We start from the raw sequence: 132,607 nt of genomic DNA on the forward strand, positions 1-132,607 counted from the left end.
CTCCTGAGTGAGTTAGTGTGTCCTGCAGTTTAACAATAGTGTTTTGTATGAGCTGCTTTGAGTTTCCAGAAACGTACCCAATGGAGTGAAGTTATACTGCAATATTTTTCTTTTCTTTTCTTTATTTTTTTCCAATATGCAGTGCACACTGGCGTCCTAAGAAAGTTCTGCTTACATTATTGTGCAATAGTTGAGCACTATTGGTCCAGCATACAATTGAGGATAATACTGTTAGTATTGTTGAAACTGCTATCAATGGAAATGATTGCTTGGAAAAACTTTAGGTTGCAATTATATGATTTCACCTCGTGTCACATCATTTGGAGAAGGACCTGCTGCTGCTTCATTCTCTCTGGTTGTTTCTAAAAGGAAGTTAGTGGTTTAAAGTTGTGCTCAGCCATTTTGATAGATATAGTTTCATATCTGACAAGTTTGTTTTTGTTTGTTTTATTCCAGGCTAGCATTCCAGCCAGTGGTACCCTGGGTAGTCTGTTTTACTTTTCCTACAACCAGGAAGCCTGTATGCAGTGTTGATTTCCATTTCCCCCAGAAGTTGGATGTCTTATCTGGGAGTCATTCACAAGTTGTCCACTTTCCACTCAGTGACTCGCTTCTAGCGGTAAAGTGAGAAAAGCAAGAAAGAATAGAATTTGTTTTGTGCTTTAGCAAGGTAGAGCCATTTGTGCATCATTAGAAAGACAGCACAGTGTTTGTTTTTTGTGGTTAACCCCCCCCCCCCCACACACACACACACACACACACACACATACACACATACAGCTCATTCATGGATCATGCCTATGACTTATTTAGCAAGTCACAAATACACGAAATACACAAAGGTTGCAGTAGAGATTACAAGTTTTACAGTTCTACTGCTTTTTACGGATCTGCTGCATTTGATCTCGGAATTTCTGAGTCCCAGTTTCCCACAAGTTTGACTTGCAGCTCCACCAACCACAACTTCACAGTCCAAAATGGCAGTAGTGCACATAAACATTACTAAAACTGTAAAAACTTGTACAATGCACTACCACTGTTGCACAGTTGTGACCAGGCTTCTTTTGTGAACTTGTGAGTGACATCATTCCGACCGCCGACAACTGCCTTCAGAGTCAATTGGGACAAAGCACAGAATGCAAGTGCCTTAGCCCCATTTACATTGCAAAACTAAGGCTACGTTCACACTGCAGGCGAAAGCGCATCAAATCCGATTTTTTCGCCCCTATGCGACCCGTATCCGATCTTGGTATGACAGTGTGAACGGCACAAACCCGATATTTTCAAATCCGATCTGGGTCACTTTCGTATGTGGTACTGAATCCGATACGTATCCGATGTTTTAGAAAGCGACTGCTGTGTGAACGGTCATGTCGCATTAAATCCGTCTTTTACGTCACTGACACAAGACAGACGCCAATTATCAGCGCCGGAGAAGCGCCCGATAGGACATCGCGAACGATTTCCTACCATCCGGTGAAACTGTTGGGAAGACAACGTTGGAGAAATGTGAACATTTTATTTTTACTGTATTTTCTGCAGATTCTGACAGAAATCTGCAACTATCCTTTGAAGCACCGCTCCTCTAAAACAGCAAAAAGGATCATTATTAGGTTATTTACATTATTATGTAAATAACAAAATAACTTAAAGCAAAAATCTGGAAACATAAAGTCCGAAGTCTTTATATTAAGGGCAATCAGTCAAACAATATTGTTTGCTCTGGGTCTAAACAGAGCGAGTTGTGTGTGACATCTTCTTTTGCGCATGCGGGCCGCTTTGAGCGTTCACACCGGAGAGCGTTTGATGTCGCATTTTATGTGTAGTGTGAACAAGCAGACAAAAAAATCGGATTTGATCAAAAAATCGGAATTGAGCATTAAGACCTGCAGTGTGAACGTAGCCTAAGTAAAGCCCAATTAGCTAATTATGTGTCAGGAACTAACAGCTTTAAGTTAAACTATCTTTGTTGTATACTCATTTGAATAATTATTTTAAAAATGGTGTGAAATGTACTGAGGTCAGATGAACTTGTGGCAAGTCTAGAACTGATTGAGGACCCTGTTGTTTCTGTTGCAAAAGCTAGCTTCTCTTTTATGACAGAGCTATAAAGTAATTATTGTGAACCCCAGAAAGCTTTGACCATTGTTGCTTAATTTAACATAAAAGAGGGCCCTGTGAGAAACATCAAGACCAAGAGATCACAGGCTAACAGTCTGAGCAAGACTGAAAGTGAGAATTAAATTTCAGAACACTTCAGATTTAGGTCAAGATGGTCGAACCAGTTACTAAAGTGAAACGTCACACAAGGTGTGGAACAAGAAAAAACTTGTCAAGGCCTCGCATGTAGCTAAATGTGTTGTAGTTGTTAGAGCCTTACATTTCTGTGCGCACAATGCAACAGAATGCCTTGGCAAGTGTCTCATTCCAAGGTGGTGTGTGTGTTTCCCCTAACACTGCTGAGTATTTGCACAGTTACTTTTTATTGTGTTGGCAACATGTTTGTTCCACAATAAGACTTGAGCTTGAAGAGGATTTTCTTTTGGATCTCATTCTTTGGTAGCTGCTGGTGGGAAACCATAATTGCAGTATGACTGACTGAAACACTTTTTTTGCTTGTTTGTTTTTCCTGTGAAGCTGACATTTGCGCAACATGACATTACCATGTGCATTGTAAAAGTATTTGTCTTACAATTCAGCCTAGATTCTGACTGCATTTGGAGCATTCCACAGGGGATACTATTACCCAATCAGGGGGCAGAATACGCAGGACATTACTTGTGTTGGCAAACATGATCAAATATTTCCTCCTCTGCTGCACCTTAGCCGTTTAGCACAAAGCCTTTAATAGGTCATGTATTTAGGGAAGGACTTCAGCCACTCACATAGTCTGTTATGGTTTTGCATAGTGATGGAAGATAAGATAGCTAACTTTCGCAGATGCGTAATCGTCTGCTAAGTCCTACTTTGTCTAACACTGCTGCCTCTCATCAGCATTTTCTTCCTCTTCTCAATTGTCTGTCTGGCACCCGTTAACCAGCTGGATTTGCACTCTCACCACTACTTTCAAAACTCTGCACTGCACTTCTCAATGACAAAGGTCTTTCACTTTGAGTTCTGTTCCTGTTTGTCCTTTGTGTTTGTCTTTGGGTGTGTGCATGATTCCAAGCACACCTGCCAGCGCACACACAGTGAGCCCTTTATTACCTTAACCCACGCAATGCAGCTGACAAACTCAGCTCCAGACAAACACACACACATGCACGTATTACCAACCAATCATGCAGACAGTTAAACTGAAAAGAGGAGCCAGGTGCTCAACCAAGCCATTTCCTTCAATCTTTCTCATCTTTCTCCCTTCTTTTTCTTCTATATTTGTCTTGTCAGAGGAATACAAAAGCTTAAATTTGATATTTTAAGAGGTATGCAGTGGAAAATAGGTTTTAAATTGTTTCGTGAGTACAACAAATGGTATCAGATATCAGTGCTGTGGGTTTAAACATTAACCTGCGGCTCAAGATATTTCCTGGCTTTTTCCGTTTTGTGCAATGCAAATCAGAGTCAAGTTCATTCAAACATAATTTTATTAACAAGAAAACAGCACTGAGTATGAAATGCTGCTTTAACCACAACTTCTTTTTTTGTTTTGGATATTTTATAATACTTCCACACAAGACAGTGCATGAAAAGAGTTTTTGAACATATACAAGCATGCACTCTGTGCATGTGTGCACCATGAAAAAAGGTTCTTGTTTATTTTTTGTGCAGCTTTGGGGTTTCCTGAAAGTTGCCAGTAGTAACACACTCAAGCCTTTGTTGCTCGATATCTTGCAACATAAAATTTATCGCGATTAGGGAGAATTGCCTGCTGAGTCATAAACTCAGCTCAAATATGTAGAGTAATACTTCTTCTAGTCTCATGCAGCTGAAGATTATTTTATAACCTAGTTGATAGAATGTATCTAGGACACCACAAGGAAGGAACAGTGTTACAGCTGTTCGTAATGTTACACTTTTTGTTTTTTGCTATTGAGGACATAATTTTTCAACCCGAGGGCCTTGGTTGTCTGTTGTTCATGCTAAATATCACATTATGACAAAATTTTAGTCTTTTGCACTTCACCTGTGGGGTTTTTTTTTCATTGATTTCTTTGCATCTCTGTTCAAAGCATCTCCAAGGTGAAGCTGTGGTTTGTGGTGGTATTTGAAGTCTGAAAGCATGCCAGCTGCTTGTGGCATTGACGTTGTACAGTCATAACTGCCTTCCTGATATCAGTATCACAAAAAATAAGTCACTTTTATGGCATGTTGATCTATTGATACGGTGGAGACAGGCCTGACTTTTCAAGTGTTCAGGCACTTAAGAAGTAGCCTACTTAATTGGCATTTAAGCACGCATGGAATAACTGATTTGAGCTTTAAGCAATGCCCAACTCAGAACAAACCTTCCCACAGTGAACAAAATAAATCGATATGAATCCAATTATACATTTTAGGAAGTTTAGAAGATGTGATAACAAAGCATGATGTAATAAATGTCTATATGCCAATAACAATGACATTAAGTGGGCAGTTATTCAATAAAGCTATGCGGTGCTGAGGTTTGTCTCCTTGAAAATGTTCTTAGAAGTAGAATGAGTAATTGGATTCTTCGTCTTCAGTTAAGCCCTCTGTTTCTCTCTCGCTCTCTTCTGCTCCCTCTCGCCCCCCCCCCCAAGATCCAGGGATAGTCACTCTGTCTGGCTTTCCGTTTAACACCTTGCTGCTCTGACAGCAGTCAAGTGAAACTCGGAATTTTAAAAAGAGAGAGAGACATACGGACAAAATTGTATGGCTTCAAAATAAAAGCACCAATGTCCAAAGTGTGAAATTGAAACTTAGTCAAGTTCAGTTTCCTAAAAAATAATTACTCTCTGGCTAAATTTAGATCTGACGTAAAAAAACCAAAAAAAAAAACGTCCATTCAGGTCTAAGCAAAATAAATAAATAAAAAATAATTAAATAATGCAAAAACTCATCTTGTAATCTCAGACAAATTCTGTGTGTTTGTTAAAAGTATATGCATCTTAAAAAAAACAAAAACAAAAACGAACAAACGTCAAGGGAATAATTTGGGGATGGTTCGATGTTGAGGGTTTTATTTTGAAAGTCTAAAGGAAAAGTTCCCTTATTATAGTAAACTCGACAGCTGCCGGCGCGGACACCTTGTTATCTGTGGACAGGCTTCGCGGTGGTCGGCTTCAATCATCGTTTTACGGGGACACTTTTTTCAATCGCTCACTTTCCTTAAAAAAACAAAAAACGTTTTTATTGTTTCACGTGTGTCGAACTGCTGCTGCCGAAATTACCGAAAAAAAATAGCAGCAAGGGTCCAGGAATGAACTTTTCCTTATCCCGATTAACATTTTCGCTTTCTTTGATTGGAGAATCCCGGGCGGTGTGGAGCTACACTTTTCCATTTTTAGTGGGTTCACTGCGAGTGGAACAGTGGGCGAAAGTGTTAGCTGAAGACTTTGAACATCAGAAAGTGTGGTGGTGATTCTCACGAGGAAACCTGAAACCTCGAATACTGACGGGAGAAATATTCAAGGTAAGCCTACGCGCTCATGGAAGAATAATACTGCTTACGTTGGTTGGCTTTAGAAAGTTAAACATTTAGATATAGATATATATAGATATGTATATATATCGTATTATCTCTCTCTCTCTCTCTGATAGATAGATAGATAGATAGATAGATGTGTGTGTATGTATTTATGTATGCGTTTGAGTATCTCTGATATACATTTGCACCTCAATCAATTTATGAAAACATTTTGTGAATAAAATGTAAACTAAAATAATCTTACTAAATAATCTTTATGCTATAAAGTGATAATTAATTTACAAAAACATTAAAAAGGAGAGAGACTAAGGCTCATTTGTTACATGCCCTGTAAGATAATAATGGTGGTTCAGCGTTAGTATTTATTATAAATGGCTTGGTTAACAGTGGTCGACCCATTTTTAATGTGTTATTTTGCCTCGTTTATTTCACATTAATTTCTTTTTTCATTGCTTATGTGCGTGCTTGAGGTAGGAATACATCAGTGCGTTGTTTACAGTAAAAAGGTTGTGACATTGGTTACCATTTTCTTCACCTCTCTCAGCCTGTATGTGTACAAAGAGGTGATGTCTGGGTTCATGCTGCTGCGTGAAGGCAGCCATCAAAGGTAGTGACAACAGCTCGAACTTGCTCTCCTTACAGCTGTAGCGTGCGGTTTCCTGTCAGTGATGAGATGCACAATCAAAAGACTTCACTCATGTAGAAAAAAAAAGACTCCCGTACAACAGAAGATGGGCAATGGCCCAAATTAAATTAGGTAAAGCAGCACATGCAGATATGAGAACTACTGGAAACTGAAAGTGATAAAGTAACAAATGAGAAGGGTATTTTTTTTTAACCATACATCTTGAGAAATGCAAATGCTGCTGTGGTTGTGTGACTCATTGCAGAAAGCGCTTCTCCTTTGTGCTGACTTCTTTTTTTTAATAATGAGGAAAAGAAAGCCGTTGATGGCAAACCGAACCCCTTGGCGATCACCTAAGGCCACACTGGGGGTGATTTAGACTTAATAATATGCAGTCTTTTGTCCGTGGCAGAGTTCGTGTGTGTGTTGTTTTATTGATTTATTCATATCCCCGAAGGAAATGTGTGCAGCATTCCACCTGCTCCTCCAATTTCCTCACAGAGTATGTTGAGATACAGATAAAGGAGCCATGTAATCACATGCACAGACATGCACCCTGCATCACTGTGGTGCTATGGGAAGGTGTGCAAGGTCCAATGCAAATGTACCCTCAGGAACATTCCCCATGACCCATATTCCACCTAACCTTGAAAAATTTCTCTGCATTCCTGCTTTGACTCAGCTTTCCTGGGGTTTAGTTGAGTGTCTGCTGCGTGTGGTGAGATGAGAAAAAACGAACAACTTATTACAAACACTTTCCATTGAGTGTTTTAGAATCTCACTTTGAGCCTCATTCAGTAGCCGCTCAGCATTAGTGCTGTAAATCAACATGACAGCAGCAGCACTGATGGGCCCGTTGCTTCATGTAATGTGCTTCAGAAAAACAAAGACGTCTTATCTTTTAGGAAACGGTTGCACAAAAGTGTAGCCCAGTGAAGTCTCCTCCTAGCGGCACCATTTAATCCAGTGTTAGAAAAGACTTGAAATTCTCATTAAGGACCCCTTTTTTGTCCTTTAATTGATTCTGTAATTTTTCTTGATGAAAAATCATATAGGGCCATAAAATAAGTAAATCCAAACACATATATAGATTTCAATGCAATCAGTGAATATTCTAAGTAAGTGACAGTTTTGTAAGTGTAAGCTGTCAGTATGGGTGTGCACAGCTCTTTTAACCACTGGCTTAACCAGCCTCTGAATCAGCCAGTGGTCTTTGACCCTTATTCATGCTCGCTGTCACTTCAGCTCTAAAGCCTGACAACAAAGAGCAGCTTTTGTTCCCTGGCTTACTCTTCTTCCATGCACATTCTTTGCTGCTTCACTCTGCTGCTTGTAGCCGAGTGGGGTGAATTTAGATTGAAAACTGCCACAGGAAACAAACTCGGGCTACTTTAATGGCACATGCAAAATAAATATGTTAATATGTCTGTAATTTAAAATGCTACAGTTTGTTCCAAGACTGAGGGTAAAAGAAACGGTGAAACTGGATGGGTTGTTTTTTTTCACATATTTAACTCAGGTGAACAGTCAGCAGAATAGAAGGACACATATGAAAAGCAGTGACAGAAAATGTTACCCTGAGGTACTTTAAATCTTTGAGAATGACAGGAAATGGTATTTTCAAGGTACTTTTACTAAAACCAGGTCACGTATGTCAAGGGGTTTAATAGGAGGTGCTTATCATTTGTAAGAAAACATTCTCATTAACTCATGAAGGATTAAACTAAGAATAGAGTAAAAATGTAAACGTTGCCCCTTTTCACAAGTGAATTATATAATGTGACACCTAAGTTTTATGAAATGTTTATATGAAACAAACATTTACTTTTGAAGAAAAATGCTAATGTGAGCATCCTAGCATGCCCTCAGTGGCAACGCTGAAATGCTGGTCCTAGTAGTTTCGTCTACTGTCGTCAGAGCTTGATCTTTTCGTGTCGGGTTGAAAATCAACCCAACTGACAAATTATAATTCACTAGAAGATAAGTCTGTCACATGCATTTAGATTGAGATACTTTTGGTATACTTTGTTGCTCAGTTATGGCTGTATCTAGCAAATGTGTGTGCTGCATAGATGCCAGAAGTCATGGCGTGGGCTGTGTGTCCCAAAATAACACAACACACTTAACATCTAGCCCACACTGCACAGATCTTTGTCTGAGGCGATGCAACACATTTCAGTTCATCTGCTAGAGGTGTGAATTACCAAAGACCCAAAGGTGCAATATTATCATAATACCTAACTCAATGATACAATTTTATTGTTATTCTGATACATTTGCTAAATATTGCAATAAGTTATTGTGATATATTGTGTTTTATCATCTTTTTTCTGTTGCAAATTATGTCTTTAGTCATTTTTTTTTACAGCAAAGTGTGATTGTTAACCAGCCAGACTGACCAACACAGTTTAATCAAACTTGTAATTAAAGTTGCATGCACCTGACAAACTGAACTTTTTCTATTGCAATCCAGTCCAGCTTACTAACTAACTAACATACTTTCTAGTTACTTACCAATTCAATGCAAACATGTAGACTGTTGTACCATTAAATACATTTTGAACCTAGAGAGCGATCACCATTTCTGAGATGTGAGGTGTTGTATGAATCCAGTGCCTGTGATGTCCACATGTGACAGGTTAATGCAAACCTTTCTGCTGTACCTTTCCTCAACTTTGCACTTCCCTTCTCTGTAGAACCTAGGTATGGCTGTATACATGAAAAAGCATTGAGATGGTGTTAGATATCTGGATCCCATTGTCTTCATCAAGCCCAGGTGATCAATATGTTATCTTCTTAGCTCACTCTGAATTGGGAGGTAGCTCTAGTGTTTACTTTGGCATCCATAGCTGATTATTTTCAGAGTTTTTACTATCATACAGTACTCTTTACAAATCCATCTACTTTGTCTTGTCCTTGTAAAAAAATAAAATAAAATTCCAAAATAAGTCCATGTGTCTGATTTAGATGTAGATGGCACTTCTTTGGTTTTCTTTCTTTTGCTTTACATCACCCACACCAAAAAGTACCAGTAGTCGGTACTTTGTTTTCACATATGCCAGAACCAACTCCCCCCCCCCCCCCCCCCCCCGAAGCCTAAGGCTATAACAAGATGAACACCTGCCTAGAAAGGTAACTACACATTGGTGTCAACGCAGCCCGTACAGTTGTAAGCGCTGGCCACAATGTTGATAACTACCTTGGACTACCTTATATTGTAGTACAAGTGTAAACGAGGTTGGTTATGTAGGTCAAAGTACAACCACAGCAGGTTTATTGGTACCCCAGCACAGTGTATTTGTGGTAGCAAACTGCTACCAAACATACGCCGCAACTGTAACTATAACAACTATAACCCTGCTTGACTTATTCAACCAAGCTGTAGTCTCTATTGAAAAGGAATACATAAAACAAATTTAAACTACTGGATTTTTGAAACAGATTTGTCTCTTGTAACAGCAATTACCTATCCTCAAGCTTCACAGCCACTTCATTACTGACACCTTGGTAGTTCAAGGTTAGGCCCCCTCGGACCTTCAGATTCCCTAAAATGTTTGTGTTAAAGATTCAAAAACATTTGAGAAACAATCTTCAGAGATTTTGGTCCATATTGACACAATAGGATAACACATTTGTTGCAGACTTCTCATGTCCACTTCTCAGTGTAGTTTATGTTTGATGAATGAGAATGAAGAACGGCAAAGACGGTAGGCCTTGATGAGCAGAAACGTTTCAAGCTTTTGTGGCAAAATATATTAGGTTTGGATAATTCACTAGCAAATATAAAAGTGTTACATATCCATGTATCTTGGAACACAGATTGCGTACTCCGTCTGGTATCATTTTCTGCCGTCTGTGTCACACATTGTTTTGACTTTTGTGCCATAGTGTGAGAACTTGTAAAGATGATTCATATAGGCAGGTGAGTCAGACCCACATATGTCATTACTGGAAAACAGAATCAAGCAGACAGGGGAATCACAAGTGTTGTCTCATTAACACAGTTGTGGGTAGTTTGAATGGATGCATGAGTTCACATAAATGCCTAGGCAAAGGCTCTTATCATATCATCTTATAAATGTGTAGGAGTGCCAAACGGAGTGAATTTAGTTTCTGGATGTGTGGAGTCTTTGTGCTGAAAGGTGAGAAATTCTAAGACTGCTACGGTATGCGAGCACTGCGTCTCACTAACACATTTCCACGTATGCCAGGCTTTGGTCATTGCGTCTCTTTCACACCAACATTCACACACAAGCGTAGGAAGTGAAAGAAAAGGGGAAATTCTTGTGCTGAATTGATGCCTGGCCAGTGTACAGGAACAATAGAGAGTGAGTGCAGAATTAGAGTTAGTTTACGTGACAAGCTGAAATAATAAGAGAGAGTGAATATAGTTGTTTAAATTATTAGTGTTATTGCAAACTTTGCAAAGAGTCGCACCCAATTATGTAATTGCACATAAGAGTTTTGATAATAGGCATCATTCTCACCTCAACTAAGCTTACACTGTGTGTTCACTCTGGATGTGGTGACAGTGGCCATTTATTTTTAACCTCTGATCTCTTCGTAGATATGCTGTCCATAATGAGAAAACTGTAATGAGCAGTTCTTGGGTGATGCTGCTACAATTCATACACTAATGATGTGTGTGAATTCACCACCACTGCGATGCAGGATATCATCTGATCTTTCACCCCAACTCTAAGTTTAAAGTTTGGGCGTTGTGTTAAGTACGTATTGGGACCACGTTATCTATTATAAATGTGCAAACAAAAAGACATAACAAATTAAGACAAACATTTTAATACCTCAAGATTGACCTGCTTACCTATTTATTTATTTATATACACAGGAACTCTCTTTGATGAGAGTTTAGATATGGGGAGTTCGTAAAATGTACTTTCATGAGAAACGGAACAGCTGACAAAGTAACCACACCCATGTTTATTCACAACTTCAGCTTTTATACCAGGGCCTGAAACTCCCCAATATTAAAAACAAATTGGGGGGGAAGTCTTCGTGTAAAGGGGGAATTTATACTCTTTGAAGTGGGGGTGATCAGGGCTGATTCAGCCTGCTATTTCCGGGTGGGCAATTACAAAAAAAAAAAAAAAAAGCTGGGCCGCTTGGCAAGCCACCTAGTTACCCACAGATTGCTGGCTCTGTTAGGATCGCCTGTATCTAAGATTACTATTGCAGATTATACCTTACAAAAAGAGGGATAATGAAACAAACAAATGACTGAACTAATATTTAGAACATAAAATTATTTCAGTTCGTATGTATATGTATATATGTAGGAGGTGGTCAGCTGACATTTTGAGCCAAACTAAATTAGGGTTTCGTGGAAGGATAATTTTGGGAATTTTAGCTCGAAAAAGTCCAAATTGGTGTGTAGGTGTAAAGGTCATATGTAGGACTTTGATGACACTATTGTCATGTTTTTATAACCTTAGAATGAGCCTTTTGTATCTACAGAGGGAGTCCTGTTCCACCGAGTCCACCAGGAGAGACAGAGGTGTGTGTTTAGGTTAAGGTACAACAACAGCTCATTTCTACATGCCCTAGCATGCTACCATGGTACAAGGGCCGCCAAACAAGCTCATCACTTTCTGCTTTTTAAGATTCATCCAAGCTTTGGTCTCTTTGAGCTTTCGTTTCCGTTGTAATAACATACATGAAACAGACCGATGGAATTGATGTTTTTCCTTAACCGATGTCTCTCTCATGAGACGTACTCATAACAGCAATTATCCCATGCTTAAGCTTACTTCTTCTTAAGCCACTTCATTAAGCACACCTTGGTATTACAAGGTTGGATCCTTTTTGCCTTCAGAACTGCTGTAACATATTCAAACAAAACATTCCTCAGATGTGTTGGTGCATAGTGACATGATAATATCACACAGTTGTTGCAGACTTATTAGTTGTGTGATGTGAATCTCCCATTTCGCATGTGCTTTGTTAGATTAAGATCTAGTGAATGAAGAGGCCATTTGAATTTGAGTTTGTGAAACGGTGCATCATCTTTCTGAAATCAGTCATTAGATGATGGCTGTTCTGTGATTGTAAAGGGATGGACAACAACAATACTCAGGTAGGCAGTGGCATTTTGGAAGTTAGAGGCCCAAATATGTACAAAGACCCTACCACTACCACTCTGACCTGCTGACCTGTTGATACAGGACAGAATGCTTTTATTAACACCAAAATCTGACCCATCAAACTATTGCAACAGTTTATCGTCTACCTTTGGTGAGCATATGTGGATTGTTATTTGAGTAATTGTTGCCTTCTTATCAGTTTAAAGCAAGCTCCTCCTCTGAACAACAAGACATTTTTACAGAGAACTGCCGCTCAGTTGACATTTTCTCTTTTTCTGACCATTCTCCCGAACCGTAGAGATAGTTGGGTGGAAAAATTACAGTAAATTGACACCAACAATCACGCCGTGTTCAATATCTCATAAATCACTTTTTTCCTGACATAGAGGCTGAAATTATGATACAGAGCTCCACAATGAGTCATGTTATTATATCATATTGTATCATGCTATTCTAGTCAAAGTTGTAATTCAGATAAATTGAATAAAGTTTTCTATAGATTATTATTGTTATTAGTTTTTATTATTATTCATCCCCACGTTTATTAATTTGTGATCCTTGATAAATGAAAAGACAGTAACATATTTTAAACTACAATGTCTGTTTAACTGAGGCAGAGAAATACTACTGCACTCCTTCCTGGCAGGTCACTATATTACATATTAGTTCCTTAAGCATGAACCACTTGAAGTTACACCTTAGCACCTTTTGCTTTTGTCACTTTTAAAGTATCAGAGAACGAAATGCCAAAACCACACTTTGACACGGAAAATATAAAGGTTTCATTTTCACACGTCTTTGTGTTAGATAACTGAACTGAAAAGTAAACTGTGGGATATTTTGATATTGTCTTCTTGGCTTCATGTCAAGAAAACATCTTATGTCAAACCACAGTTCTGCAGAAGTGTCGCAGCTCAGAAAACATCTTCACAGAAAAGCTAATGTTCAGTTATTGCTTTCAAACTAAATGCTTGAGTAAAAAGTGGCGAGGCTTCTGTGTTGACTGGGATGAGCATAGTAAAGATATGTGACACAGATACACAGATAATGATAGAATAGACAAACTCTAAAATTTAGAGCATTCTCATGTCGGTATATATAAGAAAACGCATACCAGCCACTTTCACAAGTTAATTCAATATGACTTTATTTACATGACAGATTATTATCTCAAGGCAATTTGTACTGTAAGCTAAAAACCCTATCATTTTTATAGAGAGAATCCTAACAACAGACATCCTCTATGAGTGAAGAACTCTTTTGACACGAGGAGACCTCAAGCAGAACCAGGCCTTGGGAGGGGCAGCCAATTGCCTTGACCAATTTGGGTGTGAAGAGAAGGAAAAAGGAGAAAAGAGGAAGATATAGAGGCAAAAAACAACAAAGAGAACTGAGCATGTTGACATCACTGACTTGTCAAACTCTAAAACTGAAGCCCAGCCAATAAAGCATCAGTGAAACTGCCACATAATGCAAAAAAGTAAGGTTGCATTTTGTGTGTCCATCAAATAAACTTCCTGTTTGTGTGTGTTTGTTTGCTTATTAGTATGTCTGTGCATTACTGTGTGGGTTGTGTAAGGCTTCGAGTATCGAGTGTGGGTGTTATAAATAGCAAGCTGACCTCTCAGGATATGCAGTGTGATATTTCCCTGTCTTTCTCTTTTTTTTTTTTTGTCTGTCTGCCTGCTTTGTCTGTGGTTCAACAGGTTCCTGTCTGCTTTTTTGATTTTTTTCCAGACATTCTCACTGTCACGCATACCATGCAGTAAACCCACGCGGCGTAGTCGCAGATGTAGTATTTGTTAGGTTTTAACTTCCATGCTATGAGCTTGTCTGGATGTGGTGATGCTTGAAGCAACACGTGAACCTTGTGACACCAGTCTAGGATGAGTTTCTGTCTTTGGTTGAAATTGAAAATGACAAAAATGCATTTGTGGTTATTTGAGACATGTCTGTCTGTTGACAGTCATGTGATTCTCTAATATGATGCAAAGTGGATTTTTTTCAAAGAAAATTCCCAGTTGTATATTTTTCTGCTTTAAACACTAACTGGTGCACTGTGTGGACATGGAACCTGTCAGCATAAGCTTGCTTGACTATTCTGCACTTGACCTTGGAGGAAAATCAGCTCACTGTAGGGTTATGGAAAGACTGAATTGCTGATGCATGTATATGTGTTCTCATTCCCGTTACAAGGGGAAGACTGTTTCCATTGATAAGAGCTTAGAAAGGTCGCTGTGTTTATTTTGAGGCTGAACTCATTTGTGTTCACTGATATGAAAGGACAGATAACAAACCAGGCGTCCAAATGAGAATGGTATCACTAAAAAAAATGCCATTACATTAAACTGGGGACTTTTTGTTTCGTTTTTTTATGACTTCATGTAAAAAGAATATAATTGATATGCTTGTTTTATTTGTTCTAACATTTTCTATATGTGGTTAAAACTGCCTGTAAATGCACACTGTGCTCTTTCATTTGACAATACACATTTTTAGCCACTGATTTTAATGGTGCTAAATTGCTGTTCTCCTTGCATAAGCATTTACGCAGTTATGAATTTGTTCCCCTTTTAAAACCGTTTCACTTTTTGTATTTCTGCAGAACAGGTGTTAGCAACCGAGCCGCAGCTGATGGATAATCTGAAGTTTGCACTCTTCTTACTCATCCTCACCACTGGTAAGATCACCACATCTTAGAGACACTTTATCTTTACGATGGTTTGTTCATCATAAAGTAAACTGCATTCATGTTGTGCCACTTCCTACAATATATGTTATGTTGCCCTTTTTAACGATATTCTAGAAGAGACATTAAATGAACATAACAGAATTCTCAAAAATATATTAGATTATCAGTTTTTCATAGCATTTACTTTATAGTATTTTTCTCTATGTGACCTCTGTTTGTGAGCATTAGGCAACTAGAGTGCCTCAGATACTAAGGAAATACTTTGCTGACACATGAGAGTTAAAGTTTCCACTATCATAAGAACTATCTTCGGTCAGTATCATAAAGCAAGGCAGGACACACGGGCTCCAATAAGAATCAATGCAACGCCGAGCTCATGAACTGATCATAAGTTCAGAATTTGTAAATTGTAACTGTGACCTATTACCCAAGTGCTGGCAGACACATTCATTTACATGTCAGTTTTCTGCCCTGAACCTAAAGTCTAGCCAAAGTAGTGACATTTTAGCAAACAATGCAGGTAGATGGCACGATTGTGTTTCTGAATGCAGAGGTGTAGTATTCATTGCTTTCAATCATGTAACCAAAGCAAAGCCCTGGAGGAGGAAAAAAATATAGCAACAACATGCTAGGAAACACTCAGTACTATAGAACTGCAATACAACCCACTAAGTTTCCTACTAGCTTCAAACCACAAATATTTAGATCACCTCAGTGAAGAGAAGTGAAAAATATTATTTGAGCACTTGTAGTCCACATTGCAAAGTCCCTGCTAGAGGTCTACTTTAGAAAAGTTTAACTTCTCTCTTTTGGATAATCCCTGCCCTTAAACTACCACCAGGATGAAAGCACATACAGTTGAGGGCAGCAAGAGGGTTTTTTTTATCATCTGGACTGGTCACTAATACCATTGTGAAGTAGATGAAATTTTTCATTGTCAAAACAAGTGGGAGAACCAATTAGCTAATGTTAGCTAGCCATGTAATCCATCAGTTGTTAGTTTTAGGATCACTATAATCGAAGTTCTATACAGTCGTAATATAGAAGTCATATATTGGGTTACTGTAAATTTACTTAACAGTTTGATGGTCTGAGCTGTTCTTTCAATGTGAAGGGATTGATGAAATTTGGCTACCAATGTTATATAAAAAGTTTAGAGGAGTGTGTTCACATACATATTCTTCAGTTTTCTAAGCAGTTGTAAACAAACTGAGTGGAACTATATTAAAAACTGTCCAGCATTTTGGCTAAACAAACCTGCAGCAGAGGAAAGACACAAATTAATTTTGAAACACTCGTTATATTTGGCAACATGCTGTTGTTAAAGCCCTTGTGTTTATTTATGAGGACCCAAATGCAGACGCTGAAGGCAGGATGTTTATTGGAGGCCGAAAACAAAACAAAACAAACAAACATGAGAAACGAAGGCAAAAGTACACTGAGATAAACTAACAAAAAAATAAACTGGGAAAAAAACTAAGATTAACTATGTCAACTGTGACATTAGCAGCAGGAACATTAATCTGAAAAGGTGCATGACGTGGGGAAGGAAAGAAAAAAAAAGTCAGGGGGCCGACCCGGAGGCTCATGGCACCAGAGTCCATAAAACAACAGTTCGGGAAGCCAGCTGTGGGGCCAGCTGTGGGGCCAGCTGTGGGGCCAGCTGTGGGGCCAGCAGCGACGGAGCAGATCAGGAAGCCAACCGCGGGCCCAGTGCTGGTGACTGTGGTGACTGTGGATGGGCAGGCTGTGCAGGACGTGGACAGGCAGGCGAGGCAAGTGGCGACCTCTGGCTGGATCAGGGCATGGCCAGATGGCGCGTCAACCACTGGCTGAGTCGTGGCAGGGTCAGATGTGGTAGGTGCAGGTGGTGAAGCTAAAAGCAGTGTGGTAGCTGCAGGTGGTGGACCTGAAAGAAGCGTGGCAGCTGCAGGTGGTGGAGCTGCAGGTGGTGGACCTGAAAGAAGCGTGGCAGGTAACAGCGTGAAAGCCGTAGGCGGCGTGGCTGCAGCAGGCGGTCGAGCTGTGAAGGGCACTACAGCCGCGGAAGGTTGAGCAGGTGGTACTAGTAGTACTAGTACTAGTAGTAGTTAGGTAATCTTGGGAATTCTGATGAAATCTCTCAGCAGGATTCCCAAAGTTATTTTTTCATATATTGCATATATATTTGCATATATTGATATCAGCACTTGCCTGAGGTTCTTAAAGCCAGAAGAAAAACTATTGGGGAGCGTGGTTTTTCTTTTCGCACCCCGTCTTTGTGGAACAACCTTCCTCAAGATATTAGGCAGGCATGGTCTGTGGGGGTTTTCAATACATGTCTTAATTTTATGCCTGACATTTTTACTGGGTCTTATTCCTGTCCCCTTTTGTTTTTTCTGTTTTCAAACTGTATTGTTTTTATTTATTTATCTTTTTTTACCTTTAAATAGCTTTGTTTGTAAGCATTTTATAAATGCAGTTATTATCATTATTATTATTATTATTATTATTATTATTATTATTATTATCATCATCATATGGTTGCAAAAACCCTTGACACCATAATTCTCCTCCCGCCCAAAAAACAAAATAGTTAAAATTTTCTTTTTAATTTTTGTGCCCATTATTGTCCATGTGTTACCCTGTGCTGTATTTTAACAGTTTCCAGTGACAATGACAATGTCAATGACCTGGACTGGAACTTTTGCGGCACATGGCGCCATGGCAACAACCCCCTGAGCCTGAACCTCAACATCTCTACTGGCTGTAAAGGGATCTCCATTTCAGCCAATGAGAGCTTTCTGTCCATCGACGGGCAGATGACAGCCAAGTGTAGGAGATCTGAAGTGAGTAACTTCAAGGACCTTGGACTTGAGTCAGAGGGCGACATTAACTTCTGTCTGGACTGGGAGCCACTGCTGGACCTGTTAATGCTGACAGTAAGTGATAACAATTTTTAAATTTAAGTGTGGGTTCTAAATGCTATTTTTTTTTTTTTGTTTCATCATTTCACACCCATTATTTTACTCAATAACATTAAAGTTCAGGAGAACTCAACTAAAATATGAGCGTGAGGTAGTTAAATGAAAGATGTGGAAAAAGAACATGTGTATAATAATATACCACCACCACTTATAAAAGCCATAAAACAAAATGTAAAATTTATATGATATTCTGTATACTGCATACACTACACTAGCTAAATTCAAGATTATTATGATAATTTCTGTTTTTTGTTTTTGTTTTTCCTGTTGTGATGTTCAGGTAGGAGAGAAGAACTTTATTCTGTGCTCACCTGCAAGCCTGCAGGATTCCTGCTGTACTGACCTGAGTGATGGTCCAAACACAGAAGGAGCAGACTACGGCATCCTCAATGCAAAGATCAAACATGATTTAATCACCGACAAAACACGGATGGCTTACAACTTTATAGCAAATTCCACCAACTACAGTAAGGAAGATTACACATATTTTGTCAGCATATTCTTGATAGAAAATCTGTGAATGAAATATATTTAGCAAAAAATAAAATTGATGTTCTTTACTATTTTATTTGTTCCAATAAGTCAGTTTGCCTGTAATGTTGTTAATATTTAGCTTTGCTGAACCAACATTTCCAATTTCTGTCATCATCAACTTTTCAAGTGCAGCATGTCAGAATCAGAACTTTCTCTTCTTTTCTGTTTTTGCAGCAAAATTATGTGAACAGGCGAAACAGGAATCCGGCCCCAACAAGTAATTTCCTCTCTTTTCCTCAAATGCACCAGCTTAGTGTAGCAATATCATGGCAGGATCTTTTTGACTACATCCTTCCTGAAGTACACAAACTTTGATTACAAACGAGGAGTGAAGACATTAGCTGTCTGATGTAATATTACTCCATTCAAATGAAACATGAGAAACTTATAATTATGGCTGTGCCTGATGTTTGTGTCCAGGTGTGCTGAGCCTCCATTCGCTTACAAATCTGATGTGGAGATGAAGGAAGATTTCAAAGGCCACATCATCACATCACCTGTAAGACAAACACGCAAAAGTTAAAGACACTTGTCTTCAGATTAACTTTTTCTTTTTCAAACCAACCAGTGTGAGAAGGCTTTGATGATTTAGTTTTAGAGAGTGGATGCTCTTTGTGATAATGTGTCAGCTGTTGTATTGTAGTGTTACTGTTCTGAACTACCTCATCTTACAATCTCATCTAATTATGGCTACATTATAAAAACGATAAAATGATTAAAATTTTATTTGTAATAAACTATACTGAAACAAAATTAAATTTATTAAATTTCAATTATTTTTCAAAACTAATGGATAGCTCAAGAAGATGATCATTCTGTCAGGGATAAACTAAAAACAACATTTGCAGTTCATTGTAATTAATTTATGTTGCCCACTGTGGCACATGGGTATGTTTTTATAGGTAAAAAACAACACTTGAGCTCAAAGAGGGCAGAAAACATGTCAGGTTTTGAATTTGTGTACAGTCAGTAGTGTCAGTTATTATTTGGTGTAGTAATGTCCTTGAGTTTGAAAACAGGAGGAGTGAAGAATGAAGTTAGCCATACCTTTGCATGCTTTAGTGCTCGGGCTGTGACAAAATGCAACCTTTCCTCCTTAGACACAGAAAACTGTCCCGCTCTGCAGAGTAATATCACCTCTTAAATCCAATTATTAGGTTTCTGTAGGTTTCACCTGAATCACACATCTGCAGAAGTGAGATTTCACTTTCAGTCATACGACTGGGATGAAGATTCATATTTTTAGAGTTTGCCACAGCACTGCTGACATTAGCAAAAAAAACCTTCTTTGCATCTGAGACTGTGTGCTTCCATTTTTAATCCAGACTTACTTTAAAGCACATTTTTGAATAACCTAGAGTATTCATTCAAGTAGAGGGGAGTAGTGATGTAGTACAGAAAATAGGTGGGAGGTTAGTCACATAAAAGTGACTGATGGCAGCATTCTACTGACGATTACAGGATGGATGTTGAAAGCTGACTTTTTTTTTCTCTAAACGACAATAAAATAGAGTCATTTAGTAACCCAGGAATCTCAAAGCAGAGCCACAAGCAGAGCTGCAGAGTGTGACAGGTTTTGCTTTCATTGTAAAAACTCACAGTTCTTATATGTGCTCTCTTTTCCAGGCCATTGCTGGTAGATCTGTCAAGTTCAATACCACTGTCCACCTCCCTGCTGCCTTCAAACAAGCTGCGAAAAATGTTAGCAAAGTAGCCTGCACTTTCTTCAAGAACATCTCCGTGTTACAGGTAAGGCCGTTTGCCTTCAGTCGATACAGACACATATGAAAGGATTTCAGGTGACCTCATTTAGCTGTCAGCCTGCCATTTTTTCCAGTCTTCACATTTGCGATACTATCTGGAATACTTTTGTACTTTGTGTGCAAATATTTATGCTGCATTATGTAAGAGGAAGGTCAAGTTGTGTGTGTTTGTTTCAGGAGGCTCACAAAACTGCCAAGCCTATCAATGATGTGGTGGAAATCACAGTGGAGAACGAGATCATCAAAGATCTGTCTGAACCCATTAGGATTGATTTTTACCATGAAGCCGTATCTGTAAGTTTGTGTGTTTCTGTGGCCTTTAGCCTGTATCAGTACAATCCCCACTCACTTTATATTACTTAAAGCTAATTCCTTAAATTGAACACCTACTGTACCAAATAGTAACTGCTGAAATTGACTGCAATGTGCTGCAGTACAGATGTCAATAAACACACAGGCTGTCCAATGTGGCTCAGGTGCGGATGCTGTTAAAAGAAAAACAAGACGCTTTTACTTCCGTGACGTCTGCATGTCTACCTCCACGGTGCAGCAAACACACAGAAACCACTTATAGGTTTCTTTTCTAACCTTATGTCTGCCAGAAACAGGCTGTGTTGTTTATGCAATTTATGAGGCTGTTCACTGCTTCTGTGCAATGCACACAACAACACATAAAAGCACCTTTGACTAAACTGTGACGTGGATATTCTTTGACATTGTGGTGACATTGCAGCTCATGTCTCTCCCCTGCTTTATTTCAGAAAAAAAAAACAAGGGCTTGTGTTTCTTGGGACACCAGAAAAGGTGGGAACCATTTAGAGATGAATATTATGTGCTACTTTACATATTTATCTGTACTTTCGTTTATCATAATTTTCAGTAATGAGGACTGATTTGATATTTCCCTGTTGCAGATTCTCTGCAGGTGAACTGGTTGAAGGATGGATGTGAGACAGAACAGAGAGGAGAAAACCACACCGTGTGTCTGTGTAACCATCTGACATACTTCACTGTGCTGGTGGTGAGACATGCGGATACACTGCTTTTCATACAACAAATAAACAACAGACAGAAACCAATAGTGATGAGATTAGTAATGATTTTTAAAACATACACAGAAATCAACAGTCTTCATTGTACCCTGGTGTGTTGTGAAGGCCATGTTGCTCACTGCACTGTTTCCTATGGCAGGACCTGAATCGTCAACCAGTGCCCCACCTGCTGGAGCTTACTGTCATTACATATCTGGGATGTGCCGTATCTCTGATCAGCTGTGTTGCTCTTATAATATATCTCTGCAGGAAAAGGTACAGATGTATTTATGTAATATACAATATATATGTATTTTATTATTTTATTATTTATTTTATTATTTTAACTTTCCACTGTCTTTCAAGGAGGCGATCAAAGGAGCAGTCCTTGCCCATCCACGTGGGCTTAGCTGTGTCCCTCGCCTTCCTCAACCTGAACTTTTTCTTTACTGGAGTCCTGGCTAACGTGGGAGGGGAAAGTGTGTGCACTTGGGTTGGAGCAGTACTTCACTACGCCCTCCTCTGCTCCTTCGCCTGGATGGGCATCGAAGTGTTGCACACTTTCTGGTTGGTCTACATGGTCTTCACCCCCCGCCTGAAGCCCTACATATGGAACCTAGTTGGTTTTGGTGAGTTTCATTTCTGAAATGTACCTCAGGACACATAAAGGTAAAGCACATGTAAGATTCTTGATTATTCTTTTCCAGCTCTTCCTGCTGTTCCCGTTGTCATCCTGGCTGCAATAGGTGATATTTATGGGCTCGTAGAGGTGCCACCAATGGAAGACCCTGATAATCCATATAAGATGTAAGCCTTTCCTTATCTGATCTAAAATTATTTGAAAAGTGAATGAATACAAGCAAATGCTAGAAATGATAAAATCATGCTTTCCTGGCAACAGCAAAACATTTCAAGAGGATTATGGGAATCTTTAATAAAACACTGAGCATGTTTTGAACATCATTTGGCCTTTAAATTAAATTATTATTATGGATTTTCTTCTTCGTCTTCTGACTGTTTGATTTTTCCAGGTGTTGGATGAATATAACTGAGAATAAAGGCTGGCTAGCTTTCTGTTTGACCAACATGACGATTCTGGCCCTCCTGGTGTCGTCTGGCCTTGTGATGCTATTCCTGGTCTACAGGCAGATCCGCACCAGGGATGAATGGAAGCAGAACCGCGTGGCGTTTCTCAGCATCTGGGGCCTCAGCTGCTTATATGGGACTACTTGGGGTCTGGCCTTCCTTGAGTTTGAGCCCATTTCTACCTTTATTCTCTTCATCACCTGTATCCTCAACTCATTTCAAGGTCAGTGCTTTTGCTGTATAGTGATTCCAGCAAAGCCTGTAATGCAATGCAACTTTACCTCAGTGTGTTATGTAGATGTTTTTGTAGCACAGTAGATGGAAAGAATGGAAATGACAGACTCCTTGGACACATGCCATTGGCTTCACAAACATGATGAGCTCATGTTTTTGAACTACTTTGCATTTGTTCTTATTTATGAATACTCAGCTTCAAGATTACTCATTATCAGTCATCAAAAACGATAAAAAAGTGACTTGGAATAATCTCCATGTGCTTTTATAGTCAACTATTTATAGTTGATTGTTGGATGGGAGTATATTCATTGTTGGCTCATACACTGTGACTGTACATGGAGCCAGTGGCCTATTGTATCAGTGTGGGAATGAGACAATGGCCATGATTAATCAAGGCCTTCAGTTGCTGTTGCCTATCAGAGATAAAGCTGTTTCCTCTCACATGCAGCATGCTTGTTTTTGATTCAGCACCAAATATGTGATTTATTAACCCCATTATTACTGTATAGTGGTATCAGAACTTATTTCAGAATGTGTTCTATGCCAGCCATATAACATGCAGTGGCTAAATGCTACATCGATAATTTTATTTCATGCTCCTACCTACAGGTGTATTATTTTCTTAAACATAGAAACAATTTAGAGCCCAATCTAGCTGTTTGCTGACATGACATTATCTGCATGTATAATGGCTTCAAGTTTGTATAGATTAGGATTCTCTGCAACTTCCCTGTTGCTAAAACACACGCTTGGAATGGTATGAACACAAAGACCATCTGATCCAAGCAAAGGCAGGCAGAATAGAAATGACTAATCTATGACTCGTAACAGTAAAACAAGATTAAAGATTATTTTAAAATAGAATAGAATAGAATAGAATAGAATAGCTCTTTATTGTCACTGTTACAAAATCAATGAAAGGCAGTTTGGCATCTCTCCATGTGTGTGAAGTTCACAATAGTGTAAGTATTTAAACGATAATGCAGACAAATTTGCATTTACACAAGAAAGATATGTACAAGTTATACATACACCTGCATACATACGGATACACTGATAAACTGAATTGTTACGATATCTTTGTAAGAACTACCACATAAATGATACCACTGATTATTTATTGTAGAAGACCTGTATTATATTTTTTCAGCAGAAGTTGTCATAATAATATGTAAAGGTTTCTTTTTCACAAAACAGAATATAATTTCTCATTTTTGTTCTTAATTTTTAGAGTCATTGTTCAGCTACATCCAGGCAGCTGATAAAAGCATGAGTGCATTGGTTTATATTCCACTTCTGTACACTGTAAAGTAATTTATTTTTTAAAATTGTTTAACTAAAAAAAATATTAAAATTATGCAATATCTTTAATTTTAGAAAAAAATATTTTAAGGCTTTTGAATCATTTTAGAAACGTGTGAAATAAGCTATTCTGCTGAGGAATGGGGGCATTTACTGCAAATAACAAATACTAAAGGCTCATTTTTGTATATTTTATATCTGAGAACGTTTTGCCACTGACTTATTCTTACTGCAAATCATGCTCGTTTACTGCTAGCATATTTACTGCAAATTTTCTGTCCCTATCACACTAACGTCAAAGATTTTGTAAAACAATCAGATACTGTAACAACTGAGTGAAAACAATACATTTTGAATCTTGGTTTCTCGTCTGTCCCTCACAGGTTTCTTCCTGATGCTGCGATTCTGCATGCTGGACTGGATGCAGAAACAGGCTGGTGGCTCTGGTCTTGGCAGCAGCAGCACCGGATCTACCAGGCAGCACATGCTCCAGGCTCAGGAGAAGAGTTAAATGAACAAAGATGCAGAAGCCGTACTTTGAATGTAAAAATACTGCCAGTATGCCACCAGTGATGGAGGAGCTGGAGGTTGGCCAGGACGTTTCTCCTGGACGATTGTTCTGATGAAATGTGACTGTCAGGTGTGGTAACTGCAGGAGAATATGAGCTACAGCTGAAACAAAAGTAAAGCGGGTTCTCCATGTATCCTATGTTTCTTAACTCTGTAACTTGGAAGTAACGAGCACAGGTCAGCTGTACAGGCAAACACAAATATGACCTGCTGTGAAACTGTAAAAGTGAAGATGGGTCAGTATCTCTTCCCAGACATAATCCAGCTACAGTAACTTCCCAAATTTTGAGTGTACAGTTTTTACAAAAACATAGTTTGTACAAACTATGTTTTTTGATCACTCTAAATTATTTATTCTTGAGCTTGTGTTCAATTTAGTAATAATCACAAGAGGAGAAAAAAACATTTTACAAATTATATTTGCTGTTTATTTATATCTCTAGATGTCACACATTCTGAGTTATAATTAATTTTGGTGGCTAGCTAAATATAATATATTAATACTTCAGTCAAGTTGCATTACAAAAAGGCATTTAATCACTTGATTCTTCTAATTTAGGCCAGTGGCAAAGAAATGACAGTATCACTCAGGAACTCCGTATTCAGGCCTAAAGCCTGCGTTTGCAGAAAAGCTAGACTGGCTCTAGTTATACAGGAGGGGATGTCAAAGTTCAAACTAACGTATGTGAAATTAGAAACTGTAAGTTGGAAATAATTATGAATTATTCCCAACACGGAAATTGCGGAACACGGAAATGGATGCAGGTTACTGTGCTGTGATTTCTGTTCTATTGTATAAAAAAAGAAAGCTATATAATACTACTGATGATGTTTTGAACTTTAGATAAGCTTTTTATTTTATATTTTGTATCATGTACGCTTTTGTATAGCTGCTTCCTAAGTTGTTTAAAGTAGCACTTTAGTCATTTAAACATGTACTTGTTGAGCCTCAGTGAGTTTTCTTTTGTACTGTTTTGATATGCAGATTATAAATTCCATATTTGTCCACACTATAAATTAATAACTGAATATTTTATAAATGAATCCAGAGTGACTGTTTTTTTTCCCAAACCTGATTATCACACCTTTGTCTTTAAAATGGGCCAAAATGCGTTTATTTGGTTGGATGTGTTCCAGTATTAAATAGAAATGTACAATTGTTATGTATTTCATTGGTGTTATGTTTCAGTCATGTCCAGCAGAACTCACATGTGTAAGCTTTTAGATACTGTGATGTTTGCACTTTTTTCAAAATTTTAAAATTAAAATATCTGTGTATATTTAGGTTTTCTGGACATATATTGACTTTTAATAAAAAAAATCTTTTGGTTAAAAATGTCAAACTGCTGTGTGTTTGTCTAAATGCATGCCACACTGCACAACAAGAACATTTGCAGCTTGCTGTTTTCCTGCTCCCTCCCTCTTATCTGCTTCCTCCCCTGGGTTTTGTTTTGTTTTGTTTTTTCTTAATTGTTGCTTTCTTGCTGCTTGTTTTCCGTCTCTTTTGTGATACAGTGCGTACGTATTTGGTGGAAGAAGCCAGCCCGATAGTTCAAAGAAAAACTTCATGGCCTTTCTTAATGCCTTAAAAGACTTTCATTAATGAATTTCATAATATAGCGCTTTACTATTTTTTTTACCCTTTAGTAATAAAGTACATCCTTGCTCCTAGCATCTGCATGTCACATTATTCTGTCTTTTCAGACATGGTGTCTTTCAGAGGACAGGTCTTTGTTCCAAAGATTCAATGGAAACATTGTTTCATCATCCTTAACATGTAATATATTCATAATAAACTAAATGAAACAGAACACTTTACATTGACTTTCCCTATTGAAATGAATAATAATACATTATATTAAATATGCAGGGCCTAGCCTGGCGACCCCAACTGAATACAGACACCCTGGTTGGGAGGCAAACCCCTGACCTGACGTTCCAAAGAGAACAATCCAGTACAATATACACATTGTGCAAAAATCAAGTCTTAAAATCAGTGTTCAAATTCATAATTGGTAGAGTTTAGCGTTTAAAGGATAAAAAGATTATTGAAATTACATGTATAATTCCTTGAAGCTTAAAAGTTCACATTTTGAGGTTAATCAAAGAATTTGAAACTAGCACATGGTGAAAATATGCAAACACCCCAGGACCCTCTTGATGTGAGGCATCTGAGCTTAAAAAGTTACTGTTGCATTACTAAATAACTTAGCTGCCAACAGTTACTTGCTCTGTGGTGAGCCTGTCATGGTTTTTGCTGTTTAGGAAACAAGACCCATCACTTAAAATTGAATTATTTTGTAATACACTACTTTGTTTTTTATGCATTGCACAAAAGGTCTACTAGAGAACCTACAGGCCTCGAGAGCCAGTGTCCTGCAGGTTTTAGATCTCACCCTGGGTCAACACACCTGAATCAAATGATTAGTTCATTACCAGGCCTCTGGAGAACTTCAAGACATGTTGAGGAGGTAATTTAGCCATTTAAATCAGCTGTGTTGGCTCAATGACACATCTAAAACCTGCAGGACAACGGCTCTCGAGGCCTGGAGTTCCCTACCCCTGGTCTACAGCTTTGAATGTGTCCTGGATTTTTGCGGGTGTGCTGACATGGATAAATTTGTTTCATCACCTGACACCTCAGAAAATTGGCACATTCTGTTCAAGGACCTCTCTGCCTCATGCTTCTAACAGGAATGCTCTAATTACACATGTGCTTTTTACACACTCGCATCAAGTGCCAAAGGGCCAATATAACTGAGAGAAGTGATAGGGACATGACAACAACAATGTGATGATACTATTTTTTTTTTCAGTAGTTACAGACAGGACAGACATGACTGGGGGATAGGAAAGGGAGAAAGAAAGAAAGAGAATGAAGGAAAGAAAAACAGAGGGGAAGAAAAAAATCAGCTGGATCACCTGTTGAGAGAAAAAAAAGTGATGATACTATTATTTGTAGCATCCTGTGATTACTTTTTTTGTCATCTTTCTTGCCTCAGTGAAAACACATTTAGTCCCTCTTTTGTACTGGAACAATAATATGTCGATCATGGGTAAAGAAGATCTGTAGGGTGGATGCATTGGGGAAAAACCAAGCTGGCAGCAGACGTGTTGCAGGCATCACACAGGTGTCTCCAGGCTCTTTCACGTCTGTCACATATACTTAGTGTGAACCTGTCCTCGGAGCATGGTGCACTGATGGTCGATCTGTAAGTTCTAGTGTTCTCTAACAAATGCCAATTGAGCTGGATTGTGCTTGTCTGTGAGCACGAATAAAGAACGTTGGGCCCTCATGCAAAGTGTTGTGTCATCAGAAACATGCACCCGAGTAGCCCACTGGAGGACACTTTCTGCTGTTACTCTTTACACAAAGGAGCAGATAACAGCACTGCTGCTGGGTTGATGTTCTTCTACAGACAGGTCCAGGTCTTTTTGTCCATTACCTGCCACCTAGTACCACTCTCCTGAGACATGGTAAATGCAGTGGCGGTCCTAGCCTGTTTGGCGCCCTGGGCGAACAATCCCCCCCCCCCCCCCCACACACACACACACACACATAAAACATATTAAGGATTATACATTAACATAAAACTGTTGTCGGAACTATACTTTCGCCAAAGAAACATACACACATATGAAGAGAGAGAGAGTGTATGCATTGTATGCAAACGGCTACCAAACAGCCATCATAATTCGTCATACAATAAGAACAGGACAAATCAACAATTGACAATGACTAATTAATATTAAAATCTGTAACATAATGTATTGTTTGGAGTTTAGTCTGTTACTGTTGCTATTTTTACCATTTCTTCTTGGAGCAACTGTAACCCACATTATTTCCTTAGGGATTAATAAAGTATTCTGATTCTGACTGTTTCAGGATGACCTGCCATTATCCAATGACACATCTGTTTACCTGTATCTTTTGCTCGTTTCTCCTCCTCCTTTTCTCTTTTTTCTAAACTGAGCACCTGATGGCTTTGAACTTTTCTTGTCCATCTTCCACTGGTTTTAATTTTGCACTCCAGTATGAACACAAATCCTCCAACTCGAGGATCACCACAACATAACCTAATAGACCTACACCTTAGTTCACAGATTCACTTTGTCTAGGGTTTATTTCTGGGATTTCACACAACCCAGGATTCAAATCATGAATACATAATGGACTTGGATTTACATCATTATGAATGAAATGTGCTCTATTTGGAAGCAGCTGGCCTCCTCCCCTTTCGACAGGCTGTGTGTGAGACTTTAAATCATCAAACTGTAAATTATAAATTTTAAATTGTTATTGATCCCTTTACCCCGAGTCCTAAAGCGTATATTTATTTTCTTACTCTTCTTATATTTATTGTTTGTTTACTTGCACTGCTGTAACTGGAGCCTCGTCTCTCTATATACTGGACTGTATGTAGCGGAGATAAAGTTTACTTTGACTTCAGCAGCGAGCAGGCGCACTGAGGGCTCTCGCGCTCACTTTTCGTGTATAGAATTTCGAAAAAACATCAGTGCAAATTATAAGTCCGTATAATAATGTCTGGTGTTTTTGTGTTTGTTGTTTTGTTTTTATTTTGTTTTATTTTGCGAGTTGGTTATTAGATGCTGCTCCAGCCAGCCAGAGAATCCCCCGCCGCCCCGCCCTGTCCTCTCTGCGCCGCAAGCAGCAGGCGCACCTCGCAAACGGAGGGCTCCCTTACTCCCAGCAAATTGGCGATAGAAAACCGATCGGTGCCTATGCCATTCTCAAATATGCTCTGGCTGATGTCGGGGCAGCATGAGTACGAGCAATTTTTTTTTTTTTTTGCCGATGCCCGTGATGCCGCCCCCACCACGATGCCGCCCCGGGCAACCGCCCGTGTCGCCCGTGTCAAAAACCGCTACTGATTGGCATGGATGTGCCATCCTGGAGGAAGTAGACTACCGTTGTAACCTGTATGAGTTGTCGGTAGCAGTAGCGACGAGGAATCTAGAAAACGCTAGAGAAAGATCAGTCAGAAAGGAGCAATGGTCTGTCACCACTACCTGCAAAGTCATTCTGTTTTGCTTCTCCACTGCACCTGTTGCATTTATTTGCACCAACACTGGTCCAGTGGATTTCCAACGATTTATGGTTCCTAACTGGACAAGATGCTAACTTAACTAACTTTAACAGAATTTGTGTTATACTGTGAAAATCATGTTTCTCTCTCTCTCTCTCTCTCTCTCTCTCTCTCTCTTTTTTAGCAATATATGTGATTTTGAGCTCTTAAAATGTTAAAAACATAGCGCAGCATCTGATGTTTTATGTTTAAAATTTCCTCGCTTAGTGCTCAAACCAAACTTACGTGATGATATGACAACATAACGTTCTCTGAATACCATTTTCTTTTTATTTATTTCAAAGTCTTCCTGACAGATACAGTATGTTCGTACACGTATACGCAGTTATATACGAAGAGTCAAAAATACTGCAAGATCACGTGACGACGTCTCCTCCTGAGCAGCAGCCGGTTGTTTACGGGGTGATGAGGACGCACTGCTGGCCAGCTGTCAAAGTCATTAGACAGGAGGAAAAACAGCGCAGGTACCACTGGGGAGCACGGCTTTGAACCCGTCGTCAATTAGCGGGCATAGTTTATGTTAAATGTGTTCGTGTTCGGAAGTTTTAGCACTATCTGAATTTAGACAGAGAAACGGGAGAAAAGGGAAGTCCGTTTGCTACAAGCTAGCCGCAAAGAGCCCAGACGGTACAGGAGGTAAGAAGCTCCGCATTCAAAATTAAAGCCAAAATTACAATTAGCCAATTCAATTTGTGAGAAATTAAAGCTGTGTCGCTTGTTAAAAGATGGGGAATTTCTGCTGTTCGGGAAAAAGCAAAGCAAAACAAAAACAAACAAACAAAAAAGCAACTTCGTGGTTTTTCTCAAAGAAATCAAAGCCATGATATGCAGTGAGTCGGCTCAAACAATAAGCTAACGGGCTAATATAATTTGGATAGTCTCATGTTCTAACTGTTGTTAATGTTAAGGTAAGCTAGAACAATTTTTCCATTTTATTAATTGTTACACTTTTTTGCTCATTCACTAAATATCACTATATATTCATCGCGCACGTATTTTCATTTTTGGATAGCGGTAAATGCTTAGTAACGAAAAACCTGATAAACGTGAACTTGACTGACAAAATTGACAACAAAATGTAGCAAGGTTGCCTTGAAAAATAAAGAGAGAATGTGCGAGAAAATAGAGAAAGCTCTTTTCTACCAGAGAGACACTAGATGTTTGTAACTTTATTTTGAAAGTCTTAAGCGGAAGTAGGGTTATTGTTTTAGTAAGAAAACACCGGCTGCTGCTGTTTTGCGTTGACAGATGTTTTATTTTATGCCTTTGTGAGGTAGGCAGGGGACTGGCAAGAGAGCTATTAGATCATATCCGTATATAGAATAATTCTCTAGCCTTAAAAACAACATTTTACACAGTTAATTTAAGAGGAAAACAATCTTCACATTATTATTTATTAGATTCCCAACAAATGTATTTCACAAAGGAGGGAATAACGTGCCATTGAAAGGGCTGCTTCTGCTCAGCACAACAGTACCGTGTTTTACAAACCAAAAAACACATATTAAAGATTGTTACGGTGGTCCACTCTAATAATTACATAAAACAATAGACAAACTGTGACTGCAGCAAACAAAAAAAACCAAAAACAAAAAAACTGCTTGCTTTTGTTACTAGAGACTGTCTGTTATCGTCTTTACCTGCCTGTAGCTCCTCCTGCACTGCTGAACACACATCTTGAATGGAATGCACGGACAGATAAAACCTTTTTTTCGTTGTAATTGCAGAACATGCTGGCATGCTTACATACTTGTTGAGACCAGTAGAATACATGATGTGTACAGATAGATTTCAGTATGATTCGTTTCACCTACTGATTCCTGATCATTTTTCTTCTATAAAAACTACCCTCCTTGCCATCTTGTCTTTGTTGTGCAATGTACAACTGTAAGCAAAATATAAGAAAGCTTGGAAGCAATTTTGAAATAGTTCTCATTGGGAATATTTCTTGATTCCTTTACAAAAGAGATCTTCAAAAGCAGGATTTGGCTAACTATTGGTTATGTTTTTTGGGTCTGTTAATGAAAAGAATATGAAGTGAATGAGGATGCAACCACTTGGTTCATGAACACAATTTTCCTCTGAAATGCAGCAATTTTCCTGAACAATAACAATTTTTGTTACCAACCTCATTTTTTTTAAATCATCTTTGTCAATGTGGAAAACAAAACAATATGCTTATTTTGTTTTTATGTTATACATTGTCTTTGCCTTACGTAATTTATCTGTATTTGTCTCTCTATTGTTTTCTCATGTTTTTAACTAATTGTGAAGTACTTTGGTCAACTCTGTTGCTTTTAAATGTGCTATAGAAATACATTTGATGTGATTTGAATGCTACCAATTTTCAACCAGCTTTGGGGTTGCAGTTACTGGAGCATAATATACAGTACTGATTATCTAATGGATAAAAATAACAGGGATATGGATTCAATTCAGTCAAACAATCTAACAGTTAGATTTATTGTGCTTGGAAAAATCTATATATGCAGTAGTTAAGTGTTTCTTAACATTGGACAGTTGACCTACTCAGCAGTGTACTTTGTGGTTATTTTTATATTATAGCCTGATTTTGAAACCACAGGGAGAAAGTCAGTTGAAATCCAGAATATCACCATTGCATGAAAAGATCTCCAGTGATGGCTGCTTAGTTTTAACTCTCTTTGAATGCTGAATCCTTCTTGTGTTGTGTAATCTTCAGGATCGTTAGCGGAGTTGCATAATACCTGTTGCATTTCGCACATATGGAGATTCACACCAAGTCATCCTTCGCTTTAATGAGGCATAGGCAGCTTAACGCAGCCATGAAGGCAGCACTATCTTTTCTGTTGTTGAGTGATGAGTCAACAGCTGTGAGCCTGTTTGACTCATTGATTGGTAAATTATCATGAGGTAAACAGGTGGTGTGCTGGTGAGTTTGTGCGTGAGGAACAGATGCCTAATGATTGAAGTGAAGCATGCACCTCACATGCACATAGGCACAAGCAGCAGCCCATTAATGATGATTAATGCAGAATATAATAAGAGTTAATAAGCAGCTCATCATATCAAGTTGTGGTCATGTAATTGAGCTGTAAATTGCACATTCCACACTGACAATACAGAAAGCCACTGATATTTTAAACTGCTCCTCCCATATTCAGACTACTTTTGCAGTCTTATAATTTCTAATTTGGTTTTTATTTTTAAATAATTATTTCCCTTTTAACAGAAGTTAAAGGCTGAACAACCTTCAGCATCCTCCACGCACAAAGAAAAAGGTCCATGTCATAGCCTTATAAATTGTGTTTCTCCACTTGACTACCTCTGCCAATAAGTGATACACTGAAAATCAATCACTGGACATTTCTCTGACTGCTGAGAATTTATTTACTCTCTTCTTTACCAATAAGAATTTTCTTCTTCTGGTTCTGTTGGACAGGTTGTTTCAGAGGTTCTCAGAAAAAGACAGGGGACTATAGCACACACAGCCGGTCTTCAGTTCTCGCTGGTTTTGCCCTGTTGCAGCGGCACCATGGCCAATCGTGAAGAGTCCAAGAAGATGAATGGCAATTCTGGCGACTCTTCTACCCTTTTGGAAACACCCAAAGAGAGCATGCAGCTTAAAAAAGAGATCTCATTGCTTAATGGAGTCAGTCTGATTGTAGGAAACATGATAGGCTCCGGGATCTTTGTGTCCCCGAAGGGTGTCCTCATTTACAGTGCCTCTTACGGACTCTCACTAGTCATTTGGGCGATTGGAGGTCTATTCTCAGTAGTTGGGGCCCTTTGTTATGCTGAGTTGGGCACCACAATCACCAAATCAGGAGCCTCTTATGCATACATACTGGAATCATTTGGTGGTTTTATTGCATTTATTCGTTTGTGGACATCTCTGTTGATCATTGAGCCCACGAGCCAGGCAGTCATAGCCATCACATTTGCAAACTACCTGGTGCAGCCGCTCTTTCCAACATGTGAGCCACCGTATGCGGCATCCAGGCTCATTGCTGCAGCATGTGTTTGTAAGTACTTTAGTTCTGTTTATGTCCAACTTCTTTTTGCTCTAGCCTTTTCTGCAGTAGTAAGTATTCTTCTCTTTTCAGGCCTGTTGACATTCATCAACTCTGCGTATGTAAAGTGGGGCACCCGTGTTCAGGACATTTTCACCTACGCTAAGGTGGCAGCCCTGATCGTCATTATAGTCACTGGCATCGTCAAGCTATGCCAAGGTGAGTGGTGACGACAGTACTCACCTTTTCACGTAGTTTGGAAATTATGATTAAATAACATCCACAGACAGATGATCCCTTGGCTTTAGTGCGTGTTGGAGGTTTTCTGGGTGTCAGGAAAATTAATTTTGTTTTGGACGCATAATTGATGGGATGTCTATTTGTCAGTTACGAACTTTTTAATCAGGATTTCAGTCCTGAATTATCAGTGCAGCTAAAGAAAGTTAACAATGTAGCTGTAAACCCAGTCTTGAAATAGTACAGAACTTTCATAAAAGTGAATGTATCCTCCAGGTCTTAAAGAAAACCCAATGCAAAAGCAGTCTTGGAACTCAGTGGATAGTCCTCTAGTTTACCTGGTCAGGCCAACAACTATTTATGGAGTCTTCAAGTAAAGTCAAGACATCTTACTCTTCTCTGTGCTGGTCATCGCCTGCAAATGCACACTATTAAAAAAAGAAAATAAAACAAAAAAACTAGATCATCAGATGGCAGCCACCAGTCTCAAGTAATCCTTCTTTTGATCAATACAAAGACTGGTTAACTTCATCCACACAAAGTCTACTCTAATGTGGTTGGTGAATAAACCCAAATTATAAACAGAAACCAGAATGCTCCCAGTTCCAAAGATCAAGTCAATTAATATTAAGGTCTGTATAATCATACAGATATGCATTAATCCTGATTAATGGATTGCTTTAGATTGTTATCATTTCTGAAGGCCCTGCTGACCTTCAGAAATGATAACACTTCTGCTTAGGAGTAAAGCAGAGATCTTTGCATGGAAGTTTATGATAAAGTGACTCTAGACATTGCTTCAGTAAACATTTTCCTAAGGACTTTATGGTCTTAATCGCAAGTTCAATGTCGTAATGAATATGGTATAAAATTTTGAACATTACAGGTTCATTTAGAATAAAATGAGTGATAAACCAGGGGCTACCTCAAGTTAGCTACTAATTACCATATGAATGTGACCTCAGAATCCTTTTATAACTGCTTGGTGCTACAAACCAAACTGAAATCTCGGGAACCATCAACACCAGAACACCTAATGCTGTGTATCTGTGGCATCTTGTCACTGTTAATTTGAATGCAATGAAATTTCACAGACTGTTGCTTTGATTGTCATGTTTCCATTTTAGGTTACACAAGCAACTTCGAATCATCCTTTCAGGGGTCATCTACCGACCCTGGTGACATTGCACTAGCGCTGTACTCTGCCCTGTTCTCTTACTCTGGCTGGGACACTCTCAACTTTGTAACTGAGGAGATCAAAAGTCCTGAAAAGTACATTTTCTTTAAAAAAAATTTTTTTTTTTAATATTATTATTATTTTCCTCATTAGAAAAGATGTGACAAAAATACTCAGCCTGATCAAATACCCTGTTTTTCCAGGAACCTGCCCCTGGCGATTGCCATCTCTATGCCTATTGTCACCATTATTTACATCCTCACTAATGTTGCCTATTATGCTGTTCTGGATGTCAGAGCTATACTGACCAGTGATGCAGTGGCAGTGGTGAGTAAACAAACTGAAGAGAAGCTAATGAAATGGAAAACTATGCATGTGTGTGAGTTTAAGTTGTTGAACCAATTTCTGTTTACTGCTTAGATGTTTGCTGATCACACGCTTGGTGTAATGAGCTGGACCATTCCCATTGCTGTGGCTTTGTCCTGCTATGGAGGCCTCAATGCATCTATTATAGCTGCATCCAGGTAGAACAAATATGCAATGATTTAAGAACTGCAATAAATATGCTGTGGAGATTTCTTTTTTTTTAACCGTTTATTTTTAGGGGATAATTTTTCTGTAAATAGCATAAATGGCATCCATGTTATCTATTATTTTGTGTCCAGGTTGTTCTTTGTGGGATCTCGTGAGGGTCACCTTCCAGATGCTCTGTCCATGATCCATATACAGAGATTCACTCCGATTCCTGCTCTGATCTTCAATGTATGTAAATAGAAATGTAGATTATAGTGGGAATCCTCTCATTACTACTCCTTGATTGCATTGTTGAAACTCAAGGGTGTCAGATTCATTTCATGTGTGGGGAAATGAAAGGACCTAATACAAACTGCTATTGTGGGGAAAAAAGGATCTGGGTGATATAGGGTTACCACGGACTGCTAAATTGTTACATTTGCAGTGTTATTGTTGCAGACATGCTGATTTTGGTCCTTGTTGTGTAAGTGCATTGATTTTTATGGCTGAGAATAGTGTTAAGTTCAGCTAACATCAGGCCACCATGGCTGAGGCGATGATTATAGAGACCTTGTTGATGTGCATGGATTGTTTAAATGTTAAATAATGCCACATTCATGTAGCAGCAATGCTCAAACATTGAACAGGGCCATAAACCGTAAGGGGCCCTTGGCACCCTTGTCCCAATGCACTTGCTCAAACTATGAAATAAACTCAGATTCTGGTGTCATTTTCCCCATCTGCTGTCCAGTGTGTCATGTCGCTGATCTACCTGACAGTGGAAGATGTCTTCCAGCTTATCAATTACTACAGCTTTAGCTACTGGTTCTTCATGGGGCTGTCCATCGCTGGCCAGATCTACCTGCGCTTGAAGGAGCCAGACAGACCCAGACCTCTTAAGGTATCCTAATGTGAATATGCCTAAGGACAGTACAGAGAAATGCAAAGTATTTGCAGTAGCTTTCTTTTTGTTTTACCATTAAATCATTTATTTACAAACATAATACTAACTGATTATTGTAGTGGCGAAATAAGAGAATGTAGCTTCATATTTTTTCTAATTTATTCTTTTTATGGGCACCAAAGTACTAAAACTCCATGTTCAGTGTGAATATGGGGTGCATGTAATGTTAGAATGTGGTGTCGCTCATTTTTATGTGTAATTATATGTAATTATTGTATAAAAAAGTAATGGAACAGTTTTAATTTGGCTTTATTTAATGCATTAGAAATAAAAAAAAAAAATAAAAAATAAAAAACAGCTTCTACACACATTTTTCTGCTTTGCCAACATTATGCTGACTGTTTCACTAATAAGTAAAGTTACAGTAAATGGATGGATGTTACACTGGGGTATGAAGAATGTCACAGTGTAGGTTTACTCATCTAAAATCAAAAATAATGATGATGAAGCAAATATTTTCATACTATGTTTTTATTTAGGAGGGTCTGTTTTTGAACTCGTGACTCTCTCTCTGCAGCTCTCATTATTATACCCAGTGGTGTTCTGCCTCTGTACCATTTTCCTGGTGGCAGTTCCTCTCTACAGCGACACCGTCAACTCCCTGATCGGCATTGCCATTGCCCTTTCCGGTGTTCCAGTCTACTTCCTGGGTGTCTACCTGCCAGAGTCCAGACGACCACCTGTCATCACTAAGCTGCTGCGTGAGTGCACCACATGGAAAGCAAGAAGGATTTGTCATTTTCACTTAACTTCACCTGAGCCAACTAACCAACACGGTGTTGTCTGTTCTCTGCAGGTTCTCTGACTGACTTCACCCAGTACACCTGCTTCTGTGTGCTGACTGAGATGGACAAAAGTCAATAGACCCTGTTACACTTTAAAACCCAGGAGTGTGTGCATCCTCACAGCCACCAGAAGTGGCTTTCAGCTGGATAGAACAAACACTCCTTTGTTGCACTGTCCACAGTCATCTCAGAGTTGTTTACAGCACTGAAGGTGCTGCAACAGATGCACATATTCACCTAAAGATTTTTGTTCTGGGAAAACATTTCGAGGTGGAGTAGAGAGGTGGTTATACAGTTTATTTATTATTAATCCTTATTAAGTTTAGCAGGTAATTTTATATACTATATGCCTTTTAAACAGTATATGCCTTTGAGACTTCACTGGTGCTATGAACATGACTGCAGGGACCAGAGCACTATGCAGGTAAATATTCTCTCCTGGGTTCTAACTAAAAGGTGTGAGTGTGTTTAACATTGATCTAAACTATTGGTCCTAATTATTTTCTAATGAAAAAGGGGAGAAAATACTGCTGCTGCTATTTGAGGACAGTGACTCATCCCTGTAATGTCATTGCCTTTATTTACTCTTGGCCTCATTGCTTGTAGTTTCTTACTGCTTTTTTCCAACCAACATAACATGTTTTCCATGTGTGTTGTTTTTTTGTTTTTTTTCCTTCTTTTTTTTAATACTGTTGTTATTTTTGAAACAATATGCACTATTTCTTTTTGTTCTTAATCATGTCCACACAGACACATTCCACATCTTTAGTCCAGTTGTGGAACTTCTGCACATCCTGTCTTCTAAAGTAAACTATGCTCCTGACATCTTGGGCGTTTCTCAATATGCGTACTTGCGTTCTCGTGTACTCGTGATACGTCATCAGTCGGAGACCAAGTACTGTTCCAATTCGAAGTACGCATCAAGCCGAGAACGCGAAAAAGTCCCGGATGTGTTCTCGCTCCGCCCGTTTTATCGAGCATGCATCGGTGTGGACTTGGTACAGCTAAATATCCCAGAATGCATTTCGTCCGAAACTCAACAGCGGACTCAATTCAATTCAATTCAGTTTTATTTATATAGCGCCAAATCACAACAAAAGTCGCCTCAAGGCGCTTTATATTGTACAGTAGATTGCACTTATTGTGCAATCTCCCGGCACATCGTTTTCAACCCCCACCCCCCGCTCGCGGTCTTCTCACTACTCAGGTTAAAGAAACTCCAGCAGCTGTCTATAGTATTGAGTGTCCACTAAAATAGAAATAAAAGCGTTCTAACATCTCACCTGCTTGTTTTTATTAAGGTCTGTACACGTATGTACACTATTGTTATTAATAGAGGTTTCACTACTGAGGTTAAAAATGATATATAAGTCACTTAGATCACTTCTAAATGTTAATGTTTGGTTTATTTCAGTGTTTTATTTGTTCCTGAGTAAACCGGTTTGGCTGTGATTAAAGTTAAGCTTCATAACATGTTACTCACAGTTAAATTAAGAGGGAACGGCAGTAAAAACTCCGGACCTGTGACATCATCACGTACGCAGGTGTTCCAATTGTACAAATCGCGAGTCCGTGCTCGCGTTCTCGGCGGGTACGTACTCACCGAGAACGCAAGTACGTACTCGCGTACTTGAGAATTGAGAAACGGCCCTTGTATCTCAGAATCTTCATTTCATCTCAAAAGAGGACCTTTTAGTTTCAGATTTGTGCCATGGTCAGATTTGGAGCTTTAGTTTTAGTCCAGTCTGCCAGCTGCTTTTTGAAAACGAACTGTAAAATTCCATAATTATTAGTTTAAATGATCTGTCCTGTCAAAACCTGACTGCAAATGAGAAAAGTTGCAGAAGAAACAGCTAGCCTAGCTGGACTACAGATATAAACCTGGGACATTCTGAGTAAACGTCACAGAGCGATCACTGTTAAAAACCAACTTCTCAGTTGTGTAAAAGTAGAATAGCCTGTGTTATTCCTTTCTGCTTACTTTAATTGATTTGCTACAGAGCAACGGCCAGCATCTTACGCAAGATGTAGTGAATTGTGGAATTATATGTAGCAATATGTGTGACTTGGCAAGGTAGATGTTTTATAATAGAGGTTGTTTTGGGGTTTTTGACAGGGAGAGTTAGATAGAAGCAGCTCAACTGATCAGTCCAATTCTGAGTACATCTAATACTGCTGTTTAGTCAAAGCAGTCCCTGTCTCAGAGGTATGATCCTGAGACTGGTTTTATCCCAGGAATATAATGAGTGTGTCTGTGTTATCCTTTGCCTGGCTTGAAAAACACTGGGAACATGTCAGAAGCAAAACATTCAGTCTGTTCAGGGTCTTCCATTTTGAAATTAGACTAAATAAAACATTCAGCAGACGTCCTGCCGTTTCATCTGCTCTGTGTAGCTTGAAGTTGGTTTCATTAAGATTGATTAGCATTTTAGCTATTTTTGACTCACTGCATTTTAACATTAAACCACATGTTTTCCAAAATGACTATCAAATCCAAGTAACTAAAAGCAAAATGAGAAATTGAGTGAAGCTGACTGTGACAGGAAGATGGTGCCTTTGCTTGGCTTGACTTCACCCTGCCTACGTTGTATTGTATTTTATGCTTTTATATCAGCCCTAACGTTTAATATATGGATCTATGCTGCTGTGATTTACGACCGTTCATCCTTGCGCCACATCAAAGAGTCTATGGAACGTCTTTATGATAACTGGGACTGTTATAGAAAAACTTTCCCCCCACCATTTGTGCACTCTTCCACCTCACCGGATTACTTTTTGCTACCTGCGAAACGTGCCCTAAGCAATTCCAAGAAGAAATCGAGGAAAAGAGGCTGTAGGGCCGGTGTTGTGCCAAAAAGTGATTTCCGGCATTTGCCAAAAACTGATTGCTTGTATTTAAACTGCTATAAATAACTTGTTGATCTACAATATGTGAAACATATGTCAAATATATCCCTCATGAATTATATCAAGTCAACTTGACCAACAAACAACATTCCTGTAACAAGGTAGAAGCCGCAGTCACTTTTTGGCAGTGACTTTTATGTATCCTTTATTTATGCAGTTAAAAAAATTCTTGTTTACTTTAAAAATGTGTCTTTTAAGAGTAATCTGGCCAAGACGACAGCTGAAATTGCAACAAATGAAAAAATAGTTCTGTAAACACATTTTAAGTGGACAAAAGGAAGCTGATTGATTATAATTAAGTACAATAACACAGCTACAAAGATAACTGAGAAACAAGTAATTTTTTTTAAAATTCTGTACATAACCCCTTTGCAATACCTGTTCACCGAAGTCTATTTAGCAACATACGTAACGATATTACACATAAAAAAAACACACGGAAATCACTTTTTGGCAGGCAATCACTTTTTGGCACAACACCGGAAATGATGTAAATGCTCTTATTCAGTCTTTTAATAGGGAATGCACATCCATCTTGGATCAAGTGGCACCTATTAAAACAAGCTCGGCTTTACAAAAGAAGACATGCCCTTGGATAAATGAGTCTATCTTAAACTTAAGGAGAATATGCCGCAAAACAGAACGATTCAATTCAATTTTATTTATATAGCGCCAAATCACAACAAAAGGAAGATGGAAGAAAACCAAACTTGACGTACACAGGCTCCATCTTCGAGATCTCATGCTCTCCTTAAATGACACGGTGAAAACTGTTAGATCAGAATATTTTTCTAGACTCATATCAAAAAACAAGACAAATCCCAAGTTTCTTTTTGACAAAATTAGTGCCATTGTCTCCCCAGATGTGGTACCTTTTAGATGTACTCTAGTAATAAGCTCCTCCGATTTTTTTTTTTTTGTTGATAAGATTAAAGAAATCAATGCTAAAATCTCCCCAAGCCTTTCTTGTTCTCTGAGTCAGGCACTCCCTTTGTACTTCTGGTCAACTTTTACAACTGTAACTTATGATGAAATAGCAACCCTGGTGGACAAAATGAAGCCATCCTCGAGCCCCTCAGACATTATCCCCTCTAAGCTTCTTATTAATGCCTTTGACACCATTGGTCCTTGGGTTGTGAACCTTTTTAATGTTTCTCTTCAGACTGGGGTGTTCCCCAGCTTTTTTAAACATGCCGTTGTGGAACCAAGGCTCAAAAAACCCGACCTGGACCCAACACTACTTCAAAATTTAAGACTGTCAATAGAAAATTGTAGTCAGTATAATCTTTTAATAATCTAAGTTTGCATATGATAGAATACTGCATGATGACCTCTTTATAACTCAGACTGTTTTGATCCACTGTGACCCGTTGTCATGCAGGGAAGGAGCAGTACCTGCTAGATAAGAGCTTAATAAGCAGTTTCACTTTGTACCAGGTAGAGGAGCCTCTCCTGGCACACACGCCACACACACACACACACACACACACACACATATCCGCACATGCTCACACACACATATCCGCACATGCTCACGCATCAACATTCCACTGAACAAACGTATTCACTGTTGTATTACTCTTCTTGTTTATAAATAAAGACCAGGGCAGTGGCAGAGCGCGAGTCTCGGAGCCCTCACTCCAAGTGCGAGTGCTCTGTGGCTGCCCTTGCATGCAAGTAAAACTTTGTGTTTCTCCTCTCTGATTCTCAGCTGAAGAAGTGTCTTAGAGTACATCTCTTGACAAAGACCCATCTCCAAACTCCCATTTATGTCAAAACTCCTTGAGAAGGCAGTAGCTGTCCACCTTTTAGGGCATACTTGGAGAAATATAACATCCATGACAGTTTTCAATCTGGGTTCTGTAAATTGCATTCCACTGAGACAGCACTACTGAAAGTTACTAATGATATTATGATGTCAGCAGACTCCGGAGAATACACAATCCTAGTCTTGTTAGACCTTACCTCAGCCTTTGGACTGTATCAAAGGCTGAGGTAAGGTCTAACAAGACCATACCATCCTGATAAACAGACTGAGAGACCTGGTTGGGATGTCTGGCTCTGTTCTAGACTGGTTTTCATCTTATATATCTGAAAGGAGTTTTAGTGTGTCTGCCAACCAGATCATGTCGGAATCTACAGAGTTGTTGTGTGGAGTTCCTCGGGGCTCTGTGCTGGGACCTATTCTGTTTTTAATATACATTCTTCCTTTAAGCCAGATAATACAGCAGTTTCCTAAAGTATCTTATCATCTTTTTGCTGACGATATTCAGCTACTGCTTTTTTCACTTGAGGAACATTTCTAAACTTAGATCCATCGTGTCAACAAGTGAACTCGAGATGATAATACATGCTTTTATCTCTACAAGACTTGACTACTGTAACAGCTTGTTTACTTGTCTAAACATGAAAAGGCTAGCCTGCCTACAGGTTGTTCAAAACTCTGCAGCGAGGCTACTGACTCGCTTGAACAAGGGTGGTCATATGACCCCTGTTTTAACGTCGCTGCACTGGCTATCAATCAGATTCAGGTTCCATTTTAAAATTCTACAGGGTGGGCCAATTATATGGATGCACTGTAATAAAATGGGAATGGTTGGCGATATTAAAGTCCTGTTTGTGGCACATTAGTATATGTGAGGGGGCAAAATCCTCAAGATGGGTGGTGACCATGGTGGCCATTTAGAAGTCGGCCATCTTGGATACAACTTTTGTTTTTTCAATAGGAAGAGGGCCATGTGACACATCAAACTTATTGGTAATGTCACAAGAAAAACAATGGTGTGCTTGGTTTCAACGTAACTTTATTCTTTCATGAGTTATTTACAAGTTTCTCTTTGTTCACAGCCATTGACATGTCGAAAAGGGTTAACATGTGAGTAGCGGATCGAAATTGTGTTGATATCTGGTGAACGCAGTAACCGGGTCATTGCAGCAGATTTCAATGCAAGACACCCTACGAGACCACCCATCTCCCAGGCTACAGTTAGCAAACTGCTTGCTAAGTTTTGTGAAACTGGTTCAGTGTTGGATTTGCCAAAATGTGGACGCAAGAAAACTGTCACTAATGAAGAAACATTAGTGGCTGTCTTGCTTCATTCAGCAAGAGCCCACAGCGTAGCACTCGCCGCATGTCACTGGAGAGTGGCATTAGTCGAACATCCCTTCGGCGGATATTAGCTACTCACAATTGGCGCCCTTACAAACTCCAGCTACTGACGCACAGAATTTGCAGAATGGGCAAAACAAAATTTGGAAGAGGACCCTCAGTTCACGCAGAAGATTTTGTTCAGTGATGAGGCAAACTTTTATGTGAATGGTGAAGTTAACAAACAAAACCACCGCTATTGGTCTGACACTAACCCACATTGGATGGATCCCTCCAAGACTGTTGGAACAACAAAAGTGATGGTTTGGTGTGGTATATGGGGTACAACGATAGTGGGTCCATTCTTCATCAATGGAAACCTCAAGGCCACTGGATATTTGAAATTGCTACATGATGATGTGTTTCCCTCTTTATGCACTGAAGCTGGCACGTTCCCTGAGTTTTTCCAGCAAGATGGTGCACCACCACATTATGGGCGCCAGGTCCGAGCATTCCTAGATGAACAGTTTCCTGGAAAGTGGATTGGTCGTTGTGGGCCAGTTGAATGGCCCCCAAGGTCTCCCGATCTGACCCCCTTAGACTTTTATCTTTGGGGTCATCTGAAGGCAATTGTCTATGGTGTGAAGATACGAGATGTGCAGCACTTGAAACTACGGATACTGGATGCCTGTGCTGGCATTTCTCCTGCGGTGTTGCTATCAGTGTGTGAAGAGTGGGAGAAGAGGGTTGCATTGACAATCCAACACAATGGGCAGCACACTGAACACATGTTATAAGTGGTCAGAAACTTGTAAATAACTCATGAAAGAATGAAGTTACGTTGAAACCAAGCACACCATTGTTTTTCTTGTGACATTACCAATAAGTTTGATGTGTCACATGGCCCTCTTCCTATTGAAAAGACAAAAGTTGTATCCAAGATGGCCGACTTCTAAATAGCCACCATGGTCACCACCCATCTTGAGGAGTTTGCCCCCTCACATATACTAATGTGCCACAAACAGGACTTTAATATCACCAACCATTCCCATTTTATTACGGTGTATCCATATAAATGGCCCACCCTGTAGTTTTAACTTTTAGAGCATTACAGAGACAGCCCCCCAACCCCCCACCACATTGCTGATATGATTCGTACACATACCTCCACTCGTAACCTGAGGTCATCAAACCAAAACCTTTTAGTGGTCCCCCACACTCGTTTTAAAACCCGAGGGGACCGATCTTTCCAAGCTGTTGCACCCAGACTGTGGAATGCACTTCCCCTATTTCTACGGGCTTTGGACTCAGTGGAGACCTTCAAAAAGCAGCTAAAGACATTTTTATTTCAAAAAGCTTTTAATTAGACCAAGGTTTTATGATGTATTTTATGACTGTATTGTGTTTTTTACCTTGTAAAGCACTTTGTGACATATGTCTGTGAAAGGTGCTATATAAATAAACTTTACTTACTTACTTACTTACACAAGACAAAAATTACAGGATGAGCGCTAGATATACATTCTTTAGTATTTTAAACCATCTGTTTTTACTCGATTTCTAATCCAGATGTTTATAATTGCACTATAGTGGCTGTTCATTTGGAGACTTTTCTAAGCAATCGAAATGACTGTCAGGAATTTTTGAACAAGTTATCATCATAATATATAGTTATTAATGATTATTTTAAATCAACAACTTTACGTTTATGGTGCAGGACAAAAACACAAACGGTCATGTTTATTTTCAAAGCTTCCTGGTGTTATCAGGATACTTTTACATGAATTTATGAACTGTCATAAAATGTTATGCATGCTACATGTAGTCTGCTACATGTAGCATGCATAAGATGGGATTTCTTTCTTGGCTTATATTCCGTCTAGTCTCAGCTACAGACACACAGAGTAAAAGGTTATTTGTGGAAAGGGAAGTCGAAAGATTAACTCAGCAACTGGGGTAATCGATCTAAATTATATTTGTCTCCACTGTCATCGTCATTATCATCACTGATGTCATGTTCACCATGGTCGTCGAGCTATTGGAACATTTGCCTCAGGTGGTACTGTATGAGCTGTACAGTTCTGATCTAATGAACTATGGGCATTGTATTGATTCTGTTATACTACTGATCTCATCTTACTGCTGTTTTCTGCCCTTTGGTGTTAACTACAATGATGTTGTATTGGTGGGTATATTGTTAGCAAACAACAACATGGTCCAAACCAGCTACGCTCATGGCCATGTTTCATACACTTTGCTGCTTACATTTTTATTCAAGTTGTTTATTTATATATTTTTTTAATACATGTTTCTGTGACATGCAGTCATGAGCAATTCATTCATTTGTTTGATTTGTTCATTCATTCACGACTTTTAATGGCAAATAAATACATTTTTTGGCATTAGTGACACTTAAACCAAAACCTTTGACCACAGCTGTTCAACCTGTGTGCAACAAAAGCTACCTCAGCTGTTCCAGCTTGTATAAAATTGCAGCTCACTTAGATTTGGTCTGCTGAAAACACTGAAGTGACAAGCCAGATTGTGAGACTTCATAAAGATGACACAGTGTACAAGAACATCTACAGGATATGAGATACAAACTGAAACACAGTTGCAACACTCGGTAGGAGATAAAGAGAGAGTCATACTGCTGTACATATAAATAAACTGTTTGCCTCCAAAATGCTGCATCATACACAGTTAACCATGAAGTTTGCTTCATAGTTAACTGTGGGAGTACTTGGATTATGATTTGAAGCTGAAGTCTTTCCTGTGGCCAGGTACCTGTTCCTCAGGTAGGATGAAGGGTGCTGCATGATGTCAACAAACAGCATTTCTTGTTCTCCAAACCTGAAAGATTTTAACATGAAAAACAGCCAAAATGACAAATGGCAGCATAATCTACGATGAGATGAAACAAAAAAAATGTTATATAGATTGGATTTATTAGTGTGTACATGCTCAGCACTACTACCATGTTTGCATAATGCTGACTGACAGATATGGATTTGAGGCTGCAAGACTGCACCAGGAATAGGTGAGTTTTCTAATATGACTGTGAGCTCTATTCTTTAATCCACTTATGCAGGTTGCAGCTGTACTTGAGATCAAATACCTTTTATTTATATAGCAGTGAAACACAACAACAGTCACCTCAAAGCACTTTATATTGTGAGGTAAAGACATCTTGACAATCAGTTGTGCAAACATAGCCAGACCATGCAAAGGTATTTTAATCTGAAAATAAATTTGGTTCACATGTCCAGAAATTTTTCAAAAAAACTTAAACAAAGACAAAAGAACATTTTGGTTTTTAAATGACAAGAATGCAGTGAGAAGACAATAATATGATTCTGTTATTAACATCAAGGGTGATACAGCTCACATATTTTAGTACATGAGCTGTATCTCCATTTTGAGCAAGTTAACCACAAGATGGCAGTAATGACAGAGTTTCCGTTTTTATATAAACTTGTTCTATTGTGGCTTGCACTTACAATAATTCAGTAATCCTATATTAATATTAATACTTATACTATACTTAAATACCCCAAATGTTCTTCAAATAAGATAAGACAAAAACACTATTTATTCCAAAACCTAAGAAAATACCTTGTTACAGCAGCCAGTTTAAGAGAAAGTACAAAAAACTGAAATCCTCAATAAATCTATGTATTGTATGTACTGTGTATTTAATTGGATGACAGTGTTGAAATATAACATCTAGAAGCAGAACCATATAATGCCCGAAATGCTGTTATAACAGCATAAGAATACAAAATACAATGCAAACTCCTTGTGTTTGACGATATTGGCATGTGTCTAATGGAATAGTCATTGCCACATATTTTCATGGGAGTACTGAAAAGATATAAATAGATTACCTAATTGTAAATTTAAAAAAAAAAATCTAAAAACTGTTTCCATAGACTGTATGCACACATACCTTTTTTTCTGCCAAGATAAATTATAAGAGCAAAACCACTGATCATAGATACAGCACAGCCTACATATCGGATGGCAGTGAGTTCCAGGGGCTGGCACACTGATCGAGGCTTCAGGTCCTACAAGTGGACAGTGCAATGAGCAGAAAAAGGTCTTTATATCCAAAAAAAATGCAACACAAAAAAACCCCGTACGGTTACGGTGTAACCTTGGTTCTCTTAGTGAGAGACTATCTCTCCACACCGTTACATATTCCATATGTACGGGGTACGACCACCCTTGGTCGTGGCCTGTGAATATTTCTTTAAGACACTCTGGCATGCCCAGCTACGTCCCACAGCGCACGTATAAAACAGCTGTGCAGATGTGACACTGGTGATAGTTTGATCGGAACGAGTCTCCGAGCGGCCTGACGGTGGAGAGATAGTCTCGATATGCTAGAGAACGTACGGTTACAGTGTAACCTTGGTTCTCTTAGTGAAAGACTCTCTCTCCACCAAGGGTGGTCGTACCCCGTACATATGGAATATGTAACGGTGTGGAGAGAGAGTCTCTCACTAAGAGAACCATGGTTACACCGTAACCGTATGTTCTGTAGCATATCGAGACTATCTCTCCACACCATTACATATTCCATATGTACAGGGTAACTCTGTAAGACACCCCGCGAGGAGACAGTGCAACGAACCACCGAGAGTGAAGGTGCTGGGAGTCAGTGACAACGCACCAATAGGCACACCACCCTGGTCAGGGCTTCGCAGACGCGTAGCCTGAGCCAGGGGGTGGAGGCAGCAGTCTACAGACGCCAGACTGGCCTGAACCGGTCATGCAGGACGCAGGACCGCAAGTGATTGGCCACTCAAGGTCTGCCCGGGAACCACAAGGCAGACCGCCAGGGAGCGCAGCACACCGAGCTGCCAAGTAGCATCACGCTGGTCGCGTAGGCCTACGACATGCGGGCAATGCCAGACAGAGTCGGCGCTACAGGCTGGAGAACTCTCACTCGCCACAGCGAGGTCCGACTGTGTAAGCTGGCGAAGTGGGGAGCACGCCAGGGGAGCACAGCCTACAGTAGCAGGTCAAGCTAGGGACGAGACCAGTCCATCCACAGAGCCGAAGCCGCCCCATGCTGTCAACAGACAGGGAGGGGGGCTGGCAACCTAGCATGCTGAAGTGGAGGGCTGAGCAAGGCGACGACCTGAAGGTCCACCCCTCGCACCATCACTACGTGCTGTCCGCAGACAGGAGCTTCAAGAGTGAACTTGCAAACAAGACACTCGAGGTCAGACACAAAGTCCCAGCTCACTGGGCGTCCCTGTGCTGGCCATGTAAGCCCGTGACACACAGGCAAAGCACCAGACAGGGAGCCAGCATAGCAGGCTGGGGAGCTCTCACTACAGGCCGAAGTGTCAGACACAGCGAGGCCTGACAAGCGCAAACCCACGGCATGCGGTTAGAGGTATGGAAACGCCAGAAGCACGGGTGGTCGGCTAGGATGAGCCCGTGTGCACGCACACCAAGGATCCCCAGCTGGAGCCTGGGGAGCCCAGGGCCCGACCCTGGAATCCCAGGAGCAGAGTGAGGAGAGGAAGCGTAGCTCACCGAGCCACTGAATGGGGACCCCACTGGCCGCGCAACCCTGCAAAAGGCGGGCAACGCCAGACAGGAGCTGGTGCTGCAGGCTGGGGAACACTCACTTGCTGGCTGAGGCATCAGACACAGCGAGGACCAACTAGTGCGCAAGCTGGCGAAGCGCAGCAAGACGCCGGGGGAACACAGCCTGCAGCCGCAGCAGCTCATATGCCAGACTGGCTGAAGAGGTTGGAGAACACTCACTCGCCGGCTGGAGAACACTCACTCGCTGGCTGAAGAATCAGACACAGCAAGGTCCAGCTGGCGTGTAAACCGGCAAATGCGGGCAATACACCAGGGGAACACAGCCAGGAGTTGCAGCATCTGACATGCCAGAGAGAATCCGGCTAAAATAGGCTGGACAACGCTCACTCGCCGCAGCGAGGTCCAACTGGCACCTGCAGCAGTCCTGGCCACTAGGCCCAACTCAAAGGATGTCAGGAGGGAGGAGGGTGGCTGGAGGACACCTGAGCCTAGGCTTCGAGTCCTCCCCACCTCAACTGAACACGGCCGTCTCCACACGCCTGCATAGGCCCCTCAGCACAGCGAGGTGGCCGCAGGGTAGACAGGCAGTCCCATCAGGAGGATGCCGAAACATGCTCCTGACAGACGCATATACATACAGCACTCTCAAGGCAAAGCACTCACACACACAACACAAGTGGAGATCAAACGATCACCGGTGTCACGTCTGCACAGCTGTTTTATACGTGCACTGTGGGACGTAGCCGGGCGTGCTGGAGTGTCTCAAAGAAATATCCACACGCCACGACCAAGGTGGGCCGTACCCCATACATATGGAATATGTAACGGTGTGGAGAGAGAGTCTCGATATGCTAGAGAACATCTTTTTTATATCTCTTTAAAACGACAGTACTTCTAAGCACCATCTCATTACTGTTTTTATTGTTGTATGAAAAGCAGTGTCTCACCACCAGGACAGTGAAGTAAGTCGGATGGTTACACAGACACACAGTGTGGTTTTCCCCCTTCTGTTGTGTCTCACATCCATCATTTGACCAGTTCACCTGCAGAGAATCTGCAGCCGGAAAATATAAATCAGTTAAAGCTCATTGGCGGAAATTATGGGAAAGAAAATGGGAAATACAGATAGATAATAATTAACAATGTCAAATATGCATGGCCGCTAAAGGATTCCAACCTTTTCTAGTGTCCCAAGAAACACATGTCCTTAAATAGCTTTCCTGAAATAAAGAGGGAAAAAAGATGTGAGCTGCAGACATCTCCCAATAAGAAGGTGCATATATTGCATTTGTTGCACATATTTAAATTTTAGTTCCTTTAAAGTTGTTTCCTATTTGCTGCATACATAACCTGGCTTACTGTGTATCACCATAATGCTAAATAATATTTAGATCACAGTTAACATACAAAGAGGGAGTTTCATGTGTCACCGTGACTACTTCACAGAAACTATGCGCATTAGACAGTCCATTAACACCACAGTCTATTTTTGCTACACATGGTTTCTGTGCGTGTTGCACCTTTGAAGTAGACAGGCTGATATTACAGAACTTAACAGCATTTTGCTTTTGTTTTCTGCACCTGAGCCATATTTGTCAGCCTGTGTGTTTATTGATATTTGCACTGCAGCACATTGCAGTAAATTTCAACAGTTACTATTTGGCACAGTAAGTGTCAGTTTAAGGAAGTAGCTTTAAGTAATATAAAGTGGGTGGGGATTGTACTGATACAGAAAAAAGGCCACAGAAACACACAAACTTACAGATACGGCTTCATGATTAAAATCAATCCTAATGGGTTCAGATTTCTGATGATCTTGTTCTCCACCGTGATTTCCACCACATCACTGATAGGTCTGGCATCTCTGTGAGCCTCCTTAAACAAACACACACATCTTGACCTTCCTCTTACATAATGCAGCATTAACATTTGCACACAAAGCAACAAAAGTATTCCAGATAGTATCGCAAATGTGAAGAAAAAATTGCAGGCTGACAGCTAAATGAGGTCACCTGAAATCCTGTCATATGTGCCTGTATCGACTGAAGGCAAACAGCCTTACCTGTAACACAGAGATGTTCTTGAAGAAAGTGAAGGCTACTTTGCTAACATTTTTCGCAACTTGTTTTAAGGCAGCAGGGAGGTGGACAGTGGTATTGAACTTGACAGGTCTACCAGCAATGGCCTGGAAAAGAAAATACACATATTTAAGGGAATTTAAAGAGTAGATCTGATGCCAGATTTGTGGGTCACTTATAGAAATGACTAATTTTAGGTTGATTTAGAGAAAAAATGTCAGCTTTCAACATCCTTTAATTGTCAACAAAATGCTGCTGTCAGTCATGTTCATGTGTCTAACCTCTGACCTGTTTTCTGAACTAAATCATCACACCCTTCAGACTGAATGAATACTCTCATGGTTGCTGAGAAACATGCTACACAGTGAATCACATATTAAGAATGGAAGCACACCGTTTCAGGTGTGAAGTAGCATTGTTGTTGATGTGGAATCAGATCATGAAGAAAACGATATTGTTTCATGAGTGGCTACAATACTAATGTTAGATACATGCTGCAAAAATGTCAGTCTTCACCCCAATCATATGACAAAAAATAAAAAAACAGAACAAAAAACAGCCCGTTCATGTTGGTGAAAAAATTGCACCATGATGACCAATCAAAAATGATATGGCAACATGACATTTGGTTGTTTAGGAAGAGGGGGAAATTTTAGGAGTGACGGCGAGAGAGAGGGAGAAAGAGAGAGCCGGAAAAGAGAGAGAGCGAGTTTTGAGATGTGAGAGATTTGTGACGTTTAGCATGTTTGGAGTGTGTAGTTAATGTGTTGTCTTGTGTAGTTAGTGTATTGTGGATAGGTTTGTATTGTGTGTCAGAACAATGAGGCGACTGCTGTCTCCAGGTAGAAAACAGGAGTGATACACCTGCTGCTGTCAGACCTGCAGGTATCAGGCTGTGATGTTCTCCTTTATAGTGGACAGAAATTTTTGGATTGGCACAAATAATTTGTGTGGCATCTTATTGAATGCAGAACAGCTGATTGTTATGTAAATAGTTTGAAATGGTTATTTAAAAAGGGGTAAAAGGGTAAAATTGATCATTTATATCATTTTACATTTAATAAAAAGTAGTTAAAAATGGCCAATTATACCCTGGACCCCAGAGGGTTAAACATTTTTTAAAGTAACGCCATAGTTACTTTTCAAGTAACTAATTACTTTTAGAATCTTGTAACTCAGTTACTAACTCAGTTACTTTTTTGAAGAAGTAACTAGTGACCATAATTAATTACTTTTTCAAAGTAACTTGCCCAACACTGGTGGTGAGGAACATGATCAATAGGGTAAACAACCCTCTTAAGGGACAACTCCCACTAAGGATTACAGGTTTTAGAACTGAAGAAGCTTCTCGGATGAAAGGTGAAACATCTTCATGACACTTAAAGAAGTCCGGTCGCTTTCTCTCTAAGCTCCTTAGAAGACAACAATAGTCTATTCTCTAAACTCTAAACATGTGCACCAAACCATTCTTAGGTTTGTCGGTTTGAAAGAATTGATCAAATAATTTTTAAAAACCCACCAGCTTTGAAGAAACCTTTTTCTATTAATATCTTTTTTATTTTAGTATTTTAGTTATTTTGGGTTCTTTTTAAACTGTATTGTTTAGTTTACAACTATTTGTTTTAGTTTTTTAAATAAACTTTTTCCACTTCAGACACATTTGCTGTTTTGTGAAAACAAGTCTCTTTAACTTGTAGTTTGTCTTACAGGTGATGTGACGCTGTGGCCTTTGAAATCTTCCTTCAGCTCAACGTCAGATCTGTAAGCGTATGGAGGCTCAGCACACCTGGACACAAACATCAGACACAGTCACGTTAAAACACTCCTGCTTCATAGTTTATATCTCAGCTGTAGTCAAAAACAACCTGTAATAATATGGTAATGCAACAAGTTGGTGTATTTGAAGATTAGAAAGGAAATTACTTGTTGGGGGCGGATTCTCGTTTGGCTTGTTCACATAATTCTTCTGCAGAAAAAGAAAAGAAGTTCTGATTGTAACATGCTGCACTTGAAAGCGTAATGATAATTTGGAATGTTAAGCCCTTTCTTGATTCAGCAAAACTAAATGTTAACAAACACTGTGGACAAACTGGTTTATTGGGCAGAAAATAGACCAGAACACCAAGTTTTATTTCTTGCTAAATATAATAAAATTACACTTTCTGCAGATATAAATTCGTGCTTACTGTAGTTGGTGGAATGTGCTATAAAGTTGTAAGCCATCCGTGTTTTGTCGGTGATGAAATCATGTTTGATCGCGACATTGAGGATGCCGTAGTCTGCTCCTTCTGTGTTTGGGCCATCATACAGGTCAGTACAGCAGGAATCCTGCAGGCTTGCAGGTGAGCACAGAATAAGGTTCTTCTCTCCTACCTGAATATGAAAATAGAAATAAAACAATAAACAAAAAAAATGTAATTCTCATAATAATCTTGAGCAAATTAGCTAGTTTAGCATAAACAGTGTAAAGAATACCTTATACATTTTAAGTTTTGCTATATGCTTTTTAAAATTCTGTGGTGTTATGACTCTTATAGATTTCATTTACCTGTAATTTTGTTAGTTTAGTTTCTTGCTATTTATTATAATATACAGGTTGTGAATGGCAGCTGACTTTGTCTGATTTACATTAACAGGTCCAGCAGTGGCTCCCAGTTCAGACAGAACTTGATGTCCCCCGCTGATTCATATCCAAGGTGCTTGAAGTTACTCACTTCAGATCTCCTACACTGGGCTGTAATCTGCCCGTTGATGGACAGAAAGCTCTCATTGGCTGAAATGGAGATCCCTTTACAGCCAGTAGAGATGTTGAGGTTCAGGCTCAGGGGGTTGTTGCCATGGCGCCATGTGCCACAAAAGTTCCAGTCCAGGTCATTGTCACTGGAAACTGTTAAAATACAGCACACAGTATTAAAAAAAAATATTCAACTTATGTGGCAGTGGTGTGATCTCTGGCTCTGCTGCAGTGGAGGGGCAGTGTCAGGTGCAACGAATCATACTGCTGAACTCTGTTCCTTCTTTAGTGATGCTGGGGACCTGCAGTGGAGCATGGAGCCAACTGGAAAGCTGCCCATGGAGAAATCAAAGGTGCCCAGCTGGAAGCACTGTGTGTGCCATAATGTTAAATACTAACATTACAATACAAACTAAATAGCGGTTACACAGACAAAATGTTAATAAATGCTCCTTTTTTTTTTTATGTTTCTAAGTGAATATTCCTAAACACAGCAGCATACAACAACATATAATGTATGACGCAGCACAGCATGGATACAGCACACATGTATGAACAAACTATCACAAAGTGTGGTTCCAGTGTGGTGATCTTACCAGTGGAGAAGATTATTAAGAAGCGCACTATGTTCTCCATCAGCCAGGGTTCTGTTGCTCACACCTGTTCTGTAGAAATAAAAAAAGTAAAGCAGTTTTTACACAAACCTATAATTCTTTATTTACTACAAGAAAACGTTAATTCAGTATACTCCACCATTAAAAATCAGCAAAACAAATAACCAAACAGAAATAACTTGAACATATTCATCTAAGCTCCCACTGCGGAACTAACAAATACTGCATCTGTGGCCATGCAGAGGTGGGTTGCGTATGAAGTGTGAACATATGGTAAGAAATGGAGGAACGGAAGACGGAAACCTGCTGAGCCACAGACAAAACAAACAGATGACTAAAAAGACCTCTGGGGGTCTGAATGTTTAAATAATACAGAGCGACGAGCACCAGTTCATTTACTGAGCTACCTTACATTTCTGACAATTCAGCACTTTAGCAGGTGGTTTAAGATTATCTTCATGTCTGCTTCTATTTATAATTCATGGTCTCTATTCTCAGGTCTCTCTTGTCTTTCCCCTTAGTCCCAACCAATCAAGGTAGATGGCTAACGCCTCCCCTCCCAATGCCCCTGTGCTTGATTCTGCAGGTCTCTTATCGTAGAAAACAGTTCTTCATCCCCACAGTGGACGTCTGAGGTGTATGATTACTTTGATTTTCTCACTAATATTGTAGGGGGTTTACCTTACAATAAAAAGTAAACAGTATCACAATCTATGATATCAATTTCCTGTCTATATGCAATTGATATATTTACATAACAATAACTCTTACAATCAGAACTGTATCATGCTGGTGATGCTCACCACTATTTTTCTTCTGTGAGCAATGAGCTAATTCTGCTCCTGTAATTGCTGTTATAAAGACTATGTCTCATGAGTTAAAAAAAATAAATAAATAAAATTCTTCCTGTATTCTATTACAACAGACTCTAAAGTCTAGATGTGTTACTGAGAGTGCTAATTGATGTGCTTGTGTGGTGGGAGTTTACCACCCTAGGGCTTACAGACATCTGTGCTTTTGATTAAAACAATTCATAATCTGTTGTATTTTTGGAAAGGTTATCAAGGAGAAGTATTTGTATGTGTGTCAGATTTGACATGTAACAGTGCCACATTGTGGTTAGAGGGGGCATCACACCTTACTAAAAAGGACTACCATTGGAAGGACTTACCCACATCAGCAGAATGATCTGTAGATCTCTACTCTGGAGCATATCCAAGAGCTCTGCGGGGGGAGTAGCAGGTTCTGAAATTTTTCAGCTGCTTCTAACTTCTTTGTGTTTCTGTGGTCAGTATTAGTAGTAAATAGATTATTAGACACCAATTCATTGATTTCCCCCCCTTTTGGCAGGAAACAATTAAACATTAATATCTGATCCTAAAACAGGAAGCTACTTGGTAACTACACATCAAGTTAAACTAAGCCTATATATTGGAGTTCGTTCATTCATAACAAAAAGTTCCCATGTCTCCTTTATTAGGCTGTGGGACAGTAAACTCAAACTAAATGGTAACTGTATCCAGTTTGTAGTTACAGAGCTGTAATGTGCAGCAATCACCTTAGAAATAAACAGCAGCACTGACAGGGATGCAGCCACTTAAATTAAAATGTTTATCACTCTCTGTGCTGAACCACCAGATTAACCAGTTTCTGCACCAAAACTTGTGTGTTGCATTTCACCATTTGATAACATTCCTGGAATAAGTGGCACTATCTTTTTAAATTCTGTTAACACCGCCCCTTTCATGTGAACATCCAGGGGGAAACCCTGGAATAACTTTATGAGGTGATAACTAGCTTTGTGTGACCATGTGTCCCGATTGCTGAATCCAGATAGTGGAATGATACCCCGGGTATGCCGAACACCCTTCATAGTTCAGGGCCCTGGATAAGCCCAAATCCTGCTTCACAGTACAGGTCTCTGCTCTTAACTGGCTATAGGTTGAGTAGAAGTTACCATGGTCACTTAACCAGGTTGAACAAATAATAAATAAAGAACCTGACATTAATCCATCTAAGCCTTTGAATTCAAACTAAATTTATAAAGTAATAAGATATTTATACATGTTTTACAAACCAATGATATAGGATATTAATACATTTTAACCTCCTCTTTAGAATGCAGGACAAACTGACACGGAGACGTTTCATGTTTATTTTCAAAGCTTTCTTTTTATACACATCTACATATTTACAAAAACCTTAACAGAACAAGCACCTAGGAGAAACAATTTAAACTCCAGAGGAGATTTTCTGAACCAAACTCACACACCCACAACAGAATTGATGCACCACGCTTTCACATTATGCAAAAAAATCTAACACAGTTATACGTACACGCACTACCATGCACAAAATGCAAACACCCTAAACTGCAACCACGCGCGGCCCGAGACATCTCACTAACAGAAGGATAAGAGCACGAAGCATACGAGGCATACCACACTAATGTGCAACATTTTCTAACACACATCCACTTTGAACAAACATCCACACATGAATTCACTCCACCACAGTTTAAAAAAAAACAAACAAAATACAAAAACAAAAAAAGGACACACGGGACCCTTCTGCACATAACTCACCTACTCCATCACCATCTGTGTAGGAAAGTGATCTGATCAGTTAGTGGCCACTGAACTTCATAACTGTGACAAAATACTTTTGGCACATTTTTAACCAAGGTATTGTTTCCTGGTGTTTTCCAGAAACGTTGTCCATTTGTTGAGTGCTACACATAAACTGCTACACTGTGAGAAGTGATTTCTTTCTTTATAACCTTTCAGTCTCTGCTACACAGATGTTGCACAGAGTTAAGGGGTTACTTGTGGAAAGGTAACTGGAAAGATCCACTACAAGTGGGGTGAAGAGCAGATCAATCGGAATCATATTTGTCTCCATCGTCATCATCATCGCCATTGTCGTCGTCACCACGGCAGCCCAGCTCATGCATCACTTCCCTCTGGTAGCGCTGCCAGCTCCTCCTGCTGTAGGAGTGTTCCTCCTCCCAGTAACCTGCACAGAAGTCAAATGTAATGCTTAGCAAATAAACACCATTCAACACTTGTTTGCACCAAGTGACACTGAGGCTGAAAAATGAAGCAAACACACGGGGAGCAAGAAACAACAGCTTAGTGAACTGAACTTTACTGAACTGCCATTTGAAGTTGGTAAATACTGCGAAATTTGTACTCTAGTTTTAGTAAGTGTTTCATCAGTCCGTTGCTTAGCAACAACTAGCACGGATCTGTGTCTGTCTAGCGAGTTTATAGATGCAATCTACAAACCTCAGCATTGAACCTTCTCACCCATATATGTTAACTTCCTGGTCTGAAAGACCACAAAAACCATTGAGTCACGTGGTGGCTCCATCCATGTCCTACATACAGTCTTAAGCAGAACACTTTTCTTAAAAGTAATGCAGTAGTTTCCTTAATTACAACCAGGAGAAAGTAACACGATACACTACTTGTTACATTACTTTGGCATTTCTCCTTAAAATGAACTGAAATGCACTCTCATAAATATCAATGTAACAATACCAACATACAGGCTACAGTCCCACACACCAACACAAATCTGTATTTTAATGAGGATACGCATATGAGCTTTCTCTTAGTATTTGGGTATGAATGCAAAACTGACAACAAAAAGCAAAAGATGAAAACCAGCACAAAGACATTCAAATGGATCGCCACAGTGATTCTACTTTAGAAACATGAACAGGTAGAAACGGACACTGCAGCCTGACTGCTCATCTGTTTTTTACCCTTTGAAGTCGAGTCTGGTAGCTGGGCTGGGGTTGGATTTCACTCAGCTTTAATATCACTCTGGATTCTTAGCTTAGCGTTAACATGATGTCTGTTCAGGAGCTTGCAAAGAGCCGAAGTTCTGTTAGCAGCATACTAGCAGTTGTTTCTGTCCTGGATGCAGTTTGCACTTCGCCATCGATCTCTCATCCTCTTTTACAATAAAAATAAAAGTATTGTCTATATCCACTCTGTAGACCACCATTTTCCTCCTCTGGCACAACAACTGAAATCAGCTAAATGTAGTGCAAGTGCAATCGATTGGCAAGCAACGGAAGGAAGGAATTGACCTACTTGGAATGAGTTCTTGTAGAGAACCAATTCTCAAGTTATGCACACTAAGTTTTGTAATGCAGAAGCCTAGACAATCAAAAGTTTAACTAAGACCTCAGGATCCTGTGTATGAGTGGAAATGACTAGAATATCACACTAACCTGGTTTGACTAAATAACTTTTGGCATCTTGTCATCAGAGTAAAAGATGAAATGGGACACATTTGTTTAAATTAACAGGAGTTCAAGTAGAGACTGCAGCACTGAATAACTGACATGTTTCTAAATACATACCACCATAGCGCTCCTCTCTGTCACTGTCTGTATCACTCTCCTCATCAGGGTAGTCATTCCTCCAGTTGCCTTCCTCGTTCTCATCATCCTCATCTTCATACACTTCCTCTTCATGAACCACAAGGTCAGGAACCTGAGATTAAAAACACCACATTTATCAGAAAAGCATTTTTGTGGTTTGATATTAAAAATTCCCAGTGAGGTTTGAGTCATCACTGATAAGAAGAAACCCTAACTGTATACTTTGGCGAGTTACTTCTCCAAACATCCAGGGCTAGAAAACTAAACAATCTTCTTGTTTACATTTTTACTTTCAATGCTTTAAAATAAACACCATTTAAAAATCATCAGTTAAGTTACAAAAAAACACAACATTTTTCTCATCTTAACCCCTCTTCCACCCATTTTAGATTATTTTAAACTAGTGCCAAATTGTAATGAACCACCACCACCAGAAGGTGGCAGTAATGCAACAAAATGTTTCTACATTCCCCAGGCACCATTAGGCAACATTACAAAGTGGTGATGCTTGTTTACAAACAAGCGATCATTTTGTAGCAGGCAGGAGTTCAGACGAGGGATGAGGCTGAACTCCTGAATGACAGAATATTCCCCTGTAAAGATCAAATATTTCTGCTTTAAAGGCCACCTGTTTACCACCTGACCATCATTTATTTTTCCAAATATAAAATTTGGACCACTTCACCCATTCACTCACTCCAGTTTCAGCACTCATTCATCTGTCCGTCCATCCATCCACACACACCAGTTCTCCCTCATCAGCATAGGCCCTGACAGACAGGATGTCCTGGATCCACCCTGGTGTGACCGTTTCCTGGTAGTAAAGATCATAGACGTAGTCATCGTCCTGCTCTCGGTGCTCTTCCCCCAGTCTATCTCCAGATATGCTCAGACGCTCCCGCAGCATCTTGGTGTTGTTACAGAGAATCTCATCTGGTTCTGAGGACAGTATCTTTAGAAAAATAAAGCAAGTGATTAGAAATGGAACAAATTAATGAGCTGATAGTCAGTCTAGTTGGGCCTAATGGCAAATTAAATGACATTTACATCAATACTGAAAAAAATCTCACAGATGTTTACTGGTAACTATCAAAACACATATTGTTAGGAAGAGGCAAGTTGTGAGCTTCATGTGTTTGCCAGTAGGCAGTGTAATAGCAGTGGCTGCAGTAACTCCAGACATTCTCACTAAAGTAAGTGATCTTTCCTACAGCTGAAGCACACGACTGGAATTGTGACTGAAACGGTCGAGCCTGAATGCTTCTTAAAAAGAGAAATGAACGTGACTCTTTGATCAGACACCTTAACACTGCTGTCCTGGCTGGTTGGTATAGTTAAACTAATTATACACCTGCAACACCATTTAACTTTTCTGAGATGTTATGTCACAGTCTAGAACTAGCTAGGCCTGCAGTGTGTGTGTGTCTCTCTCTCTCTCCCTGTCTATTTGTCAGCGTGAAAGCTCAACTAATGCAGCGTGGTTCGTGCGTGGTTTTTAAACTCCAAGGAAAGATGGCTGCTGCTCCTGCTAGCCTTGCTAACACTAGCCACACTTCCAATCCAACATTGCCAGACCAGCGATCAATGTGATTCGACTGGGGAAGAATGCACTTCCAAAAGGTTTTTAATAAACATGCACTATTTGTTTAACAATTCTGCCTGTTTGCTGAACAATTTCTTACTTTTTGACCAGTTAATGGTCAAAAGCAGTCAGTTAATTTTTTCTCTAATTTTTAATGACTATAGTACATGGATTACCAGGAAAATCCTTACTTAACAGAACAGGAAATGTGCTTGCAGGATGAGACATCAGAAGATTGGATCTGTGAGACCGATCAATGATAATTGTGTCATTAACAGTCGATGACTGTGCCAGCCATGTGGTTGAGCTAAGACTGGATGACTTTCTGCAACTAAATTATATTGATATTTGTAGCATCTGCCTTCTGAAAAGCACTTGTTCAACTGCACAGTTGTGTTCAGTAAAAGCTTAATGCCTGGTAAGTTGTGGTAAGCTGATAACCTGTGTTAAATAATCCCAAATACAATCAAGCAGCCCTATGAGGACACCCATTTATGTTTTTTAACAGTTTGAGGCCAGCATGGTATTTATTTTTTTTAACTGACTGTTTCTGTAATTTAGCCTCCACTAAGTGAAATAGGTGCAACATATCAGGACCCTAAATTGAGTATAATAACTGATCATTGGGCTGTTCATGAGTATGCTTGCCAAAGCGCACTAGGACAACTGCTGCAAACAAAACCTAGAATCTCCAACTATCAACTTACCTTGCCTGAAGGTTTATCCTGGTCCTCTCCATCCTCATGGATCAGATCCACCACCTGGATTTCACCCAGCCCCCAGCATTTGTCTGTCTCTTTCCCCGTTTCCTCTACACACTCAGAAGCACCCATCTGTGGTGTCTGTTGCTCTGCTGGGGCTGACAGACCAGCACGGTGGCTTGAGAGTATTCTGTAGCGTTCCTCTCTCCGAGTACTCCACTTTGTGCTGCGTAAATCACCAAGTATCCGCTGTGAGCTGGCAGCAGAGGGACGCAGTGCATGTGCCGTGCGAGGCCGAGCCAAAGCATGTCGAACCTGCGTCTGAACGGGAGCATCCTGGTGATGGGATGACAAAGATAACAACCCATGAGGCTTTAACATAAACATGGATATCCCTTTTAATTCCCAACTCATAGAAGATGCCAGAACTGCACACTCATCTTACTCGCGGTTCCACTAATTTAATGCAAATATTAACAAAATCCAACAATTAAAAACCCCACATCCAATTTTCTTCAACGAGGAAGCAACCAATTTGTAACAACAGACAATTTAAAACACTAACAATTACCTATTTACAAAACGAACTAAAAGAACAGTAGCAATAGGACATGTGCAAAGATGCAAGATTCACATGTTGAAAACACAATGACCAGAATTTTCCCTGCGCATAAAAATGTTTGGTGCCCTCAAAAGACAATTTGGTCTAGCACAAAAATGACAATCAACAGGACTGTGTTCATCAAATGGCAAGAAATAAAAGGAAAATCCAGAGAAATATGTAAGATAACAAAGACACTTTGCCTTAACTGTATGTGACTCAACTATGGTTATTTGCTTGGTCACCTCCCAAAAGCATAGTTATCACCAGGAAAAACTTACTGTTAAAAAAAATAAAAAGACATTACATGCACCTAAAAATGCAGAAAAGACAGAAAAGCCTGTTAAGGAGTGACTCCTTATCCCCCTCCCAAATAGTTAACTTTGTCATCAGAGCCCAGGAGTGGTGTATTCCTCATTTTGGCTGTGAGATTTCACTTCCTAATGACATTAAAAACTTTAAGACTGCATACTTCTGACACAAGACTGAGCTTCAAAAACCCTATATAAAGGCTCACCAGAATCAATATTGTGATATCAATTTTTCAGTCATTGCGCCCATCACTCACTAAAAGGAAGCATTCTCAAAATGTAATGAAGTGGAAAAAGCTGCATTAGCCATCTATCCGTTTTACCGAATCCCACAAAGAAAAACATAGTGGTCGGTCACACATTACACAAACAAGTGCAGTGCTACAACTGTATATAGCAGTGTTTACAGCTAATCTAATTAGCTTACGTAATGGGTCTGATTTTGTCTATTGATTTGCGCATGTAAATATTTAATTTACTTCAAACGTTAGTCATACCACAGCCTGGATTTTGATTGTCACTTCATTTTCAAGGCCCAAATTACGTCAAAAAACAAGCTAACAGCAGTTTGTGGGGTAGCTAGGGCTAGCAGCTAGCATGATTGCTAACAACAATAAGCACAAAGGCGCGTTGTTTTCAGACAGCAAGTGACGCTCTCATCAGCTTCATTCAGCTTGCTATCAGCCACTCAGCTCTTCTGAGTGGTTTCAACTATCGTGATAACTACCGCCCCCCACCACCACTATTTGTCAAAAGCTACCCCTTCCACTGACCGCTGCTCTGACGATAGCATTGGGCCCCTCACCTGTGTTGCTACGGTCGCCACGAGTTTGAAGACAGAGTTTTCCACTTCGGCTTCGTTGGGCTCAGGTACCGTTTCGCCTGAGCTCTGGGACGTTTCGGGACGGATACGTTTGCATGCCAGCAGCAAAGCATCTGCGGGGTCGGTTCCCCTTTTTCTTTTCACTCGGAGAATCGTAGTATTTGGATCCATGTTGTCTCCGTCTCTCTTTAGTGTGTCTGGCAGTTGGAAAGAAAGGAAACGCGAGAGATCGCAATCCTCCTTTATTTCCGGTGACTACGAATTTGTAGAAACTCGTAAAACTATAGTAATTTCTTTGATGTAGTTTACTTGATACGTTCCCTCGTATTATTATATAGTTAAATTAACTAAACTGCCGCCACGAGTTTCCAATGTATCACTGTAATCCACAATGTCAATAAAACATTAAACATTTTATTTCTTAAAACTTCAAAGTAAAAGCACTTCCTGTTAACGTTGTCCAATTAAAAGCTGACTTTGTGACTTCTGCTATTTTTTTTTAGACATTACGTCATTGTGATTGCTGTGTTTTGTTTTGTTTTTTCTAATACATAAGTAATGTTTTTTTTTTTGTTGTTGTTTTGTTTTTGTGATGATGGAGCTGCAAAGTTCTACAATGTTTTATCTCCGGACAAAAGAGTCGCAAGTGGTTCTCAAACGTTTTGCCAAACTTAAATGCTTTCAAACATATCAAAAATAGTCCAACACCCCAATCTATGTTTTAATCAGTTAATAAAACAATAATAAAAAAATAATAAAATGATCAGTGTTGATATATATTTTTTATTTTTTAAACTGTACTTATTTTATTACAAAAAATGTATTATACACAATATTATACATAATATAACATTTTATCATAAAATCAACATAAAATTAAATTCTGTTATCACACAAAGATGGTGCTGCACTAACCTGAAAATAGTTTCAGATGGAATAACTGTTTTACAAAGACCTTTTACTTGTGAAATTTCATAATCCTGCTTATATTGCCTAATAGTGCAAAGATTTTGTCCACAAAATAGACTTCAGCTGCCCAAAGTAAAACAATAGTTATGCAAAATAATGTAGATTATTACTTTTCGTATTCCCTACAATGATGACAGTCATGCAGACCTTTGTCACCATGTTGCAGGCGTTTACTGTCACCGGGGGGCAGTGTCAAAAACAACCTATCTGTTATTTACTCCTGCAGTTATTGTCTGTCTGTTATGCGACGGCTGTGTGCAGGCAGGAAAAGGACCCAAAGTGCAGACTCCAGAGACAAACGTAAACTCAAACAGCTTTAATGCTGAACTCAAAAGGTAACAAAACTGAGAGTTCCAGATAAACTTATACAGACAGAACACACAGCTAGATAAAGGTAGATCACAACAATGACAAACTGAAACACAGGGCTTAAATACATAGAGGGAGCAATCAGGGAATGGGCAACAGGAGGGAAACACAACTGGGGCAAATCAGGCCTAACGAGACAAGGGGAAGCAAAACCAGATACATTAACATCAGACAAGGACCTTCAAAATAAAACAGGAAACATGACACAGACTGAACTAAAGACAGGCTCCCACGCACGCACTGCAACAGAGGGAACAGAGACGTAGGGCAGACATAGACACTAGCTGGACACGGGGATATAACAACTAAGGATAACACAGAGACATAACCCATAAGAAAGAACTCTAACAAAGAAACCAAAGACTAGAAAAGATAAATAATATAATAAACTCAAAAGCCCTGGGTCAACGACCCAGGCATCCTAACACTGTCTCTTTATTACAATTTGAATCACCCCTACAGTGAGTCAGCCAAGATAACAAGCATTTTAGTGAGTGTATACTTGATGAAACAATGCAGAAATATTAAAATACCACAGAGTATATAACTGAACTGATTAGTCTGCAGTGAAGTCACCTGCTTTATGAAGATAAATATCTACCATGACTGGCCAATAACAGTAACAATAACTAATAGCATTCTGTAGTATATAGGTTAAGTTTGTAGGACAGATACATTACCTGACCTATACCTATAGTACCTTATACAGTATAAAGAATATGGATGATCTTCACAGTAACTGCTTTTTAAATTAAATGATTCACAAGTTAATTGTTGAATATGCTAACAAAAATCATATCTGTATTTGATTCCAAAATAAGAAAGAAGAGAAAAAAACGTCAACAAATAAAATGAGTCTTCATTACCATATATGACTGTCGCCGGTAAAATGTTAGAAAATGCAGTGTAAAATGTAACTAAAAACTGAATGCAACGGTTTCCAAATCTCATAAAGCCATATTTTATTCACAGTGGAACATAGATAATATAAAAATATTTAAAAGTTATTTAAATAAAAAAAATGTAGTAGATGGAGAGGACAGCCAGCTGCTGTCGGCCAAAGCTAATTTAGAATGGACAGAGGCACATTTTACAACAGCATAATAGGAATAGGAGAGTGGAAGTGTTGAACTGCCCAGTCTGCAGTCCGGACCTTTCACAAATTAAAAACATTTGGCACAGCCAATCCAGCAGCTGGTCTCTGCGTCCTAAAATTCAGTTAAATTCAGTTTTATTCATATGGTGCCAAATCACAAGAACAGTCACCTCAAGACACTTTATACTGTAAATTATTGCATATTTATACCTTGTATATTGCAGTGATAGAGACTGTAGCCTCCTCTCTAATAAAAGAAGAGAGGATCCTACACACTGGCAAATATGGCCCTGTCCGAACTTTTTTCAGACGTTTTCCTGGCGTCTAATTCGAGCTGGGCGTTTATCAGATTTAAAAACTAGATATATTTTCCGTGTTCTGCTGAGAATAAAATATGAGGTTTTAACTATTTAATTTGTTTGCATTCTGATTTTAGTTACCTTTTACACACCATGTCAACATTTTTGGAATTGGGTTTGTAAGTCAGGATAATTCACTTGTCTTAGCTATTATTTAAACTGGTGGTGAGCTTTTTCTGACAGGTATCTGTTGATGAGTTATTGTTCAATTGAGGCTTCCTGGTCAAAGCCAAAGACCACAGGAACATGAAGACACCTGATAAGAGAGAAAAAAAAATGCCACTTTTCTCACAAATGATCAAAATCCAGTGCATACTTCATACGAGAATTAGTCACATACTAACCTTGAAAGCAGTTGAATATTGTGAATACATAGATGCCAGGGAGTGAAACATATGTGATGCTGGTTAACCCCCAAGGTAACCCCAGCACAAGGCTGAGGCCCAGCACTTTAACAGAGTCCTTCCATAAATTCCAGCCTTTGTTTTTGTTTGTCTTTTTCCAGCCAGTGTTGTTTCCAAAGCCTCCACTACCCCTTCTTATCCCCCAGAGCTTAAACACAACTAGTCCCATAACACAGGCATTAAAGAGCACCACCAAGGACGGAAAGGTCACTGTAGTGATGTAACTGGTTATAAGGTGCTTCTTCGGGAACTCGCTGTTCATCCAGCATCTGCTCATTATTGAAAAACAAATATGTATTAAATAAATATAAAACATTTTGGAGGCAGCATATAAATGTCACCAATGTTAACATCAAAGTATGATTTTTTTGTCTTAAATCAAATCTCATGGGTCACTGCATGCATAAAAATCACACAGATGATTAGTTTCTTACATGTGTGCTGTTGTATTGGGGAGTTTGGCATCCCGCATGTGCAGGGTGTATTTACCATAAACACCTGAAATTGCACAAATCACTGCGACTAGTGTCGGGAAGCCTAAAGAAGTAAAAATAGAATGATTTTCAAGTGAAGCAGTAAATATATACATATACAAAGATAAAATTTTAAAAAATGTATGTGCTGCACCTTGAAGTGCAAATATTAGCAAACATGACTTCATAGTGCAGTCTTTCTATTTAAAAAGAAGCTGCTGTACATAAAAAACAAATAAAAAACAAAACTTGAGTGTGGATCTAGACCACTCACCAACCTTTCAAGGTTATCCATCCTTGAGGCTTGATTATGACACTGAATGCTGGACTTTTTTTGCCATGCTCATTGTAATCACTCGACATTTGCGCACATGCTACAATTTCATATAGTATTATTGGAAACTCAGCAAATCACTGAAGTATTTGTAGTAAAAAAAAAAGTTGTAGGAAATGAAAAAAATACTATATACATACCATACAGACAAAACAATCTCATTCATCCATTTACCTGGATTTTAATCACCAAGTTTATGATTTTTTTCTCAACTTTGCAGTATTAAAAAAATAAAGACAAAACAACAACAAAAAAACCTACCCATTTCCATTTGGCCTGTTTGACAGCATCTGACAGAATTTGTGTTTTAACCTTACTTTACTCACCCCATCCAACTAAGCTGAGTTTGAGAAGATATTTCCTGAAGGTGATGTTAAAAACCCGGCTTAGCAGAAGATAGAGGTGGAACCCCTCCAGAGCAGTCCAGCTGAAGGTGGCCAGCAGAGACCAGTGTAAAATCAGACCCAGAACCAGACAAACTGAGCTGTCCTCATTCAGCAGCCAAGCCGAGAAACAGGACAGCAGGAAGTTGAGGTGGAGGCAGAGCATTGCTCCTGTTAGCTGCATGTGCAGATTGGTCGACTTCTCAGGACGCCGACGACTAAAGAGAGAAACAGCATTACAGTTTTTTAAACAATGGAAGAAATTTGGCCTTTTTTTAACCTTTCGCTTTGAACCCTCGATTTTAATAACACTAACAATAGTAACTCCACACAGATGAAACTGAGAAGCTTGTGGTTTCCCATAATTACTGTCAGACTAAATATACCAGATAATGTATCCTTTTCTATATGTAACCAAGAGCACGGGAACCAAGACTGCTAAAAATGGGAAGAAGATGATGAAGCTGAAGGAAGAAAGAAGTCAACCCTTTCAAAGTAATATCAGATATGAATGAAGTAAATTTAAATAAATAAATGTAGCAATTTAGAGTATGACCCATATATTGATATTTCTTCATAATTTGCTAGTATATTTATTTATTTGAAGACTATGGCCCCTTTTTATTAATCTATAGGTTTTATGTAAAATAATGATTAATCTTTGCATCCTAACTGCCTATAATCCAAGAAGATAAGTGTCACTGCTATGGACAGGTTTTTTGACGGGCTCCCACACAAACACAAAGCAGAAGATGAAGCATCGCCAAATATGCTTACTGAACCAACTTCCAAGCCAAAGACTAGAAAATATGATGAAGCATGTATTGCCATTGGCTTCACCTGTACAACAGTGGTGCCAAGTAGGGGTGGGTTTCAATACTCGATTTTCCGATCATTTATTAAATCCTGAATCAATTATTAAATACAAATTATTTTGCCAGAAATGCCAGGATCTCGGGTTAAAACGCACAAAACTATATCAACAACCACCAAACAGCTAAAAAAGGTAGATGATAGCAGGAAAAAGGATTCCACACAAAGATGTAAACACAAAGCGCAGACCTGACGCATCAGAATCTGTGAGATGTCGGCTTTCTCACCCGACGGCAGGTACACGGACATGCTGTCGGGGCTGAAAGCTGACACCTCACAGCTTCTGATGCTGCAGGTTTTGTCACTCTCTGACCAAAATTCACTGAAACAGCAGCAAAAGATCAAAATTACACTTCACATTTGATAAACATCGTCATTACTTCCCTCTTATTTTCACTGTTTTGCGTCCACTACGATAAAATCACACTTCCTGCACAGCTCTCTCTCTCAGTGTATTTTCAAGAACAGTTTCCCATCTGTATTTTATCCTCAGTTACTTTGACACAAAGGTTTCCCCTGCGTTGGGAGCACGCATTGGCTCACTGTCAAAATAACGGACAAACAGTATCTCACATGAACACTTCTTATAATGACTGAAATTTTGGTGATGTTAGCTCTTTATACAGTAAAGTTACAGTGGGATTCTTGTAAAACAAAAGGGGGCCTAGCAAAAAAAGTTTGGGAACCAGTGCTTTAGGGGAAATCGTTTTAATTTTTCACTCTATCCCTAGCATCCTCCTCTGTACCAGCAACACTGTGCATGTGACATCCAAAAACCTCCTCCTCAGTCCTATATAGCTACCATCTCTCCTCTGCACATTCCCAGATCATCTCAAACTTTCCACTTTAGCTTTGTTTCCAAACTGCTCAATCTGAACAGTTCCTCTGATATGTTTTGATATTTCAAATTTTGCTCATCCTGCTTACTCCTCGTGTGATTCAGCCCTATATGCATGCAATGACTACCTGCCAGCTTTCAATAATCCAACATGTATTAATACTAAAATGTTAGTATATGCATATGTAACTGCATTGACTTCCTGAGTCCTGAAGCCGCTTCAGGACTGTTCACACTTGACTGAGGCACATGACAGAAAATCTCTCACCTTTTTAGAACAGTTTTTGACCGACGACTGTGGTGTACCACACTTTAAGAAAGATTATGTGCAAGTGTTTGTCTCCCACCAGATGTGACACAGTACATTTAAACTGGTCTGACTGATGCAATAACCCAGTCTTTCACAACATAACTTCTGTCAGTGCTTGACCTTTAGAATTAAGACTTTTTTTTCTATGAACTAAGCCAACAATAATATATTTCTTTATCAACACATCGCCTCTTTAAAATACTAGAGAAAATATCAAAATATGGCAGAAGTTAAAAGGACATTCAAGTAAAACATATGTACTCACTGTAGACAAATATAGATGATCAAGCTGATGAATGTGAAGACAACCGAGAGTGCTGATCCAATGTAAGTGATGTAGCTGAGTGTCTCCGAATGAGATGTACTCACTGATAATTGTGGGTTCTGGAACATAAAAAGACACTGTTGAAATACAGTCTATGTTAAGATTTTTAAGATTTAAAAAAAAAAAAAAAAAAAAAAAAAAAAAAAAAAAGATGTTTAATGGAGGCCTATCCACGGGCCTCGTTCAGATTGTTTCGGTATTATGATTTAAAATCACTCCACCTCTTCTTATAACAACTTTTCCACTTTTTTCACTCTAGTTTTGACCCATAGAAGACCGCTGCACTTCTGCTCCAAGTTCACATATGGCATGGTGAACCGTTTTTACAGACAAAGATTTCTGGATGTGGTCCTGAGCTCATTCAGTGATTTCCATGACAGAATCATGTAGGTTCCACCGGAAATAATGAGTATCCAGTATTGATTTTCCGCCTTTTTTGTGGACAGAAATTTATTTAAGACAAATCTGTTGGGAATTTATATAATGAGTGGTAAAATGTTTTTCTAGCTGTGTTTTTATTTTTCCAGCCTTTTATAGCCCCTGTCCCAACCTTTTTGAGATTTGTTGCTGCCAACAAATTCAAATTAAGGGTGTTTTCCCACATGCATTTATAAGATTTGAAAATCATTGAATTCTGTTTTTTTTGCGGCGCTAAATTAAAACTGTTTCAATCAAATGTTATTTAAAAATTGAATGCATGGGTTGCATGAAAAGCATCTCTTACTTTGTTAGAAATTGTAAACATAACACTTTATTATATGTGGGAACTTTCAAGAGAAAACGTTTTTGCGACTAAAATTTGTTGCTTGCATTGAAGTTGAAGACGTCACCCTTCAAGCTCTTTAAAGACTCAGTTCATATGCTGTTCCTAATTAAAGTTGCTATACACTGATTAGACAAGCACAGGTTTTATCAAAAGGCTTTATCACATTCTGTAGAAAGAGGTTATCATTTCACCACAAGCACAGCGAAGAAGCTCAGATGGTTGCAGCTGCAAATAAATTCATTTCCTGTGTTACTGGTTTCACAGCCTTCAGTGCTCCAATAACCTAATAAAATAAATAAGTACAAATACATTAAGTAGATGTGATTCTTCTTTACATTTAGAAATGAGTATACTGGAGGTTGAGATCTGTAATAATACCTGTTCCATCTCCCATCTCTGATTCCTCCCAAAATACACAAGTTCCATTTTCCACCTGTAAAAAAATGAATAAAAATAATATGAAAGCAGGTTATTAGATTTTCAAAGCAAGATGCTGTTGCAACCATTTTGATGTCTTCTTACCTCTTTGTCGTGTCTGAAGATTAACTTGATGGGTTGCTGGAGGTTTTTCACTGAAAGAGTTCCTGCCTTCACCGATAGGACTGAGCCCCTAAACACAGTGCCTTCTCTGCGGTGAAACTGTATTTGCCTGCCTTTTGAACGAGGACTTGGCTGCAATGTGTGGGACACATGAACAAAGTGCTGGGATGAGACTGACTGAAAATAACTCCCCTCTTAACATGAAGACCCACAGGCCAAATCTAGCCCTTCACTAATTTAAATTCAGCCCACATATACTAACACATTTGTTAGTATGTGGTTTACACAACTACACACACCCACGCACTAAACAGACTAAACAGACCGGTGGAACTCAACACCACCTGAAAGCTTAGAAGCTAGAAAAAGCAGAATACAACAAACAGGAAAGCAGATGCAGGCATAATTTACATTGTGATTGTGATGTTCGAATCCACACACCAGCATGACAAGAGACATGGAGTTACAGATGGACACCAGCGACTTTAGGAAGTTGCCGAATTTACAAGAGACATGAAAATACAGCCCAGTATGTTTCTGTGACTGAGCTGAAAAGGCAAGTTTATGTGCACTAATTAGAGGGAAGAGGGGAGGCTGAAGGCTGAACTACAAGCTCAAACATGTTTTCACTCTTGTTTATGAAACTTCCCACATAACTGATTTGTCATTTTCAGGAATGTGAAACAAAACTGGTGAGATTTCTGGGTATATGCACATGGAAATTTAAGATGATAGGTTTGTATCAGGTTGTATTCTGTTTTATTAAATATACTAGCAGACGTTCATATTTGACATGATATAAAGGACAGTATTTCTCATTTCCTGCTGTGGCCTTCAGTGAAACTGAATCTGCGACCCCCACAGATCAGCATTTTTTCTCAGCATTAAAGTTCTCTTTCTGGAGTCACTGACCATAAAATGACTGCTGTTAATCACAGAGGCCACCACCAGGACCTCCACCTCAGGCACACTTCCTCTGCTTCTCTGGAGAGCTGATGATGGGATGTGAACCCTATGTTCATGTGTAGGACTCACATCAACCTGAAAAGCATACACAAAAACAAAATTTCAAATATTCTGTTTTTGTTATTTATTGAGTTCATTAATACAAAATTAAAGCAATTCAGATCAAATGTCATTTTTTTCACTTCCAAAAAGCATTTCAGCTCCAAATGACCTCACCTCTTGAAGCGAGTCTACTTTGAGTTGTTTGATGTGTCCCATGAAGCGACCTCTTGGTATGCAGGTCATAATTTTGTACTCATAACAACTACCAACAGATATTTAACATAGTTCAGAAATACAAATGGACATAGGTGATATAACTGAAGACAGAAACAATAAACTAATAGAAATAATTAATAAATAAGAAAAAACAATTATTTCATAGTCTGTTATGGTGTGATTTTAATTTATTGATTTCATTTGTTCACAGCTATACTTTATAAAACTAAAAATTAAGCTGCAAGATCTTGAGTTGAACCAAAATCCATATGTTCTGCATAGCTCAGTATTCTTAATTAATCCACTCTGTAGCCCAAAAATATATTTTGGCCAAAAAAAGAAAAGTGCAAAATATTAAAATAAAATAAAATAAAATAAAAATAAATTAAACCAATATGTCAGTTTTTATTTAGGGAAAACTGTGATTATAATTATATTTACTTGCTTTAAAAAGTATCAGTTATTTTGGGGAGTGCAACCAACACCCTTTCCAGGTAGACACATTATAGCACTGATCTTTGAAAACCCCTGACAGTAATTTAAAAATAATGTCCTACGCGTCCAGAGTGTCAAATGCATCTCAAAATGTGACAAAGTGTCCTTTCATGTCATAAATATTTATTTAAACACAGACACTTTGCCAGGAGCCCTCGGTGTCACATTTGATGATTGAAATTACAGTATAAGTTAAAAAGATTATACACTAAGTATGTTTTTATGATGAAACCATGTTAAAACACTGAAAAGCAGCCTATGTAGAGATAAAAACATTTTAACAGGCAGTAACTTCTGTTATACGGAGTGAATGCATAAACAGTGATCATATCTCTCTTTCAGGTTGTATTAATTATGTCAAACTAGCATTTATCAACAGCAAGTTTATTTATTTATGAGAAAGATGATATAACCTTTCAAAAGCAGGAATGTGAGATGTACAGAATAAAACGAATTACCGTGTCCATGCTGTGGGCCTTTTTATGCACTCTTCGAGAACATTTTCACAGTAGTCTGCCATAGTGATACACACCAGAAGTGAAGGGATCAAAATTAGCATCATTAATACCTTTAAACAAGACTGAAAGCTGATAAAACATCAAAGTGACATCTAACTCCAGAGGCAAGTGAGAAGCAGCTGTTTGATCAACACTCTAGGAACTTAGCGTTCCTGCTACCTGATAGCTGAGATGCTAGTCAGTGATTTTACTTTTCTCATGGTTTGAGAAAATCCACAACCTTGAGATACTAACAGTTAGAGTGGTATTTCCCTCACAAGCACAGAACTTTAAACATCATAGGAATGACATGGTAAATTCACTCACCCACAGCTTGGGACATAGAAAAACAGAAGATTGTAACTAGAGAAAATGTAATCCACATCGTGGCTCACTCAGCCACAAACACAGGTATGCTCTAAGAGGTCCACAGGGTGTTGCTCTGCTTGGCTGAGGCTTGCTAACTGAGACAAAGTGGGAGTTTCACATCTGTATATATCACATGTTCCTTGCAGAGGCAGGGATGACCCCTGATTGGACGAGGTGATTCATGACAACGTTTTTTCCAGAGGTATCACAAGGCTCAAGTAGTGAGTTATTGCTCTGAGTTATGATAGAAATATTCACACAGACAGTATACAACCACACTGAATACACAGGCAGTGAATCAGTTTGAGAGTTGCCTGCCGGAGACCCTGCTGCTATGGTTACATGAAGGAAAATTATGAGTTGTTTTATCAAGGCTTTATCATTTGAATTAATGGTATGACCTTTAATCCTTTCTATGCTATGCTTGGTTGACAGAGAGAGCCAGAGAAAGATAAAGAAACGTTCATAAACACAACATAACTTGATGAGATCATAACTTGGGCAAAGAACTTAAATAAATGAATGTTAAAACAGGTCTGACAGAAATCTTAAAATCCACCCTAAAGAAAAAAAAAAAAAAAAGTTAGGAAATAAGTTTCAAAAACTAAAAGCCATTTCCAAAGTAAAAAAAAAATCCAACACAGAGTACTGTTGCACCCTGTTTCAAACCTTGCTGACAGTTACAGCTATCAGTACCATTACAAAAGCCTCAGTTAAATAAGGTTTCATTACTGAATCATAGAAACCATTTAAAATTAATCTATTATGCTTATTTCTGCTACTCCTTCACTATATTTTGTATGTAAATATTGTATTTTGTACTTCATGTCTTTATAATTGTTAGGTGTAGGCTGTGTGCAGGCAGGAATGGTGGACCCATAGTGCAGACGCTCGGAGGCAAAAAGGTGAACTCAAAAAAGGTAACAAAACTGAGAATCCAAATAAACTCAGGCAAGCAGACAGAACACACAGCATAGTAAACGGTAGATCGCGACAATGACAAACTGAAACACAGGGCTTAAATACATAGAGGGAGCAATCAGGGAATGGGCAACAGGAGGGAAACACAGCTGGGGCAAATCAGAACTGACGAGACAAGGAAGCGTAAACTGAACACACTGAGATAAGACAGAGACGTTCAAAGTAAAACAGGAAACACATAACACAGACTGAACAAAAGACACAGACTCACATGCAGGCACTACAGAGGGAACAGAGACGTGGGACCAGGACAGACACAGACACTGACTGGACACGGGGATATAGCGGACAGGGGAGACAGCAACTAAGGATTACACAGAGACAAACCATAAGACATGACTCTAACAAAAACCCAAAGACTAGAAATTATAAATAATATAATAAACCCAAAAAACCCTGGGTCAACGATCCAGGCATCCTAACAATAATATATCTACGGTTTTATTTTGATGCTGCTTTCCTGAGTTCCTGAAGGCTCTGGATATTGTCCTGAGCCTAGGGCTGTCGTGGTAAACCCATCTCTGCAACGTTCAGTGGAGATCTCAGGGGATGCCTTTGGAATGGCCAGTGGCGGTCCTAGCCTGTTTGGCGCCCTGGGCGAACACTCCCTCTGGCGGAACTGGTGGAGAAACAGACACCACCTCCTTATCCTCTGACCACATAGCTGGCAACCGCCCGTGTCGCCCGTATCTAAAACCGCTACTGGGAATGACAGACTGGGATGGTGGTTCCCTTGTTAAAGAAGAGCTCCAACAATAGGGGATCACACTTTTCAGCCTCCTTAGGAAAGTGTATGCCAGGGTACAGGAGAGTCTGCCTGTTAGTCAAACTTTGGATTCTGGAGGAATGATGACTGTTTTGTTCTGACTGTGGAACAGTAGCCCACACCTTAAACCTCTCATGGATATTCAAAGGTGGGTAGGAGTTTGCTCAACCAGTATACATGTGTTTTGTGGACTTGGAGAAGTCATTTGACAGGGTCCCTCAGGGTATCCTGTTGAGGGTGCTTCGGGAGAATGGGGTGCCCTGCCCATTTTTACAGACCATTCGGTCCCTGTACAAATAAAGCAAGAGCTCGGTTCGTATCACTGGAAGTAAGCTGTACTTGTTTCCGGTTGGTGTTGGACAGAATATCTAAGCATTAGGGGTGCAACGATACACAAAATTCACGGTTCAGTTCGGTTCGATACTTTGGTGTCACGGTTTGATATTTTTTCCACACACAAAAAATGTTCATGTCTTTTTTAATTTGTAATTTATTGAAATGATAAATATTTCTTTTAACTCAAAAGTACAGTTTTTAAATTAAATGTTGCTGAAACAACAAAATAATAAAAAATAAATCTATCTGATCGGGAAATCACTCGTCTGTGGAAAAGAGAGTTTATTACAGAGAAATGGCTCTTTCCAAAATAAAAGCTATACAAAAACAACAAGGAATATTGTAACGGGGCTCAAGTACTCTCAGCATTTCCTGAAACCCGGTGTTTTCTACAACAGAAAGGGTCGCATGTCGACAGCAATAAAAGTAGCAATTGCCCTGTCGATTTCTTTTGCCCTCATGTGCTAATGGCTGTCTAAATGACTCGGGTAAAGTTTGTAGCTTGCTTGTTGTTGTTTTTGTCTGCTTCCAATTGTCTTTGCACTAGCGTGATGTTGGCGTAAATGTGCAGTTATATTCGTTGTGTTCCCACCGATGTAATTGAGCATTGCGTGGCACATCCGACATACTGTTGTACTTTTGTCCATGACGCACTTATCATCAGGGTCATGCTTCACATGAAAACCAAAATAGTTACAAACGCCAGATCTGAATGACGGTAGATGAGGTTCAGTTTCGAGTAGCGTTGAGGCAGTTGCCATGTTGCAACAAGCTTAACTTCTGTCTCGCTAGCTTGAGTGAATGCATACAGGCGGCGCTCAGTCGATCTACGCTCAACAATGCAGCCTAGGTGGAGTAGTCGAGCGCAGATCCACTGAGCTCTCAACACAGGCTGCATCGTCAGAAGAAAAGTTGATAAAATAAATTAAAAATTTTGTATCGTTCAATACATATGCGTACTGAACCGAAAGCACTGTATCGAACGTTTCAATACCGATACATGTATTGTTGCACCCCTACTAAGCATGGCCAGGTGGTGGAGGGTCGCTGTTTTTGTTTTTTTTTGAGATGATGTGTTCATCATGTGGCAACCTTCTGCTTCGACTGGAGCAGTTTGTGGCTGAGTGTGAAGTGGCAGGAATGAGAACCAGCACTTCCCATTTCAAGACCATGATCCTACCGGGAGGAGGCCCCAGGGCAGACCCTGGATTCACTAGAGATTGTATCTCTCAGCTGGCCTGGGAACATGAGTTGGAGGAGGTAGGTGTGGTGTGGGAAGTCTAGGCTTCTCTGCTCAGACTGTTACCCCTGGGCCCAAGCTCGGATGCGAGGCAGGAAAATGGATGGATGAATGGGTATTTTGATATTTGTATTTACTTATTACTTAATTATTATTACACATTTAAAGAATTGAAAAACTAGAACTACTTTTAAAAATAATTTATTCTTATAGATAAAGCCACCAGTGATGGGCATAACGGCGTTACAAGTAACGGCGTTACTAACGGTGTTACTTTTTTCAGTAACGAGTAATCTAACTAATTACTATTCCTATCATTACAACGCCGTTACTGTTACTAACAAGAAAATGCGGTGCGGTCGCGTTACTATTTTTCAACAAACAGACAGTTGAAGCTGTGTTCAGCTTACCGCACCTTATATCAGTTGCACGGAAGTAGCTGTAAGTAATCTGGGCGCTACAGCTTTAAGCAGCTGCGCGCGCTCCCACAGATGGCAATGACTTTCTGGTAAACCATCACTTTTTGGCACAACACCTGGAGCTAAGGGGGCAAAACAATCGCATGAGTGCTGCTGTTTGGCTGAGGGAGAATAAAGTAGTCGTGGTAAGCCAATCATGATCACTTTAAGATGACAAAGCAACAAGGTGATATATACCAGTTTTTAAATTGTGTTGATAGGCCACGTAAAACCAGAGTCATGATAAACAATATATACGCGGCATTTTTCCTCAATAGTTTAGTCACGTTTACTGTCTAAGGACAGTGCTAGCAAGCACTCTCTGCTTATGACTGAAAAACAAACAAACAAACAAACAAACAAACAAAACAAAAACGGCTTCCCGTGGCTGTCATGCGACCGGCTATTGTAGTTAATAATACAACAGCTTCTTGCCATTTTTGTTTCTTTTTATCGCTGTGTAACTGATTTCAATTGAAAACCTGCGTGCGCTAGTACCTCTTGCCACGAGTTCCCAGAATCCTTTGCGGTTTGAAAATGTGACGTCACATTTTCAATCTCTATCAATCCAGGGTAAAACCGCAAAGGATTGTGGGAACGAGTGGCAAGCAGTACTAGCGCATGCAGGCTTTCACATGAAAATAGTCACACAGCGATAAAAAGAAACACAAAAAATGGGAAGAAGCTGTTGTATTATTAACTACAATAGCCGGTCGCATGACAGCCACGGGAAGCCGACGGGTAAAGAGATTGGTTTTTATCGGATTACGTTGTGGAAGAGAAATTGTTCAAGCCGTGTTTCCGATGCAACAAAGAACCGACGGATGGGCTGGATTTCAGCCATTCGAAGACCAAATATAACGTTCCAGAACACTCCAGCTCACATGTTAGTCTGCTCCAAGCATTTCCACAAAGGTATGTCTTCTGTTGTAGTTATTACGTAATTTATCATAACATAACATAATTGTTGATGTAGGTAGGTTACAAATAAGTCTTATATTGATTTGAATTGAATTCGTTGCGCTATGCTGCTTTGTTCACTGTGACTTTGCAGGCTAATGTTTGTTGTGTTTTGTAGGAAAACCAGCCTACAAAATGCTGGAATACGATCCAGACTGGGCACCTCTATCAACCTGGGTCATACCGAGTTTAAAGCTGCTACCACAGCCAGATTTGATCAGTTAAGAGAGAGAGCGATATCAAAACAGCCACGAAACGTCCCGCATATATGTGCCCAAGGGTTGTATTAAAGCAATCAAGTGATGAATAACTGTTTTCCATGATGTTGTTTTGCAGTGTTTTTTTGTTTTTTTTTTGGTTGCATTGTTGATTTGTTTTTCACTGAAGCAGCTAATAAAGCATGATGGAATATAATTTTGCCTCTTTCTTATAAGATTCTCTAATAGAATGAAACAATAATGCCAGTTATAAATAAAGACAATAAATTGAATGAATTACGAAACACTCATTTTATCTCTATTAGATCTGAAAATGTTGTGTAATACTACAACCTGAAACGACAAATAGATTGCGTTTGCCTGTACAGGAGATAAAGGAAAAAATTTAACAACAGCTGTGAAATGGAATAGTCCAAATCACCAAAGTAAACTGGACCTGGACCCGTGATGAAAGTTGGGCAGCACACTAACGTCCTTACTCCACTCTGTATGCTCGTATGGGTCTGACCCTTTCACTCCTTTGACTTTTTTCTCATACTTTTTTTTTTTGCCTTTTCGTCAAGTCTGTCTTTGTACGGACCTGCCGTGTTCTCCGTCGTTTTGTACATAACTGTTTTTGGGGCAAATAAAATACAAGTAGGGATTAAAACCGCAGAATTAATGATTACCGGTGCTGGAAATGCTAGCGCTTGATGCAGTATTTTAATTTTGTTGCCACTTGTACCCACAAAGCAATGCGCGAAAGTCACGTGGTCTGTCAATCTCTATAAAGATCCGGCTCTAAGAGGCGTTTCGTTCGCGACCGACACATCACTAAGAGAGAGAGAGAGAAAGAAAGACAGCAGAAAAAGAGAGCGCGAGTTTTGAGATGTGAGAGATTTGTGACGTTTAGCGTGTTTGGAATGTATAGTTAATGTATTGTCTTGTGTAGTTCGTGCGTAGTGTTGTGGATAGTTTTGCGTTGTGTGTCAGAACAATGAGGTCACAGCTGTCTCGTTGTAGAAAATACACCTGCTGTCAGGCCTGCAGGTATCAGGCTGTGATGGTCTCCTTTGTAGTGGACAGAAATTATTTTTTGGAGTGGCACAAATAATTTGTGTGGCATCTTATTGAATGCAGAACAGCTGATTGTTATGTAAATAGTTCGAAATGGTTATTAAAAAAGGGTGAAAGGTAAATGGCTGCAAATAACTTTGTTGTTTGCAAAACTTGTGCATATGATTTTAAAATTGACAATTTATATTTGCATTTAAATTTTTGAAATATGATTCAATAAACATGTTTGTGGTTGTTACAGTAAAAAATAGCTTTTTCTACTCAGATTTTATGTTTTTTGTCTGATTTTAGATGAATTGTGTTAATACAGTATGTCAAAATGAAAACATAACTGTAAATTCAGACATGTAAGGTTGTGCTGAAAAGGATGATACCAAACAAGGCAAAGCAAATAGTTTTAAAAGGTAAAATGTGGAGGGAAAATCAAAAGTAGTCAAAAGTGGCCAATTATACCCTGGACCCCAGAGGGTTAAACATTTTTTTAAAGTAACGCAATAGTTACTTTTCAAGTAATTAATTACTTTTAGAATCTTGTAACTCAGTTACTTTTTTGAAGAAGTAACTAGTAACTATAATTAATTACTTTTTCAAAGTAACTTGCCCAACACTGAAAACCACACAGCAGTATATTAGTAATTAGAGCACTCTCCTGCTACAACATTAAAATAATTATATTAATTATAAAGCCCTATAAAGCTACCATGTCACATAGCTTTATAGGGCTTTATATAAAGCTATGAAATTTCCTAGATGTTCAAAGTTCAAATTTTATTTGTCACATACAAGTCATACAAGTACAACATGCAGCGAAATGCTTGCGTCTGGGGGGGGGCATGGCCATGCCCAAAAGAACAGTGAAAGTACACACATCAGGGACAAGAGGAGAAACTGGGCTCCTAACTGGGAGCCAGTTTGAGGACAGTAAAGAAAACAACAAAGCACATGAATATTCTTTTTTTTTTTTTTTTTTTTTTAACCTGTCCCGTTTGGTTCTTTTGCCATCAGAATTATTGTCTAAAGGCGAAGAAAGATGCCCAACGGATTTACTTTACCAAATGGACCATCCCAGCCTTGCCGTAATGGTCCATCTGACTCACCTTTTATTGTTTATTTTATTTTCACTTGCTGAATACGGGACAGACTTGACTGGTGGAAAGAAAGGGGAGAAAGAAAGAGGGAAAGAAAAAAAAAACCTGAGAAGAGGGACGGGGAAAAAGGGCAAAAAACAAAAACCAACAGAATAAGCAGACAAAAAAATACATATCGATCACCTGGATCACCTGTTGAGAAAGAAAAAAGAAAGCAAGCAGAAGAAGACGAGAGTAATAAACAAGATCACAATGATATATGGGAATATGACAGTAAATACTAAATATTAAACATTATGGTGCAGCACGTGAGATCGACAGCGCACAGTGTGCTTTGAGGTAGGAGCTCAAAAGGGTGTAGTTTGTGTGTGTGATCACCCGTGTGTACACCTGTGAGCATGAACGCGCTTGTTTTTAAAAGGTTCCTTCATGTAATGATCTGCTAGAGGGTGTGGGGGGCCACTGCCCCGACCTCCAGGGCATGAAGCAGGTATGGAGGAGATCAAAACTCCAGACATCCAGAGGCCCCCCGTACACAAGAGACCAAGGAAGACCAACAGAGGGGCAGCCGCGCCACTATCCCAGAAAGAGCTGAGGAGAGTCCCAGATGAGGGGTCACTCAGCAGCCGCGGAGCAGAAGCCAGGGGGGTTGCAGTGACGTGCCTGTGAGCTCCGCCGGCAGCCAGCTGTGCCTGAGTGACCGAGCCCCGGGCCGAGAGGCCGAGGGCACCCCATCCCCGAAGTGGCCCGAGCGAGCCCCAGGCAGTACATGAATATTCACATCTTACACCATGTAAAAGTACGTGACATGCAAAGGAGGAGGGTATTGGGTAAGGAATGATCCGGTGTAGACAGCAGACATGTTGTCCTGCAGCCATTTCCAGCGCTGGACAGACCCACCGTCTGCATCAGGTGGGTAGCAAGCATCGGAAGCTTTGGAATGGGGGAGGGGGGTGAGTGTACATGCATATGTGTGTGTGTATCCTGTGTTCAGCTTGAGAGAAAATGTCCTTTCACCCGGTTAAGCAAAAGTCAACAGTCCTCGGCTGACGCACGTGTCGTTGAAGGATAGGGGCAGAGAGTCAAAACACAGTCCCATTATCAAGGAGAAGAATTTGTTGTTCCGGAGCTGAATGAGTGAAGGAGATGATTATTGACTGATTCTTATATAGTGCTTTTCTACTCTCCTGGAGTACTCAAAGCACTGTATACAACATGCCTCATTCACACCTACTCATACAAGCACTTCTAAACACACTTCTAAGCACTTCTACATTCACACACATTCACACTCTGATGAATGCATCGGAGGGCAACTTGGGGTTAGTATCTTGCCCAAGGATATTTGACATGCAGATTGGGGAAGCCAAGGATCGAACCACCACCCTTCCAATCAGTAGCTGATCTGCTCTGCCGCCTGAGCCACAGCCACCCGCATGAATAAATAAACTTGCTGTTGTTTGGGTTAATGTGAACAACTGCATCCAATTTTGCTGTTGGCCTAATGTCCCTCACTGGTCATCAGATCTATCAATTCCCTGTTGCAGAGCCATGAGCTTCTTCAAGATCTCATCCATATTGCATTCAGTAAACACAGTGAGTACTCACAGCTTGCCCATTGTCAATCGTGTCAGCCAGCCTTGTGGGGTTTTGAACAGCTGTAACCGCGAGTTGTTTGACAGATGCGATGGGACTTCCCATTATGGACAAAAGAATTCTTCTCCGCTAAACTCTTTTCACTCTTGTGTTTTACAGCACTACTGCATGCCACAAAATGTTGCCTTCTTCTCATAGTTTGTGCTCTCCTTATCTCTGTGTGCTCTTCTTTATTTATCTTCTATTTCCCCTTCCCCTGGAACCACAAAAGCAGATGGCTTCTGTTGAAGATCTGTTCCTGTCTGTTTCCTTTATGGCCAGGTGCTGCTTATAAAGGATCACCATATGGTTGTGGTTTTCCTTCCTAGGGTCTTTGTCTTATTATGTAAGGTGCCTTGAGACTAATGTTTTTATCAGCTGGATGTAGAACTACAGGTTAATTGAATTAAATGCTACTCTGGTTGCACATGTGTATTGGAGGATCTGTCACATTACATGCTGTTGTAAATCAACCAGCCTATGAGTAAAACCATGAGTAATACAAAAAAGGCAGAAATTATTGTGCACAAGGAGTCACTCTAGAGCGACTCTGTTGTTGAGTTTCATAGTTCAATACTCAGTTTCAATTCCTGTCAGATAACATGAGATGATGTCTGCAGCCCCATTTCACAGAAAAGTCAGTTCAGTCCAAAGCAATAAAAGTATTTTTTCATGTTAAACACTCCTTCAGTAACAGTACTAACCATGAAAATCAAGATGGCTTCCACTGAGCTATGTTGCAACATCCATGCTTCACAATCATCTGTACAGTAGCATAAAGTCATGGCGTGTCTGCATAGCCTCCTCATTCTTAGGTGACTAATACACATTGAGTCAGCTGCTGAGAGGGTATGTGGGGTCTGTGATAGGCTGGCTTGTGTTTCAGGATGTTCTGTTGCTTAAAACAGAAGGACTGACAGCAATCTTTGCACCCAAACCACTGAAGGAAAAGGTTACGGTCAATTTTAGCTCATGAAACTAACATGAAACCTCAAACCTTATGACAGTTTCCAGAAATGATCATGTAGGTGATTTAAGTGTGCAGAACTAATGCTGTGCATTACAATATTTTAATCATAGTTTTCCTACTTGACTCATACAGGAGAAAGCCAGAAGAAAATATCTGAAAGTGTACATCTCACTGACAGAATGACCTGCAGTGAAACCAAATGTTTTTATGAAAGCGCAAAAGTTTCCATCTACAGTAACTTACCTAAGTCATAATACATGAATTTTCTTATATGAATCAGTAAATTGTTGAGAATCTTTGCCTTCTCTACTAAAAATAATGCAACCATAAGAATCATAGGTGCATTTTTTCAAAATAGACATTTGCATATAAAAGAAGAAAGAAAACAGCAAAAAAACCTCATTCAACAGTCAACACCTAATACAGGTCATAGATAATACATATTGGCTTTTGTTGGCTATTGGCTGTTACAACTGGTGTCCATCATTTCTGAAGAGTCACTGACTAATGAAACCTAGCCAGATCAAGACTTCCGGGCCAAACCCACAGACCAAAGAAATATAAATACACCTGAGAAGAGAAGAAAAATGAGTGTTAATTCTTCTTGCAAGTAATCAAAGTCCAGTGCATACTTGATATGAGAATCATTCACATACTAACCTTGAAGGGAGTTCAAAATGGTGAATATGTAGATCCCAGTGAGTGAAACGTATGTAGTGCTGGCTAACCCCCAAGGTAACCCCAGCACACAGCTGAGGCCCAGCACTGTGAGACAGTCCTTCCATAACCTCTTTCTTTTCTCTTTCTTTATCTCCTTCCAGTCACTGCTGCTTCCAAAGTTCATCTTCTTATCATCACTTCTTAATTTCCACATCTTACACACAACCAGCCCCAGCATGCAGGCATTGAACAGGACCACCAACAAAGGAAAGGCCACGGTAGTGATGTAGCTCACTAGAGGACGCCTTGATTGGAAGTCGCTGCTAATCCAGCACCTGCCCATTATATAAGGTAAAATAAAAAATAAAAAAAATACAGTGAGCTCCTTTAACATAACAGCATGTATCTGTGCATAGTCAAACTACCATGCTAATTACCTATTTAAAATCAAAACCACTGAGTTTCTTACATTTGTGCTGTTGAATTGCCATTTTTGGCTTCCCTTAGTTGTAGAGTGTACTTGCCATAAACACCTGAAATCCCACAAATTGTTGCGACAAATGTGGGAAAACCTGGACAAGGGAATGATAAATTACCTTTAATTGAATCATTAGATACAAAGACCAAGATAAGATCAAATGTAACCTTTTTTTTTTTTTGAAATTTGCAATATCCACTGCAGTTTCTCAAACATTAAATAAAAGATATATGGAGAATGTTAGATTATCACCAAGTTCCGGGCTTCACTGTAATAACCTTGCCAGTGTCTGTGTGTGTGCGTGTAAAACGCAAACACTGGAATGTGGCTTCTCTTAATTCCATTTATTCAAAAAGAAATTGCTCTACATGAAAAAAATACAAACAAACAAAAAAACAATAATATGAGTCTACACAAATCACCAACCTTGAGAAATTTTGAGATGGAGCCCCCATCTACATATTTCTCCTATCTCTAAACTGCCAGACTTTGTCAGTTTGTTCAGTTGACTAGAAGCTGAACTGAGAGAGGAAGTGATTTGCAACACAATGGCAACCACAGACTGAAAAAAGTCTATAACATTCAGCAGCTTTAGTGAATAATGTGTGAAAAAGTCCCACTATAAATTTTTCTTAATTTAAAGGCGACCAATTCAAACAACAGCCAATGAGAGCTCAGGATACTCTGGCTTCTGAATTTTTCTTTGTATAATTTTGCTTGTTTTTAAGGTTGTTCGTCAGTTTTTTGGTTTCTTGATTCTTAGTGTTCTTTATTGTCAGGTCTCAATTGCTATGAGTTTCACCCCCCACTCGTGCTCAGTTTCTCATTTCTGAAAGAAGGATAATGATAGAAGTGCATGCTTCCTCCTGCATTATTGTCCAGATTAGATTCAGCTGTCTTGTTACCCTCCTGTTTTCAAATCATTAATTACCTTGTCTGTATTAAATACCCTAAGTCTTGTCTTGGAACTGTTGCTTCGTTAGTGTTTTTCTTTTTTTTGCCGTATTTGACAGAAACACTGTCCCAACAAAACTTCACTAACCCCATCCAACCAGGCAGAGTTTGAGCAGGTATCTCCTGATATAGATGTTAAAGACCCGAATGAGCAAAAGGTAGATTTGAAACCCCTCCAGAGCAGTCCAGGTCAAGGTGGCCAGCAGAGACCAATGTAGAAAGAGACCAAGAACCAGGCAAATTGAGCTGTCCTCATTTTTCCTCAGCCATTCCCAGAAACTGCACAGCAGGAAGCTGAGGTGGAGGCAGAACATTGCCCCTGTTAGTTGCATGTGCAGACCTATGGCCTTCTCAGGAGACCGCCGACTACAAGAGAAACAGGATTATTTATTTATCACCAGTTTTGCAGATAGTAGACATTATCTGGCATTTTTAGATGTTTAATTTTAAAATCAGTTTCTTATCTGTTCATACTTTCCATGCTTTTCCATACTTTACACCAGGGGTAGGCAACCTTTCTGATAGCGAGTGCCATTTAAAATTTCCTCAGAAGTCAGTGTGCCATATGATTGCATTAGCAATAAATTTAATAACGCTCTATATTAACAGTTACACATTATATAGAACCACTTTATAGAATTATATTTGTTTGCAAATGTTGGCAGCTATCAGTGAATAGTTATCAGCTATTTTGAAACAAAAAAAAGACACTTTTTATTCATAACAAGAACTCCATAACAGCAAATGAACTGTACAACAGAAAATACAAATGCTATTTATGGTCTCCTCACAACAATGATAAGAAAAATAAACTGGGCGAATATGGTATGTTTGTTAATACAGAGACACACATGTTAATGTGATCTCTGGTCTCCCACTCAGAGACACAGGTCTCCGAGTGTCCAACATTCAGACGGCTACCTGAGGACACTCATGTGAGAGAAAATCTGCTCACACAGATTTCCTTTTTGCTAAAGCATATAGTTAGGGCTGGACCAGGTGACCCTGAATCCTCCCTTAGTTATGCTGCAATAGACGTAGGCTGCCAGGGATTCCCATGATGCATTGAGTTTTTCCTTTCCAGCCACTCACTATGTGTTAATAGACCTCTCTGCATCGAATCATATCTGTTATTAATTTCTGTCTCTCTTCCACAGCATGTCTTTCATCCTGTTTTCCTTCTTCACCCCAACCGGTCGCAGGAGATGGCCCCGCCCCTCCCTGAGCCTGGTTCTGCCGGAGGTTTCTTCCTGTTAAAAGGGAGTTTTTCCTTCCCACTGTCGCCAAAGTGCTTGCTCATAGGGGGTCATATGATTGTTGGGTTTTTCTCTGTATTTATTATTGTGCTATCTACTGTACAATATAAAGCGCCTTGAGACGACTTTTGTTGTGATTTGGCGCTATATAAATAAAATTGAATTGAATTGAATTGAACAGATATGTAGAGCCAAATACTGTCAATAAGGCCTCTGAAATGTTCTGAAGACAGTTAAACTTGTCAGGTAGTGATGTCCAGCAGGTGAAAATGCAAGCTCCATGAACATGCACAGCTGTAGATTCCAGCTGCTTCGATGTCGCATTAACTGGCATTAACTCAGCCAGTTAATGCGAGACAAATCTAGCTGCTCATGAAAGATTTCTGGTTTGATCAGAAAATAAAACATTGGTCCATACACCTGAAAGTCCCAAAAATGCATTGTGTCTCGAGTCTATGGATGCATTTTGACTAAAGATCGGCCCCCCAGATATTAAAGCCATAAAGCCTTTGAATGAAAACAAACGCTGTTGTGACAGTGATGTACACTGTCTTGTTGGTAAATGTATGATTAAATCAGATAAAAACTTTGGTTGTAAGCTTCAGATAATTATTTAATAACAGCCAGACATTTTAAATGAGAATAAGAAAGTATTTCTTTGTGCCCCCCTTTCCCTGTTAATGCCCTACCTGGCCCCCCTGGCAAAACTTTCCTAGACCCGCCCCTGCACAGTTACCAGCTGTCAGCTACATAGAAAAGGATGCTGGTGTTATTTGTCTCTCAGAAACAGTTCATAACTTCCCTTCAACTCATTCATGTCACCTAAAAGGTAAACCTGTTTCTCCGTCACCTGTTCAGCTCTGATGATTCAGTAAGGACATCTCCTGGTTTCATCTTCATGTTTCCCTCTCACCAGATATACAAACCGATATCATGACCAGCAGCTTTACAGCTGTGGCTCCAGCAAACATCAGCTGATACTAGAAATTAATATTAAATAAATTCTAACAAGAGCTGACCACGCTTAAACGTGCTGCTGTTGTTTAGTGCGACATCCGGCGGTTTCCTCTTTCTGGCGCAAAGTGGGCGATAAACAAACAAGAGAGAAAAGCCGATCAGCTGATCATTGATCAGTTTCATGATTGAAGTAGCAACAGGAGAGAGAGGGGAGAGAATGAGAGGAGAAGAAGAGGCAGCTGTGCAGCAAAGACACAATAACTCCAGCTTTGTGTCTTTTTCCATCCTGGCTGAAGTACGGGACAAACTGTGTTCCTTCTCAGCTCAACACGAAACGCGTAATAATTTCTCTGAATGCAGGACGATTCCGTTTGTACGGGACGGTAGGCAACTCTACTAACTAACCTTATGAATAAAATAAAGTTCACAATCAATAAAATCATAGCACCCGCCCAGCAGTATATAAACTCCGTCATGCTAGCTAGCACGCAGTACGAGTTATTGTAACTGACTGTAAAAAGTCAGCACAACGAAAATAAACTCCACCTAAACTTGGTTTATATCTGACCCAGATAGACTGCAGGTCATAACTTCTTACCTGAAGTTTAGTTCACCTGAGGCTCCGACCGGCGGCTGCCTCGGGTCTCTCCTCCTCCTTCCTCCCCTTCCCTCATCCACCTGCTGGCCTCCACCACTTGTTAATTTTACTGAATCTGTGGAAGCTACGCCATAGCCACCACCAAACAACTGAGTTATTTTTACACACCGACCAGCGTCTGGCCAATCCACCACCAAAAAAAAAAAAAAAAAAAAAAAAAAATCATCGGGCCACCGAGCAAATGTCCGGTACGAGTCCAGCTATGGTCGTGCGTGCCATCAGTTAACCCTTCGCGTGCCAACGGTGGCACGCGTGCCTAGGGTTGCCGACCCCTGCTTTACACTAATAGAGATGATAAGCTTGTTGTTTGTTTATAATGGCTACAAGACTAAATATACAAGATAAAATGTCTTGTCTATGTGTAAGGGAGGCTCGTGGTCCTGTGGATTAAACAATAAAAGACAAAAAACTGAAGCTGGCAGCAATGATGATAGGGTCTTCACACTTTGTCAAAGTGTGCTACAGCTGAAGCCAACTGTACTGTTAAGCTATTTCCTGTTGTCACATGATTACACTTACACATTTCTGCATGGTTATTGCATGAAGGAGTTGCTTGTAATATCATGTTCCTGTGTAGAACCCACAATGAAAATTTTCTGTACATCTCATGAACATTGTACCCAATTTCCTGTTTCTATGCCTATGCAGTAGTTCGTCCATCCGTGACCAACAGACGTACAGACGTCTCCACACTTGGACTGTTATCAAACATGTGAAGTTTGGAGCAGATTGGGTAACCATGCCATTTCGGCACCGTCACATGCAAGAGCCATTAAATATAAACATTTTCACAACAACTGAGATAGGTGTCAGGATTCACAATGTTTCAAAGCTTTCCAACTCCATAAAATATTTTGAGGGCAAATTGAGATGTGGCCAAAGTTCAATGTAAATTTACAATTTTCAGGTTAAAGCATCTAGCTATCGCTAATGCACAATAGTGGCATTAAGGTGTGTTGAAACTGGACTGGGACTGAAGTGGTTTACTATCAGCAGGGTGCAGTGTCACAGACAAAATGTCAAACTATAGAAGAGAGAACCATAATTTATTTATAAGGAACTAAAACCTACTCTCTGCAAATGGAAAAACCCAGGCATTTATTTAGGTTTATAAACTAACTAGGTTTTGTAAAAAAATAATTTAAAAAAAAAAAGCATTCATGCAGGGAAGTTCAAAAATTATTTTTAAAAAGTTTCAAAAATTGGAGCAACAACTGAGGTCCTATGAAGCAACATGTGGTGAGAGGCGCTGTAAGCTCTGACATCTGTTAAAGGAATATTACAAATGTCCATGCTTCTTTTAGTGGAGTCCAGCCTGACAAAAGTGCATGCCAATATTGAAGGTTCTGTCGTGCCTCAATACTAACATGGTAGTCTTCTTACAAACAGGCAAGCCATCTACTTAGTCACCAAACACTGCGGTGGGCTTCCTGGCTATCTGTGTGACCTGGGTTTTTGCCACTCACCAGAATTAAATGCTTGATGCGAAATCTTTCACATTGAATGTCATCTTAAGTGTGTGGGACAAGTTAGTTTTGTGATGCTTAATAACTAATGTCCAATCTTTCACAACATAGTAAAAAACAAAACAAAATTAAATTTTTCTATGAAATGAGACCGGCAGTAATTCACTTTGTATCAACACATTACTTTGGGTCCTTGATGAAAGGATGAAAGAAATGTCTCGTCTGCTAAACTAGAGAGATATTCTACAATATTTAAATATGACACATCACAGGACATGAGGACACTCACTGTAGCCAAATGAAGATGATCAGGCTGATGAATGTGAAGATGACTGAGAGTGCTGATCCAATGTAAGTGATGTAGCTTAGCTTCTCCGCATCCAAGTTTGTGACTGATATCTCTGGGTTCTGAAACATTAGACAACACATACGTATGTAAAAATAAGGGAAGTAACAGTGTGACCAAGAAGCTGGTGTAGACATGCTAAACAATGCAGTTCCTCCAAAAGCAAGTTAATTACTAGGGTTAAAATTGCCATAATGATATTAACAATCAAGTTTACAGCTTAGTGCAAAGATAGTTTTGAGGTTCTATAGATAATTTCATCCTATTTATTACAATTGTAATAGAGTTATACCTCACTAATGTTAAAGGAAGGCTAAAAGTAAGGCATGTGGCAGCTTTGAGTAACTTGTTTGCTAGCATAAACAGCGCTGGCTAAATACTGTCAGCTAACCTTTAGATTAGTGATATTATTTAACAAATACTATGTGGTGTGACACAGCCCAGCCAAACAATTTGTACTTCAGTTTTAGTGAGAGAATACAAGTATTCCAGTATTTTGTTAGCTTGTTTCGTAAGTCATCAAAAGCAGATATCTATATCTGTACAATGTACCAGTACAAATTATTGATGAAGATTCCTAGCATCCGTTGTCCTCTCTCCCTTAAGGCAGCTAACACCGAGGCTTCTAAATGCTGATTCCAAAACTAACGAGTCACATTGCAGGCCACGTCCTGCTTTTATACAATCTATAAGTAATACACTAGTTAGCTCATGCTGGCATCAAAAAAATCTATTCCTCACATTTATTCTGGTATTAATTATGCAAAATATGTCAACCTTCAAATACTATACACATGGCATTTTGTCTCCTAATTGATATGCTCTGTCGAGTTACAGCTGCTAAACAATAATGAGACAAAAATGTATTTTTTATGACCAACTTTAAACATTTTCTGTTAAATTATATTACCACAAGCACAGCAAAGAAGCTGAGATGGTCACAGCTGCAAATAAATTCATCTCCAGTTTTATTGGTTTTGCAGCCTTTAACACTCCAATAACCTACACAGTAAAAAAATAAAATAAAATCAGACCAAGTAAGTGTGCGTCGCCTTTTTACTTAGACATAAAAATACCAAACAATGACATCGATAACAGCACCTGTTCCACTGTTTGATTCTTCCCAAAATACACAAGTTCCATCTGTAATCTCTGACAACTAAATCAAAATAAGAGGGAAACAGGTTATTCCATTTTATAAATATGATGTTAGCCCAACTATGTTTGTGTTTTTACCATGTTGTTGTGTTTGAAGAATAACATGATGGGTTGTAAAAGATTTCTGATGATTTCACCATTTTCTGTCATGTTAACTGCCTTCACCGCAAGCACTAATCCTCTCAGCACAGTGCCTTCTCTGCGGTGGAATTGTAATCTACTTCTCTGTGGAGGACTCAGCTGCAATGAGGCAGACACATGACAATAATGTTAGTGTTGAAATTAAGTTTAAAAAGAGAGACTTGGAGCTATATTTGCTTTAACAGCAAGTGTTAGTGTCACTTTGTGTTTTCAGTTATGCTAGAGCAGCTGTATCTGCAATTTACACGGCTACATATGCTAATTACTTATACAAACTAAACAGACAGGAACATCAACGCCATTTGCGAGACTAGATGATAGCTAATGCAACTTGAAAATGGAAGCTGATCTCCATCCCAATCTAGGAACAGCAAAGATACTGCATAGGGCAATCAAATTCCTCAGCTTCAAGGATAAAGACTGCACCACTGGAATGTATGAATTTGACACCTCTCTAGTTGCTACCACAGTTTCAACTTTTTCTCACTCCTAAGACCCAGCAATTTATTCATACAATCTATGTGACTCCTAATGTCAAGGGTACATTCTGGACTGACATCAAAATGTTCCTTCAATTTTACAGTTTTAACTTTGATTTGGTAGGATTATAAAACAAAACTTTTATTCAGTGTCCTTCATACTGCATAGTGGGACTTACTATCTCATATTTGTAATCAGTGTCCATACATCAGAAGGCAAAGAGCAGAATGGGGCAAATTTTACTCAGAACACTGGGACTCAATCTTACTGCTCTCAGGAGATGAGGTGGAGGAAAGCCAGAGATCATGCCAGGAAGCTGACTGCTGAGAGCAAGACATATCAGATTTGAGGATTCTGAGCAGGAAGAATGCTTTAGCACCTACTGTCAATAATAAGAAGTACTGGTTAATGCAGGGCAGTGTCCTGTTGAGAATCCAAATCCTACAACTTTAGTGCCCAGCTTGCACAATACGTCTTAGCCATAATTGACTTATGGATGTCATCATTTTGCCCCTGCTCAGGCTTCTCAAAAGCTGGTATGTCCTCCATCTGAACTTTTACCTTTGTGTCTCTAATGTCTGTTTTTTTTTCCCACATCACCTTCTGACAGCTATAAATAGGACTCAACTTCCACAGCACTGAGTGAAATCCTTTCTGCCTCGCTCAGCCATTATATAATTCTGTAATCAAACAAGACCTGATCTCCACTGCGAGGCAAAGAAGATAAAAAATATATAAATACAATTTTTGGAAAAAAAAGTTGATGCAACATGTTTCTATGAAAAACAAAACTTAAATTATGTATTGTTACTGTATGATGGGACTAAGATTCTAAGGTTCTACTTACCTTAAAATAAGTGCTGTTGATCACAGAAGCCATCACTGTGGTGGCAGCTCCTTCGAAAGATGAGGATGTGATGTAAACTCTGTGGTGAGATGTAGGGTTCAGATCACCCTGAAAAGCACAAACAAGAGCGTGAAAAAAGATTTTAATGCATTCATCCTCCAAAGTATATCAATACAAATATATTTAACACACTTACTAATTTATAAAAGTTACCTTTGCTTGCACCTTGTTCCTTGTCTCAGGTATTTTTAGATCTTTCAGGAAACTATATTATAAAAAGAACAAACTCACCCCCAAAAATGTGCTCACCTCTAGTAATGAGTTCACGGTTTGGCGACTGAAGCCGAATATGCGTGTTTTGAGTTCACATTTTGCAATTTTTTCCTCATAACACCTGCAAAGGTATATAAGTATTCACTGATCTGAAGCAAACAAATGGCACAACTAAATCTCTTAATATATACTGAAGGTGACATTTCCATTACAATAATCAGATAAGCTCAGGATATTATGTTGTATTGTAAAAACAATACCAGTCAAAAGTTGGGACACACCTTCACATTTAATGGTTTGTATTAATTTTCATGACTATTTATGTTGCAGATTCTCACTGAAGGCATCAAAACTATGAATGAACACATATGGAATTATGTAGGAAACCAAAAAGTGTGAAATAACCCAAAACATGTTTTATATTTTACATTCTTAAAAATAGCCACCCTTTGAGAGAATGCCAAGAGTGTGCAAAGCAGTAATCAAAGCAATGAGCTTCATGAGGTCGTCACCTGAAATGGTCTTCCAACAGTCTTGAAGGAGTTCCCAGAGATGCTGAGCACTTGTTGGCCCTTTTGCTTTACCTCCACGGTCCATCTCATCCCAAAATATCTCGACTGGGTTTAGATCAGGTGACTGTGGAGGCCAGGCCATCTGGCGCAGCACTCCATCACTCACCTTCTTGATCAAATAGCCCTTACACAGCCTGGAGGTGTGTTTAGGGTCATTGTCCAGTTGAAAAATAAATGATGGCCCAACTGCAGGGTGCTGTGGTAGCCTTGCTAGTTCAGTGAGCCTTCAGCTTTTAATAAATCCCTAACTGAGTCACCAGCAAAACACCCTCACACCATTACATCTCCTCCTCCATGCTTCATGGTGAGAACCATACATGTAGAGACCATCTGTTTACCTTTTCTGTGTTGCACAAAGACACAGCTCTCAAATTAGGATCATCAGACCAAAGCACAGATTTTTACCGGTCTAATATCCATTCTTTGTGTTTCTTGGCCCAAACAAATCTCTTCTGCTTGTTGCTTTTCCTTAGTAGTGGTTTCTTAGCAGCGATTTGACCATAAAGGCCTGATTTGCGCACTTTCCTCTGAACAGTTGATGTAGAGATGTGTCTGCTACTGGAACTCTGTGTGGCATTTATCTGGACTCTAATCTGAGCTGCTGTTAATTTCTGAGGTTGGTGACTGGATGAATTTATCCTCAGCAGCAGAGGTGACTCCTGGTCTTCCTTACCTGGGGTTTCGTGGTAGCACTTGATTGTTATTGCGACTGCACTTGGACACGTTCAAAGTTTTAGCAATTTCCTGGACCGACTGACCTTCAGTTCTTAAAGTAATGATGGACTGTTATTTCTCTTTACTTGGCTGTTTAGTTCTTGCCATCTTGTGAAACAGGGTGTCAGCTGTGTACCAACCTGACTTCTGCACAACACAACTGATGGTCCCATCCCAATTAAGAAGACAGGAAATTCCACAAATGAACCCTGACAAGTGTTGTGGAAGTTTTCCATTTAAATAAAGCCTGCAGATGAGCGGTGAGCGGTAGCTAACATTCTTTAATCAAAACACACAAAGAACAGACAACCAAGCTTGGTGGAGAGCCTACATGACCGCAGGGCAGGTCAGCAGAGTCTCACTGAGCCTAGCATGGCTCTCAGTTAAATACCTTCTCCAGGAACAAAAGGCAGTACACAGCTGTTTCACACCTTAAGGTTCACACTCCCTTGCTACCTCCCAGAGTCCTCAAAGAGACAAAAGACTGGAGTTGTCTGCTTCCCCCACTTCCTAAGTAGACCCCCACCATTTGTCTTACAGTATTGGTGTGAGACATGTTAAAATCCAGTGGCACCAAGGCATTATACAATAAAATAATGTGATTAATACATAAGTAAAAGAAATTCCTATACACAAGGCACACCTGTGAAGTGAAAACCATTTCAGGTGACTACATCATAAAGCTCATTAAGAGAAGGCCAAGGGTTTGCAGCGCTGTCGACAAAGCAAATGGTGACTACTTTGAGGAATTAAAAATATAAGACATGTTTAGAGTTATTTGTCAGTTTGTTCTTTGCGACATAATTCCATATATCTTGCTTCATATATTTGATATCTTCAGTATGTATCTACAATGTAAAAAATAGTAAACAGACTGGTAGTGTATATAAGATAAACATGCTTCATCTACTAAGTTGTTGGAACACATTATTTAATGGAACATGTTACCAATTCCAACAGTTAACCTGTGCCACTGCTTTAATCACAAGTTATAGGTCATTTTGCACTGGAAATAAACATAACAAAGTAGTTATGTTGACTAAATCTAACCTACTTTTTTAACTTATTGTTTAGGTTACACGCGGCCATGCTGACTGATACATGTCACTATTGGAGTCTGCTAGGACCCATCCACATGTTCCAGGCACTGGACTGGACCTCTACTTTGTGTGTGTATGTGTGCTGTTGTAGAAAGTAAAGACCATCCAATAAGTTTATGTTTTACTTTTGCTGAGGGAAATTCTATTATTTTATCAGTCCTTTATCTATCATTAATTAGTTGATAAGTATGACTCCATTGCACCTATATATTTTATGAATGCAGTTGCTAACCAAGTTTGCTAGCTCGTAACTTACACTGCACCCTTCCTTTCATGAAAGTTTACTTCTGCCTTCAAAAATGTAACATGGCAGGGCCCAAAATACAAATTTTGACGCTTCAAAACGTGGAATCCAAAATTCAGAAAAAGGGTTGTGGTAAACATGTTTTGTCTGTCTGCGCTAAAAACAAGAAGAAAAAACATGAAGTTCTCTAAAAGCACACAAACCCCATTTTCCTGCATGACAGTCTGGTGATTTAAGCCGGGACTGACACCAATTGACACTGTCAGCTTTTAGTAAAAGGCAGTGTCACGGGCTGTGTGTGGCAGGCAGGTTTGGGGGACCCAATATGCAGACTCACGGAGGTAGAAGTAAACTCAAACTTAGCTTTATTAAAAAACAGAAATCTAACTCAACTGGAAATACTAATGAGGCTTAGACAGGCAGAACACACAGCATGGAATAAAGGAGAACGCCACAACGAGCAGAGGAAGACGCAGACACTGGATACAAGAGGGGGACAGGGCAAAGTTACACAGACGAGACGAAGGAGAGTATAACAGAACATGACGCACACAGACGGGAGAATATCAAAGTAAAACAGGAAGTAACGGGAACACACACACACACGAAGACATGCACACGCACACGCACACACATACAGAGACCAAACCCAGGCAGACACGACACAGACAAGACCAGGAATTAACAGATATGAAAACATAACTGAGACAACGAGACACAAGAGCACAGGGAAGGCACCGTAACGAAACTAAGAACTACACATCAGGACTAGAACTAGGAGTGCAAGCAGACTAGACTAAGAAATATAAGACACACAGAGAACATAATGAAATAGACAAAAATCAAAGAACCAAAACCCAAAACACTGGGTCGACGACCCTGGTACCCTTCCAGGCCGGTGGATAGTATCATGTATGATTCTGAAAGGCACTAACACTCTCAGGAGTACTCATTAGCTGAGGTAGATATTTCAAAACATAGAAATGATGGCAATCTAGATATGAACATGTTGTTCATTTTAATTTCAATAAGTTTAATGTCTGATTCCATAAACAAAATTTATTATATTTTATTATATCTGTTTCTCGTTTTGACAGTCACGTTAAGTCAAATCCAGCATTCATCCACAGCAAGTAGTGTCCACATTAATTCATTCATGTACTACAAATCAACTTATCCAAAATAGGAGTGTTTAGATGTCCATCATTTAAATTACCGTGTCCAAGAAAGGCTACTTTGTGTACAGTGAAGCAGGACATCTCCACACCCTGCCAAAGTGAAGCAAACAGAAAGTGAAGGGATGAGAAAATAACAGTCCAACAAGATTTGAAGTTGATACAATTTTGAAGTCTGAATTCAGAGACAAATGAAAGGCAAGATGTTCGGCTGTTTGGTCAGTACTTACTCAATGGCTTCTGTGTTGTGAAACTGTTGCCACCTGGTAGTAGAGAAGTGTTTTAAGGGGCTGTTAACAGTTAGTTTTACTCATCTCATAAGCAAACAACTGTAAACATAGCAGCAATTACATCATAAGTTTACTCACCAGCAGCTTGGGACATAGAAAAACAGATGATTTTGAAGAGAAAAAGTGTAATCCACATCGTGTCTCACTCGTCCACAAATACCTCTATGCTTCAACGCGCTGCCCTACCAGGTTGAAGTGTGCTAAACCAAGTGAGCTGAGAATTTCACACATTCTTAGCAGAGCTGCGGTAGAGAGGTCAGAGGAGGAAGTGATTCAGGGCTAATGTTTTTTTTTTTTTTCAAAGATGTCATGACTGAGCAATTTGAAGTTAGTGGTTTAAAGTTCCACTGAAATTTTCATTGTAAACATAGACTGACACAGTGTGAAAAGGCATTAGAAAGAGGCTTGTGGTGAGGATTTGATATCAAACTGATATCAACCTCAGTTCAGTTTGTCCCAGACTGAAAAAGTTGCAGGATACCCCATATAGAAAATATTGTCAGTTCCAGGAAAGTGAAACTGGGCACCTAATTCTTAATTCTTAATTATTATGGTGTTCCACAGGGTTCAGTGCTAGGACCAATTCTATTTACATTATACATGCTTCCCCTAGGCAACATCATTAGAAGACATAGCATAAATTTTCACTGCTATGCAGATGACACGCAGCTCTATCTATCCATGAAGCCAGGTAACACACACCAATTAGTTAAACTGCAGGAATGTCTTAAAGACATAAAGACCTGGATGGCCGCTAACTTTCTGCTTCTTAATTCAGATAAAACTGAGGTTATTGTACTCGGCCCTGAAAATCTTAGAAATATGGTATCTAAGCAGATTCTTACTCTGGATGGCATTACCTTGGCCTCCAGTAACACTGTGAGAAACCTTGGAGTCATTTTTGACCAGGACATGTCCTTCAATGCACATATTAAACAAATATGTAAGACTGCTTTCTTCCATTTGCGCAATATCTCTAAAATTAGAAATATCCTGTCTCAGAGTGATGCTGAAAAACTAGTTCATGCATTTATTACTTCCAGGCTGGACTACTGTAATTCACTATTATCAGGAAGTCCTAAAAACTCGCTGAGAAGCCTTCAGCTAATCCAAAATGCTGCAGCAAGAGTACTGACAGGGACTAGAAAGAGAGAGCATATTTCTCCTGTTTTGGCTTCCCTTCATTGGCTTCCTGTTAAATCCAGAATTGATTTCAAAATCCTGCTCCTCACATACAAGGTCTTAAACAATCAGGCCCCATCTTATCTTAATGACCTTGTAGTACCATATCACCCTATTAGAGCACTTCGCTCTTGCACTGCAGGCCTACTTGTTGTTCCTAGAGTATTTAAAAGTAGAATGGGAGGCAGAGCCTTCAGTTTTCAGGCCCCTCTTCTGTGGAACCAACTTCCAGTTTGGATTCGGGAGACAGACACTATCTCTACTTTCAAGATTAGGCTTAAAACTTTCCTTTTTGCTAAAGCATATAGTTAGGGCTGGACCAGGTGACCCTGAATCCTCCCTTAGTTATGCTGCAATAGACGTAGGCTGCCGGGGATTCCCATGATGCATTGAGTTTTTCCCTTCCAGTCACCTTTCTCACTCACTATGTGCTAATAGACCTCTCTGCATCGAATCATATCTGTTATTAATCTCTGTCTCTCTTCCACAGCATGTCTTTCATCCTGTTTTCCTTCTTTCACCCCAACCGGTCGCAGCAGATGGCCGCCCCTCCCTGAGCCTGGTTCTGCCGGAGGTTTCTTCCTGTTAAAAGGGAGTTTTTCCTTCCCACTGTCACCAAAGTGCTTGCTCATAGGGGGTCATATGATTGTTGGGTTTTTCTCTGTATTTATTATTGTGCTATCTACTGTACAATATAAAGCGCCTTGAGGCGACTTTTGTTGTGATTTGGCGCTATATAAATAAAATTGAATTGAATTGAATTGAAATTGAATTAATTCATCACCCTTGTACGACAGGAAATTGGTTAGGATGATTACAACAGGAATCCTCACACGGTAACATGCGACTCTCACAGTCTGTTCTCTAAAACCTAAAAGAGGAATTATGGATTTGATCAACTGGTCCCTCTTCTCAACGAGAACCCTGGGCTCAGGGGGAGCCCGATTGTCCTGGAGGGACGTTCCCTGCCGGATACACGATAGATGGATGGAAAAACTGGAGGGTCATGTGCCTGGCAGGACTGTCGATCGAGGACATTGAAGACATCTTGTGTATGTATGTGTATGCATGTGTAATGTATATATAGACACGTGTGTGTGTGTGTGTGTATGTGTGTGATTTACATTGCTGTGCTTGAGAGCCACCATCTACCGGAACCAAATTCCTTGTATGTGTCTGCACATATGATTTGATTTGATATACCTTTATTAGTCCCACAAGGGGAAATTTCATAAGGCTGCCGACCTATTGCATGCGATGGCGGCGCCATCTTACCCTCCGACCATACATACATTACACAAAAACATCACATGGGGAAGACAGGTCAGAGAGGTATAACAATGGAAAATGCACCACATGAGGAAAGATAAGGAGAGAAAAAATAACTCCTCCCAGACTGAGCTCCAACAGGGAGATCAGTTTGGTCAATAAACACGATTCTGATTCTGATTTACCTTTTGGAACCATGATAATGGGGTTTTTGCTGATCGGAGCTGGCTTGGCCCTGGCTTATTGGAAATTGAAGAAAGCGGAAACAGCTGTTCAAAACCCCACAAGGCTGCCCGCGATGATTGAAACAATGGGACGAGTCGCGAATTCTCAAAATGTGCTCATCGAACGCAGCACGGATAAGATCTTGGAGAACCTCGAGGCTGTCGTGAGTACACAGACTATGCTTTTTGAGCGTAAATGTGATAACATCTTGGAGAAGCTCACGGCTCTCCAACGGGAGAATGAGACACCAGTGACGGACATTTAGATCACTAAAGGAAACCACCATCATTTCATGTGGCTATCTGTGGTCTCAAGGCTGGAGCTGAACAACAAAAAACCCTCTCCCTGATAACAGACTCTGTTTAGACTCTTCGTCCCCATCCCATGTCCCCCATCCTGGGTTCTAAATGCCTTTGAACGCTTATCTCAAAGGTGGATGTCAGATGTTGGGTCTGGGCCCAGCGCATGCCACAGGACCAGATACGCAGTCTACACTGGCTTACTCTCACCCCTTACCCACCCCTGTTGTCATGTGCTTTTGTGCTGAAGTGTTTTTTGTCTGTCCTTAAACTGTTCTCCCATCAGGAGCTCAGTCTGGGTGGAGCTTTTTTCTCATCAGCCTACCTCTCTGACCTGTTTCCCCAATGTGATGTTTGTATAAAGTGTGTTTGGTCGGAGCGTTGCTTTGTGAGTGCGCATGCAGCAACCAGCATGTTGCCTGCTCTAACTCATAATTTCCTTCAGGATTAATAAAGTATTTCTGATTCTGATACAGAGTAACATGTCAAAAATCATGAAAGCAAGCACTGATAACAGTGTCCCTTAATCATACAATCACTGTAGAAAAACATCTCAGAAGATGTGGACAGGGTTCTGTATAAGACAGAGTCAGCAGGCTTCCTAGCAAACTGTCATTTTTATTGTCTCTTATTAGCACGACATCTCTAAAATCAGTAAAAAAAAAAAAAATACTACACTCACTGGTCACTTTGTTAGGTACACTAGCTCAACTGGTCATTAATGCAAATATCTAAAAAGTTCTCATGATTAAATTGAGAAACAGAACAGAGGTGACTTTGAGCATGGTGTGCTCGTTGGTGCCTGAGTATTTCAGAAACTGGTGATCTACTGGCATTTTCCAACACTAAGTTCTCTGCAATTTCCAAAGAATAAGCTGGAAAAAATATCTAGAGAGCATCAGTTCTCTGAAAAAATGCGTTGTTGTTGCCAGAGGTCAGAGTAGAATGACTGCACTGTTTCCAACTGATAGGAAGTCAACTCAAAGAGCCACTCATTACAGCCAAGTTATTGATGTTTGCTTGAAACAGGAAATCACAAGAATTGCTGTATTTTCTTCAAAATTTCTGCATAGTATTTACACAAAAAGGAAGAAATAACACATTTAAATGTGTATATATTTTTAATTGTTAGTTATACTGAACTACATATAAATAGAAGCGCAACACCTAATATAGGTCATGGATAATGCATTTGTCTTTTCAGTTTTTGCTGTTGAAACTAGTAGTCATCATTTTCTGAGAGGAAGAGTCTCTGATTGATGAGTTATTTGCAGTTCGAGAGTTTGACCAGGCCAAAGCCACAGACCACAGGAAAATAAATAAACCTGAGAAGAGAAAGACATAGTTTGTCAGTTCTTCTAGTAAATGAACAGAGATCAGTTCATCCTTGATATGAAGATCACATACTAACCTTGAAGGGAGTTCAATACGGTGAATATGTAGATCCCTCCCAGTGAAACGTATGTAGTGCTGGCTAACCCCCAAGGTAACCCCAGCACACAGCTGAGGCCCAGCACTGTGACACAGTCCTTCCATAACCTCTTTCTTTTCTCTTTGTTTATCTTCTTCCAGTCACTGCTGCTTCCAAAGTTTCTATCACCTCTTCTTAGATCCCAAATCTTAAACACCACCAGCCCCAGCATGCAGGCATTGAACACAACCACGAAGAAAGGAAAGGCCACGGTAGTGATGTGGCTGACTATGAGGAGCTTTTGTTCAGACTTGTCACTTATCCAGCACCTGCTCATTATTAAAGACATAAAAAATGAATTTGCTTAGAAATAAAATCTCCTGGCTCACTATATAAAATGATACCAAAGATAGGTTCTTACATGTGTTGTGTTAAATTGCTGTCACTGTAATTCAGAGTGTATTTGCCATAAACACGTGAAATCCCACAAACAGCTGCAACCACTGTAGGAAAACCTGAAAACATGGAAGACAGAATTAATGTCAGCTGAATGTTCTTTAAGACAGCGGAGGCATTATTATCACTGTAACTGCTTCTCAGTGCTGCTGCTAGAGTCCAGAATGGTACATTAAACATGAACATATTCAACCATCTTTGTTAAGCTAACTACCTCTGTAAATCAAGGTTCACTGAAATGAGCTCATTTCTGTATAAGTTACATTTAATTACTTTCAAAATACCTTTTAAGATAATTTATGATTCATGAGTTTTGTAGGTAGACTTTACTTGACCTTAAACCGTTTATTGTGATGTAGCACTTCTGCACAATACACTTTCATTTAAAGATTTGTGACAGTGTATTGCAGAGCAGCGTCCCACCTAAACGACACTCACCCCATCCAATCAGGCTGAGTTTGAGCAGGTACCTCCTCACATAGATGTTAAAGACCCGGATGAGCAGAAGGTAGAGGTGGAACCCCTCCAGAGCACTCCAGGTCAGGGTGGCCAGCAGGGACCAGTGTAAAACCAGACCCAGTACCAGGCAAGATGAGCTGTCCTCTTTTTCCTTCAGTAGTTGGGCCAGGAGACTGGACAGCAGGAAGGTGAGATGGAGGCAGAACATCGCCACTGTTAGCTGCATGTGCAGACTTATGGATTTCTCAGGATGCCGCCGACTAAAACAGAAACAGAATTATTCTCTTGTTGCCAATTGTGGACATTATGTTGCCTTTTTAGATGTTAGATGATGGTAATAACTCCACAATAATGCAGCAGATAAAACTATATGTAAGAAAGGCCATGAGGCTGTAGCCTCACTTCTCTAATGATTTCTTAAGTAGATGTAACTGGCCAGTGAGCACAAAGTTGACTTAATACCACACTTTGAGTGGCAGTCGCTTCATTTGCATAATATAATGTTAGAAATGTAACAGAATATGGGTCGAACACTGAAATGGGAAAATCAACAAATTCATTAAACAAATTACAACAACAAACATGACAAAAATCACTCTCAGACAGATATATTAATGTACACGACATTTTTTTAATTACTTTACAAATTTCATTCACAATCACCTTTTTTTACCATTAATATTATCGAGTTTGTTTATTATTTTGAATGTTTGGGGGGGTGGTGTTTATGGCATTTCCACGCATTCGTAGCGGTGTTTCTTTGAGGCTACTTGACAGAAGATGTCTCTGGGGAAGTGGCTACATTTTGTTTATACCAGTATCAACATGTTGAAAAAAAAAATAGTTCCCAAAATGTAAGCAGCAACTGAGCTTTTGTGATGCAATCTCTGCAACCTCACACGCTCATCGTTCTTTGCAAACACAACTGTTATAGGAAACTGTTATAAATGCTCAGATATATAGACATTTCTTTATATAGGCCACCCTGACAAAAGTTAGTAGAAACATCTGTAGTAAAAGTTCGACCCTTTAGTTCATAAACAGCACAGTAGGCTCTCACAGTATTTGTGTCCTCAGAGGTTTTTGCCACAAACCACACTGAGCTGCTCTCTCCCATCGAATGGCAAATATAAGCAGATTAATACCCACAGCTTGATAATGATCAATTTATTAAACATTTTTTCCCCCATGACTGTGGGCTGCTAAACTTTCAGAAGAAATACGATCAGTTATGATGAACTGGTTTTGTGTTCCACCGACTTTGTCACAGCATAACTAAACTGGTTATACTTGTGAAATATATCTGATCTTTCACAACATAACTGCATTCTTCCATGACATATATTTGCACATGAAACACTAATGTGTGGTCATAATCTATGTTATTTAATTTTAGTTTATTGTTTTCAGGTGTAGTCTTGTTAAACAAGGGCCTTAATTTTGTGGTTTTTGTTGGAGATCCAACATGTTCTGTGATCCCAAGTTACGCCACAAGGGGGCACCTCCGCCCTAGTGAGATGGTTTAGTGCAGTGGTTCCCAAACTTTTTTTGATGGGCCCCCCTTTGTTTTACAAGAAAAATGTTCGTGCCCTGTTACTGTTAATCTTACTATGTGCAGTTTTTACACGCTTACATACACACGCAGTTACTGTCCCTCCATTTAGAAAGGCAGAGGCGTCACAGTGTAATTATTTTACGTGTAGTTATTTTTTTCCTGTGTAATAATATTCAACATTGTTATCAATACATTTTTCAAAAAATGCCTCTCTGTGCAAAATGGGTTTAAAAACAGAAATAACTGTGGGATACTGTTTGTCCGTGATTTGAACCGGAGGAAAAAATGCGGCATGATCAGCCTGATATTATTTGTATCCCACTGTAACTTTACTGTATAAAGAGCTAACATGTCCAAAATGTCAGGAGTAGTGAGTCATTACAAGAAGTGTTTGTGAACTAAAAATCAAGAATGTGGGATACTGTTTGTCGGTGATTTGGACAGCCCTGCGCGTGCTCCCAACAGGGAAAACTAATTCTGCAGGGGAGACCTACATACCGTAGGTCTCCCCTGTGGCCTTATTACTTACTGTCCTTACTGTGGCCTTATTGTCCTAAAAAATCCCTGAAAAGTCTTCAGTTAATCAAAATGCTGCAGCAAGAGTCCTGACAGGGACTAGAAAGAGAGAGCATATTTCTCCTGTATTGGCTTCCCTTCATTGGCTTCCTGTTAAATCCAGAATTGAATTCATAATCCTGCTCCTCACATACAAGGTCTTGAATATTCAGGCCCCATCTTATCTTAATGACCTTGTAGTACCATATCACCCTATTAGAGCACTTCGCTCTTGCACTGCAGGCCTACTTGTTGTTCCTAGAGTATTTAAAAGTAGAATGGGAGGCAGAGCCTTCAGTTTTCAGGCCCCTCTTCTGTGGAACCAGCTTCCAGTTTGGATTCGGGAGACAGACACTATCTCTACTTTTAAGATTAGGCTTCAAACTTTCCTTTTTGCTAAAGCATATAGTTAGGGCTGGACCAGGTGACCCTGAATCCTCCCTTAGTTATGCTGCAATAGACGTAGGCTGCTGGGGATTCCCATGATGCATTGAGTTTTTCCTTTCCAGTCACCTTTCTCACTCAGTATGTGTTAATAGACCTCTCTGCATTGAATCATGTCTGTTATTAATCTCTGTTTCTCTTCCACAGCATGTCTTCTATCCTGTTTTCCTTCTCTCACCCCAACCGGTCGCAGCAGATGGCCCCGCCCCTCCCTGAGCCTGGTTCTGCCGGAGGTTTCTTCCTGTTAAAAGGGAGTTTTTCCTTCCCACTGTCGCCAAAGTGCTTGCTCATAGGGGGTCATATGATTGTTGGGTTTTTCTCTGTATGTATTATTGTGGGGTCTAGTTTACAATATTAAGTGCCTTGGGGCAACTGTAGTTGTGATTTGGCGCTATATAAATAAAATTGAATTGAACTGAAAAATTGAATGTGGTCCACATAATTAACATGCCAAGTAATGGTAAAACCTGACCACCAGTTTGTCTCGGTGGGATCTGTATTTGTTTGTCTTGGTCTTTGAAATCTGTTACAGTTAAGACAGGAAGAGCTAGCTTAGCTCGCCGCATGCTGGAGTTGCGTGTAGCCTTCGGCTTTGTCTTTTTTTAAACTTAAGTTTCCCTCAAAAGTACAACACGGCTCCCGTATATTTGAGTTAGTGAATTCACAGAGACAGTTTGATGTGCTGTCACTGTAACTTACTAAAGTTAGTGAAATAACAACTCTGGTCGCTCTGCAATGTTGATGTAGAGATTTTGACTACACAGATATGCCACTAGTATATGGTACAGTGCAGAAATGTTTGTTTTAAACTATGTGTGGGTAAAAAGAGTGTGATTTGAAGCTCTGAGTAACAAACAACCGATACGACTGTTTAGATTTTTGTTTATATTATTTAAGTTTATTCAGATTTTGGGAATGTGAGATAAAGAGATTAAGACCTTTTTGTGACGGATTGTGAACACATGAATGTGTATAATTAAAGATCTGGCAGAAGCGAGAGACGAAAACACACTACCTGTCGTCCATCTCAACATTTACCTGTTTTTTTCAGGACCAGATATACAGGGAGTGCAGAATTATTAGGCAAATGAGTATTTTGTCCACATCATCCTCTTCATGCATGTTGTCTTACTCCAAGCTGTATAGGCTCGAAAGCCTACTACCAATTAAGCATATTAGGTGATGTGCATCTCTGTAATGAGAAGGGGTGTGGTCTAATGACATCAACACCCTATATCAGGTGTGCATAATTATTAGGCAACTTCCTTTCCTTTGGCAAAATGGGTCAAAAGAAGGACTTGACAGGCTCAGAAAAGTCAAAAATAGTGAGATATCTTGCAGAGGGATGCAGCAGTCTTAAAATTGCAAAGCTTCTGAAGCGTGATCATCGAACAATCAAGCGTTTCATTCAAAATAGTCAACAGGGTCGCAAGAAGCGTGTGGAAAAACCAAGGCGCAAAATAACTGCCCATGAACTGAGAAAAGTCAAGCGTGCAGCTGCCAAGATGCCACTTGCCACCAGTTTGGCCATATTTCAGAGCTGCAACATCACTGGAGTGCCCAAAAGCACAAGGTGTGCAATACTCAGAGACATGGCCAAGGTAAGAAAGGCTGAAAGACGACCACCACTGAACAAGACACACAAGCTGAAACGTCAAGACTGGGCCAAGAAATATCTCAAGACTGATTTTTCTAAGGTTTTATGGACTGATGAAATGAGAGTGAGTCTTGATGGGCCAGATGGATGGGCCCGTGGCTGGATTGGTAAAGGGCAGAGAGCTCCAGTCCGACTCAGACGCCAGCAAGGTGGAGGTGGAGTACTGGTTTGGGCTGGTATCATCAAAGATGAGCTTGTGGGGCCTTTTCGGGTTGAGGATGGAGTCAAGCTCAACTCCCAGTCCTACTGCCAGTTTCTGGAAGACACCTTCTTCAAGCAGTGGTACAGGAAGAAGTCTGCATCCTTCAAGAAAAACATGATTTTCATGCAGGACAATGCTCCATCACACGCGTCCAAGTACTCCACAGCGTGGCTGGCAAGAAAGGGTATAAAAGAAGAAAAACTAATGACATGGCCTCCTTGTTCACCTGATCTGAACCCCATTGAGAACCTGTGGTCCATCATCAAATGTGAGATTTACAAGGAGGGAAAACAGTCCACCTCTCTGAACAGTGTCTGGGAGGCTGTGGTTGCTGCTGCACGCAATGTTGATGGTGAACAGATCAAAACACTGACAGAATCCATGGATGGCAGGCTTTTGAGTGTCCTTGCAAAGAAAGGTGGCTATATTGGTCGCTGATTTGTTTTTGTTTTGTTTTTGAATGTCAGAAATGTATATTTGTGAATGTGGAGATGTTATATTGGTTTCACTGGTAAAAATAAATAATTGAAATGGGTATATATTTGTTTTTTGTTAAGTTGTCTAATAATTATGCACAGTAATAGTCACCTGCACACACAGATATCCCCCTAAAATTGCTAAAACTAAAAACAAACTAAAAACTACTTCCAAAAACATTCAGCTTTGATATTAATGAGTTTTTTGGGTTCATTGAGAACATGGTTGTTGTTCAATAATAAAATTATTCCTCAAAAATACAACTTGCCTAATAATTCTGCACTCCCTGTAATCTGTTGGCTGCCCTCTCACAAGGGGCGTGTTACACACACGCACACACATATTCTGTGGAACTTCACAGTGTGAGACAAAGCAGTTCACTCTGGATATGTACATCAGGATATGTACTGCTGAAGTGGAACTGTGGATAAATTCACTTTCAACAGTTGTTTTAAGCAGACACTGTCGCTGAGCTGCTGTCACTAACAAACTGAATAGCTTTTATACAGTCACTTGCAAATTGTTTATTTTTGTATATTGTATATATTTATACAATATACTTATATTTATTGTATATTTCTTATTTGATCACTATTGGGAACTGAAAACTATAAAGTTTAAAATGTGAATAATATGACATCTACTCACTGTAGATAAATATAGATGAACAAACTGATCAATGCGAAGGGGGCGGAGAGTCCTGATCCAATGTAAGTGATGTAGTTTAGCTTGTCAGCATGAGCTTTTGTCACCGATATTCCTGGATTCTGCAACATAAAAAGATGAAGTTGTTTTGAAATGTATTTTACATCCACATGTTTGATGGACAGGCAAAGGTTAAAATATCAATACTACAGTCTAAATATCAGGAGAGCAAATCAATATGCTTTCAGATGTGTGGCTACATGTTGGGACAGGCGCATCTATTCCATAAATTTCCTCATTCCCATGTTAAAATAGCGAGATGTTTACATGTTGGTGCAATAAGTGCTTGGGACTGTATTGGTTGGTTCACCCTTCATGATAATTACATGATGAGTGAATTATTGTATAAGTCATCCATGTGCTGGCAAAGCTTAAAATTAAGGGCGTGGGTCTTAGAGTGACAAGTGTGCTTGCTACCGTACTGGGTCTGTGACCAAATGTTTTGTGTTTTTGTAGTTATGTTCTTTGATTTGATGTTTTACACAATTTTGGTTCTCTTTATGGTTTTCTGCTTGTGCTATATTTATAATTCCTAGTCTATAGTTTTCTTTGACTGTGCCTTCTCTGTGTTCCACGGTTAGTTACTTTTGTCTCATGTTTCTGGTTCCCTAGTAAGTCATGTCTCCATGTCACAGTGTTTAGTCCGCGTCTTTGTGTATGTCTCTTGTTTCCAGTTTTGCTTCCTCCCTGTCTCGTTTTGTCAGATTAGTCCCAGCTGTGTTTCCCTCCTGTTTCCCATTCCATCATTACTCCCTTGTGTATTTAAGCTCTGTTGTTGTGTTCTTACCTCAGATTGTTCTGTGTTTCTCTCTGTGCGCCTAGTTTACCTTGTTGTTTCTCGTCAGCTCCTAGTCTCCAGTTTCTTTGTTTCTAGTTTCATAGGTTGTGTTTTCCTTTCCCCTATCTTGTTCATATCTTACTTGAGTTTTGATACAGCATTAAAACTGGCTCCCTGAGTTCACTCCTTTGTTGTTTGTGGGTCCTGCATTTTGGTCCTTCATCCTGCCTGCCTCAGCACTAAACATGACAGTGCTGACATACCTGTAGCCTTAAGGAATTACTTGGTGCCATGGTGGCTCCCTCCCTCTTTTGTACAGTTTATGTGTAATACACTAGTTTGATTAAAGAATAGAATAGCCCATTATTATCATTGTACATGTACAACAAAATTATGGATACAATGAAATTATAATTTTATTATTATCTTATAATAATTATCATATTTGAGTCTATTGCTGACATTTCAGCCCTGGACATTTGGTTTTGGAAAGACTGGAACAAAAAACATCACTATATAGAGTTTACATTTGAGACAGCCTCTCAATTTTAATTGTTTATTAACAGTAACAGTTGTTTAATATTAATTAGATAAACATGGTGTTTGCCAAAGGCTTTTATCATATGTAGGAAGAGATTTTCAGCTCACCACAAGCACAGCAAAGAATCTCTGACGTTTGCAGCTGCAAATAAATTCATGTGCCGTGTAATTTGTTTCACAGCCTTGACCGCTCCAGTAACCTGTAAAGAAAACATTCTGAGTAACTGAGTCATTTTCATTTAGAAACAAACATACTGAAGGTTGACATCTCCAATAGTACCTGTTCCATCCTCTGCTGATGTTTCCTGCCAAAATACGCAAGTTCCACTTTCAACCTGGAATCAAAATGAAAGGTAAACAGGTTGTTACATTTTCTTTTTAAGATGTTAGTCCAACAGTTTTGTCTTTTTACCTCTTTGTTGTGTTTAAAGGTTAACGTGATGGGTTGTGAGAGATTCTCGACTGCACGGTTTCCTGCCCGCACACATACGACTGAGTCCCTAAACACTTGAATTTGTTGTATCCTACTTCTTTCGGGACGACTCAGCTGAAAGAAGGACGGCACATAGCAGTTATGTTAAGGTGAGATTAATTTGAAAAAAATTATCTCAAATCTCAAAAATGAATCTAGCCTTTAATCCTGGCAGAGGACTTGTAGTTACATTTCCACATCACTTAAGATATTTTTGTTTATGTTGGTTGGTTGTAGCTACAGTATGCACAGCCACAAGTAGGGGGTTATGAAAAAGTATTTGCATTTTGAAGATTTCTTGTATATTTCTCACACTTACATGTTTCAGACCATTAAACAAATTGTAATATTAGTTAGCCAAAGAAAACACAACATTCAGTTCTTAAAAGTTGACTCCATTTATTAAAGCAGGTTTGCTATCCAAACCTCATAACTGGTTGTACCATCCTTAATGCTTGGGTGCAGCAGAAACTGCAATCAAGCATTTGCAATAACTATCAACATTTTTTTACATGACTGTGGAGGAATTTGTCCCAGTCTTCTTTGCAGAATTGTTTTCATTCAGTCACACAAGGATTTTTGAGGCTGAATTGTCTGTATAAGGTTATAAGGTTAAAGGCACATTTCATTTCTATGTTCAGGCCTGTGAAACAGGCTCTGTAAGATTAGCAGACATCTGCGAAAGAACAAAACTAAACGCTCCAGAAACTGTCATAATAATGCTTGTGAAGCATGTTGCTGTGAGTTGGCTGTACTGTAGACTTTTTATAGAACTGTAGTCAGAATGCATTACTTGGCTGAAATAAACATTTTAAAGTCTGATAAACTTGTTTGTTGACTGATTGAGGAAAATATATAATATAAGAGAAATATTTTTGATTGAATTAAAGCAAAAATTTCTCATTGTGGCCCTTAGTGAAAACAACTCTTTATTAAAGGAGCAACTTTTAATCAGTTTTCATAATAAGCAACAGCTGAGTGTGAAGAGACTCTGCTGATGGAATGCAAGATGCATCAGCATTAGAAAAAGTTGAACCTCCTGTGTATGAAATAATTAAGGTTGGTTTTCTGTTGCTTTTAGCATTACTGACCTTAAAATGACTGCTGTTAATTACAGAGGCCACCACCAAGACCTCCACCTCAGACACATTTCCTATACTTTCTTGTAGAGCTGATGATGGGATGTGAACTCTATGTTCAAATGTAAGACTCACATCAACCTAAAAAGCATACACAAAAACATAACTTTAAAAAATGTGTTGGTTGTCAGTAATTAGAGTTCATTAATACAAAAATACAGAAATTCAGATCAAATGTAACTTTTTCACTTCTAAAAAGTATTTCAGCTCCAAATGACCTCACCTCTTGAAGCGAGTCTACTTTGAGTTGTTTGATGCCTGTCATGAAGCGGCCTGCTTTGCAGGTCATAATTCGATCCTCATAACAACTACCAACAGATATTTAACATAGTTCAGAAATATAAACATGCAAACAGGGATATAACTGAGGATGAAAATGACAAACTCATGGAAAGAGATCAGAAGCAAGATCAATTATTTCATAGTGGACCTTTCTCTGCTATTTGATTATTTCATTTGTTCATGGCTATACATTTAAAGGAGAAAAAATGAAACTGCAAGAACTTGAGTTGAACAAAAACAAATTCTCTTGTACTTGCTTTAATTTAAATTTCTGACAATAATTTAATAATAATGTCCATATTATCATATATCAAATTCTACAGCTTTGTTAAGTCTTTTGGCATCTCAAAATGTGACACTGATATCTTTGGCATCAACGATTATAAAATCTTGTTTTACATAAACATTTAGCCTTGAACCCTCAGCGTAACATTTGAATGCACTGTCTAACCGGTTTGTTTTCAAAGTAAACTGGCTTATTTTAACCCAAACTAGTGACTAAACTACATTCTTTTCCTAAACTTTACCAACTAATCTTGACTTACATCTAACTATTACTAATAAATAAGAACCCTAATAGTTTGATAAACATAAATATATTTAAATGCCAAAAAAGCTATGGTTATTAGATTTTGAAGACATTGGTACATAGAACATTTTTAAATATTATGAGCCGGATGTCTTTCACAGCAAAACAATGTGAGAAATTCAGACAAAGCTGCTGCCATGCCAGAGACCGCAGTGTTACTGCACCTGGTACTTTGATGCATGAGCTGCAGAAACTATAAGACAAGGCATAAGTTGTGGTATTTTAACCCGGTCCACAGTTTTTTACTAAACTTAACTGAATACTTTTAGCTGCCTAAATCTATCCAAGCAGCTAACAAAAGCCAAAAAGAAAAATAAGAAAGAAATATAAAAAGTACAGTAAAAAAGACAAGTAGAGACAAAAGTCAACAGTGAGAGAAAGCGGACACAGAGGTTCGCAGTCTTATTACGCCATCTCCAGCACTTCTGCCTACGTCTGAGCTCTTTAAATCAAGAAATATGAATATCAGCTAAAACGTTAGAATTGTCATCCAAATAATGTTTCTAGATGAATCAAGTATGTAACAAGTTTAACAAACACCAGCTTGCACAATACACTTAAACAATAATACAAAATTATGGTTACTCCAAAGTGTTACACTGTGTTCTTCTAGTTAATGTATTTGAACTGTGAATCAATCCTCCGTTGTCCTCTCAAGTAAGACTGGTCTTGCTCTCAGCATACAACTATCAGTGTGTGATTTATATGTTAGAGGCTGTATACGAACACTCTAACAAGTACTATTTGATGATGAAGCCATGTAAAAACACTGAAAAGCAGCCACTGTAGAGATGAAAACATTTTAGCCATTATTGACAGCATTTATCTAACATTTAACTATATACATTTTCAAAAACAGGAATGTGACATGTACGGTAAGTTGAATTACCCTATCCATGATTCACTTTTTCGGCATTCATCAAGAACATTTTCACAGAAGTCTGTCAAAGTAAAACACACAGGAATGGAAAGATCAAAATTAGCGTGTAGCGTAAGTATTTGATCAGCACTTGATAAAACTGCAGGTAGTTTTGTGAAACTGGTTGACTTAGAGTCCTTACTAGCTATTGGTAAAAAAGAAGCTGGGGTAATTTTACTTTTCTCAAGGATTCATAACTTTGAGATTTTTAGTGTGCTATTCACCTCACAAGCATACTCCTTTCAACATAAGAGTGATAACATGGTAGGTTTACTCACCACCAGCTCGGGACATAGAAAAACAGAGGGTTGTTGTGATAAAAAGTATAATCCACATTGCGTCTCACTCATCGACAGATATAGATTTGCTGTAAGAGGTCCACAGGGTATTTTTCTGCCTGGCTGATGTTTGCTGAATGAGATCAAATGGGAGTTTCACATCTACATATATCACATGCTTTAACAGACCTGTGGTTCACAGCTCAGATGAGGAAATGACTCACATCAGGCAGTTTTTTTCCAGTGCTATCACAATGATCAAATACTTTGAAGCTTTTGCTCTAAATTTTCACAGAAATATTAACTGAGAAAAGACTGGTACACTGTGTAGAAAAACAGTAGAGCCATTTAAGAGTTTGTCTGTGAAGACAGTTCTAATATTTTATGTATTTTTAAAAATAATAAATTAGAAACAAATACAAATATTTGTGCTGTAACTGAATGGCTGACATTAGATGACATCTAGAGGAGGACCTTTCTAAATCATACAGTGTTCCTGTGTATGCAGTAGAAAACAAAAGGTCAAGTGACCGTGGTCAAGAAGTACTGATACTTACAGTTTGCTGAGGAAGTGAAACAGGAGCTTGCACCACACCAGTTGTTCCACAGGTTGCAGCACACATAGTAAAATAAAATGCAAATCTTTGAATATTAAATCTTTGAAGGTTACGGGTCTGCGCTGTAAATTATTTCTCTATTATTACTGACGCATTTCTCTTTACATAGTATATTTCATTTCTAACGTTAATGTTTTATTCAAAAAATGCAGTTAGTAGTGTTTTTTAGGCTTACCTTAGACATAAGAAGTATTGGATGCAAGAGATTTGTGGTATTCCGGGTTTGCCATTTGAAGTAATGGTAGGAAAGAAAGTATTCTCTGCTTCTCTGTTTTGTGGGTTAAGTGATCCAGATTGTTCAAAATTGATGAACAATTTGTGATGAACAATCAAAATATGATGAAAACAATCCAGCCAAACCCAAGACACCTCATAGAAAAGATTTAAAAAAAAAAATAGATATAAGGATTTAAACGCGTAGAAGTTAAGAAAGTTGACAAATGTAAAACTGAAAACAGATCACTTTTGCAAGCTCTATTTCAAGTCTTAAATAAATGATGCATTAAATACTGTAATATTAAAAACTGCATCACTGAGGAGCACACCAGGAAAGTTACATCTGCATGATGAGTTCATTACAACAGAGCTATTGTGCTCGTTTCCATATCTATATTAATATTCTTTGAATGTTCAAGCTTAGCTTTGCAAAATTCACAGTTCAGTAAATTGTTTATCACATATGCGGTATGGAATTTCTTAATGGATTCTGAATAAATTACTCACATTGATGAGTTATCACTATGTGATAAGTTGGTCATATAAACATTCTTATCCATTTGACAGGGGTCACTGGACTGCAACTAAAGTACTTTTTGAATGCACTTGTGGTACTTCTGCACTTCTAATTTTTCACTATATTTTGGCTGTTAATATCATGCTTTGTACTTCATAATAATAATGTTCATTATGTTCTTGGCAGAAGGAGGAATGACACCTCACTGGAGAAGGTGATTCATGACAACGTTTACTTTTTCCAAAATATCTCAAAGATCACGTAACAAGTTGTGGTTCTGAGTTATGATAGAAATATTCACACAGGCAGCATATAACCACATGACAGGCATTGAATGAGTTAGAGAGTTGTCCGCTGGAGACCCTGCTGCTATGGTTACATGAAAGAAAATTATCAGTAGTTCTTTTATTAAGGCCATTCGGGAGAATGGTGCGTCTGGCCCATTTTTACAGACCATTCGGTCCTTGTACAAATATACCGAGAGCTCAGTTCGTATCACTGGAAGTAAGTCAGACCTGTTTCCGGTGGGTGTTGGACTCCGCCAGGGCTGCCCTTTGTCATGATTCCGTTGATAGTTTTCATTGTTTTTTTTATGAACAGAAAGTCTTTTTATAATAGGATATCTGCAGCGCCACGAGCAGTAAGCAGAAAGGAGGGGGTTTTCCATTCTTGTTAACAACCAGTGATGTAACCCTGCCCACATGTCAAAGAACGGATTTCCTGTCCTCACATTGAACTGTGTGCTGCTGGACTCAGGCCATATTATTTGCCCAGGGAATTTACCCATGTAATCTTGGTGGCTATTTACGTTCCTCCCTCTGCTAACTCCACAGCTGCATGCGACACTAGAAGGTGCTTTATAAATAAAATTTATTATTATGATTATGATGATAATGATGATGATGATGATCATGTTTATTGTTGTTACTATCCACTCTATTATTACTACCCACTCTGATATAGTACCGGGCTACGACTGACTCCTTTGTCACGTAGTGTGAGCAGAATCATCCGCAGCTCAATGTGGCAAAGACCAAGGAACTGATTGTGGACTTTAGGAAAACCAGGAAAACCTTGACCCCTGTTTCAATCCACTGGGTCAATATGGCCATTGTGGAGGACTATGAATACCTCAGAGTACACATAGACAATAAATTGCACTTTAAAAAACACCACTCCACTTTATAGGAAGGGCCAGAGTCGTCTCTATTTTCTGAGGCAGCTGACGTCCTTCAACATCTGTCTGACGATGCTCAGGATTTTCTATGAGTCTTTTGTGGTCAGTGCCATCCTCTGTGCTTTTGCATGCTGGGGCAGCAGGTTAAAGGTTGCAGATGCCAACAGACTAAATAAACTGATCCGCAAAGCCAGTAATGTTGTGGGGATGGAGCTGGACTCTTTTAGGGTGGTGTCTGAGAGGTAGATGTTGTCCAAGATAAGGACAAAGCTGGACATTACCTCCCACCCACTCCATGATGTGCTGGTTAGTCACAGAGCACATTCAGTGAGAGACTGACATTACCAAAAAGCACCACTGAACGGCACAGGAAATCTTTCCTGGCCGTGGCCATCTCCCTGTACACATCCTCCATCTAATACACTGTAAACACTGCAATAGTTACAACCTTTTGCACACACTTTTTTCTACTCTGTAATATTCTTCTCAATATGATATGCATGCATAAAAATGACATTTATTTATAATCACCTCTGTTAAATGTTGATATTTTTAATTGAGTGATTTGTATATATTAGTGCTATTTCTTAAATTTGTTAAATCTGTAACATTTTGTATTGTTAAAATAGTTTAGTCTGTCACTGTTACTGCCTTGAAGCAAGTGTAACCAACATAATTTCCTTAGGGATTAATAAAGTACTCTGATTCTATTCTGATTGGTGGCCTAATGATTTTATCCTTGCTCTTTGCAGATGATGTGATTCTGTTGGCTTCATCATGTGACCTTCAGCTTGCACTGGAGCAGTTTGTGTTGTGTGTGAAAGTGGCAGGAATGAGAATCAGCACTTCCAATTCCAAGACCTACTGGGAGGCCCACCAGGGCAGACCCAGAAGAGAGATTGTACCTCTCAGCTGGCCTGGAAACGTGAGCTGGGGCAGGTGGCAGGGGTGTGGGAAGTCTAGGCTTCTCTGCTCAACCAAGCCTGGATAAGAGGCTGTTATGTTCCCCTAAAAAGGTCCAGGGGATGAGGGAAAGTAAGTAAAAAAAGGATTAGTCACCAAACACTCCTCCCCATCGAGCAGGAGCAACCAGTCACCACACACAGCTCACAAGCTGCAAACACCAGGCATGGCTCTTTGGAACTAGAGCTCACCTTTTTCTGGCCTTAAGTACTTCTAATTGCTGATGGGAGTCAGCTGAATAAAAAAGGTGGCACCTTAGGCAGGAGATATGGCCGAACACACCCACACAAGGGCAACTTCAGGAGGAGTTGCCCTTGTGTGGGTGTGGGCAGAAAATGGTAGATATTTTTGGTTACTTATTACTTAATATTATTATTACAGATTATTACAGATTAAATTATTATTATTATTACAGATTACAGTTTAAAAAATAACAATCTAGAACTACTTTTTCAATGTAGAATCACTTTTTAAAATATTTTATCCATATAGATAAAGCTACACAGCAGCAGCTACAACTTTAAAATAATTATAAAGCCCTATGAAGCTACCATGTCCGTTGAGCAGAGGACGGCACTGCTGAAAATAGTATAGTATAAAAGAGTGTAGAGCTACCCCCAAATTTCCTGTGCTATGGGACTTCCCATGATGCACAGAGCAATTTGGCACTACTGCATGCCACAAAATGTTGCCTTCTTCTCATAGTTTGTGTCCTGCTTATCTCTATGTGCTCTTCTTTTTTATCTTCTATTTCCCCTCACTTGGAACCACAAAAGCAGATGGCTTCTGTTGAAGATCTGTTCCTGTCTGTTTCCTTTATGCTGAAGTGCTGCTTACAAAGGGCTGCCATATGGTTTTGGTTTTCCTTCCTAGGGTCTTTGTCTTACAATATAAGGTGCTGTGAAGCTTAATTGAAATCTGTCATATTACGTACTGTTCTGAATCATCGAGCCTAAAGTGAAAATGTGAAGTGGGGTAAAAAGCTCTACAACACCATATTCCATATTGGAAAGAAAGCCTTTTCATTTCATTTGATCACTTGAAGTTAGTATTTCAATTGCATAAAGACTAGGGGTTCTAAATTGAATCTAAGAATCTAACAATCAGCCATTAGAAGCATGAATAAAACCAAAAGCACACAGAAATTATTGTGCACAAGGGATCACTCTAGAGAAACTCTGTTGTGGAGTTTCATAGTTTAAGAAGTTTATAAAAGTTTCACTTCCTCTCAGACAACATCAGATGACATCTGAAGCCCCATTTTACTGAAAAGTCAGTTCAGTCCAAACCAATCAGAGTATTGGTTTATGTATGTACAAACCATGAAAACTGATGACTCTGATGTTTCCACTTAGCTGTCTTGCAACATTCATGTTTCACAATCACCTGTACGGTAGGATAAAGTCATGATGTGTCATTATAGCCTCCTCAATCTTAGGGTGCCAATTTTTTTTACGCTGCTAGTGAGGTAACTAATACACATTGAGACAGCTGCTGAGAGGGTGTATGGGCTCTGTGAAGCTGATTTGTGTTTCATTCTTTATTAGAACAGCGGGACCGACAGCAATCACTGCACCCAAACCACTGAAGCAAAAGGTTACAGTTGGTTTTAGCTCATGAAACCAACACGAAACCTCAAACCTTATGACAGTTCCCAGAGCTGATCATTAAAGTGCCATTTTCAAGTGTGAAGGCTTAATATTGTGAATTACAATATTGTGATCAAAATTTTTCTGCTTGAGTCATCCTGGACTCAATGAAAAAGTAAAAGCCAGAAGAAAATACCTGAAAGTGTACAGCTCACTGAGAAACTGACATGCAGTGAAGCCAAATGGGATCTGACAGGGCATTGGATGTAAATGCTCTAAATGAGAAACGAGTGCAGGACATCTATAATTTCCATCTACACCAACCTATCTAAGCCATAATACAATAACACATAAATTTTTATTAATTAAGTGATTTGTCGTTAAATTGTTGAAAATCTTTGCGTTCTCGTATCTGAAAATAATGCAACCATAAGAATCATAGCTGTATTTTTTCAAAATTGATATAATATTAATAAGATTTCATATAAAAGAAGAAATAAAGCATCAAAAAATAAAATTATTGTTCATCAGTCAACAGTCAACACCTAATATAGGTCATAGATAATACATTTCTGCTGTGGTTGTTTAAACTGGTGTTCATAATTTTCTGAAGAGTCTTTGACTAATGAAACATTGCTTTCTGAGCCAAAGCCACACATTATTAAAGATCAATAATTCTTCTGGCAAATTCTCCTGTGCATACTTCATATAAGGATTCACCTACTAACCTTAAGGTGAGTTTAACACGGTGAATACGTAGATCCCAGGGAGTGAAACGTATGAAGTGCTGGCCAACCCCCAAGGTAACCCCAGCACACACCTTTGTTCAGACTCATTGCTCATCCAGCATCTGCTCATTATTAAAGACATAAACAAATAAAGTGAGCTTCTTTAACATAACAGCATGTATTTGTGCATAGTCAAACCACCATATTTAACCATATTGCATATTTAAAATCAAAACCACTGTTTCTTACAGCTGTGCTTTTGAACTTGCCATTTTTGGCATCCCTTAGTTTTAGAGTGTACTTGCCATAAACACCTGAGATCCTGCAAATTGTTGCAACCTATGTAGAAAAACTTGGACAAGGGAAAGATAGAATTACCTTCAGTTGAATCATTAGATACCATAACCAAGATAAAAATGTTATAAAATGTTAGAAATTTGCAGTATCCACTGCAGTGTCTCAAACATAGAATAAAAGACATACAATGAATGTTAGATTATCACCAAGTTCCTGACGTCAGTGTAATAACCTTGCCAGTGTTTGTTTGTTTGTGTGTGTGTGTGTGTGTGTGTGTGTGTGTGTGTGTGTGTAAAAGTCAAATGCTGGAATGTGGCTAGACTGCATTCCATTTTGCTCTGAATGAAAAAAATACAAACAAACAAGCAAACAAAAAACACTAATACCAGTAACCAATCTTGAGAATCTATACTTTTAACCCAGTGATGCTGGATTACCACAATTCTTTCTGTAATGGACTGGTTAAGCACTGTTATAATGACTACAGCTGGTACAAAATGCTGATGCTCGATCTCTAAACTGTCAGACTTTGTCAAATTCTCACCAGACACTGGTTATACAGTTCAGTTGACTAGAAGCTGCATAGAGAAGGGAGAAGAAGTGATGTGCAGCAAAATAGGACCAAAGAGGGCAAAAAGTCGATAACATTCATTCATTCGTTACGTTTCTGAACTTCAAGTCGACCAATTCAAAAAACAACCAATGAGAGTTTCAATTGTTATGCATTCTCTAATATTCTTTGGTTTCAGTTCCTGTTCTATGTATTAAAGTGTTAGTTTTCTTGAATTTATTTGATTAGATTAGATAACTTAAAACCTTATTAATCCCTTGGGTGGGTTCCTCCGGGAAATTCAGTTTCCAGTAGCACAGCACCAACAGAAGTTGCATGTTACAGAGTTGGAATACCAAATAAAGGAAAATGAGCATAAATATATATACACATATATAAATCACTTTAGTAATAGTAATAGTAATATCACTGCCAGAAGCAGTGATTGCAACACTGCATGTCATGGCACCTGAAGTTCTAATCCTCACACCATATTTTTGCACAAGGAAACAATTTTTTGTGTGTCTGATTTATCAGGCTTTTGTGTTTTTTTTTTTTTTTTTAGTATTCAGTTGATCGTGCCAGTTAGTTTTGGTCATCTTCTCCTACTAAGAGAAGACAATTTTTATGTTTGGACATGTCCTGAGGTAGGACTAATACTTTTTTTGTAACAGTGCACTTAGAGAAAACTTGCCAGGTGTCATTCTTCCAGGGATGATAGTTTGTGTGTTGATGATTAAATAATCAGCTCTCTTTTAAGCAGGCCTGCAAGATTGGAATTAAAAGCACTATAAAATATTTTATCCAGAGCAAATATAAGGTGAGCATCTCCAGATTACAATGAGCTTTGGAGAAAGTTACCTATGTGGGACACTGATCAGATGGTAAGGCCCTGTCTAAAAGGATTGCAGCGATTCAATCCATTCCAAAATCATAAAGAATTGTTTTTTCTTTTGTTTAGATATGACATCATTGCTGTTAGTGGATACTCATGTGTGAGGCCCCACTATCAGCAATAACTGGTATCGATGCATGTGACTGGACCCGGTAAGGGTCCAGTCACTGTGATGGACTTATTATGTGGACTGAAGTTTAGACTGACTTGAAACTCATACTAAAGATTGCACCTATTTTACGATTACCCACATCTAATGCCTCATCCCCAAATAGTGAAGAAAAGGGTGGATGTATGTGGGTTTTTGTAGGACCTGAAGGATGACACAGACCAGAGGGTGGAGAGATTCTAAGTTCACATGAGTGTGTGGGCCCTGCAGACTTAACCGTTTTAGCTGCCACTTTTCTGTGTTACTGATTTTTGTGTGAAGGAAACTGTGGTTTTACTGGCTGCTTGTTGGTTATGGAATCACATTGTATTGTTGGAAAATATGTATACAATGTGAAACATATACGGTGTTAAAATTAGTATAACTCTTTTCAAAGACAAGGAGAGTTGATCACATGATTTACAGCAGCACCTCTGGCATCTGTTGATCCAGACTGGACCTCCAGGACGCTCCACTGGGAAATGCTGTTTTTTCTCTGAGGGTCTATGTGGAGGATTTTGCATCACACAGAGAGACATGAGTGAAAAAAGCAGGATGTGCAGTGATTACAGAATATCTTAGTGTTGGGCTCATTATCGTATCACTGTTCATCTCAAGCTATTGAGCTTGTAGTGTTAAAACAACTAAGTGACATTACTTAAGAACAGTCATTGGTTACAGTAGTTCTGAGTAAACACATGGGATGATCCATGATTTGGGCAAATTGTGGCAACAGTAGTGTTTTTAATGATTTGGGGAAGTACCTTGCACAACACATACTTGTGGCTGTAGTGCTAGATCCCTTATTACTCTTATGACTCACAGTTGCTTGGAAATGTGAAGTTCATATTAACTCACAGGCTTTTTTTTCTAGGCGGTTGCAGTGTGGGTGCAGGCTCCAGGCGGAGCCAGGAGTTAAACAAACTGACACTAATTTTACGCAGGTTTACAGGCTGGAACGAAGCTACTCCAACAGAGAAGCCCTGATGTTGTCTAAGAAATAATGTATCTAACTTTTTGGTATTCTCCTAGTTCTGGTGAGTTGACACATGGGAGGGCCCATGTGTCAAAAGGAGGGAATCCCGATTTAACATGAAACACAAAGCAATGTTTTCTACGTTTTCCACAATTTTTGTGATTTGCAGGATTAACAGTTCTTGTACAAGTATTAAACCTAATACCTAAAATTAAAGCAGATAAGGTTTTGATGACCCATAAGTAAAGTTCACTGAACTGAAAGGAAAATGTGGTTTGATGGTGGTTGATACGTTTTCTAAATGGTTAGAAGTTTTTCCTTCTAGTAAATGAGGTGTCCCAAAGGGGGAACTCCTGACTTAGACTGGATGGGAGGTTTTTTCAGAGAACTAGCAAGAAGCAGGGACCACTCAGGCACAGCTGACAGCCCAGACAGCAGTTGAGGTCAAGGGTTGTGCCTTTTAGGGTCCTGGTAGTCATCATGAGACGATTCTAGAACCACAGCAATAACCATAACGGATGAGAGAGATCTCTGCATTAGACACTGAGGAAGACAACATAAGTGTACTACGTGCTCTGTCCTTTCATCCTACAGCTGCATTGGAATAGAGAGAGTGAACAAGAGTGTGCCAAGCTCCAACTCAGTGACTGCGGGGCAGGCTCTGTGTCACCTACGAGGGATCAGCAAATGAATGCAAACAACACCTGATTAAACAGTCAGGCAGTTTTGCCTGAAGGGTTCAGTGTGTTTTTACGTTAAGGTGGTCATTGGTGTGACATTTCTAATCATTTTTCAAATAGTATACATTTACATGACTCTCCGAACATTACAAACTCTTTTAGAGTCCTGAGCCTGAGTAAAAGTGACTGGAGTAATTACAGTATTCAAGCTTCACAGCTATTTGTCTAATAATTACTTCTGTACATTGTGTAGGGTAGCTAGACTGTTTTTCTAGCATGTCAGTTCCTGATGTGTAAGTGCATTAGATATTGATTGTCCGAGTAAACATAGTAACAACAGTTCCTTTGACATGTGTACTGAATTCTGAAACACTGTTTGACACCTTGAATAGGATTCTGGGTTCATATATATATATAAATAAAATTGAATTGAATTGAATTGGGATGTCTTTGTGTGTGTTTAAAAGATGGGAGGGCAGTAGGCATGGCCAGAGATGATCCTAGTGTTTAGCTGGGATGGTTCTCTCCACATTGCAGTGTGTTTATTAACCTCCTAGGACCTGGCGTGGGCATCACATTTTGGGTTGTCTAGACCAAAATACTAAATGTTGCTCTACAAGGGCCTGATATCCATTTACGAGGACATTATACTGCCACTGTACTATCAAAATTTAAAACAAATGTCCTCATATGTGGATCTAATTTTTCTCAGAAACAAAAATCAGGTTTAAAAAAAATCTGGTAATTCTTTGTTTTAAAATTCATCAGGTCCCAATGAGCCCAAATAGCAAAGAGATGGAAGCATGGAACTGCGGATGCTGAGTGGTGTGTGGGTGGAGCAAGTGTTCCTGAAGTCGACGATCATCTCTTTGGTTTGTCCACATTTAGTGACAGGTTGTTCTCGCTGCACCACAGCGCCAGCTGCTGAACCTCATATCTGTATGCTGACTCGTCGTTGCTGCTGATGAGTCCAACCGCAGTTGTGTCGTCAGCGAACTTGATGATGTGGTTATAGTTGTGTAGGGCGGTGCAGTCATGTGTCAGGAGAGTGAACAACAGTGGGCTGAGAACACAGCCCTGAGGAGCTCCTGTGCTTAGTCTGATGGTGCTGGAGATGTTGTCACAAATTCGGATGGACTGAGGCCTCTGACAGGAAATCCAGTTGCAGAGAGAGGTGCTCAGTCTCAACTTGCTGAGTTTGTCAAACAGTTTTTTGGGGATAATAGTGTTGAATGCTGAGCTAAAGTCTATAAACAGCATTCTGACATAAGCGTCTTTCTTGTCCAGGTGGGAAAGGGAGAGGTCAAGTGCAGTGGAAATAGCATCCTCGGTCGATCTGTTTGGCCGGTATGCAAACTGCAGCTGATCCAGTGAGCAGGGGAGGTTGCTCTTCACATGTGCCATGACAAGTCTCTCAAAGCACTTCATGATGATGGGGGGCAGGGTGATGGGATGGTAGTCATTCAGGCAGTATACTGAGGATTTCTTTGGCACCGGGATGATGGTGGTGGACTTGAAGAACGCTGGGACGATCATCTGGCTCAGTGATGAGTTGAAAATTACTGTGAAGACATCGGCCAGCTGATCAGCACACGACCTGGGATGTTGTCTGGTCCAGCAGCTTTCCATGGGTTGCCCTTGGTGAAAGTTCTCCTCACATCGGCTACAGCCAGAGAAATGGTCTGGTCGGTGGTGGGGGGCGTAGCTTTCTTCACTTGTGTGTTGTTCAGTGCATCAAACTGTGCGTAGAACTTCTTCAGCTCCTCAGGAAGTGTGGTATCGCCATCCCAGCTGCTTGGTGCAGGCTTGTACTGTGTGATGGCCTGATTGCCTTGCCATAATCTGCGTGAGTGTTTCGTGTTGTGGAAGTGGCTCGGGATCTTTTGTGCATGTGCACGCTTTGCATGTCGGATGGTGCGAAAGAGGTGGCCTGTGGCTGTTCTGAGAGTTGGTCTATCTCCAGATGGGAAAGCAGCATATCTCTCTCTCAGACATGCATGTACTGACTCTTGGTGGCGCTGTTACTTGGTGTTCGCTCTCTCTGTGGTAGAGTATCACTTCCTGTTCCTGCTCAAACAAAGTGGTGTTTCTGAGTAGCTTTTCTGCTTAGCAATTTAATTAAAAACTTTTAGATACATTCCTTCTTCATAGTATAATCTTCACGTGCTTCATCTGAAGCACACTTTCTGTGTGCTCACTACCTAATTTATAGCCAAAGTATTCACTCACATGTGAGTGAAGTTGGCCCCCCCACCTTGTTCAAATCCAACAAAAGTGGTATCAAACGTTTGTGCTACGTTTGTGCTGGTTTGTGCTGCAAAAATTTTCATTTGTGCTGCTATCATTTTAAAGATATTCAAGAAAATTTCTAGAGGTCATCAGAGGTGAACCAGCCCCCCCACATTAATGGAATCAAACAAAACTGGTGTCAATCAACTGTGCTACGTTTGTGCTGGTTTGTGCTGCTAAAATTGTCGTTTGTGCTGCCTCTGTTTTAAAGATATTAATGAAAATGTAAAGGTCAAAAGGTCAACCAGCCCCCCCACATTACCCAAATCAAACAAATTTGATGTCAAACTTTTGTGCTACGTTTGTGCTGGTTTGTGCTGCAAAAATTTTCGTTTGTGCCGCTTTCATTTTAAAGATATTAATAAAATTCCATCCATCCATCCATTCGATTCCCCTTTTAAGTGTTGCAGGGGGTGCTGGAATCTATCCCAGCTGTCATAGGGCAAGAGGCGGGGTACATCCTGGACAGGTTGCCAGTCTGTCGCAGAGCCAACACACAGGGACAGACAACCATTCGCACTCACACCTATGGGCAATTTGGATTAACCAATTAACCTATCACCACAAGCTGCATGTCTTTGGAGAGAACCCGGAGAGAACCCACGCAAACACGGGGAGAACATGCAAACGCCACACAGAAAGACCCTGGCGTGATGGTGGAATTGAACTCAGGACCTTCTTGCTGTGCGGCAACAGTGCTAACCACCTTGCTGCCGTAATAATAACATTAAACAACATTTGTGAAGAAATTTAAAGGGGCATGCCAGTAGGTGCGTATCAGTTTATAATTAGATAAGGTGTTTTGAGCCAATAAGCTGGTTGTGGATCACTGACTACCATGTTTCTTAACATTACCTTACTCCATCTAGTGTGCGACCAGCAGGGTATATGCTAAAATGCTAATGGTTGTTAAAACATTAACCTAATAATATGTGAACTGTAGCTTTTAAGTCAAATGCTAATATTAACAAAAGTGCTGTCATTTGCATGTGGGCTGTCATGAGCAAGTTGTATAAAATTAACATACACAGGAGTGCACTTCAGTGATTCAGCAAATCTGAACTCAAAGGGTCCAAACAGCCTGCAGAACTGTGAATCTTAGGTAACTGTCAATGTTACCTGAAAGGGCCAAACTATATTTTTTGCAAGAGTCAAACTTCTATAGCCATGGTCACAAAGGGCTATTAAATGAGTGGGCTATTAAACACGTGTGGGATTGACACAGACACAGATTTATCTCAACAGAGCCTGGATTTATCTACAAGTATTTTGATGATGAGCTATGAACATTGACTAAATTCATTTTTATACCGATCAAATGAATTTTGAACTAGATCTTGTTAAGGATAAACTGGTACAACCCTGCCAAAAAAAACAAACATAGCGACCTGTGTTTGGTTTGTGATCACCAGGGGGTGCTATCATACACATTCTACTTCTGAGAGAAAAAAACAAGAGAAGAAAAGAAGAAAACATGTGCTAGCTATCTTATTTGCATTTTTAAGCTAGATTCCATGAGCAACAGCAATCATCAACACTTCAATTCACTACATCAAAACAGTGTATCAAAGTAAGTAATTTTATGTCCACTTAAAGATGTAGAATTAAAGTTATAACCAAATTGTGGTAAATGGTAAATGGTAAATGGCCTGTATTTATATAGCGCCTTTATGGTCCCTAAGGACCCCAAAGCGCTTTACATATCCAGTCATTCACCCATTCACACACACATTCATACCTAACTGCTAAATTATAGCAGTAATATATCACATTTTTAATTTTTGCTTGACAGATGCCAAAGAAATCAGTGGTGGACAAAATTGCAGTATTTGAAGTCCTTCATGCTTCTAAAGAAGCAGTCATAAAAAATGGAAAAGTTTCAACTCCAAGTGATGACATATGGCAAAATCTATGCAAACAACTTGGTGAAAAGATGACACCAAAAGCTCTTTACACTTTTGTTAAATTAAACAGACACAATGTATGGGCTGCTCTGGATTACAGTGATGAAGAGAGACTGACTGACACAGACAGCAGTGACAGTGATAATGATTTTGAACAAAGCAGCTCTCCTTTTCAAAACAAAGACTGCAAGACTCTCAATGTGGAGCTCCCATTTGAACAGTGGATACATATGATTCCACATAAAGTCACATACAAAAAGAATACTTTCAAGAAAAGGGAATACACCATTTTGAAGCCAGGTACATGGACTCATGTTGTAAACCAGGGAATCTGGAAAGAGGTTAAAAGTACATGCACCATCAGAGGCTTTTGCAAAGAGTGTTTTATTAAAATCAGAGGCTTTTGCAAAGAGTGTAGGGGCCAGCTGTACATTACATGTGAAAAGGAACCTGAAAATCACTGCCCAATGGTGCTGAAGTGTGTAATGGCAAACACGGATGAATCCATGCACACTGGCTTTTCTAAGAGAGCCATGTCCGGAAGTCTGAGGGCACAAGTAACAAAAGAACTTTGTGAAGGCAGACTGCAGCCCCATGTGTGGAGAGCATCAGAGGCAGCAAAGCTGATGGACTTTGGTGATCCAGAGCCAAGCCATCTACCAAATTTGACAACTCTGCGCAAAGCCAAACACGAACAAAATCAACTAGAAGTTGCTCATAAAAACCCAATACTGTCTCTCCACTCATTAAATTACAGTTCCCCTCACAGTGGAAGCATTTGGGACATTGGATTAGACAAGTTCTTCTGTCACTACTGGAGTCAAACTCAAATGCTGATGTACAAGACTGCAAAGCACCCCATAGTCGCCTTTGATGCGACTGGCTCAGTTGTAAAAAAGCTTCTCAGGCCTAACGGTTTGTCTGGAAATATCTTCCTGTATCAAGGTGTGTTAACAGGAAGGGACAACTCTCACGTCCCAGTGGTGCAAATGTTGTCAGAGAGACATGATGTCCAGGCAATCACAAGATGGTTAGCAGAATGGATTCGTGCTGGAGCACCAATCCCAAAGGAGGCCATCTGTGATTTCTCCTTAGCTTTACTTGGTGCTTTAGTTAAGGCTTTAACACATCATTCAGATTTGAAGAGCTACATTAATGAATGCTTTGGTGTCTTGCTTCGGAAAAAATCCTACAAACTACCACCATGTTTCATCAGAGTGGATGTGGCACACTTCATCAAAATGATTTGCCAGTGGGACTGTTTGAGAAAAAAGCCTCATCGGGTGAGGGATTTCTACGTGCGATCAATGGCACAACTTGTCATGTCCCAATCCTTGGAAGAAGCAAAGGTCCTAATACGCAGCATTGCTATTGTGGCATTAAGTGAGACAGAAGGCTGTGACAGTTTTGGAAACCCCATTATGTCAGAAGTGTCCAAATCAAATCTGAAAAGAAAAATTGCAGATGAGACTATGTCTGTTTCTGATGACAAGCAAGAAGAAGAAGACATTAGATTGGATCCATGCACAGAAATCAACACTGACTTAAGGCGGTGGGTGGCAGATATTTGTGAGGGGAGCAGGTGCCATGCTGAAGTTCATGGTGATCGAGACAATATGCACTATCTACCTGAGCTCGTCCCACACCTAATTAGATTGGGAGGATACCTACCACTCTGGACTGGAGTAATGGTTCCCCTATTTCAGAGTGAAAAGCTCACTGTAACTTCAGCTAATGTTGAAGCAGAGTTCAAGAACATTAAACGTGGTCTGTTCAAGCATGAAAATCTCCCTATAAGGATAGATAAATTCATTGCACGTCATCTTGGTTTCATTGAAGGGAACATGCGGATCTGTTCTGCAAAACAAATACGAAAAGAAGCAGAGGCTGCCAGACAGGATGGTACAGTAAAGCGTCAGGATCCACACAAAGCCTTTGTGGAGCAGGAAGTGGATGATAACCCCTCTAAGGAGCCCAAAATTGACACAGACATGGACATTGAAGAAACAGCAGCTTTGGAAAACTGGAGAGGCCTTGCAGTTCCACCAAAGAAGAGGAAATTGACCTCATACCTCTCCCCTTGTCCTGAATGGCTCCACTCAGATCCAGCTGTGAAAAAGAAAAAAGTAAGGCTAGGGCTGTTAAAAAATGGAAATAATCAACAACCAGTAAAACTTGGCAAAGGACAATACTGTGTCATGAACACCTGTGCCTTTGATGCCTTCTGTCAAAGTCTGTGCTGCGCTTACTGTGACAGTCTTACTGCTCAAAACATGTTGAATAGTTCAGAGGAGAATAAAGTATTCCAGCTAGTATTCCCTTGTTTCAAAGGGTGTCACTCAACATGCCTATTCATTGAGGGCAGAGGTGCTGAGCTCAATATTCTGCCCTGTTCAGTTGAAGACTGGTGTTCATCGTGTTGATGCACAGTGCCATGTGTCCACAATAATTCAAAAAACAATGACAGAAAATCCAAGTGTTCACTTCACAAGACAGTGTTCCTCCCAGTACTGCAAACTTTACACACCAAACACAAGGCAAATACCTTTTGTTTCCATTGATCTGTCAGTCCTCTCAGCTTCTGGCATAGGTCACCTTCAGTCTGCTGTTGAACAAGGGCTCAACCTTCCAGCATCACCATGCCTAAAACCAATCGAAAGTCCTGATGCATCTCCAACAGCATTTAAAACAGATTCATCAGGAAAGCAACTTTGCACAGGGACTGTTTGTCACAGTTTCACCCTGAGAGAGCTTGTATGGATTGACACAGACCTTGGAAAATGCTCTACAGAAACTCTGGAGCACAGTTTTCACAGTCCAAAACGGTTTTTGCTTACTGAATTCCCATCCACTCTGCTACTTCAAGGAGAGAAATTCACACTGAAAGCAGTCATTACATTTCAGGAGGGCCCAACACCAGAAACACTCGGGCATTATATGACATTCTGTAACAGGACCCCGTACATCTGGGAGATGTATGATGACCTAAGAAAGGATGTGTCACAGTGCTGGGCCTGGGGGGGCTGGTTGACCTCTGATGACCTCTAGAAATTTTCTTGAATATCTTTAAAATGATAGCAGCACAAACGAAAATTTTTGCAGCACAAACCAGCACAAACGTAGTACAAACGTTTGATACCACTTTTGTTGGATTTGAAGAAGGTGGGGGAGCCAACTTCACTCACATTCGCTCAGTGCCTGAGCTCGGATCATACCAATATTAGGGGGGATTTACGCACAGTCGTAAATTCCCAGTGTGCACTACAGGGAGTGCAGAATTATTAGGCAAGTTGTATTTTTGAGGAATAATTTTATTATTGAACAACAACCATGTTCTCAATGAACCCAAAAAACTCATTAATATCACAGCTGAATGTTTTTGGAAGTAGTTTTTAGTTTGTTTTTAGTTTTAGCTATTTTAGGGGGATATCTGTGTGTGTAGGTGACTATTACTGTGCATAATTATTAGGCAACTTAACAAAAAAACAAATATATACCCATTTCAATTATTTATTTTTACCAGTAAAACCAATATAACATCTCCACATTCACAAATATACATTTCTGACATTCAAAAACAAAACAAAAACAAATCAGCGACCAATATAGCCACCTTTCTTTGCAAGGACACTCAAAAGCCTGCCATCCATGGATTCTGTCAGTGTTTTGATCTGTTCACCATCAACATTGCGTGCAGCAGCAACCACAGCCTCCCAGACACTGTTCAGAGAGGTGGACTGTTTTCCCTCCTTGTAAATCTCACATTTGATGATGGACCACAGGTTCTCAATGGGGTTCAGATCAGGTGAACAAGAAGGCCATGTCATTAGTTTTTCTTCTTTTATACCCTTTCTTGCCAGCCACGCTGCGGAGTACTTGGACGCGTGTGATGGAGCATTGTCCTGCATGAAAATCATGTTTTTCTTGAAGGATGCAGACTTCTTCCTGTACCACTGCTTGAAGAAGGTGTCTTCCAGAAACTGGCAGTAGGACTGGGAGTTGAGCTTGACTCCATCCTCAACCCGAAAAGGCCCCACAAGCTCATCTTTGATGATACCTGCCCAAACCAGTACTCCACCTCCACCTTGCTGGCGTCTGAGTCGGACTGGAGCTCTCTGCCCTTTACCAATCCAGCCACGGGCCCATCCATCTGGCCCATCAAGACTCACTCTCATTTCATCAGTCCATAAAACCTTAGAAAAATCAGTCTTGAGATATTTCTTGGCCCAGTCTTGACATTTCAGCTTGTGTGTCTTGTTCAGTGGTGGTCGTCTTTCAGCCTTTCTTACCTTGGCCATGTCTCTGAGTATTGCACACCTTGTGCTTTTGGGCACTCCAGTGATGTTGCAGCTCTGAAATATGGCCAAACTGGTGGCAAGTGGCATCTTGGCAGCTGCACGCTTGACTTTTCTCAGTTCATGGGCAGTTATTTTGCACCTTGGTTTTTCCACACGCTTCTTGCGACCCTGTTGACTATTTTGAATGAAACGCTTGATTGTTCGATGATCACGCTTCAGAAGCTTTGCAATTTTAAGACTGCTGCATCCCTCTGCAAGATATCTCACTACTTTTGACTTTTCTTTTTTTTTCAAAAGTCTTTTTATTAAACAAAGGTTTCAATATAATGTATACAAAAAAAAATGCTTCAGAATTTTCCAAAATTTCAATCTTATTCCCACCCTAACCCTTAAAACAACAAATAGTTGGCTGCCTGCGGCCCAACAAAACAAAAACAAAAAAAAAACAGACAAAAACGAAAAACAACAAATAGACTCATATAAGAGAGAGAAAAAAAAAAAAAGGGGGGGGGGTGTTTCCTTGGACTACTCAGTAACAGTAGTTGTGGGCCTTTCAAAAAAGTCCAGAAAGGGAGACCACAGTTTATAAAATTTATTTTTAGACCCTCGAACTGTATATCTCCTTTTTTCTAAATCCATACAGGACAATACATCTTTTAGCCATTGTGTGTGTGAAGGGGGAGAAGAGTCTTTCCATTTCAGCAATATAGCTCGCCTAGCCAGCAGTAATGAAAAGTTTAATATTCTGAGTCTGGAGCTGGACAGATTCAAATTCTGGACCGCACCAAACATAGCACAGAGTGGCTCTGGTTCAATTTGATGCTGCACGACTTCAGACATCGTATGGAAAACAGATTTCCAAAAGGTAGACAACGAAGGACAGGACCAGTACATATGAAACAATGTACCAGGAGCACCCCCACACCTTATACAGGCTGGGTCCACCCCTGGGTATATGTGTGCCAGCCTATCCCTGGACCAATGCCCCCGATGAACTATCTTAAATTGGATAAGTGTATGTCGAGCACACATTGATATATTGTGAACCTGGCCAAGGATAGAGTCCCACAGTTCATCCGTAATATGAAAGGTAAGGTCCTCTTCCCATTTAGATTTGATAGCAGCTACTGAAGAGCATTGTAAATTGGAAATTAAGCTGTAGAGGGCTGATATTATACCCCTTGAAGTTGGTTTGAGCATTAAAAAATCATCTACTGGATTGTATGGAGGCATTTTGACTTTTCTGAGCCTGTCAAGTCCTTCTTTTGACCCATTTTGCCAAAGGAAAGGAAGTTGCCTAATAATTATGCACACCTGATATAGGGTGTTGATGTCATTAGACCACACCCCTTCTCATTACAGAGATGCACATCACCTAATATGCTTAATTGGTAGTAGGCTTTCGAGCCTATACAGCTTGGAGTAAGACAACATGCATGAAGAGGATGATGTGGACAAAATACTCATTTGCCTAATAATTCTGCACTCCCTGTATGTGCTTCGAAAATTGTGTGTAGTTTTTTGTTTTATACAGTTGTCAGCCAGGCATCTAACTTCGAAAAAATTACACTCCAAAAGACCCCGGGCTTCTGAAAAAACAACCCGGGCTTAAGCCCAGTAAGCCACCCCCGACGCTCCGCCACTGATCTGGCCAAATTTATTAAACCCCCCAAAATATGACTATCCAGAGTTGGGACCAGGAAGCAGAGTTGCAGTCTTACGCCTCTCTGCAGCTTCTCTCCTCCTGCTACCCCCCCAAAACCCCATCTCCATTGAGACTGTGTCAGCTCCCCAACAGACAAAAAACAAACTAAAAACCAGCAATAAACAACTTAAACATAAACAATCACAAAGAAAGAACAATACAGTATCCACATCTGAACCAAAGAGTAAAACAGTGAAATGTGGATTATTAAATATTAGGTCTCTCTCCTCCAAGTCTCTGTTAGTACATGACTTAATAATTGATCAACAAATCGATTTACTCTGCCTTACAGAAACCTGGTTACAGCCGGATGATTATGTTAGTTTAAATGAATCAACACCCCCGAGTTATGCTAATCATCAGAAACCTCGACACA

General features: G+C 39.5%; 7 protein-coding genes across 21 annotated transcripts; 2 read left to right on the forward strand and 5 right to left on the reverse strand.

Moving 5' to 3' along the window:
- Positions 1–5,182: 5,182 nt before the first annotated feature.
- Positions 5,183–25,848, forward strand: adgrg1 (adhesion G protein-coupled receptor G1). Of its 3 annotated transcripts, XM_005447735.4 has the most exons (16): positions 5,183–5,590; positions 13,548–13,811; positions 14,937–15,011; positions 17,667–17,944; positions 18,270–18,456; positions 18,698–18,740; positions 18,944–19,022; positions 20,150–20,272; positions 20,464–20,580; positions 21,048–21,090; positions 21,201–21,307; positions 21,478–21,593; positions 21,684–21,946; positions 22,025–22,124; positions 22,349–22,626; positions 24,326–25,848. In XM_005447735.4, exons 2-16 carry the CDS (start codon positions 13,802–13,804, stop codon positions 24,451–24,453), a joined length of 1,947 nt encoding a protein of 648 aa, XP_005447792.1. In that variant the 5' UTR covers positions 5,183–5,590; positions 13,548–13,801; the 3' UTR covers positions 24,454–25,848. The 3 variants fall into 3 exon arrangements, with proteins under 3 accessions (XP_005447792.1, XP_003437765.1, XP_005447793.1); XM_003437717.5 differs by lacking the exon at positions 13,548–13,811; XM_005447736.4 differs by lacking the exon at positions 13,548–13,811 and having other exon boundaries at positions 14,942–15,011.
- A 3,485-nt stretch (positions 25,849–29,333) lies between these two features.
- Positions 29,334–38,108, forward strand: slc7a6 (solute carrier family 7 member 6). Of its 3 annotated transcripts, XM_025908049.1 has the most exons (11): positions 29,334–29,528; positions 29,905–30,256; positions 33,042–33,624; positions 33,706–33,831; positions 34,977–35,121; positions 35,230–35,353; positions 35,447–35,550; positions 35,692–35,788; positions 36,291–36,440; positions 37,021–37,204; positions 37,300–38,108. In XM_025908049.1, the coding sequence occupies exons 3-11, from the start codon at positions 33,135–33,137 to the stop codon at positions 37,365–37,367; spliced, it is 1,488 nt and encodes a 495-aa protein (XP_025763834.1). In that variant the 5' UTR covers positions 29,334–29,528; positions 29,905–30,256; positions 33,042–33,134; the 3' UTR covers positions 37,368–38,108. The 3 variants fall into 3 exon arrangements, with proteins under 3 accessions (XP_025763834.1, XP_005447794.1, XP_019216570.1); XM_005447737.4 differs by having other exon boundaries at positions 29,334–30,256; XM_019361025.2 differs by having other exon boundaries at positions 29,334–30,084.
- Positions 38,109–45,274: 7,166 nt separating this feature from the next.
- LOC109202419 (adhesion G-protein coupled receptor G5) lies at positions 45,275–50,438 on the reverse strand. Its single transcript, XM_019359798.2, has 5 exons — positions 50,430–50,438; positions 50,026–50,068; positions 49,796–49,902; positions 47,233–47,350; positions 45,275–46,136 (listed from the first exon to the last, which is right to left on the reverse strand). The coding sequence occupies exons 1-5, from the start codon at positions 50,436–50,438 to the stop codon at positions 46,078–46,080; spliced, it is 336 nt and encodes a 111-aa protein (XP_019215343.1). The 3' UTR covers positions 45,275–46,077.
- A 5,988-nt stretch (positions 50,439–56,426) lies between these two features.
- slc7a6os (solute carrier family 7 member 6 opposite strand) lies at positions 56,427–63,055 on the reverse strand. The gene is made up of 5 exons (XM_003437578.5): positions 62,671–63,055; positions 60,960–61,289; positions 59,416–59,622; positions 58,650–58,782; positions 56,427–57,289 (listed from the first exon to the last, which is right to left on the reverse strand). Exons 1-5 carry the CDS (start codon positions 62,857–62,859, stop codon positions 57,150–57,152), a joined length of 999 nt encoding a protein of 332 aa, XP_003437626.1. The 5' UTR covers positions 62,860–63,055; the 3' UTR covers positions 56,427–57,149.
- A 903-nt stretch (positions 63,056–63,958) lies between these two features.
- LOC102077106 (adhesion G-protein coupled receptor G5) lies at positions 63,959–74,325 on the reverse strand. 2 transcript variants are annotated; one of them, XM_005447744.4, is made up of 12 exons: positions 73,271–73,885; positions 72,905–72,959; positions 71,910–71,997; positions 71,640–71,768; positions 70,710–70,859; positions 70,566–70,620; positions 70,379–70,470; positions 69,362–69,480; positions 67,019–67,293; positions 66,320–66,422; positions 65,826–66,154; positions 63,959–65,737 (listed from the first exon to the last, which is right to left on the reverse strand). In XM_005447744.4, exons 1-12 carry the CDS (start codon positions 73,326–73,328, stop codon positions 65,625–65,627), a joined length of 1,566 nt encoding a protein of 521 aa, XP_005447801.1. In that variant the 5' UTR covers positions 73,329–73,885; the 3' UTR covers positions 63,959–65,624. The 2 variants fall into 2 exon arrangements, with proteins under 2 accessions (XP_005447801.1, XP_019216587.1); XM_019361042.2 differs by lacking the exon at positions 63,959–65,737 and having other exon boundaries at positions 66,011–66,154; positions 66,375–66,422; positions 73,271–74,325.
- A 385-nt stretch (positions 74,326–74,710) lies between these two features.
- LOC100705283 (adhesion G-protein coupled receptor G1) lies at positions 74,711–97,315 on the reverse strand. Of its 7 annotated transcripts, XR_003220505.1 has the most exons (14): positions 96,868–97,313; positions 96,730–96,762; positions 96,541–96,592; positions 92,731–92,815; positions 92,422–92,529; positions 91,032–91,193; positions 90,897–90,954; positions 90,706–90,797; positions 89,739–89,857; positions 85,201–85,478; positions 84,150–84,252; positions 83,681–84,015; positions 82,024–83,590; positions 74,711–74,912 (listed from the first exon to the last, which is right to left on the reverse strand). XR_003220505.1 is itself a non-coding variant. In XM_005447743.4 (13 exons), exons 1-13 carry the CDS (start codon positions 96,923–96,925, stop codon positions 83,544–83,546), a joined length of 1,530 nt encoding a protein of 509 aa, XP_005447800.1. In that variant the 5' UTR covers positions 96,926–97,313; the 3' UTR covers positions 81,762–83,543. The 7 variants fall into 7 exon arrangements, 6 of the variants coding, with proteins under 6 accessions (XP_005447800.1, XP_019216606.1, XP_019216608.1 ...); XM_005447743.4 differs by lacking the exon at positions 74,711–74,912 and having other exon boundaries at positions 81,762–83,590; XM_019361061.2 differs by lacking the exons at positions 74,711–74,912; positions 92,731–92,815 and having other exon boundaries at positions 81,762–83,590; positions 96,868–96,877.
- Positions 97,316–100,866: 3,551 nt separating this feature from the next.
- LOC100705549 (adhesion G-protein coupled receptor G1) lies at positions 100,867–114,677 on the reverse strand. 4 transcript variants are annotated; one of them, XM_025908085.1, is made up of 13 exons: positions 114,548–114,677; positions 113,475–113,668; positions 113,240–113,265; positions 112,683–112,815; positions 110,567–110,695; positions 109,416–109,550; positions 109,284–109,338; positions 109,112–109,203; positions 107,629–107,747; positions 102,070–102,350; positions 101,597–101,690; positions 101,176–101,504; positions 100,867–101,089 (listed from the first exon to the last, which is right to left on the reverse strand). In XM_025908085.1, the coding sequence occupies exons 2-13, from the start codon at positions 113,481–113,483 to the stop codon at positions 100,965–100,967; spliced, it is 1,527 nt and encodes a 508-aa protein (XP_025763870.1). In that variant the 5' UTR covers positions 113,484–113,668; positions 114,548–114,677; the 3' UTR covers positions 100,867–100,964. The 4 variants fall into 4 exon arrangements, with proteins under 4 accessions (XP_025763870.1, XP_025763866.1, XP_025763871.1 ...); XM_025908081.1 differs by lacking the exons at positions 113,240–113,265; positions 113,475–113,668; positions 114,548–114,677 and adding exons at positions 110,838–110,922; positions 112,375–112,426 and having other exon boundaries at positions 112,683–113,004; XM_025908086.1 differs by lacking the exons at positions 113,240–113,265; positions 113,475–113,668; positions 114,548–114,677 and adding exons at positions 110,838–112,268; positions 112,375–112,426 and having other exon boundaries at positions 112,683–112,980.
- Positions 114,678–132,607: the final 17,930 nt, after the last annotated feature.

This window comes from Oreochromis niloticus, linkage group LG1 (genome assembly GCF_001858045.2).
Source record: "Oreochromis niloticus isolate F11D_XX linkage group LG1, O_niloticus_UMD_NMBU, whole genome shotgun sequence".
In the NCBI taxonomy this organism is placed as follows: domain Eukaryota; kingdom Metazoa; phylum Chordata; class Actinopteri; order Cichliformes; family Cichlidae; genus Oreochromis; species Oreochromis niloticus.

Excerpts from the sequence above, each read along its gene's own strand:
- LOC100705549 (XM_025908081.1), bottom strand. The coding sequence starts at position 112,740 with ATGTGGATTATACTTTTTATCACAACAACCCTCTGTTTTTCTATGTCC. Across the intron at positions 110,923-112,374 it reads AAAAGTGAATCATGGATAGG|TTGTTATGAGGATCGAATTA; the intron begins GTAATTCAACTT and ends ATCTGTTGGTAG. Across the intron at positions 107,748-109,111 it reads GATTCTTTGCTGTGCTTGTG|AATCCAGGAATATCGGTGAC; the intron begins GTGAGCTGAAAA and ends TTTATGTTGCAG.
- LOC109202419 (XM_019359798.2), bottom strand. Across the intron at positions 49,903-50,025 it reads TTCTTGGGACACTAGAAAAG|ATTCTCTGCAGGTGAACTGG; the intron begins GTTGGAATCCTT and ends TTCCGGCTGCAG. Across the intron at positions 47,351-49,795 it reads CTTACTTCACTGTCCTGGTG|GACCTGAAGCCTCGATCAGT; the intron begins GTGAGACACTGC and ends GTCCACTTGTAG.
- LOC100705283 (XM_005447743.4), bottom strand. The coding sequence starts at position 96,925 with ATGTGGATTACACTTTTTCTCTTCAAAATCATCTGTTTTTCTATGTCC. Across the intron at positions 92,530-92,730 it reads CCGTGAACTCATTACTAGAG|GGTGATCTGAACCCTACATC; the intron begins GTGAGCACATTT and ends TGTGCTTTTCAG. Across the intron at positions 90,798-90,896 it reads AGAATCAAACAGTGGAACAG|GTTATTGGAGTGTTAAAGGC; the intron begins GTGCTGTTATCG and ends TTTACTGTGTAG.
- slc7a6 (XM_005447737.4), top strand. The coding sequence starts at position 33,135 with ATGGCCAATCGTGAAGAGTCCAAGAAGATGAATGGCAATTCTGGCGAC. Across the intron at positions 33,832-34,976 it reads CATCGTCAAGCTATGCCAAG|GTTACACAAGCAACTTCGAA; the intron begins GTGAGTGGTGAC and ends TTTCCATTTTAG. Across the intron at positions 36,441-37,020 it reads ACAGACCCAGACCTCTTAAG|CTCTCATTATTATACCCAGT; the intron begins GTATCCTAATGT and ends CTCTCTCTGCAG.
- adgrg1 (XM_005447735.4), top strand. Across the intron at positions 18,457-18,697 it reads AGCAAATTCCACCAACTACA|CAAAATTATGTGAACAGGCG; the intron begins GTAAGGAAGATT and ends CTGTTTTTGCAG. Across the intron at positions 22,125-22,348 it reads CCTGATAATCCATATAAGAT|GTGTTGGATGAATATAACTG; the intron begins GTAAGCCTTTCC and ends TGATTTTTCCAG.
- LOC102077106 (XM_005447744.4), bottom strand. The coding sequence starts at position 73,328 with ATGTGGATTACATTTTCTCTAGTTACAATCTTCTGTTTTTCTATGTCC. Across the intron at positions 71,998-72,904 it reads AGGCCCACAGCATGGACACG|TTGTTATGAGTACAAAATTA; the intron begins GTAATTCGTTTT and ends ATCTGTTGGTAG. Across the intron at positions 71,769-71,909 it reads AAGTAGACTCGCTTCAAGAG|GTTGATGTGAGTCCTACACA; the intron begins GTGAGGTCATTT and ends TATGCTTTTCAG.
- slc7a6os (XM_003437578.5), bottom strand. The coding sequence starts at position 62,859 with ATGGATCCAAATACTACGATTCTCCGAGTGAAAAGAAAAAGGGGAACC. Across the intron at positions 59,623-60,959 it reads AGGATAAACCTTCAGGCAAG|ATACTGTCCTCAGAACCAGA; the intron begins GTAAGTTGATAG and ends ATTTTTCTAAAG. Across the intron at positions 57,290-58,649 it reads CAGAGAGGAGCGCTATGGTG|GTTACTGGGAGGAGGAACAC; the intron begins GTATGTATTTAG and ends ACTTCTGTGCAG.